The 124,220-nt window shown below is 48.1% G+C and overlaps 5 protein-coding genes across 14 annotated transcripts in view; 4 read left to right on the top strand and 1 right to left on the bottom strand.

The window, feature by feature from the left end:
• Positions 1-56, bottom strand: part of PROM2 (prominin 2) — a 31,369-nt gene extending 31,313 nt beyond the window's left edge. The window contains exon 1 of the mRNA XM_029912726.1: positions 4-56. Coding sequence (XP_029768586.1) covers positions 4-56 — 53 coding nt within the window. The remainder of the gene's footprint in view (positions 1-3) is intronic.
• Positions 57-25,674: 25,618 nt separating this feature from the next.
• On the top strand, positions 25,675-37,062 carry DUSP11 (dual specificity phosphatase 11). Its single transcript, XM_024211566.3, has 10 exons — positions 25,675-25,728; positions 26,928-27,003; positions 28,942-29,073; positions 30,090-30,213; positions 32,156-32,216; positions 32,644-32,690; positions 33,874-33,949; positions 34,319-34,444; positions 34,864-34,908; positions 35,673-37,062. Exons 1-10 carry the CDS (start codon positions 25,694-25,696, stop codon positions 35,941-35,943), a joined length of 993 nt encoding a protein of 330 aa, XP_024067334.2. The 5' UTR covers positions 25,675-25,693; the 3' UTR covers positions 35,944-37,062.
• A 2,153-nt stretch (positions 37,063-39,215) lies between these two features.
• On the top strand, positions 39,216-62,452 carry STAMBP (STAM binding protein). Of its 3 annotated transcripts, none has more exons than XM_024211542.3 (11): positions 39,216-39,298; positions 40,662-40,720; positions 41,661-41,876; positions 50,200-50,275; positions 51,659-51,754; positions 52,558-52,933; positions 54,270-54,394; positions 55,947-56,084; positions 57,864-57,976; positions 59,222-59,321; positions 60,342-62,452. In XM_024211542.3, the coding sequence occupies exons 3-11, from the start codon at positions 41,674-41,676 to the stop codon at positions 60,396-60,398; spliced, it is 1,284 nt and encodes a 427-aa protein (XP_024067310.1). In that variant the 5' UTR covers positions 39,216-39,298; positions 40,662-40,720; positions 41,661-41,673; the 3' UTR covers positions 60,399-62,452. The 3 variants fall into 3 exon arrangements, with proteins under 3 accessions (XP_024067310.1, XP_024067319.1, XP_029769005.1); XM_024211551.3 differs by having other exon boundaries at positions 39,254-39,298; positions 40,500-40,720; XM_029913145.1 differs by lacking the exon at positions 39,216-39,298 and having other exon boundaries at positions 40,357-40,720.
• Positions 62,453-83,066: 20,614 nt separating this feature from the next.
• ACTG2 (actin gamma 2, smooth muscle) lies at positions 83,067-101,192 on the top strand. The gene is made up of 9 exons (XM_024211465.2): positions 83,067-83,124; positions 88,539-88,698; positions 93,490-93,618; positions 95,102-95,212; positions 96,002-96,086; positions 97,059-97,220; positions 97,857-98,048; positions 98,976-99,157; positions 100,954-101,192. Exons 2-9 carry the CDS (start codon positions 88,573-88,575, stop codon positions 101,095-101,097), a joined length of 1,131 nt encoding a protein of 376 aa, XP_024067233.1. The 5' UTR covers positions 83,067-83,124; positions 88,539-88,572; the 3' UTR covers positions 101,098-101,192.
• A 7,175-nt stretch (positions 101,193-108,367) lies between these two features.
• On the top strand, positions 108,368-124,013 carry DGUOK (deoxyguanosine kinase). Of its 8 annotated transcripts, XM_026657593.1 has the most exons (8): positions 108,461-108,519; positions 109,162-109,268; positions 110,019-110,131; positions 112,695-112,885; positions 117,639-117,786; positions 119,206-119,321; positions 120,437-120,536; positions 121,316-121,934. In XM_026657593.1, the coding sequence occupies exons 2-8, from the start codon at positions 109,202-109,204 to the stop codon at positions 121,412-121,414; spliced, it is 834 nt and encodes a 277-aa protein (XP_026513378.1). In that variant the 5' UTR covers positions 108,461-108,519; positions 109,162-109,201; the 3' UTR covers positions 121,415-121,934. The 8 variants fall into 8 exon arrangements, with proteins under 8 accessions (XP_026513386.1, XP_026513387.1, XP_026513373.1 ...); XM_026657601.2 differs by lacking the exons at positions 109,162-109,268; positions 121,316-121,934 and adding an exon at positions 121,944-124,013 and having other exon boundaries at positions 108,368-108,519; XM_026657602.2 differs by lacking the exons at positions 109,162-109,268; positions 121,316-121,934 and adding an exon at positions 121,944-124,013 and having other exon boundaries at positions 108,368-108,519; positions 112,698-112,885.
• Positions 124,014-124,220: the final 207 nt, after the last annotated feature.

Raw genomic sequence — 124,220 nt, forward strand, 5'->3', positions numbered from 1 at the left:
TGCAGAGGCAGAGCAGAGGCTGAGCCCCGGACGCCTCTGGGCTGAGGGGCCTGCATTGGTCCAAAAACAGCCTGGGGGGGAGGGTTCTACCGCGTGGATTGCAATGGAGCTCCAAGGAGACCCAGCCCTTGAGGCAGAGAATTCCCTCCTGCAGGGGCTGTGCCTGGAAGCCGCTGTGCCGGGTGGTCTCCTTGGAAGTGCCCAGACCCCCTCAGTGCTCCCAGCTCCCGCTCCCAACGCAGGGCGCACGGAGAGGCATCCCTGGCTCTGGCGCTCCCTCCTCTTCAGCTGATTGTGTCTGCGGCTGGAGTGCCTCAGAAACTGGCCCGACTGGTTTGATGCCTCCTGAGGGCCCAGGCGCTGCTACTGCGGCTTGCTTCCCTCTGCTCCGGGGATGGGGCAGGGTGGGGCGAGGCGCTTCTCCCAGCAGCTGTTCCAGAAAAATCAGAGATATGGGATACTTTCCTGGAGGTATCTGAATGATCCTATTAGAGTATGCCCCCTCCATGTTTCCCTCTTTGAGGGGGGCCAGACATCTGATATACCAGCTTGTTACCCTGCAACACCCCTGCCCTACCCAGATTTTTCACACTTGATATCTGGTCACCCTACCATCTTCTCTACCCACTTTTTTCCCGTCTCTATTCCCCTCCTCCTAACTTTGCTTCTATTCTTTATCTTATTTTAATAATTTTTCTTAAACTAGTTGGATTTTGATAAGCAACATTGGTTCGTTTATACAAATAATTGATTTCTATTGTAACCATTCATATTATAGAGAATTAAACATTTAAAGTATAGCTAAGGCTGGGCAGCAAATGGTTCATATATTCCGAGAAGTTCATGTATTCTGAGACGGTCATGTATATTTTGTTATGTTTGTTTTTTCTACAAGAAAAGAAAAGCCAAACCTCAGCTCTGCGTGGGAAACACACAGCAGAAGGCACAAAAGCAGAGAGGCCTGAGAATAACCAAGCTGCACAAGGGAAACAGAGTCACAACGGGGCATGAAGCTGTGTCAAAAGCAACCCAGCCCCATACAGGTGCCGATTCCCTCCAGGAATTGCTGCCCAGGCATGGGCACAGAGAACATTGCTCCGTGGAGCTGACAAACTGACTCTCTTGCCAGCAATCCGGGAAAGACACTTCAGGGCCAAGGCTTGACTCAGGAGGGGATCTGAGAAACCCTCTGTGTGGCACTGACCCACCTCTGGGTGACCAGCCAGAGCACCCACTGTCCTGGGGTTCAGGAACAATATGGCGGAGGGAGGACAGAGTAAGCCAGAATCTGACCTGGGCCCAGCTGCTACCATATAGTGGAAAGCCTGGTACATGGCCAGCCGGTGGGCAGAAGGGAGGAGAAAGCAGTGGAGCAGAGAGAGATACGAACGGGCTCCAGGCGTGACTCTGGCGTTCCCATTCTGGGGGCCAGCACAGACTTGCCGACTGGGTGCTTACTCACCAACAAGCCTGGGGCAGGGTGCTTGCTCAGGCAGCTTCCCGTGGAGGAGGAGGGAGAGAGCTGCCTTCCCCCAGCCCTGTGCATGGTCTGGGCCTGCTGGACCTGCAGGGGTGACTTATTTCCAGCTCAGATGCCAGAGGTTTCTCTGCCAGAGTGAGGTGTCCGTACACACCCCACCCCGAGGCTCAGCCCATTGCACTTGCTGCCATATGGTGTGGGGACTGGTGAAGTGTGAAAGAAGTAACTGCTGGCGATTACAGGCTTGCCCTCAATGCGTCTAAGGGTTAGAGCTCAGGGCAGGGAATCAGGACTCCTGGGTTCTCTCTCAGCTCCGCCACCGACTCTTTTTGGGTACATCATTTATTGCCTACTGCTGATAGGTGGTGGGCACTCTCAGCACCTGCTGATTTCAGTGAGAGCTGCAGGTCCTTGGCACCTCTGGAAAAATCAGGCTGCTAACCGCTCTGTACCTCAGTTTCCCCATACATACAATGGTGATAATAAGGCTGGCCTGTCTCCCAGGGCTGCGGGGCTGAATGAGTTACTGTTTTGGAAGGTGCTTAGAGATCCTTGCATGAAAGACACTAGAGTGATGTAAAGTATTGTTCACCAACCTTTTGTTTTTGGATCTGTCTATCACCACACGTACATACTTTATCATCCATCTATCTAATGCTCATCATGGTGTGAGCTTCTAGTTTTAACCAACATTAAACAGAAATCTGAAGGGCTATAAGCTGCAGTGTTATCGCCCACCGATTTGCTATTTCTTTGGCATCAAAAAAACCAGCACTGGGATTTCCAGCTTGTTTTTGGAGACAACCTCAAAAGACCTTTTTTGGAAATGGAATTTCTTTTCCTCTAGCTCGTTGGTGCCCTCGGATGGTGAGAGTCCCACACTACAAGAAGGATGTGGAAAAATTGGAAAAAGTCCAGCGGAGGGCAACAAAAATGATTAGGGGGCTGGAGCACATGACTTATGAGGAGAGGCTGAGGGAACTGGGATTGTTTAGTCTGCAGAAGAGAAGAATAAGGGGAGATTTGGTCGCTGCTTTCAACTACCTGAAAGGGGGTTCCAAAGAGGATGGATCTAGACTGTTCTCAGTGGTACCAGATGACAGAACAAGGAGTAATGGTCTCAAGTTGCAGTGGGGGAGGTTTAAGTTAGTTTCACTAGGAGGGTGGTGAAGCACTGGAATGGGTTACCTAGGGAGGTGGTGGAATCTCCTTCCTTAGAGGTTTTTAAGGTAAGGCTTGACAAAGCCCTGGCTGGGATGATTTAGTTGGTGTTGGTCCTGCTTTGAGCAGGGGGTTGGACTAGTTGACCTCCTGAGGTCCCTTCCAACCCTGATATTCTATGATTCAATGAATTGGAAGCAACCTGGGAGCAATACAGCCCCAGTCCTGAAAGGTGAACAGATAGAGAGCTGAGCAAATAATTAATTTTTTTTTTTTGGGGTTCAGTAGCTGAACCAAAAATCTATTAGTATTGAACCGAAACTGAATCTTTCGATTTCCCTCAATGAGATGAAAAAAAAACAGAGAGATTTTAAATGAAACATTTCAACTGTTGATTCAAATTGAAGGGTCGAAATGGTTCATTTTGACATTTCCAAAAAAAAATGTTCAGGTTTTTTCAGCTGGAACTATTTGCCAAATTCAGCCTGAATCTGTGAATAGTTTCAGTGCTCCCCAAAATGAATTTATTGGCCAGTTTACTGTTGATACTAAAATGGATGAACTCTGCCATGTGATTATGGTCGTAAAGCCAGTGGTAAGTATCTTAGGTCTGACCAAACTCAAGTGTCTTGCAACTGAGTGCCTGATCACAGGTCACTCACTACTTGACTAGTGAGAGTTAGTTGCTAGAAAAATAAAACACAGACCCAGCTTTGAAACAGAGGCACGGGCGATTGTAATGGCATGACTGAAAAGGACAACCAGCAGTAGGTGCAGATGCACACAGCTATTGTGGCTTGCTATTTCGTTAACTTTCTTCTGCTCTGCTACTGAGCCAAGCCAAGAGAAAATAGCTAAGTCATTTCTGCCTTTTGTATGGATCGAGCTTTAGAGGACCGAAGAAGAAGATGAGAAAGCTTCAAATGATCAGCGAGACAAAAATGGAGACTTCTAGAAAGGACCGTCAGCCTAGAGACAGAGACCAAGGAGATGGATACCACCCAACCGAGGGCTTCAAGGGTCTTCCCTTGGCAGGTATTCAACCACACCTTCACTACTAAGGTCTTCAAATAAGAACTAAGGAAAAGCCCATAATGAGTTTCACATGAAGTTGATGAGCCTTGAGCTCTGGTGGCTACAGGCAAAACTCTAAGGGAGATTGTAACAGGATTGGCACCCACACAGTTCGTGGAATGGGGTGGCATCCACCTCTCACAAGTGCCCCCCCCCCCGGGGTCAATGGTTTCTTCGAAGGTGCTCAGTGACTCAGCCCTTTGGCTGGCTGTAGGTGGAACAGACAAATCCCTTCTAGGGTATACAGTCTTTACTTTCTCCTGGCCCTGGAATGGGGCCATACCCCCAGGGCTTCCTCCCTGGAGACACTGTCTTCTTGCAGCCCTCCCTGGGCTCAGTCCCAGCAACCAGCCAGGATCTCCTTCTTAGCTCCCCAGGTCCTTGCCCGCACTGAGCTGTCTGTGGTTCTGCTGCTCTTTCAGTCAGCTAGGAACCCAGACCTCTCCTCCAGATCCAGGCAGCAAGTGACTGACTCTGGCTCTGCTGCTGCTTTTTATATGACCCTCCTGGCCACTGATTGGCTGCTTCTGCAGCCCCTCTGATTGGCTGCTTCACCTGCAGCCACTCTAGGCCACTTGGTGGACTTCTCTTCTGCTCCTCTTTGGGATGGGGTGTGGCAGGACCCTGAGGCCTCCAGCAAGGGGCTTCTGGGCCTAGTCTACCCCTTCCCAGAGACATTCCTTTCATCTCATTGGATGATAAAAAGGTAACCCCTCAGGGGAAGAAGATTAGGGTTGGACAATCACAATTCCTCATGAGAGATGGGGACTGTGTCATGACTGGCTGGGTCAGATTTGCAAAAAATTGCCATCAGACAACCCACCAAAGTTCTTATTAGAGAAGAATCCATCAGCCATCAAAACCCTGTTCTTCCACGTCCAGGACACTGGGACACCAGAATGCCAAGAAAAGCAGGACTTTGTTGACTGGACTCTGGGTAGCACCTCCTGCTGGTAACTATCAATTACTTGCTACAAGCAAACTCTGAGATGACTCTTTATTAACTCTTTCTACTTGACATCCTCGGGAAGGAAACCCACAGCGATACTGAGAAAGAACCAGCTTGGAGCTGTTCACATCATCTCAAGTGAACAACTCCCAAACTGACTTGCATCTTCTACACATCTACCTCTAGAGACACCATCATCGTGAATTGGTAAATTGATCTGGAAACTCCCATTGTACCAGCTGCCACCGATAAGTAACAAAGAGACTTCTCTCCTATGCATACTATGTTCTGTGTCAGTGACATGGATCTGCATTAATCTAAATACTCATATGGTGTGTATTTGATTTATAACGTCTGGGAATGTTATCAGAGTGAAATATATTTGTAGTTTGCCAGCAAGAATGCTTGTCAGTAAATATCTAGAAATAATATTCTCACTAAGTGACCGAAATGTGCTGAGACTGAATAACTTGCTACACTAGTTAACTATAGGATGATTCTAACGAGAGGTGTGTTTATCTACAGTACCTGAAGTAATACCTTAATACCTAAAGTAAATGGAGCCTGGACACATGATTTGTGATCATCAGCAAGTGAGACAGTTCCTTAAAGAGATACAGAAACTTGAAGTGATCTTTAGAGTAACAGATTTACCAGTGTTGGGCCTTTGCCATAGAAATTAAAGTTTTTATAGTATATTAAGAATAGGATTGCAGGTTACCAATATGCTGATACTCGAAGGGTAAGAGAAATTAAAATAACTTTAATTTAGCAGCAGCCTAGGGTGGGTTCAGTGGGTTCTCTCAGAGTGTGATATTAGTACATTTAAGGTGAAGGTTCTGTCCATGACCTAATTTCGTTACCTGGCAAGGCCATCTTGAATTAAATTGACACCCTTTCTATCATTCAGCAATTACACAATTGTCTAATTCTCCACATTGTAATGGGAGCATTATTATGGGGTATACAGTCTCACACATTGCTGATTGGAACATATTTTGATGGTACTTAATCTAAGTAGTGTTAAAGTTGTGTGGCATATAACTGGACTGGCAAGTGAAGGATCTATATTGAGGATGAGAACATAAGAACCTAAGATGGCCATACTAGGTCAGACCAATGGTCCATCTAGTCCTGTATCCTGACTTTGACAGTGGCCTGTGCCAGATGCTTCAGAGGGAATGAACAGAACAGGGCAATTTCAAGTGATCCATCCTATGTTGTCTAGTCCCACTTTTGGGCAATTGGAGATTTAGGGACATCAAAAGCATGGGATACATCCCTGCCCGTCTTGGCTAATAGCCATTGATGGACCTATCCTCCATGAATTTATCTAATTATTTTTTAACACAATTATACATTTACACTTCACAACATCCTCTGGCAACAAATTCCACAGGCTAACTGTGTGTTGTGTGAAGAAGTACTTCCTTTTGCTTGTTTTAAACCTGCTGCCTATTCATTATATCAGGTGATCCCTAATTCCTATGTTATCTGAAGGGGTAAATAACACTTCCCTATTCACCTTCTTCCTTGGATACATAAGTCTCTGTTGGCACCAAAAATGCCTACTCAGAGAGTAGAGAATTAGTGTAATGCCACTATTGTGTAATTAACTGAGGATGTAATATTAGCATTAAGTTTACCCCAGGGATGACATTTGGTGATAATTTCACCACCGTGTGATTAGATTCGAGGAATGAGAGCTTGGTTTGCAGTGACTGGCTCTTTCTTTCCTGAGAAATGTTAACATTCTGTGTTACACTCAGTCTTTTCAACTTTATTACAGTGTCGTGGAACTGTCTCCATTCAAGTCTCCATAATGTCCCGTTTTCATTTTGAGAAATAAAATGGATCAAATTCCTAAGGAATCTTAAATCTCTAGTTTAGCGCCACAACAGGACATCAAAAGAGCTGGCGAGAGACATCGCAAGGGCAATTCATTCATATACTTGCTTGACTGAAATTTAAAAAGGAATGAAGGGGAAGGATGGAAGGTCAGTGGTTGGCAGGGGGCATGGGAATATGGGGGGGAAGAGAACAATGGGAATTGAGTTCGGAGCTGGGGGATCGATGGAAGAGGACTCATGGGGAGGGGGAACCTCGAAAATTTCGATCGCAGTGGTATGCAAGGGAGGTAGCGGGTGGAGAGGTGGATGCAAAGGAAGTGGGTGGAGGGAACGGGGAACAGTATAAGGGGGAATTGGTGAGGTGGTAATCCCAACTCTCCTCTACGGCTGCGAGACTTGGGTGACCTACAGAAAACACCTGAAAAACCATCACTTTCTCCAGAAGAGCCTCAACATAAAGCAGGAGGATCGACGCTCTAACGTCAGTGTCCTCCTGGATGACAGTGTTGAGGCCCTGATTACCCAGCACCAGCTGAGGTGGAGCAGGCACTGTGGACGCATGCCTGATGCACGCCTACCAAAACAACTGCTGTATGCCCAGCTCACCGAAGGAGAAAGGAACGGGGAGGCCAAAGAAATGCTTTAAAGACACCCTCAAGATAAACATCAAGAGATGTGGCGTTGATATCACGCACTGGGAGACAGCAGCTCAGGACAGGACTAACTGGCGAAGACTTGTCAGAGAAAGAACGCTCACTTTTGAGGAAAATCGCCTTGCCCTGGTCACAGAAAAACACCAGAAAAGAAAGGACAGAAGACTGTCATGCAGCAATCATGACCCAACCCTGCCTTCCAACATCACCTGCAATGTCTGTCAATGAGTTTGCAGCTCAAGGATCGGACTCCTCAGTCACCAAAGGACCCATAGTTGGTCACCAGCTCCTTGATTCTTATGATGGCTGCATCATGTCGAGGTACCCGTGTCCATACTGCATCTTTGTCCCTCACATCAGGGACAAAGTGGGTTGTAGCCCATGAAAGCTTATGCTCTAATAAATTTGTTAGTCTCTAAGGTGCCACAAGTACTCCTGTTCTTTCTCCTCACATCAGGGGTTCTCACACATCAGAGAGGCTTGGAAGAAATTGTCAGGTAGTTTAATCCTAATAGTTTGATTGACTGATCAAGAGATTTAATATATTTAGATGTGACCATCTTTTGCCTTTTCAGGGTGGGGTCACAGACAATGAGAGGTCATCAAGTTTCCTGGGTATGGTACTGGAGTGCATCACAATTTCATCTTCTTTGTAATTAATTCTAGATTTACTTTCCTGGCCCCTTTCTGGCAGGCAGAGGAGGTTATGGTCATAATCTGCCACAGCTTCCACCTTGCTGTCTCCATGTCTGTACACCAGAATGTCTTCAGCGATGACACTGATCCCTGCAAGTCCTGTTAGCACGTCTTGTTGATATTCTTCCACTGCAGGTTTGATCCCAAATGGAATTCTCAGCCATCTGTATCTACCGGCTGGTGCTCAGAATGTGGTGAGGTAACTGCTTTCCTTATCCAATAACACTTGCCAATCGCCATCTTGGGCATCAAGTACTGAGAATACTTTTGCTTTTGCCAAGTCAGGTAATATTTCTTCAGTTGTAGGCATCGGATACTGAGCTCTTTATACTGCTATGTTTAAGGTGATTGGGTCTACGCAAATGCACAGCTTGCTTGTCTTCTCAATGGCTGTCGTGCGGCTTATCCAACTTGTGGACTCTATCACTTTAACAGCAATTCCGCTCTCTTTCCATTTGCTTTATTGCTCCCATTATTTGTTCTCTTAATGCAGTGGGTACTCTGGGAGCCAGCTGATGTACTGGCTGAATTGTTTTCTCTATTTCTAGGTATAACATGCCTAGAAGACAGCCCGGTCCTTCAAAAATCTCATGGTAATCTTTTAACAGCGTTACTGCAGGAATGCCACAGTGTATTTTGTCTGCTCTGGATATGATTTTTGCATTGCTTGTGTGTCTTTTGTATGAATTGTTTGTCTCGGATTTAGTGTCATGCATGCATTTGAGGTTTTTAAGGTTTTAGAGGTTTTTAAGGTCAGGCTTGACAAAGCCCTGGCTGGGATGATTTAGTTGGGGATTAGGTCCTGCTTTGAGCAGGGGGTTGGACTAGATACCTCCTGAGGTCCCTTCCAACCCTGATATTCTATGATTCGTTTTAGTAGAAAACAGTAGCTTCTGTTTCACCTGTACTACCTGAAATTTCAGTTTCAGTACTCTTCCTTGGTATTCGGCTTGTAACTGACATGGTCCGAGTGATATTCCGAATGTGCCCACTATACAATTTCAGTTTAGCTTTGCTCGGTGACGGTTTCACTTTCTTCTCTCGCATAATGCCGAGGAAGCCGGTGTAGCCTGGCACGTTCCTTGATAACCCAGCGCCTATTTGACATTAAATTTCCTGTTTGTTTGTGCGCCGCCGCCCTTTCTTTGCTCGTCGGAGTGTTTAAGCCTTCGGTTTTTGCTGTTTTGCTCCTGCGTCTTTCATCCCGACTCCTAATCTGTCATGAGTTAGGTTCATCTTTTAATAATCACTTGCGTCGGCCATTTTGCATATTGATGAATTGTTTTTCCAGATTCTGGATGACGCTTCTTGAAAAGATCCCGTTCATATCGGACATGTTTTGTAGGCTGAAAACGCGTTGGGCGCACGTCTAGGATTTTACATGGGGTCCTCCAGCTCTGCTGCTGCCACGCCCAGATGCTGTTGGTGCGGGTCGCTCCCTTTGTCCATTACAGCTAATAGCCTGGCTCCTCTTATGTTGTTTTCTTTTTGAGCGAGCCCTGTTGCAATTTCACAGCTTTCCCACTGTGATCTAAGGAACGCCCAATTGCTAAACACATCCCGTTTCATGTCCGTCTGCTCGGGAACAGGAATCTGGTATAGCGCTAGGATGATGCTTTTCTCTTTGGTTTCACGATATTCTTGGTATCTGATTGTGACGAAGTGGGAATGTTCTTAATGTTTTCTCTGAATACTGTGTGGGTGCCTCAGTTTCCCCTATGCAGTTCTTAAGTATCTAGGTGGGGGGATCAGGGTGTGTGATTGTTGCAGAGCCCAAGAGGGCCAGTGTGTTGCTGTCTGAACAGAGAATGGCCGACACCCTGTCTCCTGGCAACTGATGTCCTGGGCCCCTCCTCTGCAAAGGTGCCAAATGAAGGTGTTGGAGAACAAAAAGATCAGGTGGCCTCCTGGCTCAGGAAAGAGACAAAGGCAGAGGAGGGGCTGGAGAGTTTCAGTTTGGAGCTGGCTGGGGAAATGGAGGGAGCCCCAGGGCTGGGGTCTAAGCTCCCTGCCTGCCCCCAAGATGGACCTGACTGAGGGGGTCCTGTTGTCTGTACCTACAAGCTCTATTTTGGACTGTGTTCCTGTCATCTAATAAACCTTCTGTTTTACTGGCTGGCTGAGAGTCACGGTGAATCGCAGGAAGTGTGGGTAGGGTGACCAGACGTCCCAATTTTATCGGGACTGTCCCGATATTTGCTTGTTTGTCCCGCGTCCCGACCGATGTTCGGTCGGGACACTGGACAAACAAGCAATTTTGCCCTCACTCCGGCTCACAGGCTGAGTCCGGAGGGACTCTGGCCCCCCCCGCCCGACTCCGCCCCCTCCTCCCCCCATTGGATCCCTCCCCAAATCCCCGCCCTGGCCCCGCCTCTTCCCCAACCACGTGGCATTTCTCCTCCCTCCCAGGTTTGCACACGGGCCATGGCCGGGGCCGGGAGCGCAGCGCGGAGGCTGCTCCAGCCCTGCAGCCCCCGGGGCAGTGTGGTGGGTCCGGGGGCAGCGCGGCACGGGCAGGGGGTGGAGACACGCGTGAGAAGGACACGCTCCTGCTGGGAGGGGCCGGCCTGGCTGCCTGTTTCGCCCCCTGCCCGGGTGGGTCCCCGAGCTCCCCGCGGCCGGAGAGGGGCTGCCTGGGGCTGCGGGGGCGAGTGTCCCAGGTGGGGTGGAGCGGAGCAGCCTCTGCTGCGGGGCCAGGGCGACGGAGCCTGGGAGCGGCTGGGCCGGGAGCTGCAGGAGGGGCCCGGAGCGCGGCTCGGCTGCACAGCTCAGAGCCCAGCGTGGGCCCGGGAGCAAGGGGATGGGGCAGCTGGGGGTGTGATTATCGGGGGTTGGAGCCGAGAGTTGGGTGGAGACGGGGCTGTGCCACTGCCGTCTGGTGGCGGGGGGGGGGCCCCCGGGCTTTTTTTTTTTTGCTCTGCCCCCCCCCCGCTCTCCCCCCGCATCCCGATATTTAATCGTTGTCATCTGGTCACCCTAAGTGGGGGGTGCAGGGCCCTGACTTCCCCACACTCCGTGACACTGATTTCACGTCCCCGCAGAGCAGACTCACTTCTGACACCATGCCCTGTGTGCCAGCCTCCAGAGCCAGAGTCAAGAGAGTGCAACATTCAGGCTGTATTCCTCCCTCCACGAGTACTGTCCTCTCTCAACTAACACGTCATGAAAGTACAGTTCTCTGCACTCTTAGACATGCTCAGGCTGCAAACTCGTGCTTTGGGCTCTGGAGCCCCCAGGTCCCTCCCCGGTGGGGGTGTCACACACAGGCACGGGGTTCTGAGCAGGACCTGGGGGCAGAGCCTGGTGCAGGGGGCGTGTCCAGAGCAGCTTCACTGTGGGATTTGGATCCCAGGGGCTGGTGGGAGCTGGGCAGGGGGTTCCCCTGGGGATGCCCTGGAATATCGGGGCCATTGGGAAGCATTTCCAGCCCAGCCAGCTCAAGCTCCCTCTCCCTCCTGGGGGAGACTTGGGATTTCACCGGCCACTCATTGGGAACCTCCATCTCCCAGGGAAACTGAGTCAAACAGGAAGTGGGGTTGAGACACTCTGTCCACAATCACGCCTCATCTCTATGGTCATAGCAGGGCAAAGTTCAGTATATGGCCAAGCTTGTCCACTTGAGAAATTTCACTGATAATCTACAGAATAATTCCACCAGATGTTGCCTCCAGAAGATGCTTTCAAATCTGTCCACCCCTCCCTTAAGGGTTTCATTTTAACAGCTACAAGCGAAGACAGGAGCTTTTTAGCAGTACTGTCACGTCCATGGGGACACCGTACAAATTATCCTCTTTAAAAATCATTTGCTCTGCAGGTCAGATCCTCAGCTAGTATAAATTCTGTTAGCGCTGTTGACTTCAGGGGAGCGGTGCTGATTTACATCTGAGGATTTGGCCCGATGGAGTCAAAATGGTGTTAAACTGGAGTAAAGCGGTGGTGAATCAAGCCAAATAACTCCAATTTTGGAGTAACTCCACTGAATGACCAATCTTGGTTGGGGCCTCTAGGAGCTACAGTTATATAGTTAGGAAATGATCATCATAATTAATCGGCCAAGCAAAGGGAGGTCTTACACTCAACTCAGTGGCATTTTAGTTTGTCCGTCTGTCTGCAACCCAAAAACTTGAAAACTGCATCTGATCAATTCCAAAATGTTAAGGACTGTGCTTGGTCTCAATGGGCCAAACCCTGTTGAATTTGGTGAAAATCAGAGAAACAGGAAGGTCTGATTTCCACTAATCTAAGCATTATGATTATATAGGCTCTGGATACAGGGGTCAGGCAATGATCTCAGGCTTAGGTCTAGGTTAGGGTTAGGGGTTGGGGATTTGAGTTTGGGTGGCAAGAGCTTCCTCTGCCCGCAGCACCAAATGGGCATGGTATGGGCCTGATTTTAATGGAAATGAGGCTGCTGGAAGCATCTCACGCCCTCTCTGGCCAGCCCCCAGACAGGACCCATGCCCTCACTCTGGCCTACCCTCCCAACCTCATCCCTGGGGGAGGGTACTGGCCATAGTGGGTGTGAGGGGTCTGGCTGGGTATACAGCTCGGTCTACATAAGCAACAAAGTATGCAACCCCCTATTGATATTAAAAATAATTAATGATAGGAAAGTCTTTTATTCTGTCAGTGTCCAATGAGTCACTACTATGACAAATGTGGAGCTACCTGTAATAATTTATGAATACTAATGTTCTCTATATTTATCTGACTGTCGTAAGGGGAGGTTTACTGTAAAAGCTCCTTGCCCGGGATGTCTAGTATATTCATATATGGAGGGAATTCAATAGCAGGGTGGTCAGGCAATGCACCCAGGAAGGGTGGAAGGTGGAACGAGACAGACGCTTCTCAGCAAACCCTCAAGAGACAATGCAAGAGCCATTCACTTTGGATGCTTGGGAGCTCACCAGACCGGCTTGGGGCAGCAGGTCCAAGGGTGTGAGCTGAGGAACCAAAGAACTCGGGCTGGAGCTAAAGACCAGCCCTCGAGGACAGGGGCAGAGAGAGCTAAGGGGAACAGACTGAGATCCGGGGTTTAAGTTAGGCCTGTCTGGAACTCTAGATAGACATACGTGTAAACTTGGTGTTGTTTTAAAAATCCTTTTCTCTTATGCTATGCTTACTTCCTGCTGTTAAGATTAAACAATCCTTTATTTTAAGAAGGCTGCCTGGCCACTGTATTCACTGCTGGCCAGAAGCTCGTGAAGGGAAGAACTGCAGTTATCCAAATCCTGCAGGGTAAGCCTGGTTGATAAACAGCGTCCTGTAGCCTAGGACCTGAGAGAGGGGAAATCGTGGGATTCCACCTGTAGAGGGGTGAAGGCCCAGGGAGCGACACCTGAGGAGGGCACGCTCTGGGTACATCTACACTGCAGCTGGGGTGCTATTGCAGTTCATGTAGATGTACCTGCACTTGGTTTAATCTCGCGAGCTCGCTAAAAATAGCAGTGAGGACACAGCAGAGCAGGCTGCAGACCGCCTGATCCCCCTGGGCGGGCAATCACTTGCACAGCCCTGACCGCTGCATCCTCCTGTCTGTTTTTAGGGTACAGCTGATGCGTGTACATCTACACGAGCTGCCATTCGCACTGCCCAACTGCAGTGGAGGTGGATGGACCCGCAGAGAGACCAAGAAAGGGGACAATGGCGCAGCTGGCCCTATAACCATGACAGCGACATTTTAAATGGCCGGCAGTTAAATCGAGTGGCTGTATAACAACTGTTAGAAGCCAAATGATCATGCAACTTTGTAGTTGGAGAAGCAGAAAAAAAGAACGTACAGCAGCATTATGGGATCAATCCCGCGTTCTTTACTCAGCAGAAATCCCACTGGACGGGATTCTGATCGCGCTCGGCTTTTATATCAGTGCAGCCGCATTGAGTTCTTCCAGTGGGCTTATTTCTCTCTCATTTACACTGGTGCAAATCACGAGTAACTGCAAAATAAAGGCAATGCCAGGGAGATCAGAATCAGGCCCTTGGTCAGATTTTAATTTGGTGAAAGGCAGGGTGGTGTCTGGAAACTGACTCACAAATGAGCTTTGCATCTCTGCGTCAGGGTGAATTCCTGCACCATCTGAGTCAATCGGGGTCTTGGTACACCTCTACCCCGATATAACGCGACCTGATATAACATGAATTCGGATATAACGTGGTAAAGCAGTGCTCCGGGGGGGCAGGGCTGCGCATTCCGGTGGATCAAAGCAAGTTCGATATAACACGGTTTCACCTATAACGTGGTAAGATTTTTTGGCTCCCGAGGACAGCGTTATATCGAGGTAGAGGTGTATTGATTTCAGTGGGGGTGGGGGTCACTCTCTTAACCCTTTATGGTCTGATTCTTCTCATTGGTGTAAATCAGAAGTATCCTCACTCAAGTCAATAGTTACATTGGTGTAAAACTGGTGGAAATGAGAAGAGAATCAGGTGCTTGAATGTTTAAACAGTGGCCCAGGCACCACTTTACTTCTATCTGGAGAGCTTCCGTAGAACTACAGTGGAGCCTGGGCCTTGAGCTGACTCTTTGCACAGGGTTGGATTTCACCCATAAGGTGCCCATGAATTACGTGGAGCAGATCTGTGTTTAAAATGTGTCTGAAAATGTGAACTCTCCGTCTGACTGAACTGTAGACAGAGAAACAAGAATGACCTAGAATTTTAATACAGGACTATGAATAAATAGAAATATACACCGCGGAGAAATGGCTTCCAGCTCACGGAATAGATCTGGACGCTACAGACACCCGAACTCCATGGCTATGGCCATATCTTCCGCTCTCCCTATAGAGAATTCAAGGCCAAGATGAGAGTGGGCAACAACTGAAGAGGGGTCTGGTCGGTATGACTAGCAGGAGGGGAAATCGCAGCGCTATATACAGAGGTCAGATGTAGCCAAACTCCTCCGCTACTGTCAGGTCTCTCTCTCTTTCCACAAAAAATTGTCTCTTCCCCAGGGCCGTGTACTGGGCAGCAAGCTCCCTCTCCTTCTGCGCTCTCCTCTTCATCGCATCCCGCTCCCCTCTCTGCTCCGGGGGGATGGGCAGAGACACTTCCAGCTCCTGGAGGGGCCGGCTCTTCAGAATGGCAGGAGGGGGCTGGGTTCCCCCTCCAGGACGCCAGGCAGGCGTGGAGCTGAGAGAAGGGAGCGGAGTGCGCTCGTGGGCTGGAGGCAGGTCCTTCCCAAAGGAGGGCTTGGTGGGAGGTGCTCTTCTGCTGCCCTGCTTCAGAGCAACACGTCTAGGTGATGCTAAAGCAACTGGCCTTGTGTTTCCTGGGGCACGACAGAGTTTGCCAGTGACTTCCCATTGTCCATCCCTCCTCCCACCACAGGTTGACTTTGGGTCCTCAGGAGGCCCCGGGGCTTTCTTGAGACCCAGCAGTGGCTTTGGCCAGGCACTGGAAGAGCTTCCTTCAGCCTTGTTGGACTGCAGAGCTGGAGCGCCACGAGCAGGGCCCAGTGGAATCAGTTTCTTTCCCAACGGGTGGAAAACCTGGATAGACTCCAGCATGTGTAGCCCCAGGTGGCTCCGGGGCATTTTAAAAGGCTCTCGTTCTGGCTGGAAGATTTTCCCACCCTCTTGACTTCCAGGTTGTTTATCCTCCGGTTTTAATTTTCCCCTGCCTTGATTTGTACTTTTCCCCTTATCATTCTCTGAGCTGCTTAGTCTTTTGTGCTGCCGCTCTTCAGGCTTAGAAACATCTGCCTGGTCTACCGGTTTCCATGGAGGCTGCCTATTGAGGTCAGTTGTCCTCTGTTTCGAGTCAGCGCATGGACTCTCTTGCCTGTCCCCTAAGGCGGTTACACTTCTGGTGTCAGTGGTGTTCTCAGCAGGGTGACGGTTCTCCAGATTCCCTTCCCACAGATCTTCAGGGAGATGATCCTCTGACGCTGTCTCCTTCTCATCTCCGAGCCTCTTAGGGCCCATTGTTTGGTCCTCTTCAGAGGGCTGGGCTGGATCAGTAGCTGTTGGCATCTCGGAACGATTTGCTCCTAATTTCTGGGGATCAGCAAGTCCGGGTCCACGCTCAGCAGTAGGCTTGTCAGACCCCACTGGGGGCGCAGTGGCAGGAAGTGCCGAGGGTTCTGCCTGCTTTGAAGGTTTCCTGGGCGATTTGCCCTTCCCAGGTGCGGGACGCGGGGCTCCATCCTGGGATTCAGTGGCGAGTGGAGGTTTGATGATATTCTTTCCCCCAACACTCTCCTGAGAAATGTGTTTCCCTAGAGGCATCTGTTGGAGGGAATCGCCTCCTGTGACCTGCCTGGGACCAACGAGCCTGTCGCTGTGTGACAGGGAGCTAGTTGCCTGAACAGACTCAATGCAAGCCATTAGCTGGTTAATATCAGGGATTTCTAAGGGGAACAGTGGTGGCCCTTGTGATCCCTGAGGCATTTGAGACCCATCCAAGGCCTCAGGAAGCATCTCTGGGCTGATCGCTTTCACTCCGCCTCCTTGCGGAGCTGAGCCTGGTTGTAGGCAGAAGGTCCTGGGCTCATGCAGTGTTCCAGGCAAGGGATCCGCCCCTGAAAAGAAAGAATCAGGAAAAGTCAGCGACACATGAAGCAGAAGCTGTTGTGTCTGGGCGCGGCAGGGCGACCACAGCGTCCAACACACTGTACTAAGGGTGAAATTCCCCTCTGTGCAGAGGGGCAGCATAAGGTTTGTGGGCCACTGAAGTCTCACTATGGGGCTTCAGTTAGACTCAAGCGCTGGATCAACCTATAGGTTCATTGTTGTGTCAGTGTATTTGGTTTCAGAGTCGTTCTTTGTTATAATATCAATAGTCTGGGGGAGACCGGGGGGTCGAGCTCAGTGAGGAGTGACTCTACCGTAGTGAACGCTGTGGCAGAATTAGCATATCCATAATAACAGGATCCAGCTATCTGTTGCCCAACACTGAATACGTATTAGCAAACTGGAATGTTGCTACACCTCCGATACCACAGTTTAGTGCTTGATGATGAAAGCTGTCCGAATTCGTGATTTTTTTTTTTCAGTTCATTGGCCAAATCAAAAACAATGGAAAAAACATTCTTTGCATTTCTGATTTTATTTTTAACCCATTTTTTTCATCCAAAAATGAAGGCGATTTTAAGATGAAATGTCATTTGGAAGAGAAAAACTGAAATGTTTCCAAAACTTCAAAATGAAACATTTCATTCACTCTGAATTTTTTTTCCCAGCTGAAACAATTTGGCAAATTGGACATGAATTCATTAGTTATTTTGGTTGCCCTAAATTTGCATTTTTGGCCAAAAATTTTCAGCCAAAAAATTTCACCTGGCTCGATTTATGACAGTATTACAATGAGCTGGCTAGTGCCCTCTGGTGGATATACTCAGAACGGCTGAAATGTGTGTCATAGGCCCCCATACCGCTAACGGCTAGTAGAAATTTGCTGTAGCAGTGGAGCTCTGTAGGAGCAGGAGGATCTGAGTTCTGTCTCCACTGTTGCCAGCAACTATCTACTTGGTCAGGAAGTAGAAGGGTTTCTCTTCCTGCCATTATAAACTCCCTTTATGCACTGCCAGCTCAGGGCATTTGAGGCTGATTCATTTCAAACATAGCGTGAGCGAAGCCCAACTATATGTAGAAACCATGTTCAAGTCCAATTGACTGAGACATCCTCAGCTTCGGAAGAGTCTGGCCCCATATCCATTGTCCAGCCAAGCTATCTTTCCAGCCTGAATTATCCTTAATCATTTTAAAACCAGGCTTAAAAATGATTCAGGGAACACAGTTCCCAGCCCCGTGTGAATGGATCCTTCGTCTTCACCTCTAATCACTCAGGACCTGATCCAAAGCCCAAGGAAGTCAATGGAAAATCTCCCAGTAAATTCAGTAAGTTCAGGTCTCAAGACAATGGAGCAACTGAAGTATGAAAGATTCACCACCCAGCAACAGGGGCTGGAGGCATCATCCCAGAATGAGGAAGTATGTTATATTAGCAGACAGGGACCCCCATTATAAGTACTCCTGAAGAACCTCTTAGCTTGACTATTAATACTCTCCCCATGGATTCATTAATGGCCTAATCCAAAGCCTTTTTGAGCCCACTGAAAGACTCCCCTTGACTTCAGTATACTTTAGATTAGACCCTCCCTTAATTACTTCATCATGAGTCCCACCAGCAAATGGTCCATTCTCCCTACACCTTAGATGAAGGTTTTAACCCCACTCACCTGCTGCACTTAGATACTTTGATAAGTAATGTGCATTGTGCATATACCAAAGACAGGGACATAGACAGAATGGGCAACTGAATGTTCCTCTCCTCAGCTCACTGCTCACCTTTGAACCCTGGATCGATGGCCTGGGAATCCTTGGGCTGGGCTGAAACTGGATAGTACAAACTGGCCGAAGAGGAAGGGCGGGTGCCCATTGGCTGGATGGCTTTCAGGACCAGAACCATTTCACTCTGGGCGTTGGCTGGCACTTTAATGACCCTGCCTCTTTGCACGATGGAGCCCATCTCTCCTGACTCCTGACCCCTCATGTCACGGTTGTAAAGGTAGGCTCCTCTCCAGTCCTGCAAAGGAACTTGCTGGCCACGGCCTTGGCTTTGATGAGCCTGCACTGATGTAGTCGGGGGCTGAATCTGCATGAGGCGGGCATTTGCGGATGGCTGAATACGCCCATACAGGTGGCCCATGGGGCTGACTCTGCTGGCGTTGTTAAACGGAGGTGGTGCAGAGGGAGCAGGGCTGGGCACTTCCTGGGCTACGAGTGTTACAGGGAAGTGTGCAGAGATCGCTGCAGCCCCATAGGAATGACCCTTCACTCCCCATTCATAGACGGTGGGGTACGGAGCAGCTGAACTGGAGATCTGTATCTGTGCCCCAGTGCCACGTACCTCTGGCCATAGGCCTGTTTCTGAAGGCTGATATGTAAAAGCATTGGTGTTTCCTGGGTTAGCTTGAATGGGCTGGTTTGAGCCAGAAGGTACGAGCCAAGCTGAGCCTGTAGCTGGTACAGGTGGCCTGGAGAAGTTCTGAAGTCCTCCTCCCATTGAAAGACTGTCAGTCACTTTGGGGAAGCTCAGATGATCAGGGTCTGGGTCTTCTGAGGATAGGGAGTTGTAGTTCTCTGCACAGAAAAACAAACAGATGAGCCTAACATCTCCCAGGCTCCCATAGCAACCACCAGCCTTAGATAAAGGACTGGAAAACGACCCCAAACTCTGCCTTGAGAACTGGAGACCCAGCAGTAGCTACCGCAAACCTACAGCCCAACCTGCTATTAAATCCAGGGGATGGGCAGCTCATTCAGCCCATCCATTTGCTCACCAGACAAGCCTGGGGCTTCTCTCTCTCACCAAAGTCAGTGAAGTCACTGCAGATTTACACGGTGTAACTGAGAGCTGAATTGGGCTTCCACTGCTGTCATAAAATAGTTTGTCAAGATTTTTATAACTCAGGAGAGAATTTTGTGTCCATGTTGCAATTTCCCTGCACAGTCAGTTAAGGGTCCCCTAGTGTTGTCTGTGTGGGTCTCTCTTTCTGCAGTAGGGGAGATAAAAACAATTATAAACAGGAAATTGAGATTGCCTCTGCTTTCACAATGCCAGGGTGACTCAGGAACAGGGACATAAGAACCTAAGAACATAAGAACGGCCATACTGGGTCAGACCAAAGGTCCATCTTGCCCAGTATCCTGTCTTCTGACAGTGGCCAGTGCCAGGTGCCCCAGAAGGAATGCACAGAACAGGTAATCATCAAGTGATCCTTCCCCTGTCGCCCATTCCCAGCTTCTGGCAAACAGAGGCTAGGGACGCCATTCCTGCCCATCCTGGCTAATAGCCATTGATGGACCTATCCTCCATGAATTTATCTAGTTCTTTTTTGAACCCTGTTATAGTCTTGGCCTTCACAACATCCTCTGGCAGGGAGTTCCACAGGTTGACTGTGCATTGTGTGAAGAAATACTTCCTTTTGTTTGCTGGAACTACTATTAGCGCCTTCGTTTTTAAACAAAGACCTTTCAAGTTTTCTGTCTCTCTTACGCTTGAGACCGACAACCCATTCCTGGCATTGGCTGCCTTCCCACCAACCCCACGCCCCAACACCCATCTCTTTTGTAAGCTGATGACATGAAAACTCTAATTAACCACATCCCTGTATCTTTGGTACCCCTGGTGCTCCCTTCTCCTCAACCCCACCATCTATTGCTTTCACTTGTCCAGAACCCCCGCGTGTCACAAGTTCCCCAACATGGTCTTCCTAGCTCCATGCCTAGCTTGCCCTGTCCAGCTTGGAGAAGGGAGAGTGGTACTGTGGAAGCAGCTTGGCCCTTACACATGGGCATGAGGGAACTGTGCTTTCAAATACTCCCCTCTACCTATGAATCATGGGGACCCAATCTGGCCCTCTGGACAATACCTATCCCCTACCTGCCATGACTGAGGGGAAATGACTAGCGCTGTATCTATTTCAATGTTCCTTGGAAGGACCAACTCTCCCCCCCCAGTCAACCAGAGCACCCTTCCGGTAGAGAATGCTCTGTTACATTGTGAGGATACAAATTTGTTTAGTGGTAAGCCCCACGGTAACCCTGAAGATTCTAACATGTCATTGAAGATTGTGAGGGGAGAGGAGGGGAAGGGCAGAGAATCTTACCATGAAAGATGAGGTCATAACATGGGGGCAGTTTTATTGGGGAAAGGGGTGTCGGGGTTGCCACCAGGAAGGCAAGAGTGAATTAGTGAAGATGGAAAATGATCCGGCCGTGTGGTAAAGCCTCAGCAAGACCACAGGTGGGATAACTCAACCTCATTGCACTATACAAACATCAATGAATGACTCCTCACAGGTGTCCTTGGCATTGGGTGACACCATCCTCCATGTTCATTTGGGAAAACTGAGGTTGAGATGATAAGGCCCAAATTTTCAAAAGTCAGCCCTGATTTTAAAGGTACCTCTACACTGCAATCAGGAGGTGTGGTTGCAGCATGTGTAGCTAGATTTGATCAAGATCTGCCTACCCAGGACTCTGAGTCCATATTTGAGCGGCCACCCTCCATGCTGCCATGGCTTCACTGCTATTGTTATCCAAGCTAGCTTTGATCTAGCTCAATCAAAACTGGCTCGGGTATGTCTACACGGGCGGCAATCACACCTCCCAACTGCAGTGTAGACGTACCCATAGTATCAATTTCAAGCAGTATTGCCAATCTGAAGCATCCAAAACTCATGAATCAGCCAACCCTCCACACCCCAAAAAATCACTGGACTGGCTTAAAAATCAGGAGATTTAACAAATAATACAGTTGGAATTAAATCCTGGTCCCATTCCCATTGACTTCAATTGAGAGTCTTTTTCATTTGCCATCCGGCTTTTGAACCATTTGGTTTCATGGTTTTAAGCTTTTCCCTGTGACCATGAGGACTAGAATCTTACTTTTCTTATCAAACAAAAGCTGAGATTCTGTTGTAGTCACACCAGATTCTATTGCTTTAAAAAATACAACACAATATTGCAAGACTCATGATCAAACTGAGAGGCCACCCTGACTGAACACCCAGTGATTTCAATGATTGCTGTGAATTCTCAGCTAATCAGAACATTGGACAGGTTCTATTCAGGTGCCTAACTTGAGGCTTCTGAATTTGAACGTGTTGGCCAATACCTCATCTCCCTTCTCCCATTCAACTTTTTCATCAATGATCTGGAAGTAAATGTAAAATCCCGGCTGAAAAAATGGGCGTATGATTGGCTGAGTGGTGAACAACGATGAGAACAAGGCAGGGCAGTCAGACAGACTGATTATACCGCTTGGTAATCTGACCCCATTCACCAAAATGCATTTTAATGCATACAGCCAAATGCAAAGTTATCATCTAAGCACAAGGAAGGCAGGCTGTACCTACAGAATTGGAGGGGCGGGGGGACACTGTCCTGGAAAGCAGTGACTCTGACAAGGATTTAAGAGTCACAGTGGACCAGCAACTTAACATGAGCTTTCAGTGCGATGCTTTGGCAAAAGGCTAATGCGATCCTTGGATGTATAAACAGGGGACTAGGCAGAAGGAGTAGGGAGGTGGTTTTACCTCTGTATATGGCACTGGGGAGACTGATACTGGAACCCTGCTACAGTTCTGGTGTCCACATATTTTAAAAGGACGTGGAAAAGCTAGAGAGGGTGAGAGAGATGGACATGGAGAAGCTAGAGAGGGTGCAGAAATGATCTGAAGGCTGGAGAAAATGCCTGAGAGTGAGAGACTTAAATAGTTTATCAAGATGAAGAGTGAGAGGTGACTTGCTTACGGTGTATAAACACCTTCATGGGAAGAAAATAGCAGGTAATAAAGGGCTCTTTAATTTAGCAGAGAAAGGCAGAACAAGACCCAATGGCTGGAAGTTGAAGCCAGACAAATTCAAAGGTGAAATAAAGCACCATTTTTTAACAGTGAGGATGGCTAATCACTGGAATAAACTACATAGGGAAGTGGTGAATTCTCCATCTCCTGATGTCTTCAGATCCAGACTGGATGTCTTTCTGGAAGAGACGTATTAGCCAAACAGAAGTTATTAGGCTCAATACAGGGGTAACTGGGTGAAATTGAATGGGCTGTGTGGTACAGAAGGTCAGACCCAATGATCTACAGACCCTTCTGGCCTTTAACTCCATGAATCTATGAATATACCAGGGACATTTTCTGAGCCAAGCCTAATGTCTACATGGAGGTACTGTCGTCCTGTGTAATTTGACTGACAAAGTGCTGCAATGTTATCTAGCTCATTTGATCTCTGGAAGGGTTTGGCTAGAAACCATAGGTGAATTTGCAATGAGGCTCTTAAGCTTTTCTCTGTTTCCCTTTAACACTGAGGCAGAGGACCTTATTCTGATACCCCAGGGCAAATGTAGAGCAGCAACATTTGCGTTAGTCGTGCCTACAGGACCCAACCGAGATCAGAGTCCCATTGTGCTAGGTGCTGTACATATATTACTCATGATGTACACCAGGGTGAGAGCAGAATCGGGCCTGTACAGCTCACCTCCATACCCCAATCTTCCCAAAATTCAGGGCTGCTCCAATCCGGGATTTTGGTTTGGCTCAGATGAGCCAGATGTGAGGGTTGGACCTAGAATTGAATTCCCCTGTAGATCAGAAGTGTTTGGACCAGCCCCCATCTCTTATGGGCACCCTTGTTTCTTACCGTGGCTGGGGTGAGCTGAGCTTCCCCATACCTCCTGCCACCCCTTGATGCCTTTCCTGGAAGGTAAATCCCTTCTCTCTGTCTGCCAAGAGGCGTGGTGCCTCCTTCTCTGCCTCCCCTGCACTCTGTCCTTTCTCTTGTCTTCTCCTCTCTCCTGGTGATCTCCAAACCCATATGGTCTCTTCCCTCCTCTCCTCATCCTAGCTGTCTCCACTCTCTCCCCCCCATTGTCCCATCGGCTCTTTCCCTTCCATTTCTCTGGTACCCAGTACATCACACTACTTTTACCTCCTTATCCCCTCCCTGTTAATGCTCTGTCTAATCCACCCATTTCCCCTGGACAGTCCCTTGCTACAGGGCAGGAATCAGTGGCCCAGATTAAATGCACTAGCAGCACCAAGCTGGGAGCTAGGTCATAGAGGGGTTCTTGAATTTTCATCCGCTGCCAAGCTCTTGCCCTCTCTGCATGTAAAAGAGCAAGAAGGAGCTCCTTCCTTTGTATTACACACTATGGAATGTAGCTTTAAAGCTGCGATCCACTAGCTCTGTCTATACCTGTCACAACATGCCCAGACACCAGGTTTATTAGGTTTCTTTCCAAAACCAATCCTGCTTTCCCTCTGCACTAATCCCTCAGTTCCTATTCTGTCCAGTAAGACATCACTGCTGGGTATATCCCTTCTCTCTAGCTGTCTCTATGGGGGAGCGGGTGAAATCCCCCTGTCTCTTTCATCCACTCGTCCCCATTTCTCTTAGGCCAGGGCACGGCACTCACCAGGGCACTTAGGGCCCTGCAATCACTGCTATGACATCAGCTCTCATTTCTTTCTCACACTTGGCAAACAATATGGGAATCCTTTCTCCTGCCCCCCAGATTCTGCCTGAAGCTAGGGCTGTGGGCTAGGCTAGGGCTGATGCAATGGCACCTCCACCCCACCCCACCCCCAATCCACTGTTCCTCTCTATCCCTTTGAATGCAACTGCTGTTTCCCAACTGCCATGGAACCGTCCACTGTCCCTTCAACAGGACATTATTTGGCTGCTGTTGTCACCCGGTCTGGCTCCAGCACAGGACATTGCTCCTTGCAGAGGGACACACCATTCCTTTTTGTTGTGCTGGAATGTGTGTGCACATTTGGCAGTAGGAGTGGTTTATGCTGCTTAATACTTGGGATGAGTGGGAACACTGCGCAGGAATCATCCTTCTGGATCAGGTGGACATAGCTCATTAGATGACCAATTTCCTGCGAGAGACAAGGTGGGGGAGATAATATATTTTATTGTACCAACTTCTGTTGGTGAGAGAGACAAGCTCAGAAGTGTGTATCTCTCAACAATAGAAGTCGGTCCAATAAAAGATATTACCTCCCCCACCTTGTCTCCCTAATATCCTGGGACCAACATGGCTACAACACACCTCAGAAAGACAGACAAAGCTGGCCATCAGAGACTCTCAAAGGACTTAACAGATACCATCCGAAGAAGTGGGCTGTAGCCCACGAAAGCTTATGCTCTAATAAATTTGTTAGTCTCTAAGGTGCCACAAGTACTCCTGTTCTTTTTGCGGATACAGACTAACACGGCTGCTACTCTGAAACCTACGGGATCATGATCCTGAGACGTGCTGAGCGCCCTCCACTCCGATTGACTTGACAAGACCCCTAGTGCCTTTTCTAAAGATGGGTATAACATTTGGTACCCTCCAGCCATCCAGTATAGCAGCTTTTTAAAAAATGCTGCAGCCCAACCTCTGCGACCCTCCCGCTTTGCAGGGTCCTACAGCCAGGGATCCAGCCCAAGCCCTGAAGTCTACACCGTAATTAAACAGCCTCTTAAACCCATCCCAAACAGCCTGAATCAGCCGCAGGTATCTAACTGCAGTGTAGCGGAGACATACCCTTTGAACGTATTGCTAGAGTTAGGTAGGAATCTGAGACTTCAGCGTAAGAGAGATTGGGGTGCTGGCATTGGGCTGGGCCCCAGGGGGATTGTAGGTAACAGACAAGAGGGGGCTGGGCTGGGTCAGGGGGATTGTGGGTAACAGAGAAGGGGGTGCCAGGGCTGGGCCCCAGGGGGATTGTGGGTAACAGAGAAGGGGACATTGGGGCTTGGCCTGGAGGATTCTGGGTAACAGAAAAGAGGGTGCTGAGGCTGGTCCCTGGAGGATTGTGGGTAACGGTGAAGGGGGTGCCATGGCTGGGCCCCGGGGGATTGTGGGTAACAGTAAAGGGGACATTGGGGCAGGTCCCTGGGGGTTGTGAGTAAGGCGAAGGGGACAATGGGGCTGGGATCCAGGAGGATTGTGGGTAAAGGCTGGGCCGGCCCCTGCTAGGCGGGGTCGAGGCTCTGCGTGCCGCAATCCGCGGCTTTCCGAAGGGGCGGGGCTAGCTGAATGGGCGGGGCAAAGGGGCCAAAAGGCGGGAGGGGAGCGGCGGGCCGGCTGTGATGTCAGAATAGGCGGGGCACGCTGGCGGGGGCGGGCTTGCGCGTGGCGGCGTCACGTCCCCTGCGTGAGGTCGTGGGAACCGGAAGCGCCGAGCGCCGGCTGGGTTCCGCGGGGCCGGGAGCTGGGAGCGTCTCTGGCGGCGCGCCCCGGCCTGGGTATCGGGTGGGCGGCGCTGGGCGGCGGGGCGGGCTCGGGACTTCGCTGGGGCAGCCGGGGCGGAGCCGGAGCTATGCCGGGGAGCGGCAACACCCGCCTGCCGGACAGGTGAGACCAGCTCCCCCGCTGGCGCCCTTCCCCTCTGCCCCGGCGTGAGACTCCTACGGGCCCCGGGGCCTGGTGGGCGGGGGGGGGCGGTTGGTGTTACCTGGAGCCCCTCCCCCGCCTCTTTCGAAATGGTGCCGCGTTGAAAGTAACCCCCCCCCCCACTAGGGAGCTCTTGGTGCCCCCTCCCTTGTCCCCTCCCCCCTCAGCTACTGGCCACTTGGCGCCTCGCTTTCCAGGGGAGATGAGGGACTTGAAATCCCCTGTTCCCCGAATCCACTGAGCTTCTGGGATCCTGCCCTAGCTGTGGGGGGTGACGGCTGAGACCCTTCAGGTGCATCCCCCATGCTATCCAGAGTGCCTGGGGGTGCGTGTAGCGGGCTGGACACAATAGTAACGGAGCCTTTGTCCATATGTTTCCTTTGAGAGGGTCTCTATGAATTGTATGAAATCATTGGCAGACTGCTATGAAATCAGGACACCAATAAGTTTTACTCTCACATTTATCACCTGTAACCCTGCGTTGAGTGCAAAATGCTGCCGGAGTTGTGGCTAGCATAGCTGCAGTGATTTGCATTTCTGATGACTATTTTACTACTTGTACATGTGCCCAATAGACTGTGGGGAAGGGGGTTTGAAATAAGTGTGACTTGGCCTGTTCTAGCTTTTTCCCTTGGCAATAAACTGATTTTGCAATATACAGCACTAATTTCAATAGCTGGGCCTAAATTATTTTTGAAAGGGCTCTATCAGTGACGCTAACTGATCTGGATTAGTTGACACACAGAAATTGGGATTTGGTAATACATCTGTATTTGTCTGTGCGAAGCTTTGCCAGCAGGAAGGAAATAAAGCCCAGTAAGAGGGAGGCATGGAATGAAGACAGAATGTAAAAGGCAAGGCCTTGTCTACACCACACAGCTTTTAGAAAAGTCAGCGTGTGTAAACGCTCTTTGTCAGTACTGCCGACAAAATACTTCCAGCCCTGCGAGAGGTGTTAGCTTTGTCGGCAGGAGAGTGCTCCTGCTGACAAAACCGCGTTAACACTGCCACTTGTGTCAGCAAAACTTGTCTTTCGCGGGGGGGGGGGCTTTTTTAAGTACCCGTGAAAGACAAAAGTTTTGTTGACAATTTCGCAGTGTAGACATTCCCCAAGATTCCTATGGGAAGTTGTGGCATTAATCATCACATCTCTCTTCTAGATGGACAGACTATCTGCCACTTGGACAAAGAATGCCGGGTACTAGGTTCATCGCTTTCAAAGTTCCTTTAAAAAAGGTAAGTGAAAGATGATTGAGTTTGGCCTCTTATGGTGTCGTTTCGGATCTGCAGTTTTTAACTGTAACAGAAAACATGGACTTAGTGATCTCAGAGCAGGGATTTTTCAAAGATGTTAGGGTTGGATGTGTTGAGGGGAGAACTTTATTCCAATGTGTACACTCTTTGAGAGGAACTTATCTGAACATTCAGGTGATTCAGAGCAGGTCTACACCACAGAATTCTGTCAGGGAATCACACCTCTTCACTCCCCATCACCAACAGCTGGCCAGCAGAAGCCTTTAGTGTAGATGCAATTATACCAACTACACTTCTATTGGTATAGCTTGTTTCACTTGTGTGGGGCAGTTTTATGATATCATTACAAAGCACAGCTTTGCCAGTATAACTGCATCCACACAAGGAGTGCTTTGCCCATATGGTGTACTGTTATTCCCATACTGGTAAAGTACTCCTGGTGTAGACGTGGCCTAAATTTGATTTATGCTAAATGAAAACACAAAGGAAAATTTGGAGATTATAACTTTTGGGGCTAGAAAATAAAAGCCTGATGGGACCATCACCCTTTCAAACTTCAGAAGAAGTAAGCTCAGAGTTAAAGCTACTGCAGTATCCTTTATATTGCTACTATTGTGCTTTGAGTAACAACTCATGGAGATTTCTCACCAAGCTTGTTGAACATGAGTGGCCAGATGTTTAGAGATGGTAGTCACCCATGGCTCTGAAAACTTGAGCCATAGGTGATTTTATGTGGCCTCTCTAGGCACAGTGGGGCTGGGGTTTTTTTGGAATCCTTCTGCTATAAAGTATTGTGGGATAGTGAGTTCCACATATGGAGCATCATACCATGGTAACTCTCATTCAAATGAATTTCATGTATCATTTTGATGGGCATCAGAGAGCTTCTTATAAAAAAAATTCTGACATAAATGTGGCAATCTGCATCCAAGCAAATTGTACCTCCATCACTTCAGCTGGAGTTTGGAAATTAAAAATAGATCATGATGTATTTGCTGTATGTTAAATTTAGCCGTTTGTGACAGTAATGTTGTTGAAAGATCTTTTTCCACTATAAAGATACATGTGTCTAATCACGCCTTTAAATATGCAGAACTGCCTTAGTCTGTAATCTAGTACATTTGATTCAGTAATCTGTCTGCCTTGATCTTTCTACTAGTCCCAATACTTTCAAATTAATAACCAGTGAATTATATGAAGGCTATTCCTGCTGGCCCACCTCATTCACCTGGAGTATCCAGCTACTAAGGTGTTTGTCCTCTTTATCAATATAAGTAGTAGCTGTTATTCCTCTATCAGAAATATCTAGATGATTCTGCTTTTAAGCCCCTTGTTGCCTCCTTGTGCTAATATCTCAGTTGCTATGCTGAGATTTTCATCTGTTTATTTCTTTACCATGCTTGCGTATTTAAAAATGCATAGGATGGTAAGCTTGTGAATACTGACAGATGGCCATATGATTGGCACCAGCAGCAACGTTCAAAGGTGAACCTCCACCTCTTTAGATGCATTTCTCTGCCATTTGTGTATCCTCTTAGGATTACTGTCAGATGCCTCTACAGGTAGAGAGCTCCAATCACTCTAGTGTGTGGGATTCTTGGAACACAGCTGAGCAATTTGATGCACTAATGTCAGGGAGAAGATGCTCTCAATAGATCACTATCAATGCGCTTCAATATTTAATGTATCTGCTTATACCCAAGGCCTCTTCCTGTTTGGTACCTAGATTCTGACACCATCTACCTTTTTAGGGGGTACACCATTGGGCTCTGGGTTGGTGGGCGATTTAAGTCTTTACTATGGTGGTCCCTAGAGTGCATGGGAACTCTCCCTCCCCAAACTGTTGTAAAGTGCCTTGAGATTCTTGTTTAGGGTGCTGCAATTGTGCACAATATACTATTAAATATTATTTCTCGCCAGAGTTTTGAATGGAGACTTGCCCCAAAAGACAGATTTTCTCCTTTTGACCTCCTTAAGAAAATTAGAGAACAGAAAGAAGAACTTGGCATGATCATTGATCTAACATACACAACGCGCTATTATGGACCGGAGGTAAGTTAGGATGCAACAACTATCGTAGGCCCCAATACTTCTGCGCTCTCACAGATTTTTCTGTGGGACGTTGAGCATGTCGGTTAGCCTCTCTGTGCCTCAGTTTCCCATCTCAGAGGCATTGGGAGGATTAATCCATTGAAAATTGTGAGACTCAGATACTGTAGTAATAGGGGTGGGGGGGGAGATTGTGCCTGTGTGGATCTGAAAGCAGGATCAGGGCCTAAAAATCCCCTCACTATGCCCAAGTGAATGAAGTGGACTTCAAATTTCTCTGAATATGGTGGACTCTGTAAGTGACTACATGTTACCATGTTCTGTCATTTCACTCTCACAGCACTGCTAAACAAAGGCTTCCAAATTCCAGTTCAAACTATTTATTGATGGCATTCATTACCTGGAAACAGTTGTTTAAAATACTCCCCTAGCCTTTCTGCTACATGCACTTTGTGTTTGTAAAAGACAGATGGGAAGGAAACCTGGGACAAATAAGAAACAATAGCAAAGGAATGTGTTGGTCAAAAATATTTTTGTTGGTACCTCACAGTTGTCACTAGGAGGACTAAGTGGGCTATCAGATCTTGCATCTTGGTAGTCACTTGTGAATCACTGTTACTAAATATGGGCTGTAAAGTCTCCATAATAGTCTAGTGTAAAACTACTCTAGTTCAGAACTCTTTATGGTGTGTGTTTTATTAGAGCCCTTGCATCAGTTCTGGTTCACTGTAAGAATTGTTTCAGGCAAATTTCACTCCATGTATTTATACATAATTGTATTTCAGCACTTCTGGGAGATGCATGGTATATCTGACAATATGGTGCTGTTGTAACTTACCTGAGTTATTGCGGAGGATTTCACTTACCAGACTAAAATCTCACAGGCACCCTTTCAGGTTTAGTTTTTAAACTATAGAAGCATTTGCTTTCTGTAAAGCACATGGACCCTTTCAGTGATAGAAATGTTTGGTTTTATGGTCCATACAAAAATGTGTTGGATTCCCCTTTGTTTTTTGTAGGAGCTACCAAAGACACTGTGCTACTCCAAGATCTTGACAGTTGGACATGAAGTACCAGATAACGAAACAATTTTTAAATTTAAATGTGCTGTGAAAGAGTTTTTATGGGAGAACAGAGATAACGGTGAGCACAGATTGCCTCTAATTCTTATTTTATCTTAAAAACTCCATTGTAATTAAAATGTCTTGAGCTATAATGAACATAATCTCTTGTAGATTTCAGTGTGCTGGGGAAATTCTCTTATAATCTGGTGTACAATTAGTTCCCTGCCTTTTCTAACCCATGTGGGTTTTGTCTCATCTTGGCATGTGAAGATCCAAGAGGATGTCAAGGCAACAATGCCAGTTGCCTTTGGCAGTAGCAGTAACATTGGATTCATGGTTAAGTGAACACGGAGTTCAAAAAAGAACTAGATAAGTTCATGGAGGATAGGTCCATCAATGGCTATTAGCCAGGATGGGCAGGGATGGTGTCCCTAACCTCTGTTTGCCAGAAGCTGGGAATGGGCGATGGGATGGATCACTTGGTGATTACCTGTTCTGTTCATTCCCTCTGGGGCACCTGGCATTGGCCACTGTTGGAAGACAGTATGCTGGGCTAGATGGACCTTTGGTCTAACCCAGTATGGCCATTCTTATGTTCTTATTAGTATAGTCAAGCACAGTGAGGTTTCATCTAGCACTAATAAAATTTTTGGACAAATTTATTTGACAAAAAGTGCAGTTTCGGTCAACTTATAACTGTTCGTGAATAAGGCTAAGATTTAGTCACGGGTATTTTTGGTAAAAGTCATTGACAGGTCATGGGCAATAAATAAAAATTCATGGCCCGTGACCTGTCCATGACTTTAACCAAAAATATCCATTGCTAAATCTTTACTTCTGGGGCCCTGCTGCTCCAGGGGGGCCTGCTCCAGGGCTGGGGGTTGACTGCCCCCGAGCCACTGCTCCCAGGGACTGCTCTCTGAACAGACTGAGTGCCCCTGGGGCTGCTGTTCCAGCGCCCCCTCTCCCCCCGCCCCCCGGACTGCTGGTGCTCAGGCGGTCCCCAGGGTACTCCCAGGACCGCTGCTCGGGTGCTCCCTGGAGCCAGCTGCCCAGGGCTGTCCAAGCAGCGGCTGGTGCAGCTGGCTCCGGGGCACTCCCCAGAACCACTGCTCGGGCGGTTTGTGAGACCAGCCGCTGCTCAGGTGGTCCCCAGAGCCAGCTGCCTCCCAAGCAGCGGCTGGTACATCTGGTCTTGTGGACCCTTGGGCCAGCTGCTCGAGCGGCCCTGAAGTCAGCCGCACCAGCCTCTGCGGAGGTTGCGGAAAGTCCTGGAATCTGTGATTTCTGTGACCTCCGTTAACGAATCGCAGACTTATTTGTGAATTTCACACCAGTAGTTGTGTCCATTTGTAAAATGGTTGGAGGGAGGAGGTGATGGAGCTGCTGCTGTTTCTACCCCCTTAAACCTTTAACCACTGTGCTAGGCCACTCACCTGGGATGTGACACCCCGGTTTGAATCCTGGCTGTTAAACAGTCCGTTGCAGGTCTGTGGTTCACCAAAAAAATCTTTAAAATATCAAATTCAATTCAACGTAAACCAAAATTTGTTCATTTTTTTTTGTACTGCCACCAAACTGAAAAATCAGTTAGTTACCCAGCTCTAATTTAATTTCTAATGTATGTCAATATCACTTCCTTACAGATACTGTGTTATATGCCTTATGTTAAGCATTAACCCAGGTTTACACTCATCAGAACTCTGCCATAAGGCTGCTCTTCATACTGTCTTTAAGTTCCTTGTGCGACGTGCCCATGTTTTCTCCTAAAGATTTGTGACTAAACTGTGTGACCTGACTGATTTTTATAAGCAAGAGTTGAATAATCAGTGATAATTAGCCATAAATGTGAGCTTGTCTTTAAGTACTGTTGTAGAGATGTTAATTTGTTTACGTTGGCGTAATCGGTGAATGACTAACAAATGTAATCAGATTTGCTTCCTTCTCCTTTCTGATGCCCACTGCCTGCCTGAAAATGAGCACTATATTAAAAAGCATAACTTGAATTTCCTGTCTCATAGATAAACTCATTGGAGTTCACTGCACGCATGGCTTAAACAGAACTGGTTACCTTGTTTGTAGGTGAGCTATCTTAAACTCTTGTAGTTGAGCTGTGCTAGATGGGTATTTCTCTAGTAGCACAAGGGATGGGAAAATTACTTATCCAATGTCTGCCTCACTATAGCTAATCCTGGTCTCTACTGTTAAGTGCACTGGTCAAGGGCCCAGTGACCATATAAAATCTTGGATTTCATGAACAGACCAGGATTAGAAATTCTCTGGGCAGATAAGTACAGATGCTCTCAGGGCATGTACGTTTTTTGTGAACGAGCCTTGGTATAGCAATCAGAAATTTACCTCTGCTGTAAAAGCTGTAAGTACTTTGATAGCCCATCATGGCCTGTAAATACATAATCTAAAAAAAGCATCCAGAGAGATAAAAGTTTGTCTTTCATTCTTAAGCATTATTCCCATAATTAGAGCTCATGTATTATGTTGCTCTGTTCAGGTACCTAATTGACGTTGAAGGCATGGAACCAAACGTCGCTATAGAGTGTAAGTATAAGGAGATCACTGTTTTTCCTGTTTCTTTTATGTGGCAAAACACTGGCTAATAGCTTGCATTCAAAAGGTTCTAGGCTCTAGGAGAGCTAGGAGGTTGGGTCTAGGAGAAGAGCGCAGAGGGAGAACTTGCAAGATCAGTTTTGCACTATAGAAAAATGTAAGATTGGAAGAGTGGATGGATAATAGAAAATGGGAGGGCAAAGAGGAAGAGGTTTATTGTGACGATGGATTGATTTTTGCTACAGTGCCCTTGGAATCCATCTTAAGCCAGACTGATGTCAGTGAATCCCTGGATTTGAAACCCAGGTGACTTATGGGTGGGAGTGCAAAGTAAATTGAGCAATGTTCCGCTCCATTGCCAGACCATCTCACTGCGTCTCTTACAGTAGAACCTCAGAGTTACGAACCCCTCGGGAATGGAGGTTGTTCATAACTCTCAACAAAACGTTACGGTGGTTCTTTCAAAAGTTTGCAGCTGAACATTGACTTAATACAGCTTTGAAACTTTACTATGCAGAAGAAAAATGCTGCTTTTAACCATGTTAATTTAAATGAAACAAGCACAGTTTCCTTACCTTGTCAAATCTTTCTTAAACTTTCCCTTTATTATTTTAGTAGTTTATGGTTAACACTGTACTGTATTTGCTATTTTGGGGGGTGGGAGGGTCTTTGCTGCTGCCTGATTGCGTACTTCTGGTTCCAAATGAGGTGTGTGGTTGACCAGTTCATAATTCTGGTATTCCTAGCTCTGTGGTTCTTCTTTATAAACAAGAGAAGACCTGCTCCGCCCAATGGATCATTCATACAACCATGAGCTGTCATCAAAGGGACATTATGTAGAAATGGAGTTGCACCTTGATGTTTTAAATGGCATCCCTTCGTTCCAGTCTGCATCTCTCTTCTGTACCTTAAAGGACATCTTCCTAATATCCAACCTTCCGATACCTATATGCTTAACCTGTGCTCATGTGACCCTAACTGAATTACTGGTAATAAGTTGGGGTGTGCTCAGTGTCAAAACCAAAGGGTTAAAATCATTGAGTTCTTTATTACTGCTAATATGGAGTGTCTTCAGTGCTTTGCCAACATATGATCTACCCCCTGTCCTGAGTAGCCTAGTGTAAAATATCTATGTATAATGGTGTTTTGTAACTTAACTCTTCCCTCCTCGTAGTGTTCAACAGGTCGCGAGGGCATTCTATAGAGAGGAAGAACTATATTGAGGACCTTCAGAAGGGCCCCATCAGAATGTAAGTCACTGTTTCGATATCTGTTTGTGTCTGGGTGCTAGAATGAAGAATTGTTAGCTCATGTCAGCTATTTAATGGACCTGAGTTTAGCTTTTTCGCTCCTGTTAGCTGATGAAGAAGCAGGGATCAGTGGATAGGGAAGCCAGGAGATCTGGGTTGTGTTCCACATTCTGCTGGTGACCTTGGGCAAGTCACTCTGCCTCCCAGTACCTTAGTTTCCCCATCTTTAAAATGGGAATCACACCCACCTCTTAAAGTGGTTTGAGGTGCAATTATCACTGAGACTGTAAAGAGAATAAAAACTTCCCTGCAACTTCATTGAGTGATTCTGTAGATTCGGGCTGAGCTAATGGAACATTTTTGTTTAAGGAACCATGCTGCAGATGGACTAGCATTTGATTTAATCAAAGGACAAAGCAGCATGGCACCAAATTTGGATTTCCAAGTAGCTGGACATCATCCGTATTCACAACAGCTCCCGCTGGCAGATGGCAGGTTGGTATTTAGTTTTCATCTGTAACGTCGGGGTCTGGTAAAGTGGATTGGATCAAGGGAAAAGGTATATTTTTGAAAGTGACAAAGGTAAACAGGAGCACAAGATTGCAAGCCAGGCACTCAAGTTCGAATCTTGGTCCCAAAACGCACTTTGTCTAGGAAGTGAGTTTAAACTCAGTTGCTAAGACTGTTTCAACCATAGTATGGACAAGACCTATCGAGCTGGTTGCTTCTGTGGCAATTATTTAAATTTTGCACTAGATACATTGTGGGAGGTGCATAATAAATGAAATAGTTTTACTACTCTAGGATACTTTAGCACAAAGAAGGTCCCTACCCTATGATTCAGACTTCAGTGACTCTTGTGCAGAATTGCCTTTGTCATAATAAGGCTGTAACTCTTCTTCTCCTGCTCTTAGGCTCTTCCCTTCTTGGCGAGGAAAGGAAAGAAAAAGAGAACAAAGGTAAATGGCTTCTTCTTTACTCCTGGGATGTAGGCATTTGCACTTCCTCCCATCAAGTGTCATGATATGATACCACATCTGCAGCTCCCATCTCTTAAGTAACCCTCTCTAGTCCTTGCTTCATGGATCTGTGGGTGAACTTCCGCTTCCTAAATCTTAATAGATTATTGGGCTGAATTTAATTCTTCCATAGTTCACGATTTGGGAGTTACAAAAGCCAACCAGATATGTTTGTAAGTTGAAAGAGATAAAAGTACAAGAATGCTCTTTAAGAGTTAATCTGTTACATAATACAGAACTGAACCTTCCAGTGTATGGTTGACAATCAAACGAAAGTGACCAGGGGAATGTTTCATAACCTTTAATTACTCCTTCTGGGCCAAAATATGGGGGGCCGGAGGGGGTATTCCTCCTGTTAGGACAAACTGGATGGGGTGGGAGGCAGGGGAATACTTCTGTGAAGACTTCTTGTGCTACGTTTGACTTGCGTAAAAGAGGTAGGCAGTAGCAATACTTGACCACCACTTTAGGGTACTGTAAAGCTTCATGTTTGTAAAAGATCTTAGCATTTTTCCTCTGAGGATCTATGTAAATGCAAAGTATTAAGAGACTGAGAGTCTTAACATGATTAATAGGGCCTGTCAAAGTACAATTGATGCCTCGCTAGTGCAGTTTATCTCTGGTGTGGCTTAGGAGCTTCAAGAGTTGAGATCTCATGAACAGCTCGGCCATCCAGGTAAATGACCTTGACCTTTCTCTTTCAGAGCCTTGTACCCTGTCAGGAATTTCCATGGGGTTTACGACAATGGGAGATCTGCTTATTCCAAGGAATGTGTCCCTACAGCCAACCTGGCCCAGCAAACACCGCCTTACCACTTGGGACCTGTCAACTACCCTGTTCCCCTACCTTATAACAAACAGTATAATGATTACAATGGACCATACTTTCCAGTGCAAAATCCTCATTATATACAACGGGAAATGTATAAAATGAAAACATCCAGCAGACCCAAAAGGAATCACTATACAAATTAATGTGAGGGGCTCATCTGGTGGAAGAACTTGATAGTGCGCTATATGGAGTCCACTCTATGTGGCTTTTTTAAATCTAGAAGCTTTATTCGAGAATGAGTCTTTTATTCATTCTAATTCCTTTGCTGTGGTGCCCATCGCTGGCCAATTGCCAGTCAGGAAACACAAAGGAAGGAATCATTAATTTTAATATTGAGACTGTTTTTAAGTTTTATTTTTCCTAACCACCTTCATAACAAACCCTCACCTTTTTACTGTATTGAAATATTGTGACATCCATGTTAAAATGACGTATCGAGTTCTAAATGGACACCCAGGATAAATATGGACCCAAACTGACTAGGTGGTTTCCATGAGAAACGTTGTGTGCATTGTTTAAACTCTAAGGGAATTGTGTTTTAAACGAATGCCTTCCCCTGCAGTTGTTTATAACCAAAGCATAGCATGGCAATACCTGGAAAGATAACCAAAGTGAAATTGAATAGTAGAGCGGGCCAGAGATCAGCCTTTCCATCCCATGAAAAAAATCTCAAATTTTTGAGAACTTTCATCCCAAAGATCAAATTAAAAAAGCTTCATGGGAAGGATAGACTGAAAAAATCCCACTTGATTGATTTCCCACAGAATTCTTTGGCTTGCTGCCCAGCTCCCTATGAAGTCTGATTTCTGGTTGCCTGTTTTCCATCACAAGAGCTGTCTAAATTGATAGGTTTCTACAGAATGTTTCAATGTTGATGAATTGGCATTTTGCCGAAGAAAAACCTTCAGCTGGAAAACTTAGGACCAGTTCTACTTAATAGCCTAATGTTTCCATTCTTCAAGAGGAACAAAATCTAGCATAATCATTTTCATTTTACATTGTTTTAAATGTATGTTTTTAACCTTAGTAGTCTCCTAAATGTAACAGGTGAGGGACTGGATGGCTCTAGGAAGCCTGAAGGTTGGTTGTTCAGATCCAGTTCAGATTGAAATTGAATGTCAGCAAGGTCATTGCTCCTTATCCGCTACCCATGAGACAGGTGACTGTTGCAGACCACCATTGTTATCACTCTATGTGGCAGTCTCACAGAGGCCAAGGACGGAAGCAGAGACTCCCTCCTCACCGCAGAGCTGATCAGTGTGGAGACATTTATGTTTTATTTATGTCCATGAGACTTGTATTAACTGTTCCTGCTCTGTGGAGAAACTGAGGAGACTGATCTCCATTCAGCCTGGCACCTCATTTTACTAGCACTACATTGACAAGGATGTTCAAAGCAAGTTGCTCGTGCCCATTTAGTGAGGCTAACATCATGGTCCTAGTTCTGTGAGAACATGGAAAGGATAGTGTCACTTAAGCTTTGTCTTCACTGCTTAAAAAGGGGATTTCTTTGCAGCAAGATGATAAATGCAGGGCAGTTCTTACTGCAACATTCTAAGTGGAGACCAAGGCACTTGTGTTTTCTGTGAGGTGGCCAGGCGAGGTCTGCACTGTACTTCTACGTGGGGTTAACAGCGCCGAGTTTACCTCACAGTAAAACTGATGTGCCTTGTTTTTTTTTGTTTTTTTTTGCAGCAGAGTAGGTAATGCATGTTATCCTATGAGAAAAGCAACTTTGTGTCAGTGAAGACAAACCCTGAGGGTGGGTTTGCTCTGTGAATTAATAGCCAATGTGTCCTCTACCAGCAACAGGATTCTGAATCTGGCATGATTGATTCTTGCTTAGGATAACTTTGCTGATGCACACTGAAAGCTGCTCTAAATTAAAGTGTGTTCATTCCAGGGCCATAGTCCTTGAATAAGAGAAATCAAGTCTTCTCCCTAACCTAAGAGCTTCAGGTGGACAGGATTGCATGTGCCTTGGCATCATGATTTCATTCCTTGTTCAGTTGCTGGCTGGCTTATGCAGTAAAGCCCCTCACACTTAGACTATCTGAGAGCAAGAATTGACCAGTGGTGTGGAAGGTAAGTCAACACAGTCTGCAGCTTCCTTAGGAATATCAATTCTTGTATTTGTTATTCACATCTCCGTGGAGGTATTATTTGCTGCAGTCAGCGAAAGTGTGTTTTAAATTGGAAGTAAAGTTTAAGCTTAATAAACTGTATTAATGAGCTCCTGAAGTGCTTCATAAACTTCTTGTGCATTTTATAAATGACTCTAGCTAGCTCTCCCTTGCTTGCCTTTGAGGTGCAGCAGCTTGTAATAAAATGTGGCTTGATTTAAAAGGTCAGTACCTTTCCTCACTGGTGTGGTTTCTATTCCTGGCTCTTTCTGATTTGCTGTTTGACTTTATACTTAACTTGCCTGTGCCTCATTTTCTTTATCTGTAAAACTGGGGTATTTCCCCACACACATCTTTGTAACATTACTTTAAGATCATTGGATGGAAGGAGTTAAGCAGCTAGCTCAGGCCTCATGATTTTTGTGCAGGATGTTGGTGTTCGGAGTTTACTGTGCAGGACAGCTGGGATTGTTGTGAGAGAATGATACAAAATAAAACATTTTTGTAAGGAATACACTTGGCTCATGAGCTTTAACCCAGTGTGACATATAGTGCCCACTCAAGCAAAGAATGGCATTTATGGTACAAATCAAGTATGCATTTGCAGGTCTCTTGGGTAGGATGTTTTGTTGAACGATGGGACAAAGTCCTTTTATGTACCGAATATGGTGCTAAGAGGTACTCTTTCAACATGTGTCATGCAGCATGGAGAGCCTGGCTTGGGCACGTGGTTTAGACCTTGCCCTTGTACATGGCCCTGGGTGGCTGGAATTAAACACCAGGTCTTTGGCAACAAGGACACCAGCCCCTGCTGCTGCCTGAGCTATCAGGGGAGCTGTGACGTTGTTGCAGTCAGGGGGGGCACAAGGAGGGCAGCCTCTGTCCAGGCAGGGCTAAGCCCCTAATACACCCCACCTTATGCCCCTGACAGGTCGCGGCCCCTTTAAGAGGCTACTCCCCTCTCTTACCCCCCCCCCCCGGTCTCATAACAGGCATGATTTCACTTCCTGTCCCCATGCCTATACCAAGATGGCCGCCTCCCAGGACTTCCGGCCGCTGCCACGCCCCTCCCCCCCATTGTTCCCGGACCGGCCAATAAAGGTTGTCGAGAGGCTAAAAGGCAGAGACGCCAAACCGGATATCGGCGGCTCAGTGAGAAGACCCGGATGCGGAGAAGCCGTCTGGTTGGCTGTTGAGAGCGAGGCTGGCCCGCCCACGCCAGGCCAGAATAGAGTTTATTCAGAAGGGGCGTGGCCCGTAGCCCAGATCGAGGCTGAGGGAAGCCCAGCTACCCGGAAGTGGAGCTGGTGATGGGCAGCTGGCGCCGCACCCCCCTCCTTTGGGCTGAGAGGACCCTTGGCCCATCGAGCTGCAGGTCAGGCCCTGTCCGCGGCGGGGGGCTCCGGGGTGAGGTTGTCCCTGGGGGAGGGGCGCTGAGCAGACCCCGGCCCCGCCCCATCTCTGGGGCTGTGGGAGGTGTGAGACCCCTCGCCCTGTTCCCATTGCCCAGGAGATGGGACCGGCCACCTTGCGACGGACGGGGCCTTTGCTGAGCCCTCAGGGGCCCCTGCCCCCTAATCGTGCTGACAGCTGACTTGCGGGGGCGGGCGGCCCCTACCCTGGGGCGTGGGCGAGTCTGAGAGCTGCTGGGCCCCCAAACAGGGCTGCCACCAAAAGACAACACTGGGGTAGCCTGGGTGATCCATAGCCCCCCATCCATACCCCCCACGCTGGCCGGCGGGCAGTGTGTGCTGAGCACCTTTCAGGTTTCCCAGGGCGGCTGCCTCAAAAAAGGGGATGATCCTGGGAAAACCAGGACAGGTGGCGACTCTGCCCCCAAAACGTGGGTGCTTGTCCCGAAGGCTGTCCCTGTCCTGTCTCTTATGCCTGTGGTGAGCAAGCTGTGTCTTATTGGGCTACCTAAACACCACGCTCTCTGTTAGTGGTGGCTTGCTGAATGGCTCCAGAGTTGTAGTTAAGTGGAGGGGAAGGTAATATGTTATGTACTGGCAAGTATACAAGCGCTTGCTGCTGTAAAGGCGTATTCGTCTATACAGGGAAGTGGGCTTCTAGTGAGCTGAAACTCCCTTTATAGTAAAGTTGGATGAAAGCCCTGAATAATCAGTGGATTGCGAGGTGCAGATTGGAATTTGACCCCCAGAGCAAATATGTGGGAGAAATGATTTCACTATAAGCCTGGTTCTGCAGGCGCTGAGCAGGGGCGGGACGGAGTTCAACTCTGCTCCTGAACAGTGGTTCCCCTTGTTCTTGTGTGATGGAGCTCAGCACTGTGCAGCCTTAGGTCATGAAAGTGGATTCCACTGTCTTATGTTTATAAGATGAACAGCGTATATGATGTTTGTTAAGGGCCAAATCCTACAGCCCTTGTTTAGGAAAAATTCCCATTGAGTTCACTAGGCATATTGGCAGAGTGAGGATGAAGAACTGCAGGATTTGAGACCTTCGAAAGGGGCTCTTGCATGAAAGTAAAGCTGGAAATGATACTTCTTTTGCCTGTAGCCCTTCACATCCCCAGGTCCCTGTTGTATCTGATCAAGACCTTTCCCCTTGTTTAGTGGGAGGATGCAAGAAATCATAATGCAGTGATGATTGGTGGCAGTCACGTTGCTGTGGGATTTACAGGATGTTACAGATCCAGCACTATGATTTCACTGAAGGTTTAACCCATAAACTGTCTAGTTCCCAGTGGGTGATACTTGGAAACTGTCTGCTTTTAGGAGTTCAGGTGGCTAGCACCCGTCTGGGAGCAGAGAGGCCGGTCTCCATCAACAGGACGGTAAGGATTCTTGTGTGAAAGCGTTCCATTCTGCGGTGCTTCCTGAACCCTCTGCAGTGCTTTCTGCCTGCAGCCTGCCTCAGGCTCCTGAAATTATCATTGGGAACCAGAAAGGAGGTGGATGGTCACTCGGGAACGTGTTTGAAGGGGCCCTGATGGGAGGAGAAGGTAGAATCTGGCATTGCTAGGGTGAAGAGGGTGTTTGCAGGAGCCAGGGGGGGTTGGATGGGGTACTGTGCTTTCTGGTTGTTAGAGGGAGATTCTGCGGATTCTTGCTTTTATTTAGTTATCATATATTCTGTGGCAGCCATTGCCATGGAATCAGAACACTGTATGAGAATGTATCACTTACCTGTAGCTAGGGTGACCAGACAGCAAATATGAAAAATGGGGACGGGGGTGAGGGGGTAATAGAAGCCTATATAAGAAAAAGACCCAAAAATCAGGACTGTCCCTATAAAATCGGGACATCTGGTCACCCTACGTGTAGCAGACACGCCATAACCTAGTTTCTTACAGCGAGTGGGGGTAGGTGACTGATTCTTCCTCAAGTGTCTTGAGACACCATTGTTTACGGGGAAATGCTTGTTTAAAGGGGCGTCTTGCAAAACAGCCAGTGGTGGACAGTGGTGAGATTCAGGCTGAGTCTGATCTCCCCTGAAAACTTGAATCTGGGTAATTGGGGCTCAGGTAATCACGAATGAATTTCTGCCCCCAAATCAAAAATGCATGTATCTGAAAAGTGAAGCTCTGACGAGAGCTTGGCTTCTCCTAGGGTTCCTCCCACAGGACTGCTCAGCCCAAACCCTATATCCCCTTTCCTAGGAAAGCCACTTCCACCTCCCTTATGTCCCGGTGAGGATATGTCCCTGATAAATTTGGATGTAGAGACTATACCGGGATAATGTCTATTTCCATGCATTGTGTTCATTCTCTCCAGCCCGTTGGCCCTCATGCCTGACCACACGGATGTCAGCCTCCTTCCGGAGGAGCGAGTCAGGAGGCTGATCCAGATGGGGAGCTCTGTGGAGGTGAATGAGGATGTCCCGCCACGGCGATATTACCGTTCTGGGCTCGAAATCATCCGCATGGCGACAATTTATTCTGAGGAAGGCAACATTGAGCGCGCCTTCATACTGTACAACAAGTATATCACGTAAGGGCTCCTTTGCTTTGCATGAGGATAACTTACTGTAAGCTCTTTGGGGCTGTTGTCTTATTTTGGATGTCATGCACCATACGTTACGATCCAGGAGTGACTAGGAGTCAGGAGAGCTGGGGTCTGTTCTGTTGGGCAAGTCGCATCCTTGCTCTGTGCTTCAGTTTCCCCATCTGTAAAATGGGGATGATGACCCTTACCCGCCTCTTCACAATGAATGAAAAGCACTACATAGGTGCCAAGTATTGCTACCATTGAATGGCTAGACCAAGGGGTCAGCTTTAAAGTCCAACACCCCCAAACCATCCACGCTAGAAACGTTCTCTCTAGTGTTGGGAAGCTTGAGTTAACCCTTAAAGAACTGAACAGGGATATGGACGCTTTATCTCTCTTCCTCTTTGCCACTCCCAGCTGCTTCCTCCTCCTCACGCAATGCCAGGCCCCTATCTCTGACAAGACCCCCTTACCCTAGAGCAGTTCTCTCCTGCTGCCCTGCCCAGCTTAATGCTCTTCTCATTCTCATCCTCCTTGGGTGTGCATTCTCCTCTGACCTGGCATTTACTGGCCAATGGGTAGAAACCAGCAACAGATCTTGTGGTCTGGGCTTTGGGACAGGGCTGGATGTTGGGGCTTCCTTCGTTGGATTGCAGGGTGAATAGCACTCAAGATCTTAACTTACCTCTTTTCTCTGACTGCTGGCATAGCTCTCCCTGGTGCACCAGCACAACCTTAGCTGTGTTGGGGGCCAAGGTTTATTGCTGTCCCAGGCAAACTGGGAAATGCCCTCTCCTCATCACTCAATCACTAAATGTTCTGCTGTTGAGGCCTCTGGCCAGCTGGTACTGTCAGTCTTTGCTCCTCCTGCTGCCAGGTGACTGCAGCATTTTGTAAGAGGCTGGGAGCAGGGGCCTTTCCCAATCTGTTCTGAAACAGTCCACACATGGCATACAGTTGGTTTACCACTTCCTGAGGTTTGCTTTTGTTGGCAAAGAAATTAACAATCAGAAAGTTTGGCTCAAACAACTTCCCTGGCTTGCCTGCTGCTCCAGTTCCTCCTTCAGGACTGCTCAGCCCACATGCAAGATCCCTTCTCCCTTATATTGAGGTGGGGATCATGAGTCCTCTGCCTCAGTGAACCCATTTCCCCCTTTCAACGCCTGCTAATAAGGCAGAGCATGTCTGGCAAAGGCTGTCAGCCTGTTACAGGGTTAAAATGTAAAATGCTCCCTTTAAAGTCACAGGTTAGACTTGATTATGCCTCTGACCTATAAAGACTGTCCTCTGCACCACAGGTGCCAACTTTTGTTGGCGCCGGTGGGTGCTCGCGTCCGCCCCCTCCCTGCCCCATTGGATCCCTCCCCAAATCCCCGCCCTGGCCCCGCCTCTTCCCCAAGCGCGCCACATTCCTCCTCCTCCCTCCTCCCTCCCAGGCTTGCGCGAATCAGCTGTTTCACGGCGCAAGCGCTGGGAGGAAGGGGGGAGAAGCAGGACGCGGCAGCCCGCTCAGGGGACGAGGCGGAGCGGAGGTGAACTGGGGCGGGGCGGGGAGCTGCCGGTGGGTGCTCCACACCCACCAATTTTTCCCCCTGGGTGCTCCAGCCCCAGAGCACCCACGGAGTCGGCGCCTATGCTCTGCACTGCAGCCGTATGGTGTGAAGCACAACGGTGTCTCCTCAGGGTGGTCTTTGCAACCCTGTTTTGAATCTGGTACATTGTGATCCTTATTCTCTGCTCTGGATTGGCAGGGAGAGACTCTTCCTTGTCCCCACGTTGAGACATCACCAGCTCCTCTCTTGCTGCCCGGCTGTACGTAGGGGCAATGGTCATATCTCTATAGAGTGTCATGCCATGGAGGTTTCCAAATGTAACTATGTTGGGTGATTGCTTTATCCAGCACTGAAATGCACCCACCCCTGGGGTGAAACCTGACAGCTGCTTAGCCCCAGGCTGTGAATAATACCTTCTTGGAGTGCCTGGGATTTTTACCAAGGGTCAGAGGCTCATTTGAAAGGCTGCACTGAGGACACTGGTTCAGTATGGGCGTGTGTTAAGTGCTTGATCCTGAGAGGCCATTATCGACGCCCACCCATCTTCATGGGCGCTCAGCACCGTCTGGGACCTAGCTGTGAATTGCCCTCACCTACTCCTGCAGAGCTGTGGCTTTTTCTTAGCGATCTCTCATCTAATTGCTAACCCAGCGAGGCCCTGCTTGGCTTTTGCGTTCTGTCAGTCTGGGATCTCAAACTGTAGAAGGTTGAACTGTGTAGGCTGCTCTCTTTTTAATGCATTAACGTTGGGATTCTCACAGGTGCCTAAGGGAGTTAGATGCCTGAGTCCCAATGAACATCACACTCCCTTAGGCTCATTTGCAAACTCCAGCTTCAATTTATTTTATGCACTTTCCCTGAATCTAATCAGGAACTTAAAAAAAGAGGGCCCACTCCCCAAAGTATGATGGTGGCCCACAATGCCATTCAGTGTCCTGCTGGCACTTGCTTTTCCAGGGCGCCTGTACAGTTTTTTCCTCACCCAACCTTGTTAAATTCAATACATTTTTCTCTGATTAGCTTGGACTCCAGCCTCCCTTCCCCCCTGCCACTTCCTGGGCTTTTATGGACATTGCTCTGGGCTCTGTGGGAGGCTGGTAAGTGTAAAACCAAGTGGAATCTTTCCAGCTCCGTTCCTCGCACGCTGCTGCATAAAGCTCCTTTAGCTAAACAAATGTTCTAATCGCCTCTCCATGATAATGGCAACAGATGGTGGTGAGTTCCCTCTCCAGGAGCCGTGGCATGTACATTTCCCTGGAAACTATGTAGTCTGGACGGGTCCCGGCACTTTGCTGTCCCTAATGCTGGTGAATTGAAATTAGCCTTTCATTCTACCTAGATTTGATTTACTCGGCAGGATATTTTATTTAGTTCTTCTGGGCCAGAATTGGTGTCACCTACTTCGGCGCTAATCTGAAATGGCTCCATTGAGTTCAGTGGAGTTACTCTGGACTTGCGTCACTATGAAGGAGGCCCGAATCTAGCCCTCTGCATTTGCTTCTCTGTCATCTAATCCAGCAGACAAAGGCAGAACGAGATCCGGGTTGGAGGCTGAAGCTAGATGCATTCAGACTAACAATAAGGTGCACGTTTGTAACGGTGAGAGTAATTAACTATTGGAACAATGTACCTAGTTGTGGTGGATTTGCCATCCCTCAAAGGTTTAGAACAAGACTGTGAAAAGATCTGTTCTAGCCCAAGCAGGTGTTGTGGGCTTGATGGAATAATCACAAGGTGACGTTCTCTGGCCTGTGTAATGCACAGAGTAAAGGATCATAATGGTCCCTTCTGGCCTTGTACACTATGAATCTTCCCTGCTCGCCCCTTTCCAGCTATAGGGCCAGACTCCCCTGTTCCATCAGTGTAACGCCAAAGGCACGTCAGTGGTTGTTACCCTGAATTGGCTTGGTTGGGCGAGCAGAGTTTGTCCCATAACAAACAGGGTGTGTGCGGGTGTGGCTATGTGCTGTAGCCAGGTACCGCACAGCAGTGTGTTATGCATTGGCCTGACTTGATTTCTCTAATTACACAAGTACATCTCTGGCCCCAAACTGCCCTGAGCCCTCCTTAGGCAGCTGGACGAAGCTTGTTCCAGCGTACGTGATGCCTCCAGTGGGGCATACAGCCGTGATGCTTCCTGCAGCCGGGGGCGTGTTAATGGGAAAGCAGCGTGGGCTGACATCCTGGGTCCCAGCAAGTCCCTGGCTGCCTTTGGCAACTGGCATAAGCTAGAGCAGAGTTTTTTTTACCTCGTTAGGGGACTGCCCCAGCACAGAGCAGTCACAGGATCAGGCACTTCCCCTCTCCACAGCCAAGGATCAGGGCTGTAAGCAGCCTGACCATGAAATATCCAATATTTTCAGGGCTACTTTGTTCCCTTAGCGGGCACGGCACAGTGCCATGGGGGTGGGGTGCGCAGACTTGCTGTCTTGCATGCTCTCCCCAAGACCTTGGGCTGTAAAGAACTCTCCTGCAGCATTGGGTCTGTTAAATCCTCCAACAGATCTGCAGCATCCAGCCTTCTCCCAGGTCTGTTTTTGCATGGTGGGGAGGAGTCCCTCATCACACTGAGCTTAAATAGAGTTGAGGGGGAGGGGCTTGTGATTGGCTTTGGGTTTCAGCTGTAGGAGCTTTAACTCTTGATTGTCCTAACTTTGATGTTTAACCATGTGTAACTCATGCTAACACAGTGGGGCTATTTATCCACCCCCAGTGGCTGGATGACAGGCTGCTGCTGCTGTCGCTATGCTAATAGGCCGGGTTCGGTAGCTCAGGCAGTGGTGGATCGTATTTTTATTTCCAGAGTTCATCTTGCGGCGCCCCTAGAGGGAGACAGCCAATGCTAACAGGTGCAGCTCTGTGTCCGTGTCTGATACAGAGTCTTGCAGTTAGAATCCACAAGTTCTATGGAACCTTAAGGTCCTGATCCTACAATGGGATCCATGCATTAGCTTCAGTGGAGCTTTGCCTGGGCATAGATCTGCTCAGTTGGATCCAGATAAGGGCGTGCTCCCACCTTGCCACTGCATCTGGTGCTCCCAGCCTAGCTGGCTGGAGGGGCATGGGGCTGACTGGGCCCCCTGATCTCAAGCAGAGTTGTCTCTTCCTTGGTACATTCAGTTCTTGGCCTCTCGGCTGAGCCTGCCAATGCAAGAAGCCAATCGGGAGGTGACTTATGTTCTAGGGGCACCTGCCGGCCGGCAGATGGACTGAGGTCACCAGCTCCACACAAGCCAGTGAAAAGCCATGAGATGATCAGGGATTTTGAGTCCCGGTTGGCCTGGCGAGGGAGAGGGAGGGAAACCCTCTGTGTCCCATTGCCAGGCCTCTGGATCTATTGCTCCCGATTTGTGCGTCTGCAAAAGTTGCCCCGGAGCCAAGTGGTGGCTTCACCCTTTCGGGGCAAAGCGGTTGTTGAAAGCTGATCCCGCAGCACTCGCCCACCCATGCCTGTAGCCCCATCAGGTGCCTACGCAGCAAAAAACCAAATCCCCGCAGCAGCGAGTCTCCGAGCCCGTCTCTCCAGACTCAGGCTTACGTTGTGGCACTGAAAGTAGCTGTGTAGATGTTCCTGCGTGGCTGGACCTTGGGGTCTGGTTTTCAGAGCCCACGCCAGAACATCTACATGGCTAGTTTTAGCACCGAAGCACAAGCCTCAGCCTGCAGACCAAGGCTGTGAGACTTGCTGGCCACAGGTATTTCTGCGGGGTAGATGTGCCCTTTACGCCCACAAGTAAGGAGTTACTCCTGTGAGTAAGGGGTGCGTAAACAGAGACTTTTGTAACACACGGATGGGTTTATTTCGTGTCGCTGTTCTCTGATCTGATTGATTTCATGGTACCTGGGTTTTCTGTCTTTCCTTAATGATCATGTCGGGTCTGCCATGTGGCTTTTCCTCATCTGCGGAATCCCGCTTTGGAGCATGTGCTGAAACCCAGCCTTCTCCCCACACCCCAGATGTGCAGCTCCTGTTCCTGCCCCATCCGAATGACTCTCCCTCCTCTCCGGCCTTGAAAGTGGTTTGCAATGATCCAAGGGTCGCGTCGCCTGCTTCGCAGCTGTGTGCAGGGAGCAGCAGGTCAGCAGGGAACACCAATCAGCGTGTGGAATGTTTTTCATGCTATTTAATGCGCTCTCCAATATAAACTCCATGGTCATAGACTCTGAGGGTGAGAAGGAACCGTAAGGGTCAGGTAGTCTAACCCCCCGCCAAGATGCAGGATTTGTTGTGTCTAAACTATCCAGCCTCCTTTGGAATCCTCCAGTGGAGAAGTTACCGCAACCTCCCTCGGCGTCTGTTCCATTGTCCTACTGTTCTTACAGTTAGGAAGTTTTTTCCTGAGATTTAATCTAAATCTGCTCTGCTGTAGTTTGAACCCGTCGCCTCTTGTCCTGCCTTGGGTGACAAGAGAACAACTTTTCTCCGTCTTTTCTACGGCAGCCTTTCAAGTGTCTGAAGACCTCTCTCATATCCCCCCCCCTTAATCTCCTCTTTTCCAAACTAAACATAGTTCCCTCAGCCTTTGCTTGCACTCCATCCCTTTGCTCATCTTTGCGATCACTGTGCGAGCTCTAACTCTAACTGGGTCAGGTATGGTCTGATTGTTTCCTTGTACCACTCTTCCTTGGGCTACTGCTTAGTCCTTTCTGTCCCTCTTCCCTCCACTGGGTATCTGCCAGTCACCATTGCTGCTCCTAGCTGGTTAGCTGGGAGGGTGGCTGAAAGTCCAGTTCAGACACTGGAGCAGATGCCACGCTGGGAGATTGTTACACAGCCAAAAGTGCCTTGTAGCAGATACATCATAGTTGGCATTTATAGCTGCTTAGCCTGAAGTCTAGGCATGTGAGTAAGTACCTTGCTGGAGCAGGACTGTCATGAATAGTCCTCTGGATCCTTTGACTATTTTTGGCTCCAGTTTTAACTTCTATATAGCGCTTCTCCTCTATGTGCCGTGTAAGCATTAATATGCCCTGTGAGTAGGTGCTCTTATCCCACTGGGGTAAGAGAGAAGGTCCTCTCATGAGCCAGTAACTAGTTAAAAGATAGGCAACAAAGAGTAGGAATAAATGGTCAGGTTCCACAATGGAGAGAGGTAAATAGCGGGGTCCCCCTAGGCATTAGGGGACTGGGACCAGTGTTGTTCGACATATTCATAAATGATCTGGAAAGGGGGTGAGGTGGCAAAGTTTGCAAATGACGCAAAATTACTCAAGATAATTTCAGACCAAATCTGACTGCGAGGAGCTGCAAAGAGATCGCACAAAACTGGGTAACGAAATGGCAGATGAAATTCAATATTGATAAATGCAAAGTAATGCACATTGGAAAACATAATCCCAACTACACATACACAGTGATGGGGTCTAAATTGGCTGTTACGACTCAAGAAAGAGATATTGGAGAACTATCCATGATGACTCCGAAAACATCTGCTCCGTGTGCAGTGCCAGTCAAAAATGCTAACAGTGTTAGGAACCATTAGGAAAAGGATAGATAATAAGGCAGAAAATATGTAATGCTGCTATATAAATTCATGGTACACCCACCTCTGGAATTCTGCATCCAGTTCTGGTTGCCCCATCTCCAAAAATGGGAAAGGTACAGAAAAGAGCAACAGAAATGATTAGGGGAATGGAAAAGCTTCCATATGAGGAGAAATTAAAAAGACTGGGATTGTTCAGCTTGGAAAAGAGATGACAATGGGTGGGGGGGGAAGATATGATTGAGGTCTATAAAATCATGACTGGTGTGGAGAAAGTAAATAGGGAGGTGTTATTTACTCCTTCACATAACACAAGAACCAGGTGTCACTGAATGAAATCAATAGGCAGCAGGTTTAAAACTAGTACTTCATACAACACACAGTCAACCTGTGGAATTCATTGCCAGGGGATGTTGTGAAGGCCAAAAGTATAACTGGTTCCAAAAAGAATTAGATAAGTTCATGGAGGATAGGTCCATCCATGGCTATTAGCCAAGATAGTCAGGGATACAATCCCATGCTATGGGTGTCCCTAAGCCTCTGACTGCTAGAAGCCTGGACTGGACAGCAGGGGATGGATCAGTCAATAATTGTTCTGTTCATTCCCTCTGTCTCTTCCTGGTTCTCAACTCAGATGCTCACTTTTATTTAAGTCATGAATGGGGGAAATTAGCTGATTCCCCAGCTACTGCGCAAATGGTTTCATTTCCCTTCTGCAGGCCCTGAGTTAGCGAGATTCTAAGGTATGTGAGTAACCTCGCTGACTTTAATGGAACAACTGTCATGCTTCAACTGTTGTGCTTAAGTATCACTCTGAGTTGGGGCCATCGTGAATAGTCTGTATTCTGGGTCTATTCAATTTTACTCCAGTTTGAATTTGTTTTAATGGAAGTTGTTGTTGTTATCCATTATCATCATTTAATGGAAATTGTTATTGTGGAATGACTAGGAGTGTTTGTACATCACCAGGAACAGTTGGGTCCTGGTCCATGACTGGAACTCCTGGACACTTTAATATTACAAATAATTAAGTGTTCCAGGTGCTGTACAAAGACAGTCTCTATCCCAAAGAGCCTGGGAGGAGGTTAATCTTTGGAAGTTGCTATTGATGAGGAACGCACAAGCACAGCATAGTAGTGGATGTAAGCATTGGGCACTGCAAGTGGGAACGCAGAGCACATCTGTGCTGGGGTGCAAGAAACCCAGCTTAGAACGACTGTAGTCTTCCATCTCTTCCTGCATCTTGCAGCCACCGTTTGGAAACGCAATCTTTCTGCTCTGCGTTTGCAGGCTGTTTATAGAGAAGCTGCCGAAGCATCGCGATTACAAAACCGCCATCCTCCCTGAGAAGAAAGACACAGTGAAGGTAAGTTGTCACAGCTCTCAATGGTGTTACCAAGAGTCTCTTTCTCTCTCAATAATTTCTATTAGACAACATTAAAATAATAGATGTTGGCACTAGAATAGGACCTGGTGTGTCGTGTGGTCTGTCATCCTGCCATTGCGGGGTTGTTCTCTATTGGAGCTGGTCAGGAAAATGGGGTGGGAGTTCCTGTGGAAAATTGTCGTTTTTTTGGTCAAAAACTTGAATATAGAAAAGCCAAAAACTGAAATTCCAATTTGGAAATGCTGCCACGGTGCCTCATGGTAGTTCAGGTACCTCTTCCTCCCGTTCTCCTCTATCGGCCAGGCTTCCAGCCCTGTTCCCTATTGCTACACTGTCTGTGGTATTGTCCTATCTACTACTCGCTCTCTGAAGTAATGGGGCTTCCACCCCATCCCGTGGGAGACCATTCCCAGTAGGGCAGGTCTTGTTAGAAAGTATCTTTCCCTAATATTCAGCCTAGGTCTTCCAGTGTTTTGGTCCTTGGATTGCTATCATCTACTCTCCATGGTATTCATTGGGCCATATTCTTACGGCAGTACGTGAAATGCACCGTTCGCACAGGCCAACTTGCGTGTTCACCTCCCTATCCTGCATGTGGGCATTGGGGGTGTTGTGGACACAGGCTTCAGAACAGACAAGCTTGGCTCGCTGAGTCTTGAGCACAGATGCTCCAAAGGTTTGGCTCTGGGGTGGAGGGGAAGGGGCGGCGAGTCAGTTATCATTGCGTGCAGCCCTTGTTGAATTCAGACCATTTAGCACCACTCAAAATAGGGCCCCAAATGACAAGTCTCCGTGAGGGCCAGGGATTAGGACACGGGACTTTCTGAGTGCCGGTCTTGTGCTCAGATTGTGGCGCATCTGGGTAGAGACCCTCTAATTGTGAGCCTGTTTTCCCCCAAACCTCGTGCAGCTCTTCAGGGCTGCAGATGTGCACGTCTGGGTAAATGCCTGAGTGTGTCGCTGGCTCTCGCAGCGTCCATGGGTGCCAGGCAGCATGGAACACCATCTCCCAGCCCAGCAGCCAGGGAGGGGGTGGGAAATGCGGACCTTACGCCCTTGATACGTCAGTATGTGATCAATGTGTCCCACTGGTGCCGCGTGCGGATGCACCAGCAGGATGCTGCAGCACCATTTCTTTGTTTCTCTCTGGGTTGAGTGCTCCTTTCTCTGACTCCTGCTTCTCTGCTGTAGCCGTCCGTATCCCAGCCCCCTGCCGGTTTGTGGCTTAACCTCTCCTAATACCTCTTACTGCAGTAAGTATGGGAGCTGAGTTTACTTTGTCTTGGTGCTGTGGGCTTGCTGACCCTAGATTCCCATCTGGTCTTGCTGTCTTGACATCGTACTTATTCCCTCTCCCTCCAGAAACTCAAAGAAGTTGCATTCCCCAGAGCCGAGGAGCTGAAGAAGGAGCTGCTAAAGCGATACACCAAAGAGTATGTGGAATACAGTGAGCGAAAGGTGAGTAATGGTGCGAGGTGAAACGTCAGCGTCACAAATAAAACCGGCAGCTGCAAAGGAAACTGATATCCAGGGTCTTTGAACCTGCAGACTGGGTAGCTGGATTCTGCAATGTAGCATTGCAGCCTCGTATTGCACACTGCTGGGAGCTAACTTCTTGAGCGTGTCGCTGCTGCCTTGTCCTAGACGGGTCTCCTGCTTCTTCCCAAATCACCTTTGTGCTTTCCTCCCTGCGTAACGGCCAGGCAGGGAGGAAAGACTCCCAGTCTGAGTCCATAAAGCCAGTCACCTTCTCCTCCTGCAGGTCGTTCCTCAGACCTCCCCTCTGCTGTGATGCAGACAGAAAACTGCCAGCTGAGGACAGGTGGCACGACATGACTGCTATTAAGAATTGCACGCATCCTATTTTTGTTACCCTGTCTGTTCCACCCCGGCCTCCTTGTTTGTCTGATCCGCAGGCTCGGACCTAAACCACTCGGTTCAGACACGCTCCAGACAATGGGGTCCGAACGAGCTTGGTGCTGTATGTGGGAGCCCGTTGGGGTCCATGGGCCAAAGCGGCAGTGGTCTTCCACTTGTTTAACATGTGATCTGGTTGGTTGCCCTTTGCAGCCCCTTCCTGTGTGAGGATGTGTTTTGGCAGGTCATGTTGAAGGGAAGCTAATCTGCAAAGGATTCCTCCTGGGGAAGGGATAGTCTAAGGGATTGACAATGCCTAGGCTTGTTCCCAGCTCAGTTTACCCGTTTGTACCACAAGCCCCAGTGACCTCCTGTCTGTTGTCCCTACACATTTCCCATTGCAGAAGAAGGAGGAGGAGGAGTTTGCACGTAATCTGGCTCTGCAGCAGCAGCTGGAGGAGGAGAGGCAAAGGGTTGCCCAGATGAAGCAGCAACAGGCAGAGCAGGAGCAATTTAATGCCTTCGAGGAGCTGATCCGGCGCAAGGAGCTGGAGAAAGAGCGTCTGAGAATCCTGCAGGAATTCGGGAAGCCAGAGCTAGGTCCTGAGTCTCAGGGGGGACCCCTGATACCAGGCGTGGAAAAGCCCCCAACTGACTTAACCCCAAAGCTTCCTGCATCTCCTGTTCCACCTGCAAGCCCAGTGGTAGGGACAGTGCTACCAAAACTGCCTGTCGTGGACAGATCTCTGAAACCTGGAGCTTTGGGGAATCCGGAAAACAGTTAGTACCTTTTGGAATTAACCCGTTAGTGACACTGGTGCCTGAACCTAGGCTGGATGCTAATAGAGGTGTCATAAATAGCGTCAGTCTCAAGTGTCCTATGCGAGAACGCACACACATAACGTATTAGAAACCCTTCAGCTTTATTTCTAGCCCTCCTCATCCCTGCAGGGAGAACGGCTTCCACCCTAACTGTATGGGTGGTGAGTGCTTGCACTGACCAAGAGAGTATCTCTGGAGTATCCATAAATAGCTCCTTCCCCTTTAAGAGGAGTAGGCATTTGAACCTGAAGATTGCTGAGCGCTCTGGTCCTGATTCAACACAGCTGTTCAATCGGACTGTTCTCCTGCTTAAAGCTAAGCACGTGCTTACGTGCCTTGCAGGATGGGGATCAGTTTTCAGCTCTTTGCAGGATTCAGTCCCTTGTCAGATTCAGATCAAGGGCTGGATTCTCCTCTTACATACGCACCGGAGTGACTAATCAGAGATCAAAATTCGGAGCTAAGTCCTTGCTGATTTGCCATTTGATTGTCTCCCTATGGCTTTTCCCTCCACACATGCCCTAAAAATGTCAATACCCATCTGAAAGCATTTCTGGTCTCTAAAGGGATGCTGTCAAGATGGGGGAGAGGGGGGATATTAACGAGCCTGATTTTGACCACTCACATGGGTGCAGGAACTCTGCTGAAATCGATGGAGTCCCGCTAGTGTGAGATCATAGTTGGGCCCAACATGCTATTGCCTTGTGTTACTCAGCCTTTTGGTCGCAACAATGGAGCATGGTTTCTTTTAAATCAAACTTCCTTTCTCCACTTAATGCTCTTGGTATTTTACCCGGCTAGAGAGAGGGAAAACGGGCTGGTCCATTTCACTTCCTGATTCAGTTCAGTTTTGCATCCTCGCTTTTGCACTTGCACAATTACTGGATTTACACACACAATTTGGGAAGCATGGTCCAACGGATAGAGCACTGGACTGGGAGTCCGAACTCCTGCAGATTCTACTCCTGGCTCCATCGCTAACCTATGTCTCTTTAGGAAGGCCCCTTCCCCTCTCTGTGCCTCGGTTTCCCCATCTCCATAAAGCCTTTTGAGATCTATGCATGAAAAGTGCTATATAAGAGCTAAGTAACACCAGTGATTTCATGTACTCGTTAGGAATATGATGAGCAGCTATTTGTGTACCTAGCTTATTGATTTTTAAACCTCAGCCCTGAGTTGTTTGGGCTGAAATGATTTCCCCTACCCCTTTAGGTATTGACCTTTTCCTGATTTCCTGATGCATATTGCAGCAAATCTTGCCTTGTATTCACATCTACCTTTCCTGTCCCCACAGACGTAATGACAGAGGGCCTTCGCCATGTCATCATCCCCAAGGTGCTCTGCCATAAGTTCCTCCAGGTAGCAGATGCTAACACTGCCCGGGGTGTGGAGACATGTGGAATCCTGTGTGGGAAACTGGTAAGGTGACATTCTGGATAAAGCCATGTCAATATCTTTGCCTTAGGTTCCCCTTTGGCCCCTTGATCTCCTTAAAAAAACAACAACCTTTGTTGCGATATCCTGCATTGACTCCGACTCTAAAGTCGGATCCTACATTGCCTTTAAATCATCATTGCATGTGACCTTAAGTTGGCCCTGTTGACTCTTTAAAGACCCGAACAGTGCAGGCTGTGGCTTTATGTTCATTCCACCTTCACGAGCCTTGTCTTGATGGGTATTTGTGCTCCGCTGCTCGCCTTCCGCAATTGCATCGTGGGCCCCAATCTCACGCAGAATGGGATTGCATGCGGACAGGTGTCCTTGAAATCGACTGGGGTCCATCTGCTGGGATCTGATTGCACGATTGGGCACCTTGTTTGGTTGGTGATCAGGTCCATCCTTTGAAGTCCTGTTGGGTGTTTAAACTCTGTCCACCTTGATAGCCGTCCTTCCCCACGGCTAAACATCTACTGGCTTCTTTTCCCCCAAAAGGCTTCCTAATTATAGCAGCTTCTCCCCAGTGCTCCCAGCTCTCCCCCTCCCCTGCCGGTGATAAATTCTTCCTCTCAAAGTGCTGTGTAACAGTGAAGTATTTTAACATTATTAATCATTGGCAGCTGGGGATGGTTTTTTTAATTATTTATACTATGAGAGCACCCAGGAGCCCCAGACATGGCCCAGGACCCCATTGTGCTAGGTGCTGTACAAACACCGACCAAAACAATGGTCCCTGCCCCAAGGGGCTTACAATCGAAGTAGTGAAATGGGCAGTTTTCTGCTGGGGACTCAGACCCACCCAATAAGTCACTGAGCTGCCGTCAGAGGGTAGTAACGTCCAGTCATGACTCATGTGGGTTAGAGTCAAATTGCTAACCTCATCATTACAAGATTTCCTGGGGACCTAGGAGTGGCAGGGACTTCTTGGGTCATCGGGTCCAGCCCTTTGTTGAACCCATTTCATCATCCCGTTCATAACTTCGGCCGGCGTAGTGTAGAAGTGTTCTGTTGGTATATGACCTTAAGCTTTTTTTAAATAATGTACATCCCAAAGCTTTCTGGTTGTCTAGCATCCTGTGGTAAGAGGACACCTTGGCCTCGGTTCTGGGCTCAGGACTGGGGCCTTGTGTAGTCAATGCAGCGTATACAGCCGCACTAAAACTTGCTAATGCTCTGATGCGTTGCTCTGTCCACCATAGACTGCCTTGTGGGATCAGACCATGTCGGGCTGGAAGGGATCTTGAGAGGCTGTCTAGACCAGCCCCTTGCGCTGAGGCAGGACCAAGTCAACCTAGACCATCCCTGACAGTGATTTGTCCAATCTGTTTTCCAAAAACTCCAATGATGGGGATTCCACAGCCTCCCTTGGAAGCCTGTTCCAGAGCTCTTAGAGTTAGACAGTTTTTCCTGATATCTAACCTAAATCTCCCTTACTGCAGATTAAGCTCATTACTTCTTGTCCTGCCTTCTGTGGACACGGAGAACAATTGATCACTGTCCTCTTTGTAACCACCCTCTCCCTGCTATCTTCCAGCTGAGGAACGAATTCACGATAACGCACGTCATTGTCCCCAAACAACACGGAGGCCCCGATTATTGCAACACGGAGAACGAGGAGGAGCTCTTCCTGATTCAGGATCAGGACAGCCTCATCACTCTGGGCTGGATCCACGTAAGTGCTTCCCTGAGCCTGCAGGCCCGACCTTAAAACTCCTAGCAAATACCCTGGAAAGCCGGTTTAAGGGGATAGGTAAAGTGTCCTGTATGGGATTTCTTCTTCTGATGCAGCTAGTGCTGGCCACTGCTGGAGGTGAGATTCTGGGCTAGGTAGTCTGATCCAGTATGGCACTGGAATGGGTTATCTAGGGAGGTGGTGGAATCTCCTTCCTTAGAGGTTTTTAAGGTCAGGCTTGACAAAGCCCTGGCTGGGATGATTTAGTTGGGGATTGGTCCTGCTTTGAGCAGGGGGTTGGACCTCCTGAGGTCCCTTCCAACCCTGATATTCTATGATTCTAAACCCTCTTTAAGTCATTATATTGCAATGATCTTTGCGTGCAGAGCTTCCCAAACTGGCTGTGCATAGAAACAAAATCTTGGGCAAGTTCTTTCCCTTCTCTTTCTCCTCCCTCCTTCCCCCCCAATTGGGAACATCGATACTGCCCCCTTGAACATAAGGATCTTGAGTGGAAGCTTTTCCCCCTGCAAGCCTAAGCAGCAGGTTCTATAACTTCTGTTTGGTATTACATGCCACCTCCATCAGAGCAGAGAGCAGCGCTGGCGTTTGCTGCAGGGAGCTCCAGTCATCCTCAACCTAGGAAAGCTGGCCTGTTCAGTATGGGGCTTTGGGAGATGAGGAAGGGTCTTGTGACCCCATTCTCCCAGCCCCCTGCCCTGGGAGCGCTCAAGAGGAAAAGTGTATTGCTTATGCAACTTGAGAGCTACACAGACGTCTCGGGTATTTTGCCTCAACAACGGAGCCATTGTCCCAGATACTAAACTCCCCTTCTGAAGCTCCAGCTCTGAGCCAGGTGCCTCTGCTTAACCCCCCAGCGGTTCCCCGGGATGGTGCTTTCCTCAGCTCCTCTTCCAGACCCCCCACCACATGGCGAGGCAGCTCCAGATTCCTCTACTGCCTCCAGAGCTGGCCTGGTTCCCAGGCCAGACTCAGCCTTCGGAGTGGTGCCAAACGCCAAGCAAAACATTTCATGCTGCGGAACGCGGTTTCCAATGTGGCAGCTGCCTTGCAAACACTGGCAACTGCAAGATGCTAGCCAGGTTGTCTCCCTAGGCACTAGCTTCCCCTCTCAAAGAGCCAAGGGACCTGCAGAAAGAGACCTTCCTTTTTCAGTAGGGGAGGGTGAAGGGTTGTGGCAGATTTGTTCTCATCTGAAGGGATCTAACCCCATTAAATCCATTCGATGCCAATTGATCTTCATTATTTTAAATGTTACAGCTAAGGAGGCCGGGATGTGACAGTGACTGGATTCTAGAATCTTCTTACCTCCTGTCCTGTTTGGTGTGGCTATACTGTGTTAAACAGCTAACATGTTCCACCCCAGAAGGGGCTGCATTTCGTTAGTGTGTGAAGGGACTCCTATGTGGGGGGTGCATATAATATAGCTTATAACTGTACTTAAGTGTGCTTTGAGATGCAAGATTACACGGGGCTTCTTCAGCCAGCTACATCCTTTTCTGTGTCTTTCTCAGTTTAGTATCAAACAAAGAGGGGAATCTTAGTTTGAAATGGCTGTTTTGGGAGTGGGAGGCGTGTTTGGACTGTCAAATACGGTAAAGGTTTAGCATGCTACTGCTCTGTTAATCAATGTCATGGAATAAAAATTGCTATACTCTTTGTGACCACTTTGTCAGTCATTGCTGCTGTTTTGGATGCCTTGATCTCTGAGCCAGGCTTCTTAACTCTTTCCTTTCCTTTGTATGTATCCATGTTTAGACTCACCCTACGCAAACAGCTTTTCTTTCCAGCGTGGATCTGCACACGCACTGCTCCTATCAGATGATGCTGGCTGAGTCCATTGCCATTGTGTGTGCACCCAAATACAACGAGTAAGTAGGGGAGTGTGTTTGCTTCCCAAGCATGTCGTTCCTGGGCAGATGGGATTTTCAAAAGTGTTGTTTATTAGGTGTATTACGGTAGCGCCTAAAAGCTGCAGGCATGGAGCAGGATCCCGTTGCGCTAGGTGCTGTACAAAGATGGTCCACGCCTTCCAGAGCTGACAGTCTTGTCAGCTTAGGCCTTGTCTAAACACCCAAGCTCTGCTGCTTTAGCTATCCTGGTGTAGTTAAAATAACACGGCCCTCTGTGTGGATGCAGTTATAGGAACCTTCATATTAGTCTGACTGCATCTACACTAGGTACTGCTATAACTGTATCAGTCAAATCTCGTGGGGGCCCCCACCCGACAGTTCTACCAGTGCAAACCCTGTGTGGCATTTGTACAGCAGGCCTTAGGTGCACGTGTCCCCTGGACTCTTGCTCTAAAGTCGCTTCGACACTTCTGAACAGCCCATCCCAAGCTCTCCCTAGAACTAGTTGGAAACTATTGTAGAATCATCATGTGGACTTGAGGGGTTGGCTTGGGGTTAGGGCGCATTATGAGATTCCAGAGATGTAGGTTCCGTTCCCAGCTCTGCTACGCATGCCCTGTCTGACCTTCACCCATATGGCTGGCCCTTTGTTCCCCATCTGTAAAATGCAGAGAATTCCTCTTTTGTCTGTGTAGACCGTAAGCTCTTTGGGGCAGGGATGGTTCTGTCTCCAGGCAGCACCGCTGAGCCCCCTAGGAGTAGGTCTGCACTGCATTTGTAAACCTGGGTCTGTGGGACCCAAGCTTGTGGACTCGGTGTTTCCAAGCCTACCCTTGAGCATCTACACTGCGTTGTAAACCTGGGCATACAGTTGCTGGACCTGTGTCCTACAGCCGTGCTCAATGCGTCCATACTGCACTAGGCCAACCTTCTGACTTGGGTCTGCGGCTTGAGCTGCGTCCACACTGCAAGAGGAGGGGTTGGACCTGAATCTCAGCAGCACTCAGGTCCCCAGTGCTTGCTGACCAGAGTCAGGGAGGTTGGTGTGGGGATCGGAGGGGAGGTTGAGTTCCGAGCTGAGTCTGGGTTTACAATGCAATGTAGACGTACCCTTGGTGACTAGGAGGAGGTGTCAGTGAGGGTTGCATTGTTAAGATGACATCAGAAGGAAAATGAGAAACCAAAACAGGTCTGACCTAAAGGGATTTGCTCTGCTGATCTTTTTAAGAGGCCCGGGTTGTTCAAAGCATCTTATCTCTGTAGGACGGGATTCTTCAAGCTGACAGATCATGGCCTGGAGGAGATCTCTTCCTGTCGGCAGAAGGGCTTTCATCCACACAGCAAAGATCCACCTCTCTTCACCGTAAGTACCTGAAGAGAAGGGACACTGAGAACTGCAGCTCATTCGGCTTGTTCAATCAATCACTGATGTCCTAGCTATACTGCAAGGCTGGGCTGTAATCCAGGGAAGGAAGGGGATGTATGACCACCCCCCTAGAACGTATGAGAGAGTCTGGTCTGGGTTAATCATTGCAGTGCTGTTGGGCCGGACTCCTGGGTTCTGTTTGTCTCACACTGTCTGGCGCTGTGACCTCTGGCAAGTAGCTTCCCCACCCTGTGCTTCAGCATCCCCACCTGCAGAATGGGGCTAAATTCCTACTGAAGACATGGTGAGAGGGAACTTGGAATGTCTTGCTAACGGGGTGGAGTCGTCATGTTTGTTCATGGAGCAAATTTATCCATAGGGCTTGTTCCTGTTTCTAAAATTGTCTTGCCCCTCCTCTAATGGAGGTGTCATGATCCAGTGGACAGAGAATAGGACTGGGGGCATCTGGGCTCTACTCCCAGCTCTGCCAACGACTTGCTGTTTGACCTTGGACAAGTCACTTTGCCCTCTCTGTATCTCAGTTCTCCAGCTAGAAAATGAAGGGGCTAATGCTGCCTCAGATTTTATAAATACTTCAGTGTCTACTGATGACTAATGCTTTAAGTGCGAAGTATAAGTTATTCCTGGCAGAAGGGATGGTTTAACGGGTAGGACGCTGGATTTGGACTAGAGAGTCCTGGGTTCAGGTCCTGGTTCAGCCATAGACTCCCTGTGGGACCTTGGGCAAGTCACTTAATGTTGCGTCTGACGAAGTGGGTATTCACCCACGAAAGCTTATGCTCCAATACGTCTGTTAGTCTATAAGGTGCCACAGGACTCTTTGTTGCTTAATGTACCCTGTGTCTTAATTCCCAATTTGTACAATGGGGGTGTAAGAATAAAATCCACTGATTGAGAGATGCTCGAGGCCACAGTGAGGGTCATGTAAGTAGGGTCAATAGAATGTAAGGGATGAAGATATTTAAATAACCTTCCCATTTCTCCTCTTTCTTTCAGAGCTGCACTCATGTGACAATAGCTGAGGGAGACGTGGTGCTGATGGATCTTCGATAAGCCCATTGCCTTAATCTACTTCTTTACCATAAAAGATCTAACTTGTAGGCCTAGGGAAGCTTTTCCTCCCATAACAAATGATTCCCACCGTACAGGGTGATTTTCAGTAATGACGGTGAGGTTGGTAATCTCCACTCGGAGCGCACGAGATCTCGGAGGCCTCTCTCTGGTCTCGGGAGACGTTAAGATTCCGAGGGGTGAAAGGAAATATTAATTTGGATTTTAAAAAAAGAAAAAAACTAACACTCTGAGGATTATTTAACTCCCTAATCATCAGTCACTCTGCAATCCTTCCAGAAGGACTCATGGCAATAACTGTGATCCTAAGGCTTGACATTTGGATTGGGCTGACTGGAGAGCCTTTGAAAGGAAGCTCTTTCCAAACTCGGATCCTCCGAATTTAGCCCATCTGTTTTTTTGCCTCTCATGTCTGATCCTGTTGAGCGGTCGTAAGTCTTTCCGTTGACTTCAGTGGGCTGTCGATCAGGACTTTTGTAAAGCTCCAATGGATCCGAGACTCACTTACTTCCCCTGTAAAGGGGTCTTCGTGTAAGTGACATCTTCACCTGCATTTGGGCCTCCTGTGTGCTGAGAGCAATGTGAAATGAGCCCTCGGGGCCTGATTCTCATTTACACAACATCTTTTCCCCCCAAAACCAGTGGTTCAGTTACTTTACTTTAGAGCAGTGGGGGGGGAAACCGGTGCCAACAGCTCCGCCACTAACGAGCAGCCCTACAATAAATGAGTAGCGTGAGCACAATGGAAGGAATAGATACTAGACAGGAAACTGGTTTCAATTCACAGTTGCCATAAATAGTTGGTTAAATCTGTTTAAAATGACAAAAATGTAATGGGGGCGGGAGGAGAAATAGAATCCTTTATTTTATTATTGTTTCTAAATGGGAAATAACTCTGGTCTTTGTTCTGCTTCTTTAATAGTGCAATATGGATGGAAGAGGGTCATTTCTTATGGATTACTCTAACAGTGTAGCAGTAGGAAAGTCCCACAGCTCAGCTATGCCGTCCATGTGATAGAACATTGAAGGTGTGTTAACAGCCAGCTGGCGAGAGAGGTGAAACAGTGTTGTGGTGGTTCTAACACTGCGTTCCCTTGGTAGGTTAATTCCTGCGGGGGAATGGGAAGTGTTATCTAGTCTAGCTAGAGGCACTTTGCGTGGGGCTTTTTAGCAAGGTCCAGCGGATTGGGCATTGGCCTGTGAGTCAGGAGACCAGGGTTCTGTTCCTGGGTTAGCTGCTTCCCTTTTCTAGGTCTGTTTCCCAGTCTATAGAATGGGGATGATGAAACTGATCTTTTTTCTGTCATGTGCATTGAGATCTACAGATGAAAAGCATCCTGGAAGAACTGCACTTTAATAGCAGCAGGGCAGTTCTCAGGCATTTGGGGCAGGGTACCCCAGAGACCCTTTATCCACACTAGTCAGGGAAACTGTTAGAACCATGCCAGAATTAACTGTATTCAGATAGTCCTGGATCTGAACTTCTCACTAGGCCCGAGGTCCAGAATGGGTCGTTCCTCATTCTCTGGGTCAACCATCCCTGACGATTGGCAAAGTTGGGATCCAAATGCCTCCGTTAGTATTCACGTCATGTCGCGAAGAATCCTCTATTCATCTCCGTAACCCCTTGCTACTGCTTGACTTCTCTCCTAGGAAGCCAAAGTCATAGAAAGTTTAACTCTCCTTGCCAAAGTTCACACTCCCATGAAGTCCTGAGATGATCTGTTTTCGAAAGCCTGTTGTGTAGAATCACTGAATGTTGTAGACAAGTGTAATACGTTGTTCACGTCAGATGCCAAACACTGATTCTTCTCTCCCCCCTCCCCCCATTGCATCTGTCTGTCTCAGTGTCTGTTAGTCTTGGGAGAAGAAAAGGAGATAACCACGTGTTAGAAACTGTCCCACTTTATAATACTCTTCGTACATTCTAACTCTGTGATGTGTTAGATTGTCGATGAGTGTTAAATGTTAACGAGCCGGACTTTTGGCTCAGCGTAGAGTGAAAGATTTTAGGCTTTCATTCTGGAGCAGCTGATGGCAGTATATGAGATCCTACATTTGGCGCCTCCTTCTTTTATCAACACATGCACAGTTGGCTTTTCATCTGGAATATAATATGTGCCCTTACTGACCTGTTTTGCTGTATAAAATTCTTTGGTGTACAGTTTAATACAGATTGATGATATTATCTCGGATGGGTTTGTTTGATCATTATTTGTACAGCAGTAATAGTTTGCACTGATTTAACCCTTTTCATCTCAGGATACAAAAGGAGGGAGAGATCCCCGTTTTATGGGGGGGGGGAGTGAGTTGCCCAGCATCCCACCACAGGAGAGACCCTGGTTTACTGCCTCCCGAGTTCTTGATCTGACCTTGAGGTCATATTTGGAAATAGATTATTCCTAGCAACAAGAAAGGAGCAGAGCAGATAATGCTATTAGGGACTTGCCCTTACAGATCTCATTTACTTGGGAACTGTTTCGACTTGCAGGGGTTCTCCAACCTTTTTCCTTCTGAGACACCCCCCCGCCCCCCACTCATATGCTATAAAAACTCCACGGCCCACCTGTGCCACAGCAAATGTTTTCCTGCATATCCAGCAGATGAAAAGCCATATTAAACTGAGAGTTGTACAATTAAACACACACACAACTGTACTATACAAAAGAAAAGCATAAGATAGGTACAAAAAATAAAAACCCTGAATATTATTTTTGTTTTACTTCATGTGAAACTTGCTGGTGTGGACCCGCAGGCTAGGTGGCCCATTGAGGTGAGTCAGAATGGAGGTGGCACTCCTTCCCCGAGCCCTGCCGCCTGGGACTGAAGCCGGGTTTATTTTGGTGGACCTCCTGAAACTTACTTATGGACACCCATGGGTCGCGGACCCCTGGCTGAGAGCCACTGGTTTTGAGCCTGATTCTATTACTCTTACTTTGTTTAGTAGCCTTAGATTCCATGAGTGGTCCCACTCACCTCAGTAGACCAGCTGGCGGAGTAAGGAACTATCCAACGGGAATAAGGGGTTCAGAATCTGATCCTTCGATCCTAGTGATGACCCCATCCCGAAGATGGCTAGGATGACATTAAAGATGTATCATCTACAAGGTGGAGGCCATTGGTCCTAGAGAATGGAGGATTGATCCTTCCCTTTTGGATTGGATTTTATACGAAGCATTGCAGAGAATTTCATCACATTGCCTGTGTCTGTCGATGACAATGACTTCTTTGAAATTCAGCTTCAAAATCTTCAGTCCAGGCATTTGCCAACTGATTCATAGTGTGGCTCATGCTTCTGTGGAGATGTTACCTCCTAGGTACTTCCCCACCTCTTCGCTGCCCCCAACAGCAACTACCGCAGCTGCTGCCAGGGGAAAGTAACTTTGGGGAGGTATTGAAAAGATCACCGAAGAGAGGAAGGGAGATCAGCCGGGGGTGGAGGGGCCCTATCTTTGCTTCTTTCTGAGCCCTGCGGGTTTCCTTTCAGGTTTACACACCCACAGCTGAGATGAGTCTGCAGTGCTGCTGCCCTCACTGGCTGAAAACGACTTGAATGCCTTTCTGACCTGAGACAAACTTAATCTGGTTGTGGAGAGATGTAGACTAAGGGACCATTATGGTGCTCTGGACTGACCTCTTTTATAGTGGCTGAGTTTTGGAGACTTAACTGCTGTAACCTGTCCTTTCCCCTGTCCCTACGTGCTAGGTTAAAGCTCTCCTTCCACTCCTACACGGCCGCATTAGAGCAGGGCGGGACTGTAACAGGGCGCTGCCCTCACTTCTGTCAGGGTGCGTCTACACTGCAAAAGAGCCTGTTCTTAACTCGGGGTACAACAGCAGTGAAGACATGGTGACTCCATTTGGCTTTTCACTCTAGTTAGCAGCCTGGGTTACAGCCTACAGGGCCACCTGGGGTTGAACTCGGGCTGCTAATCTGAGTTAAAAGCCAAGTTGTCCCATCTTTGCTGCTATTTTAACCCTAGATTGTTCACCCAAGTTAAACGCAGCTTTTGCAGTGTGGATGTAACTTCAAAGGGGCATAGAATGTTGCTGGGAGTTTAGTCTCCAGACAGGACAGGAGAGTGTGGTCAGCTGACCAAGGATGTGACTACCTTGGAGACTATATAAAGGAATGCTCCTAGTTCAGTCTTCGGAAGAGGAAGGTTGAGGAAAGACCCGGAGGGGCAGTCCCATGAGGGGAGATGGCCAAGGAAGTAGCTGCCCTCTTTCATACCACTTTACTGAAAGCTGGAAAAGAGCTCGTGGCTGGCGTCAAATATTCTGAGTTGCTTTGCTCTTGTTTGGAATCCTTTTGTGAGGATAAGGCCAGTCCTGAAGAATTAGTTTTGGCCTGACCTCTAGTTTGGGCTCACTTACCTTTCCCAGCAGCTGTATTTATCCTGTGGTTTACAGAAATGCAGAGGTGTCCCTGGTCCATGTCACTTGTCCACACCCGATGTTTTGTTCTGAATTCTTGCTTTCCTCTGGCCTGAAAGGCAAACTGCATTGATGCAGTGCTGGGAATGCTTGTGATTTTTAACAGTCTTGCAATGTTTGGTGTGTTTCTTGGAGCCCCAGCTCCTGGACTCATGGGAATATATAAGAATCTCAGCTTTCTTTTTTTTTCTTTTTTTTTTAGCAAGGGTTTTTTTATTTTAAAGTTCTTAAGGTTTGGGTGAAAAGCTTGAAAAGGTGACCCAAGTCCACCCCAAAGGCTCATAAACCAGAAGGCAAAAATAGAACCCTAATGCATTGGCTTAAAAAATGATTTTTTTTTTTAGTTATTTTGGGGGCTTAACAACAGGATTTTTTTTTTTTTTTTTTTTAACTCTTGGGGTTGTTAATACTTTTGACATGGTAGAGGGTCACCCAACTTCATGGTAAACGATGTCTTTGGCACATCTTAACTTGCTTTGAGTGCACTGCTCTGTTCTGGGACTGTGCCTGGCCTTCCCGGGGTGTGTGTGTAGCTCCAAGATGGTGTTGATTGTGGCTTCTGGGGACTGCACCTGTAATTTTCTAGTGGTCCGTTCAAGGCAGCTGCCGTCTTGAGAGGCAGAGTTGACGCACGTGTTAGAAGAGAGTCGTGCACAACTTGCTCTCTTAGGCAGACTTTAGTCTTGTTCTTGAGGGCTACCCCACCCCAATTAATGAAGGTATCATGGTTGCTGTCTGTATTGTCAAACATAACACGTCCCGCTCTGGGCTGAGCATTTGGGGCAAAGATTGTATGTTTTGTACCAGTCCATACATGCGATTGGAGCTTAAATATTTAATAGAACCTGTTTAAGTACATACTTGGCTCCCACCATCATGTGACCGTTTGCCAATACTTATGGATTAGCCTCACCGTGAGACAGAGGTCAGGCTCTGAGGCAGTGATTTATCCAAGTATCTCTGTCTGTGGGGCAGCTGGGAATTATAACACCACCTAGCTCTAGAACTTAATGCACTTTACAAAGCAGGTCAGTATCATCCTCCCCGTTTTACAAATGGGGAAACTGAGGCACAGAACGAGGATGTGACTTGCCCAATGTCACCCAGCTTGTGGCAGAGCCAGGAATAAAAGCCAGGACTTTTGAGTGCCACTCCAGTGCTCTAACCACCAAGCCTTGCTGCCTTCCAGGTCACCCAAATGCTGTCTGTTAACCACAAGATCATCCTTCCCGAGAATTTTCATTTGGCTTCATTTTGCAGAATGCACAGGTAGTTTAAATTCATTTCCCCCCCCCCCCCACCCCCCATACATTACTGCCTTGCCCATGTGTTGAGGTGCTGCCTCATATCCTAGCATGGGGCAAGTAGTTTTTGAAATCAAAAAGCATTCTTCTTTCTCCGTGTTTCATCTGCTCATCTTCCCAGCTGATCACTGTCCCATTGCCTCTACTGTAACACAGTAGCAGTCACCATCAATGCTTCTGATTGCAGTTAAGCCCGATACTAGGCGGTGTCTTTATTGCTCTGTCATCCAAGATGAGAAGCTAGAAAATGACGAGTTACGGACTTCGGGAGCCTCCCGTGCAGTGAGATATTTGGGATTTCTCGTAGCATCCTCCTGGCAGAGGCCTGCAGTGTGTCAGTCGCCTGGATTCCATTCCAGCGGCTGCAGGATGCCAAGTGCGGGCGAGTCTGGGCGCTTGATTGGCTGCACTGGCGGACCGTTTCCTTATTAGGACAGCCCTGCTCCGGGGCCGTGTGCTTTAGTGTACAGAGCTGGATTTTTGAACAAGAGACGCTGTCTTGGAGGCGTTAAAGCTCCTGTTAAGGATTAAATGACATTTGGTAGAGTAGACGTCTTCGCTACCCTGGGCCCACACAGTGACTAGTCTGTTTCCTGTTAGGGAGTTATAAGGTTGCTCTCAATAAGCAAGGATGCTCCTAAATTGTGGTCCTCCTTGCTCGTATGCACCGAAATCCCCGCTTCCTGCATAACACATTCCCTGCCTGCTAGCTCGAGGTTCTGGAATACAATTCCCCCAGGTCCTCGGAGAAATTCTCAGATACTGAACTGCTCTGGGACGGACGCAGTCTGCCCTGTGCCTTCAGCTCTCCCAGCTTTGTCTCTGCTAAAACTCCAGTGGTTGACGACACAGTGGGCTGAAGTCTAAGGTACCTGACCTGAGTCAGTGGCAGGGCTATTTAAGGTTATGATTTAAGTGGGCTTAAAAAACAACAACAACAACAACCACCAACCTTCAACAGACAGGAAGCTCTTTCAGAAAGGAGAACATTTTTTGAAGAAAAAAGCTTGTCTGGTTGGTAATGTGGTCTTGTGGCGAAGGCAGGAGACTGGGACTCAGGACACTTAGATTCTATTCCTGGCTCTGCCACTGATGGATTGTGTCACCTTGGGCAGGTTGCTTCATTTTCTGTGCTTATTCCCCTCCTGCCTTTTATTGTTCTTGTCTCTCTAGATCAGTTTTCCCCAAACTCTGGGCCATCCCCTCAAGGGGGGTGCAGAAGAATGTTGGGGGAGGGGGCACATGCCAGGGCCCAGACCAGGCTCTGTGAGGGGTGGGGGTAGGGAGGGAACAGCACCCAGCCCTGCTTTGCCCTCAGCCTAGCTCCGGCTCCAGTCACAGCTCAGCTCTTCCCCCTGCTCTGCCCCAGGCCAGCTCTGTAGAGCAGGGACTATCTCTGTACAGCACCTGGCACAATGGGGCCCTGATCTTAGGGCCTTGATCCTGGGCAAGTCACTTACTCTCTCCGGCTTAGTCCCCCATCTGAAAAGAACAATTCCTGTCTCTTTGTAGATGGGAAGCTTCTCAGGGCAGGGATTTGTAGATTCCAAGGTCAGAAGGACCGTTGTGATCATCTAGTCTGATTTCCTGTGTAGCACCGGCCAGAGAACGTCCCCACAATAATTCCTAGTGCAGAGCTTTTAGAAAAACATTCTTTGTTCATCAAATCCCATATCAGTGCTCCATTATCTTGCCTGGGATTGATATCAGGCTGACATCTCTATGATTATCTGGGTCATCCCGTTTACTCTTTTTAAAAATTGGCACGACATTAGCTTTCATTAGTCTTCTGGAACTTCCCCTGTGCTCCAATTTTTATTGAAAATCAACATTAACAGTCTAGCAAGCTCCTTAGCCAGCTCTTTTAAAACTCTTTGATGCAAGTTATCTGGACCAGCTGATTTAAAAATATCTAACTTTACCATCCTCCTGAGATACTAGAGGAATGGAAAGAGTGTTGTCATATAATGGGATTGTCATTTGTTTTTTTTTTCTCCCCCCCCCCCCCCCGTAAAATACAGAACAGAAATATTTATTGAACACTTCTGCCTTTTCTGCATTATTATTGATAATTGTAACATTTCCACCTAGTAGTGGACCAATACTGGTGCATTGTCAGGATTCTTTTTGTTCCTAATATATTTAAAAAACTCCTTCTCACAGTCTTTGCTTCCCTTATCAATTTTCTACAATTCCTAACTTTTTATTTATATTCATTATCATCAACTTACTCTTTCTTCTGTTTGCTTGTATACTTTTTTTATTTTTGTATAGCTGCCTTCACTTCCCCTCTAAACCGGGTCGGTTTTTTATCCAGTACGGCCTTCTTCCTTAGCTTTTTTATGGTTTATGGCTTTTGGGGTATCTGGTAAGTTCTTTTTAAATGCTTCCCAATTATCGTTCATTTTTCTGATTAAATTCTTCCTCCCAGCTGATTTGGCTCAGAATGTTTTCAGCTTTGTGAAATTGGTCCTGTTAAAGCACCAGAAATACATATTACTGGTCTTAATTACTTATTACTATGCTTGCACATTATAAATGTGATCAAGTTACTATTACTTGTACCTAAGTACCGTTAATTTTTAGTTCTGTAATCATTTGCACTTTATCTGTTAAGACAAGATCTGTTAAAGGATTCCCCCATGTTGGCTGCAACACTTTTTTGAGTTAGGAAATTGTCATCCGTAATGTCTCTTCAGAGACTGTTGTTAGTGCATGCTCTAAACCAGAGGTGGACAAACTACGGCCCATGGGCCACATCTGGCCCGGCCCTTGAGCTCCCGGCCGGGGAGGCTAGCCCCCAGCCCCTCCCCTGTTGTCCCCTCTTTTTTGCCGCTGCGCGGGCAGTGTACTCCTGCAGGGCAGCATGTCTGGCTCCGGCCGAGCAGCGCGGCTGCTAGACATGCTGCTCTGAGCAGCATGGTAAGGGGGCCGGGGGGTTGGATAAAGGGCAGGGGGTCCCGGGGGGCAGTCAGGGGACAAGGAGAGGGGGGTTTGGATGGGGCAGAGGTTCTGGGGGGGGCAGTCGGGGGGGTTGGATAGGCAGAGTCCCGGGGGGCCTGTCAGTGGGTGGGGGTGTGGATAGGGGTCGGGGTAGTCAGGGACAGGGAGAAAGGGGGCTTGGATAGGGAATGGGGGAGCGGTTAGGGTCAGGGGGTCCCAGGAGGGGGCGGTCAGAGGACAAGGAGCGGGGAGGGGGGTTGGATGGGTCAGGGGTTGTGAGGGGAGCAGTCAGGGGGCGGGAAGTGGGAGGGGGCTGATAGGGGGCGGGGGCCAGGCTGTTTGGGGAGGCACAGCCTTCCCCACCCGGCCCGCCATACCGTTTTGCAACCCCAATGTGACCCTCGGGCCAAAAAGTTTGCCCACCGCTGCTCTAAACCCTCACCGAGAGTTTAGCGTGTGACTTTGGGACACTATCTCCTACAGCCTCTGAGCTCCAGCTCTTCTATTGTGTCTACACACATGATATCACCACCTAGCTCTGCTATAGCACTTTTCATCAGTAGATATCAAAGCATTTTACAGAGGAGGTCAAGTTGCCCCAGTCTAACTGGGGGTGCAACGTTTCACTAATTTAGTAACCAGGTGCACGTTTGAATGTGGATGCTCTACAGCCATTTCCATCGGGCTTGCATCGCTTTAGCTTGCAAGCTTTCCCTCAGCAGTGACTGCACACAAACTTGCACCAGTTTAACTAAGTTAGCCCAACATCACTCAGACGGGGGTGGCTGTAGGCGTAGATATGCGTTGCAAGTGTTCACATTCTTTTATTCCATTCCTTTGACTTTCCCACAAGCCTTTTTGAAGTGCTGTCAGATCTTTGCTACCATCCCACTGCTGGGGCAAGGTGGCCGCTGTAGGAGCGGCTAACACTGGAAAGCAAGAGGGTTTGGGCCATATTTGGCATTGAGTGGAAGCCGTGCCTAAGCCCCAGCTGAGGAGGTGGCTAATGGCTTTGATGTTTACTTGCATTGTTTTTTAGAATCTCAAAACCAGCTGAGGCCGTGTTGTCAGCTCTACCGGTGCCGCCTCACAACGCTTTCGGTTGGGGCTTTTCCTTGTTTGTTTTTTTTTTTAAATGACCCATGTTTTGTGTGTCACAGCCTGAAACGTGCAGCTCTGGACCCATTCTACCTGGGAGCGTCATAGGACTTACCAGACTGCTTCCAAGCCCTGAGTCTTCCCGGCGGATGGTCTAGTGATTAGCGCACTCAGGAGATCTGGGTTGAATCCCTGCTCTGACAGCTTTCCTCCGTGACTTTGGACAAGTCTCTGCATCTCAGTCCCCCCCTCTGTGAAGTAGGGGTAATATTTGTATTACTGACGCACTTAGGAGCCTGAGGCTTGGCCCAGCACCCTGTTGTGCTAGGGGCTGTACAAATGCAGAACAAAAAGACAGTCACTGTCCCAAGGAGTTGCATCTGAAGAAGTGAGGTTTTTTACCCACAAAAGCTTATTCCCAAATAAATGTTAGTTTTTAAGGTGCCACCGGACTCCTTGTTTTTGTGGATACAGACTAACACGGCTATCCCCTGATACTTGTCCTAAGGAGTCTAAATAAAGGGGTGTTGTGAGGGTGAATACGTTAGGTTGTGTGGTACATTGGTATCAGGGGTTATAGATGTACCTGGATAGAGTCTAGCAGCTGTTTCATTTTAGAGGAGGGATGCAAGAAACCCTTCAGGGATTTCATAGCTCAAGGTGTTAATGAATCAAACTGAACTGTTTTGAAGGCCCGGCTTGACAAAGCCCTGGCTGGGATGATTTAGTGGGGGATTGGTCCTGCTTTGAGCAGGGGGTTGGACTAGATGACCTCCTGAGGCAGGGCTGGCTTTAGGAAGTGCGGGGCCCAATTCGAACATTTTCGGTGGGGCCCCGGCAGGGATGACTAAAAAATAAAAAAAAGTGTTAAAAAAAAGCCTTTCATTTCTTAGCAACTGGTTCCCTATAAAAAGTTCTGATTTAAGGGATGTGCCACAGTATGTATTTTTTGTACCAATAGGGTTACCATACGTCCGTATTTTCCCGAGAGGAATTTTTAAATTTTAAATTAAAAAAAAAAAAATTAAAAATTCCTCCTGGACGACGATTTAAGAACCAAAAAGCCTGACGTGTCCGGGAAAATACGGCTGTATGTTAACCCTACCTAAAGTTATTTTTTAAAAAGATGGGCCTGAACTAGAAATGAGCTCTGTTTCACATGTGTGGGTCTCCACCACTCCCTGGGGGCGGTGTGCACATGTGTGGGTCCCAGCTGCTCCCTGCCCCCCTCATTGAAGCAGGTGTGCAGGGTTACTGCCCTGGGAACTGCAGGGCACCACTGGACATGAGGCTGGCTGGAGGCAGGGCAGGGGCTGACTGGAGGTAGGGTCTGGCTGCAGGCAGGGCAAAGGGTGCGGAACTGGCTGGAGACAGGGGTGTGTGGGGTGGGCTGGCTGGCTTCAGGCAGAGCCACAGGGGGGTGCGGCAGGGGTTGGCAGGGCTGGAGACAGAGGAGTGCGGGACTGGCTGGCTTCAGGCAGGGAGGTGTGGCAGGGGTTGGCTGGAGAGAGGGCAGGGGGTGCAGGGCTGGCTGCAAGCAGCGGGGGGGCGGGGCTGGTGCGGGCAGGACAGGGGGTGCAGGGCTGGTGCAGGCAGGGGGTGCGGCAGGGGCTGGAGGCAGGGCAGGAGGTGCGGGGCTGGCTGGAGACGGGCTGGCTGAGGGCAGGGGGTGCGGGGCTGGCTGCGGGCAGTGGGTGCGGGCAGGGAAGGGGGTGCAGCAGGGGCTGGCTGTGGGCAGGGGGTGCGGGTACAGCCCACCCTATATGGTAAGTGCCCCCTTCTCCTCCTCCTCCTTCCCCCACCGGGGTAGCAGCAGCAGCCTGGGGCTCGGAGGCTATTTAAAGGGCCCGGGGCTCCCCAGCTTCCACTGCCCCGGCTCTTTAAATAGCCGCGGGAGCCCTGGGGAAGTGGCGGGGCTCCAGCGGCTATTTAAAGGCTGGGGCAGTAGAAGCAATGGGAGCCCCGGACTTTTTAAATAGCCCCCAGAGCCCCGCAGCCCTACCCCTTTAAATTGCCCCCTGGGGAAGCTGGGCCACCCCGGTACGGTGCACTGGCTCTTGCCAGTACGCCGTACCAGGGCTTGGGCGCGGGGCCCTCTTAGGGGCGGGGCCCGATTCAGGGGAATTGGTTGAATTGGCCTAAAGCCGGCCCTGTCCTGAGGTCTCTTCCAACCCTGCTATTCTATGAACTCCTGCCTTCCCTCCCACTGATATCCTCGGGGAAGGGGAGGGTTGCACAGGAGAGAATGAATCGGGAGGGGAGCGAGTGACCCTAGGCGAGATCCATGGGCTGCCTTTCAACTTCCCCCAGTGTTGCAGCCTCAGGATAGTATAGACGCTGGTGTGGTCACTAGTGACCGAACTTCTTCAGAGGTACTGAGCATCTGCAACCCCCGTTGAATCCGAGAGCGGCTCTGGTCGCTCAGCACCGCTGAGCATCAAGCCTTGCCTAACCCCGGGAGAAACTCGCAAGCTCCACAACTGGCTCTGGTGGTTTTGGATTCTTTCCTAGCAAGAGCCTCTGTGGGGCAGGTTTTCAAGGTCTCGGCAGCCCCAATCAAGCGAAAGGGCTCAGCTCCCGTTTAGTAAGGGCCACGTTTCTTTTTGACCAAAGCGAGCAGCCCCCGCGGTGAGGCTGATGGGCCGCTCTCCGAATGTCTTAGCGCTCCCGAGTGCACCCAGCGTGCCGAGCTCTTTGGGAAGAACCTGGCGGCTGCTCTCTGAACCCAGCTCCCCTTCTGGGCCCCACCTAGCCCTTTCTCTGCAATGCGTCTCTCTATGCCAGGCTTTCCCAAAAGAGTGTGCGCTGGCTGCCATACGGGGATCAAACCGGGGCCCTCCACAGCTACACGCATGAGCTGCTAAAGCCCCCTCGTTGGGCCTGGAATAGGCTCTCACCCTCTGTGAATCAGCTTTGTGGGGAAGCAGTTCCACTAGCATAAATCCCCCACCTCTGGTGTAGAGCAGCGTCCAGCTGTGCGAAGCATGTACACAGCTGCTGCCTCCTGTTAAAAGCTCTTCCCCCACCCCCGGTAATGTCATATATGGCAACCCTCTGCCTCCGTGACCTCATCTTTGGTAAACCCAGCGTCGGTGACTGGGCGGCAGTTTCTCAGAGCTGCCTTTAATCACAGGACAGGACTCTCTTGCAGTGCCTGTCTCTCGCAGGGCCGAGCTGGGGTAGGGGGAAGCCTTCGGTTTTCAGGGAGACCTCATGGGCTGCCGGGATTCACGGGGGCTCCGCGGGGAGACGGGCTCATTCCTGTGGAGCAGATCGACTGCACTGAATTCTTCCTCCTTCTGGGACCTGCTCTGGGCACGCAGGCACGGCGTGGTGTGCGAAGCAGTAAGGGAGCAGGGGAGACATTTGGTGCTAGCCAGGGCATATTTTGACATGTTAACCAGGCTAGAGAATTACAAGCGTAATGAACGCTTCTGTAGGGGCAGCCGAGAGCTGGGAGCCAGGACGCCTGGGTTCTATTTCCAGCTCTGGGGAAGGAGCCTAAGACTCAGGTCTCTGGGTTCCTGAGGCCGGGAGGGGCGTGTGGCTCTTGTGGTTAGCAGTGGGCAGACGGGAAGCGAGGACTCCTGGGTTCTTGTTCTGCTGTTGACTCACTGAGTAAATAGCGGCAGGTTGCTGACCATCTCCCTGCTTGGCGAACTGGATATAATTAGCACTGCTCTCCCAGGCAGTGGGTGAGGCTCTACTGAGCGTTGGCTGGAACGTTTGTGATCCTTCGGGCTATAGCATTCCAGTCATGGTCGGTACAGCCCCAGACCCTGCTCTGTTCTGTTCCACCCTCGCTCCAGCCAGCTGTGCTGCTCCTGCAATGCACTGAAACTGGAGAAAAGGGCTCACATCCCATCCTGTGCCTGGGGCTTTGCCAACAATAACAACAAAGCTGCTGTTTATTTGTATTGCAGCAGCATCCACAGGTGCCCGGCTGGGGGCCTATTGCGCTTGGCGCTGTACGTAGTAGTAGGCAGGCCCTACCCCAAAGAGCTTACGGTCTGAACAAAGAAGACACACAGGCAGAGAGGCTTGCTGAAAGCCTCTCAGTGAGTCAGTGGCTGCATTGGCAATAGAACGCAGGTTAGGGGTCGGTTACAGGAGTGGGTGAGATTCTGTGGCCTGCAATGTGCAGATCATCACGATGGTCCCTTCTGGCCTTGAAGTCTATGAGTCTCCTGACTTCCAATCCAGTGCCCCTGTCTACTAGACCAGGGGTGGGCCAACTTTTTGGCCTGAGGGCCACATCGGGGTTGCAAAACGGTATGGAGGGCCGGGTAGGGAAGGCTGTGCCTCCCCAAACAGCCTGCCCCCTATCTGCCCCCTCCCATTTCCTGCCCCCGACTGACCCCCTCAGAACCTCTGACCCATCCAACCCCCACTGCTCCTTGTCCCCTGACTGCCACCTCCCAGGACCCCCCCAGGACCTCACCCCCATCCAACCCCCCCCACTCCCTTACCATGCCGCTCAGAGCAGCATGTCCAGCAGCCGCGCTGCCCGGCCAGAGCCAGACACGCTGCTGCGCTGCCCGGCAGGAGCTCGCAGCCACGGGGCTGGGGGCTAGCCACTCCGGCTAGGAACTCAAGGGCTGGGCAGGACGGTCCCGTGGGCTAGATGTGACCTGCGGGCTGTAGTTTGCCCACCTCTGTACTAGACCAAGATGGCTAATGGGCAGGTTATCCCAGGAATCTCGCTAGGTTCCTTGAAGTTTGATACTGATTTTTTTGTTGTTTCTTTTTTTTAGTCAAGCTTTACTTGTCAGTCCCCCTGCCCAGGTCAGGATGACTGGTGGGGCTGCCCCAGGGAGCAGCTGCAAACAATGAGTCCCATACTGGTGCTATAGGCTGGAAACGTGTGGGTCTGCTATCAGCTAGTGGATATCGAGTGAGGATTCTTCCAGAGTCACTAGGGTGTAAGCTGGGGTATTTGGTTTGGATAGGCCAGCAGCACCAGCAGGGATTGAACCTGTGACCTTTAGTTCTAAAGGCAACTGTCTCTACGGCCTGAGCTAAAAGCCCCTCTCCATTAGCCCAGGCAGAGCAAGCTCTAGCTCCAGACCAGCCACCACTAGCTAGCTCACATCACAGTAGGCTGGGTGGGGGTTAAACGTAGGGCAGAAGGCAGCGAGCGCCACTCAGAGCCGGAACTCAGCCCTGCTTCTCCTGCCTTCCAAGTTTATTTCCCCCTCCCGCCCCTGTGCCCTCGGGGAGGTCACTTAGAGCCAAGCTTTCAGAAGAGGCCACTGATTTTTTGGACCCTGCAATCGATGTGGGGTGCCCCACATGAGGCGCAGGGGCCTGATGTCCAGTGGTGCCTAGCCCCTGCCACTCCCCTCGACACTGATTGGAGTCTCTGGTGCTCAGCACTTGAGAATCAGGTCTCAGGCCGGGCTCCCCAAAATCCAGGCATCTGACATCAGTGGTTGCTTTTAGGGAGGGGGAAAAGTTGGGCCCTGCCCTTCTTGTGCCTCAGTTTCCCAATCTGTAAACCAGGGCTCACACCTGCCTTTCCCTGGCTGTCAGTATTCGAAAACTGTTTGGACTGTTGGTTAATCGAAGACAAATGTTGTTTTCCTGAGTGTCAGCAGCTGCCTCTCCTCGCTGGAAGCTCCTGCTTTCTTCCTGGATGTGCTGCACCCTGCCTTCCTGGAGATATTTCTTTCTCTCTCGCCCTGTTGCACTCACTAGGAGGGTCCCTCCTCTCTCCTGTGCAACAGGCACGTTTCCCTTAAAAAGGCAGCGGGGAATTTCTCTGCATCTGGTTGGATCTCGTGCCGGCTCCGTTAAGGCTGTGGGGCTTCATTATTAGCTTGCCAAGAGCTCCTCCAGCAGCTGGAGTATGCGGTGCCCTGCAAGGCAAAGGGGAGGAAGGAGATCAGGAGAGAGGTGTCACAACTGTGACCTCGGCTGGCTTGGCAGGCCACACGCCTGCATGGATGGGAAGGTGCCAAGTCCGGTTTGAGCTGGCGAATCTACTGGCTTGCAGGTCCCCTTTGCTGACCAGCTGCGGCAGGGAGCTAGCTGCTTTCAAGGGCTTCCTTTGTGCTGTACGGGGGGCGCAGGGCCGGTGAGGTGTCTGCTGTGACATAGACCCTTCCAGTCTTACAAGTCTAGGATTTGTTCCTGCTCAGGGGATTTTCTTAGTTAATGTGCGCCCAGGGTCTGATCCTGCCAGGCGCCAGCGAGGAGAAGCGGCTGTGTAGCTCACTGGGGAGCCTGTGTTACTGATTCCCTAGAGGATAGGTGTTGCCTAGCGTGTGCTTCTGGCTCGGGAGGTCCCTGATTCAATCCCCACTGTGGCAGCCCCTAGATTCCCAGGATCTTTAGGGGGCACCTGACACCTTGTGGGTAGGAGCCTTTAGTGCTCAGGAAAGGTGTCACCTGGGCAGTGCCGGAGACCGAACTCCTTATGCATCCCCATAACACGGCTCTGCTCACGTACCTCCGTCCACCTTGGAGGGATCCGTTCTGGGGAGGAGCGGGGAGTTCAGGCTGTGGGATTTCTCCTGAGACTGGCAGCAGAAGGGGGCATCTCCTAGGCTGTGAGCTCTTGGGGGCGATGCCGATTCTGTGGTTGTACAGCACCTAGCACGCTGACGGCCTGGTCCGTGACTAGGGCACCTCGGTGCTACCAACGTACAAATAATAGCTCTGCTGGTGTTTGGTGATGGGTCACTTGTCTGCTGTGATCTGGATTGAGACTCTTCCCCTCTCCCTCTTGCAAAAAAAAGCCCCACCCTTTGTTTCACACAGGACACTGAACACCCAGCGGTTTGGATGGAGTTGAAGCACTAACCTAGAGATGACACGCTCTGGGGCCAATCCCCTGAGCCAGCCGCTCCCTGAGACTGGCTTTTTTTATGTCCTATTAATAACCTAGCTCTTGTATAACCCCTAATTTACAGATGGGGAAACTGAGGCACAAAGAGGGGCTGTGACTTGCCTAGGTCACCAAGTAGGCCAGGAATACAATCCAGGTCTCCTGACCCATAACATTATCCACTAGGTAACACTGCCTCCCCTTTCACTTTTGTGAATAGTGTAGAATCTAGCTGCCGGCTTATTAAGTACTTCACAAAGGCAGCATGTTCCCCTACTTTGCCCAACGGTCGGAGTGCTGTGTTATTTATTACACCAGCTGCCCTGTTTTCCAATTAGTTTCAGCTCCTCTGAACTAGCGTCACTGGCCATATGCTGCAGCTCCTGTGATTTAAAAGCAAGCTCTCTTGGCATGGAAATATTTTGACTGTGGCAATTAACTTGAATCCTCTTCTGGCAGAGAATAATTAGTGTCAGCCTTTACATGGCCACCATCACCACTTCCTGGACATGGAGCTATTTATAATAGAAAATAACATTTTTCTTCCACAGGTGCCTTTCTTCCAAGGATCTCAAAGCACTGTCTCCTCTACATTCAACCGAGTAAGCAGCTTCCCCTAGAACTCCATCTGACATGCCAGATCTCTGAGCAGCTCCGAAGAATCCAGAATGCTTTCTTCTTTCCCCCAAAATATGGCCATTCCCTCCCGCCTGGCACCGAAATCGTTCCACTGCTGGCCGGCCCAAGCCAGGGCCATGTTTGATCCCGGGCCCATGAGGGCTTTAAATCTGATTTCTTTCAGAACGACAGGGATTAAAAATGAGAGCGTTATACTATTGGAAAGAGGAGATTCCGGGCTCTCCAGTGGGTGATTCAGTGTTTGCATCTAGGCCTGGAAGCTGGTGCCATGTCAGACCTACAAGTGGGATCATCTGCATCCAGGACAAAACTATTCAAAGTCATTTTCAAGATGGCCCCACCCTCAGTTCTTCCCCTTGAGATGTTCCCCCTTCCTTCCCAGGTAATGGGGGGGTTGATTAAGCACGTTCACTGACTTGCCAGTCAGGACTCCTTACTGGGCGTCTCTACTAGCTGCTCTGTGAGCACCGTCCCTCCTGTTTGCTGTAAGCTGCAGTCTTCCCTAGTGGACAGAGCACTGGGCTGGGTCTCCGGAGACCTGGGTTCGGTTCCCGGCTTGGCTGCAGCTGACTGTGGACAAGTCACTTCACTGCCCTGTGCATTGGTTTCCCCTCTCTGTAAAATAGGGGGAATGATAATGAGCCCCTTTATAAAGCGCTTTGATGAAGAGGACAATGTGAGAGCCAGGTCTTGTTAAGTCACAATGTTGGCTCTTTTGCGGCCACAAACTAAAACTTAGCGCAGGTAAGATGGGAATCCCCCTGGGGGTTTCAATCGTTGGGGTCCAGGAGGAGATGACAACACTGGTTGTTGTAGTCCTCATTTGCTTTTGGCTGGAGGCCTGATTCTTCCCTCCCTTGAGCTGGTTTTGCAGCAGCGGAACTCCCCTGGCATCAGTGGAGTAACCCGGTATAAGCGAGTTCGGAATCAGGCCTCTGGTGTTTACTCTGGCAAATTCCCATTGACTTCAATAGGATTTTGCCTGGGAAACACTCAGTTTAAAAGGCTCTCACAGCTTGGGCCTGTGCAAACAAGAAACACATCTTCAATGACACCAGCTACAAGGAAATGCCGAGGGCTTTATCAGTCCAGCTGCTCCAGCAGATGCTAATGATCAGCAGCTGGGCTCATGGAGAAATGACTCCCATGGTATTGGCAAAGTGAACTCTATTTAAGGGAGGTTGATACTGTCATCTGAAGAATCCAGCATTGGCCGTTGTCTGAAGGAGGACGTCAGATACCCTGGACTAGCAGTCTGTTCGGAAGTGAAGATGGCTGTAGAAGGGTGGGGTGGACGAACACTCCGTGGAAGCTCCTGATATTTACCTAACCATCACTGGAGCTTCATGCAGTGTAGCTGTGGCCATGTGAGTCCCAAGATATTAGCGAGACAAGGTGGGGGAGGTAATCTCTTTTCTTGGACCAGCTTCGGTGGGTGAGCGCTCCACCCTGCATTGTGCAGTGATGCTCGGAGCACCTTTTCCAGCCCTGAAGAAGAGCTCTGGGTGGCTCGAAAGCGTGTCTCTCACCCACAGAAGTTGATCCAATAAAAGATATTCCCTCCCCCACTGGAGCTGTATGTCTGTCTGGTGGGGAGCTACACGTCAGAATGCCCTTGAAGGATAGCTCCATGCTCACCCCAACAGTTTAAAGCATCCAGCAGTTGCAGGATTCAAGGAGGCTTGGCTCAAGGAGTTGAAAAATCAGAAGACTGCAAGGTGACCCTGCCTTTTGCCCAAGCCATGGCAGGAAGTCCTCTGAGGTCTTTAGAACTACTCTGTTCTTCTACTGAATGGGCCACACATGCTAGGCAATGGTCAGATCAGAGGTGGTGCCTAGGGCCGTAGTTTTTTTTTATTCAGAGAGGCAGCCCGTGGGACAACAGACATTCCAGTGCAGCAGAAGCTGCAGCAAGGGGGTTGAAATAGCAAATTTCCTTGCCTGGCCACTACAATAAATCCACTTTCCAAGAACTCTTGAGTTAGTGTTTAAGAGCATGGGACCTTCATCGTTGTGACTCTGCTGCCTCTCGTGTCTACTTGGAGCTCTTGCTATGGACCTCAGATCTTCTCTCCTCTAAGAGCACTGGCTCCTACCACTGTGAGCTAAAGGAGACTCTCCACTTAGCTTTTAGCAGTATGGGGCCAGGGACACACAACTGAGCCATTCTGAATCAGTCCAGCAGCAGACAATGGTATGTATTAGCCAGTTCACTGCAATCCACTATTACAAAGTGACAGAGGTGAGATCCCTTCGTATTATAAATGACTCTCATTTGTTTTGGAGTCCCGTGTAAGTGTTGCCCAGCTGTGGCTCACAGTAGGCAGTGTCGCCCACAGGCTATATGAGAGCACTTTATAATCCTAGAAAGGGACATACTCGTGTGTGCTTTATAAATAAATAGAAGCAGAGCGCATTGTTCAGCATACCAGATAATGGGCTGTTGTCATCTGAGTGATGGGGAAGCTGAATTTTCCAGCCAGGGAGACTCTGATATTGATGTACATTTGTGTGTCTGCCCTGGAGACCCATCACTGGAATCTGGTTTGAGTAAATTAAATCTGTTACTAATACTGATTAATAATCCCAATTCACCATCAGCACCCATATTTGTCTATTTCATCCACTGGCCGTGTCCTGCCGTAACCCTAGGTTGCAAGACCTCTCCAGCAGGGACTGTCTTTTTACTACATTTGTACAGCATCGAGCACAATGGACCCTGATCCTCAGCTGGATGCTATTGTGATACAGATAGGCATGGAGGGAAATCCCACTCTTTATTATCTAAGTGATTTAGGAGCACATGTCAATAGACCAACAAGCTTCCAAAGGGCTCAGCCAAGGTATTACAGGTGGGACTGGTACCACCTCCTGCCATTAAGGTTGTGCAACATTTCCCATGATCAGACCCTGTTATTAGCTGGTTATAACGTTATCAGACTTTAATCATTTGGGCTGAAATTCTCCAGGCTGGGGAGTCTGCCTCTGGCTGCATTTTCTTTTGGAAAATTTCAGCCAAAGCAGTTCAGCCATTTCCAAGGGTGAGATTAGAGAAAAATACATCGTTCTGCAATATGACTGATTTGTTCCCATCCTGAGTGCTGCATGAGGCACAGGTGGGGTCAGGGCCGGCGCTTCCATTTAGGTGACCTAGGCGGTCGCCTAGGGAGCCAGGATTTGGGGGGGCAGCATTTTGCCGCCCTTGACAGCAATTCAGCGGCGGGGGGTCCTTCCACGCTCCGGGTCTTCGGCGACAATTCTGCGGCGGGTCCTTCACTCGCTCCGGGACCCGCTGCCGAAGTGCCCCGAAGACCGGGAGCAAGGAAGGGCCCCCCCACCGCAGAATTTCCGACGACCGGGAGCGCGGAAGGACCCCCGCCTAGGGTGCCAAAAACCCTGGTGCTGCTCCTGGGTGGGGTGGAAAAACCAGTGTGTGATCATTTAATTGAAGACTGTGTTGTAATGCATGTGTAACACCCACAGAGCCCGGTTGTCAGCAGGTGAGATCGAACCTGGGGACTCCTGGAGCTTAGTGCATGAGCTTCTACTGCATGAGCTAAACGCCAACTGGCTCTTAGTGAAGGCTGTAGAGCAGACTCATTCATCTCTTTCTCTCTAAGTGGTCTCGGTGCCACTAGATGGGACAGAACACCACCCCCAGGAGGTGTGTGGGTTACACATATAGAGAACTGGGCTGAATTAAGATTACGCAGGCAATCTTAATTCTGGCATTTCCTAGCTTTTTTGAGTGCTTGACTTTACAGCTTTAATGTTCTTTTACCATAGTTTTGATCGGTCTAATATAGATAAAGATCATGCTGAAAAGGAGGAGCTTTGGGGAGGAACCAGCTCCATGCCCAGAACATTACGCTACACTTTGTTTTAAAGGTGAAGTTACATTTAACGCCACCTTGCAAAGGGTTGGATTTTTCCAGCCTCTTGGATGCAGAATTGCCATTAAAGTCCATGGGACCCCCATATACTGGACTTGGGTCTGAAATCTGATGCCTGTTCATTGCACATGCATGTTCAACCCCCCTGTAACTGCACGTTCTCTTGTTCTTTGCCTAGATGTGCTACTCTTGTGTACGTGTGGATTAGGCAAGTACACAAGTAGGCCCAGGGAACTTGCGAGTGCTGAGCGTGACGCGAGCGAGAGTTCGTAGGATCAGTCCTGTTTGACTGGCAGGGGGAGTATTTTGTTCTTTAACATCCTGCTAAATCTCAGGCCAGATCCCAGGTGGTGCATGTCTGCCTAGCCCCATGACTTCACTGGAGTTATGCTGCTGGCTTACACCAATTGAGCACCTGTCCCACTACAACCACCATACTGGACATGCTTCTGCTGACGTCATGGGGTTTTTTACTGACGATGTCAACGGCAGCGGGATTGGAGCCATTGTGTGGGATTGGCAGGTCTGTCGGCGGGATGGCGGACCACGATCTGCTCTCATGTGCAGCTGGTGTAAACCTGGAGGCACTCCAGTGACTTTAGTGCAGTAACTCTAGGATGGGTGGGCTGCGATAGGAGAATGCTGGAATTAAGTTGACAGCTCTAATAGAAGGGAGAATAATGTGATAATGGTGCTGACATGCTGGTATGTAATTCAGACTCTGAGCCACATCCAGCTCTTTTCTACCAGTGTAAATCCAGAGGCGTGATTCTGAAGTCCGTGGAGGTGCTCTGGATTTGCACCACATAGGTGGGCCAAATTCTGCTCACTTACACCCTGATAAAGTCTCGATATGCAATAGACTCAGGGCCGGCAGAACCTCGGTGACCTCAATGGAGCTTTATGCACGTACTGTGATCTTATTCCAGCATTAGACCCTAAATCACTGTCCACTTCTGTAAATCTGGAGTGACTCCGGAATCACATTGGTTTTTAACTGCCGGCTCACACCCCTAGTTTAAATAACCAAATAAATAGCCAGACCTGTCCAAGAGCTGCAGACAGCACCAAATTCCAATCATTGCTTTCAATGAAATACTTCCACTTCTCCAGCATTCCTCCTTTACTCTGAATTTTGAAGAGAGAGCGAGACCCACAGGCCAGACAGCCGAGGCCCCAATGCCATTCTTGGTATCTTTCTCTCTCCAGGAATTGTAGGTGACTCCACTTCCTTTTTGAATGTAGCTTATAAGGACTTGTGTGGACCTTGTTTATCAAAGTGTAGCATAAAAGGAACAGATTCACTAAGGGGGTGTTGCCTCCCAAATACTCTTGCATACATTTTTCTTATAATAATTAACTGTGCTTGGTTCTACCATGAGTCCGAGGTCAGTATAATGAAATAAAACACCTTATATGGCCATAGGGCTAACACACCATCAGTTAGCCTTTTTAGGGGCTCTGTTTAAGGAGGATCCGCCTCTGAGGTTTCATAGTCTGGCTGGTATTTATACCAAAGGCACATCAGAACGCAGTCCCAGAGGAAAGGAACTCTTGTGTACTTGGTGAGTACTGCAAAAGATCTATTCTCTCTTTGCTATCACAAGCCTTGCTAAGGTTCAGAAGGTCCATCTAGGGGCGAGATGGGACTCCTACAAGAATAATGTTGTTTTAATCGTGTCGCTGTTAAGTCACAGGCTCCGACTGCACCTGCAAACTGCTCCCAGCATGTGCCTTTTGGGGGGACTAGTGAGGAGGCTGTATCAGCAAAAGGGGAAGCAGCTGCATGGTCTCTTTCTTTGATCCTTTTAAATATGCATCATGTAGAGAGAGAAACTCTGGGACGCAGCATAATCTTAGTGTCTGTAGCTTTCAAGCAGAAAAGACTTTGCTGCCATTTTCCTAGAATGCCTGGAGAAGCCAGGCTGCATCTACGTTTTGGGCTGCTGTGATTTTAACGCTCATGTTGTTACAGTTCTGGTTTTGCAATAGGAAAGCTAACACAGCAGCAAAGTGGGCTGCTGTTAGGGCGCATTGTTTACAGCGTGTGTCCATGGCGCTTACAAACAGATGAAAAGACAGGCTGCAGAGCCCTATCCTGCAAGGTGCTGAGCCCCCTGGATGACACAGGCTTGTGTGACACAGGTGTGGGCCGGAGGGCAACACACACAAATCAGAACGTGGTGGGTGGGGCTGAAGAGCGGGGCACTCTCAGTTGTGGGGAAGGAGGGTTATTAATCTTATACACAGAACAGATCATTTGAGTTGATCAGTTTCGCCTGTTTCTTATTGGCCACTTGTTCTTAATAATGCTCTATTGTCTTCAGTGGGAACTGAAATTGACATGGCTCAGCGGTAAATGCTGACAGCTTTGTCTTCCCCCTCCTCTGGGCTGCATCTTATTGTAGGAGCTGCTCCACGTTGTCTCCAGACAGGAAGTGAAATGTTGGGAGTGGCCTTCTGCGAACCAGGAGTTGGGAAAACTATTTCCATTTTTGGGAAAGCCTGTGATGTAGCCTGTTTGTGTTTACTCGAGCCCCAGTGTGGTTTAGCTCAGGCTCTGATTCATGCTGATAAAAAATTATGGACATCAGGGACCGTTGCAAACTGGATAAAAGGAAAACTGCCTGTGTTTTTCAGAGAGCTGATACCTGCCTTCATGCCTCTGCGGTCTCTTATAACAGGGAATTTGTCTTGAAGGGGAATAGCAATATTCTCCGGGGAGAAACCGTAGTTGATAGGGCTGTTCAAAGTGGAGAAGTTAACCTCAGGAATGTAGGCTAGAGGCTGACGCTGGTTTCCACGGAAGCTATTAGGCTTACTCTAGACTGGCACCAGTGTAAATGAAATCAGCATCTAGTCCTCTGTCTTTCAGTGTTCTGGAGGAATAGATCAGTGTTACTGCTGCAGTTAAGGGGGAGGGTATGTTTACCCCATTGATGCTGCTAGGAAGCTGAGGTATTCCTCTCCCTTCTTCCCCCGCAACAGAATTGCCAATACTTTTATTTCTGCTTTGATCCCAAGGGGCTTTTCTAGAGAGATGTAAGGTTAAACGAAAGACAAAGGGTCAGATTCTGCCCTGATTTACAGCCATTTGAAGTCGGATTGGACCAGATTCTGATCTCAATTCCGTCAGCAAAAATCTAGCATCATTCCTATTGAAGGCGGTGGAACTGAAGAGAATCTGACTGACTACAGAAATATTTCACACATGTAGTGTGATTCCAGACCTCACACCATGCATGAATGTCTACAGAGGCATATCATATGCTACCAGTTGCACTGAAGTGTATATATTGCATTGACTGGACACGGGGGCCTAATTCTGATTACACTTATGCTAGCATGAATCAGGAGTAACTCATCTGTGACTGGCACAGGTAGATCAGAATCTGGGCTCGCATGCATTATTTTTGACCAATCATGTTAACTTCCTCATGCTTCTCTTTTTACAGTGGATTTTCCATTGGATGCTGGGGTGTAAAATATTATGCTTATTTCATGGGCAGGTCTTTTCCATCAGGGGTCACACTCAAAGCAAACTCTCACTGACTTTAGTGGGAGAGTTGCATGAGTAAGGACTGCAAGATTGATTATTATTTCTAGTCCTGTAGCATCCACCTGGCATTGGCCACACTTGGAGAAAGATGCAGCCTCTGCCCTGGGGAGCCTATTAGCTTTGCCACCTTTGGCTATGAATAAGGCCTCATGGACAGAGCACTGGTTTGGGACTCAGGATTGCCTCTGTTTCCCCATCTGTGAAATGATACTGTGAAATGATTCTTTGTAAATTGCTTTGGGATGGAGGGATGAAAAACGCTACATAAGACTGAGCACAGCATTATTATTGCTATTAACTTTTCTTTTAAAACCAAGCAGGCCCCCAAATTAGATACCCACGATGCATTAATTTAGTGTATCTAGATGATGGACTAGCCTTCTGCTTTAGGGAAGGATGAGCCATTTGGAATCAGTAGGTGTGACAGTAAAAGAGCTAGGACTCTGGCTGGAATTCAGTCTGGTTTGATTCATAGATTCTAAGGCCAGGAGGAACCATTCGTTCATCTAGGCTGGCAGGCCAGAGGACTTCATACAGTTTGTAGAAAATCCTCTCCAAACGCTTAAACAGGAGGGATAATTAGCCTGCCACTGCGCCTGAGTAATTCCTGGAACGACTGTTTTCCAGCAGTGGAAGAATGGTCGTGGGTGGGCAAATCCTCAGCTGATGTAAATGGACGTTGCTCCATTGGCGCTGCGGATCTGGCCCAGGGATTTTAAAAAGGCCTGAGGGAAGCAGTGAAATGTACATTAGCATGATTCCCCACAGGCTGTCCAGAAATGCTGCTAGGCTGCAAGTCATCTCCTTCCCCCATCTCTTCTGTTGTGGGCTACTCTGCAATGCTACCAGCTGGTCAGGAATCCCCTTCTGTAGCATCCCTTTGTGATGTGAGCTATGCGGTAGGTCTGGCATCCATCACAGGTAACTGCACTGAAGTGAGTGCCACGAGAGAAGACTCAAGCCCTGTATTTCTAATGTGCAGCTGCTTCCTGCTAACAGGTTCCTGGCCATAACAGCAGTACATTTAAACCAGGCATCTCCAATCTCCCCCCTTTGGCTGCCCATCAAGGGGTCAGCATTATCAAGTCCAGGGCAAATGAGGAAACTAACTCATTAAAAGACAATGAGCCGTTGTATGGCTGGCTTTGTTATTTATATACAAGGGACCGGATTCTGCTGTGTAATTTCAGAGCAACTCCTCTGACTTAAACTGAGTTATCCGGTTCATAGCACGAGCCCAGAGTCTCCCTGCACTTTGTGGCTGGAGACTTTTCTCCTCCAGGTGTTCAGCACTGTACATCTGGCGAGGTGTCAGTTGTACAAACTAACGCGCGTGCAATGCAGTTTAAAACAAAATACAAATCACTGGACCACGCACTGAGTGATGGACAGACAGGGCCTTGGGCCCATCTCTGGTTATATTGATGCCAATAGTGATGTTATTATGTCTGTGTTTAACATTTACCAATGGGCTGTAGTAAAAAGCCAACTAGGCTTGGAGACTTTTTATATTTCTGCCTGGTCTTGTATCAAAAGAAGCTCCTCCGAAGCTGGGCGGATGTTTAAAACCTATATCCAGCTCCACAGTGGATTATCTCCCTCTGAACCCTTGATTTATTTTTTCCTATTGCCAGCTAGGTACATGATGTTAAAACTCCCCCTTTAGCAGGTTCATTTCTAACATCTCTCTGATTCCCAGCCTTCTTGTGGGCCTTGTCTGTCAGACCAAGGACGTTCTCTCATCCAAGCTTCCAACCGTGAGAGCCGGACCCCCTTGACATTCCATTCACTACATAGCTGCCGTCAGCTGCAGAGTTTGCACCTCCTCATTGAGCTGGGTCCATCTGTTATGTCATGGACCACACCTCTTGAAGAGCCTCAACCTATGCTCACGTAAGTCAGTGGCAAAACTCCCATTGACTTCTGTAGTGCAGGCCCAATCAGCGTAGGGAAATGCTCAAAAGGAACTTCCTTAAAGGGAACGGGCTGAATCTTACTCTCCCTCCACTGCAACCCCATTGAAGTCCCTGGGATTCAATGGGACTTGCTGGTGCAGCTGAGAGAAGAATTGAGGCTAGTCTCCAAAGAGGACCCGTTGGAGCACCTTTAACAACATGCGCACGGTGCCCCAGTTTACCGTATCTCCTCCACATCTAGTTTCTGTGATTCACTCCCGGCCTCTGCAGGAAGGACCAGGACGGCAAATCAAACCTAGGTCTCTTGACTTGGCTTCCAAAGCGGCCCCTAAAAGGTGACTTTTGGGGGTGCCTGTTTAGTGCAGGCCTGTGACACCTGTGCTCTGGGCAAGGCCCAGGCATCCTCACTGCTTCCAAGTGCAACCCAAGGCATTGGCTGCAAGGTTTCGGAGCTGGCTACTTTAGAGGAAGCCTCTCTCCCCATGCTCCACCTCAGCAGCTGAGTCTAACTGAGGTGCTTCTCCTAACAGCTCTTAGGCATGAGCTGCTGAGAGCTGGAGGCAGGGTGACTGCAATGGAAGGTGGTAGAACGCTTCCCCTCTGGTTGGTCATCAGATCCAGAGTGGAAATAAGGTTAAGAACATTACATGTGAGAGTAATTAATCACTGGGCGTGGTGAAGTCTCCATCAGCTGGATTCTTTAAGTCAAGACTGGGTCTCTTTCTAGGAGATCAGCTCTAGGTCAAACCGGAGTTATGGACTAGATGAAGGACTCCCTGGGTGAGGCTTTCTGGGCTGTGTTCTGCAGGAAGCCAGGCTAGGGTGGTCGTAATGGTCCCTTCTGGCTTGAAAATGCAGCTTTTTGGGCGTGGCGTAAGGCTCATTTCATTTGGCTGAGCCTTTGCCAGAGGGTTCTAACCACTGGTGTAGCCTTTTCGTGACTGAATTTTCTGATTGATGAAAAATCATTTGTTTTATACGCCAAGGGGGCCCTGAAGTGACTGACACAGATAAAGCTGAGTGAATATAGACCCGGTGATCTGAATCTCTTATCTCCATCTCACCTGCCTCTGTATGTGACCAAATATATAGTCCGTAGGATCTTTGCATTCAGTAGGCCAGACCCATAGCGGAGGAAAATTGCTGTAACTTCATTGACCTCAGTAGAGCTACATGGATTCGCACCAGCTGGGGCTCTGGCTTCTTGCTTGTTATGTAGCTTTTATGAACTTGCTTTCTCAGTTGAACTCCTTGAAAATGTGGGGTTGGATTCTGCTCTCCCCTGTAGCATAGAATCATAGAATATCAGGGTTGGAAGGGACCTCAGGAGGTCATCTAGTCCAACCCCCTGCTCAAAGCAGGACCAATCCCCAACTAAATCACTCTGTTGACTCCTCTGCAGTCAGATGGGTGTAGCTGGGCATGGCATTCAGTCCAATCCTTGAATAGCCATTCAGAGCTGCATGTAATTTTTAACATTCCCCTTCATCTCTGCCTCTTCCAGGTGCCTCTGAATTCCAGCATCTCTCAGCTCCGCCATGTGTGAAGAGGAGACCACCGCCTTGGTCTGCGACAATGGCTCTGGGCTGTGCAAGGCTGGCTTTGCCGGCGATGATGCCCCACGCGCTGTCTTCCCATCCATAGTGGGTCGCCCTCGTCACCAGGTTTGTGCAGTACCTCAATGTCAGTCAACCCCCCCTACCCCCGGTAAGAAAATGCTGTCGGCCTGAGCCAAGAGGCATGAGGCAGTCCCATTTGAATCCAGGGGAATGCTGCATGGAAAACACTTGCACAATCTGGGCTGGGGTGAACTGAGCTCTTTCATGTTCATTGCATGTTGGGCTTGGACAATACCAGCCTGGTTGGTGACCCAGCCAGTCCATCCTAATCAGGCCCTAAAATCTGATTAATTGTTGGTCCACTTTTATATTACAGTTCCATGTGTCAAGGGTTAACACAGGATTAATAGGTGTTTTGATAAGTGGGTGATGAATTTTTTATAGAGTCCAAGAGGTTAGTGGGTTGCTTCTAGCTATCTAAAACATGTTCTGCTGATGTGCTGATAACCATCGCTAGCTCATGCCTAGAACGTGGTTGTAACATCTATGGGCAGGGACTGTCTTTTGGTTCTGTGTTTGTACAGCAATTCGCACCATGGGGGTGGGTTCATGACTAAGATTCCTATGGTAATACGACTAACAAAGGACAGGCCTGGGAGTCAGGACCCCGGGGTTCTGAGCACTGTGGCAGACTTTGGGCAAGTGGCTGAAGCCAATGTTTTTCATAAGCGATCTCTGATTTTTGCGTGCCCCAGTTCTTGAGTGCTGAATTTGACACGTCCCGGGGGCGAGCCAAAGAGGTGCTGAGCACCCGCCACTTCCATTGGCTTCGGCTGCAGTGGTGGGTGGTCAGCAGTTTGGGAAAAATTGGGCTTAAAGGGCCTTGAGTTGGGCCTCCAAAATGAGTGGGATGCTTCTGAGAACTTCCGTAACTGCTCCGTGCCTCAATTTACCCCTCTATAAAATGGGGCTGGGGCTGCCCTGCCTCCTAAGGAGCATTGTGAGGCTTAATGCAAAACACACTCCCTCGCCCCTCACCTCGGTAAACCAGTAACACCCAGGGAAACTGAGTCCCACCCCCTCCGCATGCAAACCCTTGAAACTCCACAGAAAACAAGAAAAACCCCCACTTCGTCACATGCTGTCAGGCCTGTCAGAAGCTTAGGCCAATCATGGAGGGACTAGGAAAGAAGTGGTTCTCTGGAAGTGAATTGTTTTGTAAGCAGTGCTGCGATTGGGGGATTTGATGGTGTTAGATTTAAATGCCAGCTCCACACTGACTCTGTTCCTGTCAAAGGTTGAATCTCGGATAGCGTCTGGCATGGATTACCAAGGCGGGGCCCGATAACAGTACATTGGTTGTCTGATCCCACTGGGGTTGATAGTAACTCAGCGTCCAGACCCAGAATGTAAAAGGGGGAGGAGCGCTGGGGTTGCTGCGAGAGCTGATTTGGGGGAAGAGAGCACAGTCCTTGGGGAGGAAGATTAAGGACTGTGAGCCTTTGGCCCGTGTGTTCATGAAAGCAAGGAGGATCCAGAAGGAAAGGTCTGCCCAGTGGAAGCCCTTTAAGGAATCTTATTGTTGTAAATTACTTTCTATGCGATACAACTAACTCTCAAGATGTGCACATCAGCCTCTTCCAATTGAACACATAGCCTTTCCCACCCTCAATCCTTCCTTCATGATCTCCCCCTGCTGCTCTTGTCTTGGCTTAGATCATAAAATCTTTAAGGCAGGGAGTCAGCCTGTTCTTGTTTGTTAATAAAGTACTGTGCACCTGTCTGGCACCATAGAAGTAGGGCCCCATTCTACGGCCACAGAACCTGCTGCGGAGTTCACCCCATGCTCAGATGACACTCCTGGGCTGTGTCCTGCTAGCCTGTCTTTCTCGGCATTATTGGCGTACTTGGCTAAAGTCCGGGGCAAGATGATAACAGGAGAGTCTGGACAGACACTGGGTATATGATCTCCTCCTGTCTGGAGCCTGAAGCCGACTTGAGACTGCCGTTGTCAGAGTGCTCCAGGATCTGTTTCTCATGATACACAGGGCGTTCAATCTTTCCGAAGCATTCAATATAGCTGATCGCTGGACTTTGCTTTACCACCTCCAGGGCAGGCTTTAGTCCTAGCTGATAAAACCATCCCGGTGGTAGTGAAACTGGGTGAATCCTCAATGGCCTGAAACTAAGATCATGGACTATGTTCTGATCTGAAAGCCACTCCAGGTCTCTGCTGATGTCAGTGGAGTTACTGTGAATTTAAAGATGGGGGGGGGGGTGGGTATGAGGGGGGAACCTTCTGATTTTTCTTTTTAATGGGAGGGCAGTTTTCTAGGATGAGCACGGTACGCTCTCCAGGCAGAGTCACATCCTAGGGGCTGGGTTGGCCCTGGTAACCCAATCGGTGGTGGTGGTAGCCTCAGTGTGTCTTTGTAACATTGCTTGCCGCATTCAGCATTCTACCTATGACACTGGCCAGCCTGCAGCTAACGCAGAAAGCTGCAGCCCAAGCGCTGGGCAGAATGCCAGCTGCCATCAGCCTGCTGCTCCTGCTGGCTGGCTTGGCACATGGATTGAGTCAGGGTTTTACAGCTCTGAGATGGGAGTATCTGTAGACCTGCTGGTGCCCTGTGTTGCATCTTGCCCCGGGATCTGAGGGAAGAGGGCTTTTACACCCAACGTTTGCAGAGCCAAGGTAGCTGCCTCTGATTGTTTAATCTACTTATTGTTACGTAGCTCCCACTGGCCTCAGAATGCTGGACAGGCATTTAACTAACCACCCCTCACAATGCCCCGGGGAAGCAGGTATCTTTATTATCTCCACTTTACAGATGGGAGCAAAGGAGAGGAGACAAATTGCACACTAACCCTGGCTCTGACACAGGTTTGAACCCAAGCCCCTCTTCCATCCACACACGTGATCATGGGCCCAGGGGGCCCACACTGAGATTGACCAATCAGGGCAAACTGCAAAGAATGGGGCAGACAATCCCCCAAACTGGTGGTTATTCTAATAATTAGATTCACCAAGCCAGCAACCAAACAGCTCCTACAATGCCTTACTGGTTACCCAGAAGCCAAAAATACAGTTCCCTTAAAACAATCCAGCCTGGGGCTCCCACCCAGACAACCAAGTCAAATATGATGAGCATTACTGAAAATCTTGTTCATTATATAAAAAGTTCTACCAATCCCAAAGGACCGGACACATTACCCCCCAGGTCAATAAATATTTCAGATCTTACCCAAATACACGCTTATAGCCAATTCTTATTAACTAAACTAAAATTTATTTAAAAAGAAAAGAGAGAGTATAGGTAAAAAGATCATGATACATACAGGCTTGAATAAAATTCTTAGGTCAGTTTCATAGTAGAGATGGTGAACTTTGGAGTTACAAAGAGTTCTTTCAGAATTAGTTCCATACGTTATAGTCCAATGTCCAGCTCCAGTCTGGATCACCCTGATATTGGACACCTTAGTCTTGCGACTGGCTCGGGTCAGCAGAGGACTCTGCTACGGGGGTTAGAGCCTGAGTCCCACTATGACTTGGGTCCAACCCTGTCACTTTGCAGTGTGGACGCAGCTCAAGCCACAGACCTGAGGCAGAAGGTCTGCCTGGCACAGTACGGACGCTTCAGCACAGCTGTGAGACCCAGGGCCAGCAATTGTAAACCCAGGTTTATAATGCAGTGTGGACGCTCAAGTGCAGGCTTTGAAACAGTGAGTCCGCAAGCCCGGGTCTGCAGAGCTGAGTTTACAATTTAGGGTGACCTAGAGTGACTAGACAGCAAGTGTGAAAAATAGGGACAGTGGGTGAGGGGTAATAGGAGCCTATATAAGAAAAAGCCCCAAAAATCGGGACTGTCCCTATAAAATCGTGACATCTGATCACCCTATTACAATGCAGTGTAGACAGATCCATACAGATTAAATGACAATGGCAAGGCTCCATAGCCAGTGGTAAGCCCTGATCCTGTTCTTTGCCGGACAGCAAAACTCCAATTGACCCCCATTGGGAGCAGGCTTGACTCCAGTGTCAGAGATGGAGTTGGGACTCAGGAGTTCCTGGTGCCCGGCCCCATGTTCAGTCCGCTGGACCTTGCTGCTGCTGTATCATTCTGCCAACGCCATGGGAGGTTTTTAATGTTGTTTCATTCCCATGTGTAAAAGTATCAGGGTTGCTGCAAAAGAAGGGTGTTCTAAGGGCCAAATGTATCATAGAATCATAGAATATCAGGGTTGGAAGGGACCTCAGGAGGTCATCTAGTCCAACCCCCTGCTCAAAGCAGGACCAATCCCCAACTAAATCATCCCTGATGTAAATCCATGGTAGGTAACAGATGAATTTGGCCATAAAAACGATTATTGATTGGGTCTCATTCTCCGCTGGGCTGTGCTGGTGTGAATCTGGAGTAACTCCAAAGCAGCTCTATGGATTCCAGACTAACCCGCGATCAGGATCTGGCCTTAAACCATTTCTAAGGGCCTGATTCTGATACTGTTGCTGCTCCATGGAGGGACGCCTGCCTACACTGTGAATTTGCCCCAATTTCAGCCACTGATACAGCGACATCAGTGTAGACAGGCTGCGCTGCAATTTGCACTGGCACAGCTCACCTCAGTTTCAAGCAGGAATAAACTCCACAGGTGCAAATAGTGGCTGAATAACGCCTTCATCTGGGAATAGTCTCATTAGAGCCCATTAGTTTGGCCCTAAGGTTGGACTGAATGAAAACTGAGCAAGAACCTCAGGTTTTGCCCAATATTTCTGCTGTCGACGATGGTACGATAAATAGGCGTATGGATCAGTGTGCGTATCTGAGCTACTGGACAGTTTTCTTCTGCCCCATGGAGGCAAACTTGGCAGTTAACATCTCCCTTGTTGTTTTCTAGGGTGTGATGGTGGGGATGGGCCAGAAAGACAGCTACGTAGGGGACGAGGCTCAAAGCAAGAGAGGAATCCTTACTCTCAAGTACCCCATCGAACATGGCATCATCACCAACTGGGACGACATGGAGAAGGTAGGGCGGGGAGCTCTTGTTCTCCTTTGGACTCAATCGGCCAAAAAAAACCACCAAACTTTCTCCACTGTTATTTTTCAAATGGTTTTGATCATTTGCCTTTAAGAATCCCACTCTTCTGTGGAGTCAAATGGAAAAACCAGTGAGCCAGTCAAGGGTTATTTTAATTTTCCTTTCCTAATTTCAAAATGTACTCGCGTCACTCGCTGGAGATGGTGTTGCAAGTCCCCCGTCTGCGCCTGATCTCGGAGGATGAGTTTAACATTCCCCGCGAGAGAGGCTGGCTCTTTGGCTCAAGCTGTAGCAGCTCGCACTATTAGCTCTGGCGGTCCCCAGCGTGTCGGCCAATGACTGTGGCGGTGACACTTGCATGAATTTTTTATTGTTGGGTCCAACACCGAAGTCCTTCCATTGTACATCAGCTGTGGCCAATGCAAGACTGTTTTCTACAGCATTTACATAACAGCCTCCTCTGTGGGTCATCAGCAAGGGTTGAATCCTTTACCCTTTATCTCCAAACCACAGGCCTCTACCGCTTGAGCTAAAGGAATGACTCCATCAATTGCTGCCGGTAATAGGCTGTTATCCGCCATGGGAGCCAGCCATTAGAGGGGGACATGGCACACTTCATGGGTGTATTACACAGATGCTATAATGATGGCAGCTACAGAAACCTCTCTGATTTTCAGGGCTTTATCCAATCTGCTGCCCCATTCATTGGGGAGATGACTTCACAGACTCGGGAAGTGTTTCCTGACATACAGCCAGTATTCCCCTTTGCTTAACGTTCTCTTATCTCTCCTAGGTGTTCCCCCCTGAACCATCCTAATCAATCCCTCTCATTCCATGTGGCTTACACACCTGTTGGATGGTCATACCCCCCCACCCCCACTGTAGACCCCAGCTTGTATTTTAGCCCAGCTGTACCAATTCATTTCCATTTTATCATAAATCAAACCCTCAGTTTTAATTTCAGACCTGGGTGGGTGGATGGAGGTAGGACTGGGTCCCAAAATCTGAGCCCTGTTGACTCTTTGCTTCACTCCTGAGCTGCAGTCTCGTGTCTGCATTCTAGCTGCAGTTTAATTCTGGGCTGAAAGGGTTAATGTGGATGAGTCTGGATTTTCCAGCTCAGGCCCATTTCTAGACCGAAGTCTGGTCCATGCTGTGGCTTTACCCAGCTTCCAGTCACCAGCATAGCTACACTGCTGCCTACCCCTGGTGTGGACAGGGCAAAGCCACCACATGCACCAGTTGCATTTACATCTGCTTTAAACTGGGGTAAGCTGCGTCAGTGCAAGTTTCAGTTTAGCCATTGTACACAAGCAGTTTGCCCCGGTGCAGCTGCACTGATGGCTGAAACTGGTGCAAATCCCCAGTGCAGACAGACCCATATCCATTCCCTCCATGGAGCCAGTTAGAAGAACTGATCCTTCAGCATGGAGTCTGAGCTACCATTGTCGTTTTGTCTCCTCCGGCCTAGATCTGGCACCACTCTTTCTACAATGAATTACGAGTGGCTCCGGAAGAACACCCCACCCTTCTCACAGAAGCGCCCCTGAACCCCAAGGCGAACCGTGAGAAGATGACCCAGGTAAAACATCAACTTCCTGGAATGTTCCCTCCACTAGTCTCATGGTAGGCACTGTCCCATCTGGGGGGAAATCCAACCAGACTGTATACTGGTGGAGGGGGGGAGGACTCCTGCTCTTCTGGAGTCCCTGAAAAATCTTTAGTGTGTTGGGATCTGAGAAGCTAGATCCGTAGTTGAAGAGCTTTGCTTTAGCTGCCTGATGTCCAGCCTTTGCTGATATCATTGGTGGAGAAAAATGGTCCACAACTGGTTAGATGGCAAACGCCAACTCGATCCCCTCTCGGAAGTTATATGGAGAAATACAGCTGAGCTGTGGGAGGTGCTGGTCCATCTGTAGAATGGGATGCCCTTAGATCTTACTCTTAGCTATGGGTGAGGTCCCCTAGCCACACCATGCGGAGAATATCCATAACTAGCACACTTGTGGAAGCAGATCCGGAACCCAGAGGTTCTGCTGTTGCAGTGGATGATGTAATTCTCTGTTTACCCAGCCAAGCCCCACCCCAGATGGCGGTTGAAGAGTTTGGATACCGAAAACTCAACCTGCGTTCACTGGGCTATTGGGTGCATTGTGGGACCCAACCGCTGCAGGTGTTTCTGTGATGACAGCAGCATGTCTTGCATTTCAGCACCCTCCTATCTCTAGATTGGTGTGTGTACGCACGCACGCATTGGATGTCGCGCAGAGTCAGCAATGCACTTCGGGATGCATTGCATGTAAATGTGCTGCGTGCATTCCACATCCGGCGATGCACTGACCTTGAACATTTGAATCGGAATTCTTTTCAGATCATGTTTGAAACCTTTAACGTCCCCGCCATGTACGTTGCAATCCAAGCTGTGTTGTCCCTTTATGCGTCTGGCCGTACTACTGGTGAGTAGTTCTCTTCCCTCCTCTTCCACTGATGACGCGTATGTGCTGTCGGCTTGATTTTGCAGACGTGCCGGGCACCCACAATTCTCACTGAATTCAGTGGGAGCTGCATTTTCTCAGGACCGTTTAAATCCACTACTGGGTAGACACCCAAACTATTGGTCCGCCTAAATCCTGCTCTTTTGGGGAGCAACTCTGAGACGGAGCAGGGATGCTGGCAGCTGCGTCCCCTATAATAGATCTCCTGATGGCACAGAGTAAGCTTTCTTATAGTAGGCCAGGGGGCCTTGGTGCAGCACATATTGCTGCTCCTCCAGGCAAGAGCACAGCATGACCTAAGCTGCTGCTGGCTAGAACTTGTTAGTGACGTCAGAGTCTGTGTTAGCCAGCTGGGAGGGCAAAGGCAGGCAAACCCTTCCATTTGAACACATCCCCTTGGTGTACAGGCTGGCACGGTTGCCAGGGATATCTATCCATGCATCACGAAGTTATTCTAACTTCCTGCTACCATCCCCCTCTTTTACATACCGGAGCAGAGGATTTAGCCCTGCTGGGGGCAAAAGTATTTTCAATCAAATGCCCCTCTTTGCCAATCTAAGGTATTTAGATAGGTAGAGATCTGAGGGCCTCACACACTTTAACATATTTATCCTCAGATGCCCCTGTGAGGCAGGGCAGTGCTGTTATCCCCATTGTACAGACAGGGAATTGAGGCACAGAACGATTTGTTCAAGGTCACACGGGAAGGCTGGGGTGGAACCGGGATTTGAACCTGCGTTTCCCATGTCCTATGCTAGTGCCCCAACCACTGGACCCTATTTCCTCTCTGAAAAGCTTGGCTTGTTGCGAGGAGTGAATTATGATGTTAATAACTGAGGCACGCATTTCTCTTTGCTCGCTGCATGTAAGAGAGATGCAGGGCCGGCAGATCCACGGACCGTCTTTTAACTCCGCTCTTTCCATTGTCTCCAGGTATCGTTCTGGACTCCGGGGATGGTGTCACTCACAACGTCCCTATCTATGAAGGATACGCTCTGCCCCACGCGATCATGCGCCTTGACCTGGCTGGTCGCGATCTTACGGACTACCTCATGAAGATCCTCACGGAGAGAGGCTACTCTTTCGTCACCACTGGTACGAAGGGGAGCGTTTGGTCTGGTCTCTGTGGGTTCGGCACAGTGACCGGAGAGAAGGTGCCCTCAGTATCTAGAGGGAGTGGGGAAGATTCTGATCGCATTACAGCCACCTCTGTTGTCTGATCACCTCCATTGTCTCATGAGACAACAGGGCGCTAGCGGGTGACATGAGACTTGTGAGTCGGGGGGGCAAAAGGAGGTCATAGATGTGGGACAATATTTAATGACGACACAGTTCTCTGCTGGCAGAGGTCACATCTCATGACATCAGGCCAGACTAAATTTATAAAGTTTAAGGCCAGAAGGGATCATCTAGTCTGACCTTCAGTATATCACAGACCATTCAGTTGTCTCCAGTTACCCCTGTATTGAGCCCAATAACTTGTGTTTGGCTAAAGCATCTTCCAGAAAGGCATCTAGACTTGATTTGCAGACCCCAAGAGACAGAGAATCCACCACTTCTCTGGGTAGCTTGTTCCCCTGGTTAATCAACTCTCACTGTTAAATGAAAATGGGCCCTGTAGTTCTGACAGCTCTGCTCCACCACTGCTTGGTGCTCCCTACCCTTGCCCCAGTGGAATGGAGACCGTGTCCCAGCTGCGTAGCTAACAGCGCTTGCTCCTGTCTTCCACAGCCGAACGAGAAATCGTGCGTGACATCAAGGAGAAGCTGTGCTACGTGGCCCTGGACTTCGAAAACGAGATGGCCACAGCTGCATCTTCCTCCTCCCTAGAGAAGAGCTACGAGCTGCCTGACGGTCAGGTTATCACCATTGGCAACGAGCGTTTCCGTTGCCCGGAAACCCTCTTCCAACCGTCCTTCATTGGTGAGGGTCCATTCCATCGCATCCTCTTTTCATTTAAAGATTCTGCAACTTTCAGATCTGGATCCAGAGTGTGAGGCTGTTTGGATCTGAGGGGTTGAGTAGAGCCCATTTCTAAATATATTCACTGATACGGCGGGAGAAGGGCAAAGGGCGGGTAGGTTGGTTGGGTTATTTATTTTTTCCATCCGTTTAAATACTGGGACAGATGGGATGGGGATATACTAGTAACATCTTCCCCCACCCTTCTACAGTCCATATTTTCCACGGTGGGACTCTCTCTTGTAAATGCTTGAGGCAAATTTAAGAGGGTGCAATTCCTCAGGTGACTGTGGTTTGTTTTCTCTTCTAATTGCCATGAATAGGAGAAAAGGAGGAGGGCCAGACTCTGCTCCTTATGTGGCTTCACGGCAAATGTCACTGAAAGGGTCACTGGTGTACATGACAGCAGAGCTTGGCCTTTGGGTTTAATTAGAACCTCTCAGCCTGGGGATAGAAGATGCACCCATTGCTACACAATAGAGAGTGCATAGATATTATTTGTATTGCTGTGGTGCTCAGGTGCTAGGTGCTGTACAAATGCAAAACCAAAAAACAGTCCCTAAAGAGTTCACAATCTAAGTACAGAGGCTGGATTTGCTGCTTGACCCTAGGCCGGTCTGTCACTTATATAAAGCACTGATCACTGTAGTAACTATTCATAGGCCTGTGTAAAGCAACCACCCCACTAGCTAGGTGCACATGAAGATTCAGGTTATAAGGGAAGAAGGTTATGTATGCATTGATGTCCTGATGCACCTCCCATTGCAATCAATGGAGCAACTCCCACGGACTCCAGATGGAGACGGGTCAGGCTTTGAAGGAAGAAAGGTGCTGGTGAGCAGTCTCTGTCTGTGTAACACAACACTGATCATGTGCTGCTTCCCCCAGGCATGGAGTCTGCTGGAATTCACGAGACCACCTACAACTCCATCATGAAGTGCGACATCGACATCCGTAAGGACCTGTACGCCAACAACGTCCTTTCCGGGGGCACCACCATGTACCCTGGGATCGCGGACAGGATGCAAAAGGAAATCACAGCCTTGGCTCCAAGCACAATGAAGATTAAAGTACGTCTTAGTTATTGGCTGCTAGGCAGCGCGTTGGTCGTCTCTCTCCCTACAACCAGCGGTTCTCAGGACCCCAAAGTGGGTTGTGACTCCATTAGAGAGCTGGTGTTAGACTTGCTGGGCCGCACCGCCTGGCGCAAAAGCCGAAGCCGGGGGGTTTCAGCCCTGGATGGTGGGGCTCAGGTTACAGGCTCCCCGCTTTGGCTTTGTCCCCCCGACCCTGCCAGAGGCGGCGGGGCTCGGGCAGGCTCAGGCTTCGGTCCCCCCTTCTGGGGTCGTGTAGTAATGTTTGTTGTCAGAAGGGGGTCCGGGTGCAATGAAGTTTGAGATCCCCTGCCCTACACGAACCACCTACAACTTGATCATGCAGAGTTACTTCAGAAAAAGTTGGGCAGTAAAACTTTTCCCATTGAGACTAAATCAAAATATCCATGTAGATCCTTTGTTTTCCCACATTTTGAAGGTTGTCCGGATGACCAGCATTTCACATCCATAGTTTGATCCCCTTTGTTCCATTAACTCACACAACTGAGCATGACCCTCTGCTACGTAGGCAGAAGTCACCTTTTATTAACAAAGTAGGACCATTCTGTGACTCTTTCTCATACAAACTTTCCACTGTGTTCAGTATTGCGGAGCCATGCAGTGCATAGCTTGGCCCAAAAGTTTCTAACTCCAGAAAGCTGCTTGTTAATACTACAGGGGAAGATTTAATATGAAGCAAATAAGGGACTTTCAATGGGACTTATTATTATTTGTGAATTGTCTCACCAGAGCCTCTAGAAGCCCTAGTCATTTGGCCTAATCTTGGTTACTGGGTTTGGTAGCCTGTAACATACAGAGGGTCTGACTAGATGATCATAGAATATTAGGGTTGGAAGGGATCTCAGGAGGTCATCTAGTCCCAACCCCCTGCTCAAAGCAGGACTAATCCCCAAACTCCTAAATGTCCCCCTTAAGGATTGAACTAATAAGCCTGGGGTTAGTAGGCCAATGCTCAAACCACTGAGCTATCCCTCCCCCCCCGACAGACAGCTGGTCCTGTTTGGCCTTAAACTCTCTGGACCAGGAACCATTTTGCTTGGGGCTGTACAAACACAGACAAAAAGACAGTCCCTGTCCCAAAGAGCCTGTGGTCCTAAAGCTCTTAGGAACTGTAAACAAATTTCTCCTGTAGCTTATAAGGAGAAGTAATTACCTACCACTGAGTCCAAGTCCGCACAGACAGTAACAGAAACTGGTTTGCTTTTTATGGGTCCAATCCTGTGAGGTGGGGCATGCCCTTAGGGCCTGATCCAAAGTCAGGTGGAGTCGGTGGAAAAACTCCCATTGATTTCAATGACCTTTGCGTCAGGCCCTCCCCTTGCATTCAGCCCAATGAGAATGGAGGGCGCTCAGCACTTTGCTGGGTCAGACCTGTCTGTCTAAGGCCATGTCCACACTACAACTCCGGTTGTCGCTGTGCTGCTGCAGTGTAGATGCTTCCTACACGCCGGAACGGGTTTTTCTGTCACTGTAGTTAATCCATCTCTCCGAGAGGCTGTGGGTAGATCGACGGAAGAGTTCTTCCAGCACCCTAGCCGCGTCTACACTGGGGGTTAGTTCGACCTAACTATGGGGCTCAGGGTGTGAAATTTTTCACAGCCCCGAGCGATGTAGCTAAGTCAATCTAATTTTTAAGCGTAGACCAGCTCTTAGTCTGTATGTCTAGGTATCCGTACCATAACTGTGGCTTCTGGAAGTGCGCAGCCGTGTTTCACCTTGTAACCGGATCCTGTCTGCAATTGTTTCGACAGATCATCGCCCCCCCTGAACGTAAATACTCCGTCTGGATTGGAGGCTCCATCCTGGCCTCTCTCTCCACCTTCCAGCAGATGTGGATCAGCAAACCGGAATACGACGAGGCTGGCCCTTCCATTGTCCACAGGAAGTGCTTCTAAGGACAGAGCGCCCGTTCTTCAGGACCTCGGGTGCTTCCCGGTTCCTTCTCTCCCTTTGCAATTATTTCTAACCATTTAAAAAGCATTAAAACTTTTTTTTCACGCCTTCCCTGCATGTGGTGCTTTGTTCCCTGCCTTCCCGGCAGGCTGTGGGACTGCACTTCAATGGGTGATCTTCTTTGTAGGATGGGGGTGGGGGCAGGGGGTTTAAAGCTGCGATCAGAGAATAAGAATGGGCGAACAGCTGCAGGATCTAGCATCCTTGGTGCAGGCCAGAGCCCCAGTTCAGCTGCGCACAATTGCCTTGTAGCATTGTTTGTTTGTCCACCCCTTTGAAGAATTACCTGTTTATCATGACAATACTCCTTTCAAAATTGGCCCATGTCTCCCATTCAGCCTCTTTCTGATGAGGGTGTAATTTCCATATCAAAGTTTGCACGGGTGGCGGTAGGGGTGGGGATTCATAAGGGTCCTTCTAGGGTAGTGTTCCTCAACTAGGGGGGTAGGCCCACCTAGGAAGGAGGACAGAGACCAATTTGGGAGTGGGGGGAGGTCATGGGCCAAAGGAAGTGGGAGGAGGGAAAACTGAGTGAGTGATGGTACCCCTAACTTTCCCTCCCTCAGCACACTTACTGCTGCAGCAGCAAGTAAAACAAACTTCCTTAGGAGGATGTAGGAGAGCTACCAGGGAAGGGGATGGCAGGAAGATGGGGGCAGGGGGGGTTGACACCAGGAAAAGTGGATGGGACTGGGGTGGGGGAGGAGAGGGACCAAGGGAAGGGGAACAAGAAAGAAATGAGAATAAAAGGGAATTTAAAATATATTAGCTATACAGAGTAGCATAGCTGCTGGAACTGGGGGTGCTACCGCACCCCCTGGCTTGAAGTGGTTTCCATTTTATACAGGGTTTACAGTTTGGTTCAATGGCTCTTAGCACCCCCACTATACAAATTGTTCCTGCACCCCTGCAGAGCAGAAAAAACAGGGACAAAAGGAGGTGATGGGGGAGGGCGAGAAAGGACAGGAGAGCAAGCGAGTTCTATGTGTAAGCCCCTTCATTTTCAGTTTAAACCGATTTTTACCAAAAAAATCCCGGGTTTTACAAAAAGGATTATTCTTTTTCCCCCCTGATTTTCACCCTACTTTTGTATCATGTAAATATATAAAAAATAACTTGTTTTATTAGGAAAATGCAATGCAATGCATGCGACATCTGTATTACGATAATACGTTAGTCTGAGTGTATATGCAAAGCAGCCTGTGGAAGTAAAGCTAGAAGAAGCACACAATAAACAAACAGGAACCCACGCAAGCCCTGAAGTGCCTGCGCATCTGAACGTACTGATGAATCTCACGCCCATCACGGACACATTTCAAGTTGTTAGCAGGGAATGGTTTAAAGATCTGACCCACTAAAATGGGAAGAAAACGAAAATCTGTATCAAAATGCGTTTCAGCACCCAAGGAAGTATTTGAAAGTTTTTAAAAAACAAAAACAGGAGACAAAGATTAAGTTGAGTGTATGCACGGCAAATGTTGTGGCCCAGTTATTAAATGTAAATATTTATAGGCTAAGTCTACAGCAGTAAACTGTTTATTCAAATGAAAAGGTTTATTTGGGGATTAGAGAGATACTGTTTTCTTACATTTGGAGGTGGCATTGTGTTTTGAGTTCTGTTTTAGTTCTGCAGCAAACCACATTAAATTCCATTCGTCAAAGCATTAATTCACTGAATACTTTTCCCCCTGTCCTTCCGTCCACCAAAATAAACCCCGATATTTACCCAGAAAAATTAATAGTTTTTTTCCACCAATTTTCACCTGTTTTTGTTGTTGTAGTAATAAACACCGATAAATTCCTGGGAAAAATTAAATAAAATAAAAACTGAAAACGAAGAGCCCTACCTATGTGCCATGCCCTTATGTTGAGGGCCCATAGCCAAGAGCACAGAAGAGACACCTAACAGGGCTGGTAGAAAATCTTCTCTCAAAACTTTTTGATGGGGAAACTTAGTTTTTGGCAAAACAAAACTTTTTGTGGATGGTGTCTACGGTCCTTATTTTAATTTGGAGAAACCAAACGGCTGAAAATCTTCAGCTGAAAACATTTTGGAGTTCAGCAATTTTTTTGTTGTTGTTGAAATTTTCCACTGAAACACCTTCTCCCCCCCCCCCCCCCCCCTCCCATGTTTGAAGCAGGGGCTGGCTGAACTTCCTAGGGCAGCGCTTGGGCTAGTGTAAATGGACACTGCTCCATTACACTGACCAAACAGAGTGCAAAAGCTCTTCAGGTAGGAAGGTAGGGTTGCCAGGTGTACGGTTTTCGACCGGAACGCCCGGTTGAAAAGGGACCCTGGCGCCTCTGGTCAGCACTGCCGACTGGGCCGTCAAAAGTCCGGTCGGCCGCGCAGCGGGGGTCTGGGGCTAAGGCAGACTCCCTGCCTGCCCTAGGTCCGCATGGATCCTGGAAGCAGCCAACAGGTCCTTGCGGCCCCTAGGTGCATGGGCAGCCAGGGAGGCTCTGCGTGCTACGCTTCCGGCCCGTCAGACATTTTTATCCTGCCCTCAAGCTCCCGCCAAGGAGCAGGGTCAGCGGTTTGCCCCGCTCCGCCCGGCGCTCCCCAGCCCCGACTCACAATTCCCTTTATGAGCTCCATCTTCTGGCACGCAGAGCCAAACTGTGACATCACCGCGCTGTTTCTGGGATTGGAACCCTGCCCCTACGCGGCAGACCCCCCCCCACTACGCGGCAGCATGCCCAATCCCCTCCCTGTCTCCTATGGCCCCACCCTCGAGAGCCTCGAAATCGCCCAGGGGCCGCTCCCATCCCAGCTAGGGTGACTCCGCCCGTTGTGGTGCCTGGTACGGCCGCCTTGGTGTCACTGCTGGCAGGGCCCCTAGGAGTCCCCAGTACCACCCCATAGAACCCCCCCTCCCCTGCACCACACCCCATGAGTCCTCCTTCTTCCCACTTCAGTAACATCCCTTATACAGCTCCCCCATGCTACACCCCATAGAGTTCCCCTCCATCACCGGGCATTCAGGGCCTGCCATACAATTTCCTTATCCAGATGTGGCCCTCGGGCCAAAAAGTTTGCCCACCCCTGGTCTAGGGGCTGCAGGGACCTGGTGGCTGCTTCCTGGGAGCTTCCGCCACTCCGACCCAGAACCACCTCCCACACCACAATCCCCTACCCTAGTCCGGAGTCCCCTCCTGCACCCCAACTTCTGGAGCTTACACCCCCCCAACAACCCAAGCCCCTGCCCCAGCCCTGAGCCCGCTCCTGCACCCCAGACCCCTCATCCCTGGCCCCATCCCAGATCCCACATCCCCAGCCAGAGTCCTCACCCCCCACACACACCCCAACCCCCTGGCCCAGCCCAGAGCCCTCTCCTCACCCTGAACCCCTCATTTCTGCCCCCACCGGAGCCCACACCCCCAGCCCAGAGCCCATACCCCCCCAACCCCTTTCCCAAGCCCTGAGCCCCCCTGCACCCCAAACCTCTCATCCCTGGCCCCACCCCAGAGCCTGCACCCCCAGCTGGAGCCCTCACCCCCCTCCCATACCCCAACCTCCTACTCCAGCCCAGTGAAAGTGAGTGAGGGTGGGGGAGAGTGAGCTAGGGAGGGAGGGAGGGGGAATGGAATGAATGGGGGCGGGGCCTTGGAGAAGGGATGGGGCGGGGCTTCAGGGCAGGGGTGTTCGGTTTTGTGTGATGAGAAAGTTGGCAAACCTATAGGAAGGCCTGGGAGAGATGCAAACAGGGGGACAAAAAAAAGGGACTGCAAATCTTTGCAGGCAGTCCTGGGAGAACCCTGAACAAGCCAGGGAAAGCCTGCAGAGTATTCCAGGCAGAAAGGCCTGGGAGTAGGAAGAGAGATGTTTGTTTGTTGGATTTTAATTGGAGATTCTGAAGTAATTTTCTGTGAATAATCCCAAACCCCAAGGAGGACCTGAGTAAGGGGTCCTGAAGAGGGGGAAAGAGAGGCAGGGTACTGCAGAGTGACCTCTGGCCATGAGGGGGTGATCAGGTGGTGACTGGCTCTGTTACAGATGGCAATACCTTTGTTCTTGTTAATACATCGCTACCCAGTTGGGAATCAAGTGGGTAACAAATACTCCCATGTGAGTCATGCCAGATCTCTTTTCTGGAGTGGAGAGGTAGCATCTGATCTCAGATACAATAATCCTAGAATTAAGGTGTGGGCACTCTGAAATGGATTTAATTTACATTGTTAAGGAGTTGATTTAAACTTCATGATATAAATAAGCCCAGGTTTAAATTGATTTTAACACCTTGTCTTATTAGGAAAAAGTCTGAGTTGAGGTGGTGTTTAGGTAGCACATGCTAGCTAAACCCCACCTACATTTAGGCCTGGTCTTCAGAGAATCGTAGAAGATTAGGGTTGGAAGAGACCTCAGGAGGTCATCTAGTCCAACCCCCTGCTCAAAGCAGGGCCAACCCCTACTAAATCATCCCAGCCAGGGCTTTGTCAAGCCGGGCCTTAAAAACCTCTAAGGATGGAGATTCCACCACCAGGGCCGGCGTCAGGGTTTTGGCCGCCCCAAGCAGCCAAACAAAAACAAAAACAAAACAAAACAAAAAAAGCCACGATCGCGATCTGCGGCGGCAATTCGGCGGGAGGTCCTTCGCTCCGAACGGGAGTGAGGGACCGTCCGCCGAATTGCCGCCGAATCACTGGACCTGCCACCCCTCTCCGGAGCAGCCGCCTCAAGCACCTGCTTGGTAAGCTGGTGCCTGGAGCCGGCCCTGTCCATCACCTCCCTAGGTAACCCATTCCAGTGCTTCACCACAGGGCTGCTGAGAGCGGGTTCGGTAGGGTGACCAGACAGCAAGTGTGAAAAATCGGGATGGGGGTGGGGGGTAATAGGAGCCTATATAAGAAAAAGACCCCAAAATCGGGACTGTCCCTATAAAATCGGGACATCTGGTCACCCTAGGTTCGGGTCCCGATGAAAAATTTTTTCAGGCCCCCCAGCAAGGGCAGACCGGCTAAACAGGGCCGACGAAGCCGGGGAAGCCGGGCCCTGGGCCCCCTTCCGGACCACCGGGCCCCGGTAATTTGTACCGGCTCCCCCCCCGCCCTCTCGTCGGCCCTGCTTCACCAACCTCCTAGTGAAATAGTGTTTCCTAATATCCAGCCTAGACCTCCCCCACTGTAGCTTGAGACCATTGCTTCTTGTTCTGTCATCTGGTACCACTGAGAACAGCCGAGCTCCATCCTCTTTGGAACCCCCCTTCAGGTAGTTGAAGGCTGCTATCAAATCCCCCCTCATTCTTCTCTTCGGCAGACTAAACAAGCCCAGTTCCCTCAGCCTCTCCTCCCAAGTCATGTGCCCCAGCCCCCTGATCATTTTCTTTGCCCTCCGCTGGACTCTCTACAATTTGTCCACATCCTTTCTGTAGTGGGGGACCCAAAACTGGACGCAATACTCCAGATGTGGCCTCACCAGTGCCGAATAGAGGAGAATAATAACTTCCCTCGATCTGCTGGCAATGCTCCTACTAATGCAGCCCAATACACCGTTAGCCTTCTTGGCAACGAGGGCACACTGCTGACTCATATCCAGCTTCTTGTCCACCGTAATCCCCAGGTCCTTTTCTGCAGAACTGCTGCTTAGCCAGTCGGTCCCCAGCCTGTAGCAGTGCACGGGATTCTTCCTTCCTAAGTGCAGGACTCTGCACTTGTCGTTGTTGAATCTCATCAGATTTCTTTTGGACCAATCCTTCAAAATTTGTCTAGTTCTTGACTAAGAAAAGGTGTCAAGGGCTTGTCTACACAGGAAATTATATTTATGATGGCAGAATTATACCAGTATACTGGAATTATAGGTTTCAGAGTGGTAGCCGTGTTAGTCTGTATCAGCAAAGAGGACACACAACAAAAACACTAACCCAGGAACCTATCCTTGCAACAAAGCCTGTTGCCAACGCTGTCCACATATCTATTCAGGGGACACCATCATAGGACCTAATCACATGAGCCACACCATCAGAGGCTCGTTCATCTGCACATCTACCAGTGTGATATATGCCATCATGTGCCAGCAATGCCCCTCTGCCACGTACATTGGCCAAATCGGACAGTCTCTATGCAAAAGAATAAATGGACACAAATCAGACATCAAGAATTATAACATTCAAAAACCAGTCGGAGAACACTTCAATCTCCCTGGTCACTCGATTACAGACCTCAAAATCGCAATACTCCAACAAAAAAACTTCAAAAACAAGAAACTGCAAATTGGAATTAATTTGCAAACTTGACACCATTAAATTAGGCTTGAATAAAGACTGGGAGTGGATGGGTCATTACACAAAGTAAAACCTATTTCCTCATGCTAATTCCCCCCCCCTACTGTTACTCACACCTTCTTGTCAACTGTTGGAAATGGGCCATCCTGATTATCACTACAAAAGTTTTTTTTCTCCTGCTGATAATAGCCCACCTTAACTGATTACTCTTGTTATAGCTGGTATGGCAACACTCATTTTTTCATGTCCTCTGTGTATATATATCTTCCTACTGTATTTTCCACTGCATGCATCCGTTGAAGTGGGTTTTAGCCCACGAAAGCTTATGCCCAAATAAATTGGTTAGTCTCTAAGGTGCCACAAGTACTCCTCGTTCCTTTTGGAATTATAGGGAAGCTGTATAATCTAAACCGGAATAAGAGTGTCCACATGAAGAGTTACATTCAGATAATTATGTTGGTAAAATTGTATTGGAATAGTGCACAAATCAGCATATCATTATAATGAAATCTAGCTGTATCAACATATCATTATAACTGAAATGTGCATAAATCGGCATAGTTTTCAGACAGGGACATCTGCCTTGATCGGCTAGAATCTGCAAACTTGGCATATTATTATAATAAATGCTCCCTAGATCACTATCATAGATGTGCAGAAATCAGCCTATCATTATAATAGCAACCAGCATCAATATGCATACCATAATCAAATGGATGTTAGTATATCAGTACCATGAAAATCTGCATAAATCAGCATATTATTATACTGGCAATCGGCATACGGCCGCATATCATTATCATACATTGATCTACGTCTGCATATGACTACAACGGCAAGCTGCAACGTCAGCATATTATAATAGTCATCTGCATAAATCAGCATACCGCCATAAACGCGACCTACGTCAGCATGTGAACGCGGCGATCCGCGCACGTCAAACCCGCGCGGCGCCGCCGCCGGAGAGGCACATAAATTAGCATATGATTTGCATCTCGTTCAGGGCCCGGGCCCGGGGGCGCGGGATGAGGCCGCTGTTGCCCCTGCGGCTCCGGCGGGCGGCGGCCGGGGGGCTCCCGCGCTGCTTCGGCATGGCCCGGCGCGGGGGTCCCGCCTGGCGGCTCTCCATCGAGGGCAACATCGGTACGGGCGGGGGGCGCTGCGTTAGGAGGGGCTCCGTGAAGAGAGAGCGGGAAGCTGGCGGGGGTGATGAGGAGAGGGGGGCGTGCGGAGGAGATGGGGTGCTGGGCAGGGGGGGGGGGGGGGGAGCTGGGGGTGCTGTGAGGAGAGGGTGGTGCTGGGCGGGGGTGGGGGCTGTGAGGAGAGGGCGCGCTGAAGGAACATCAGAGGGATCCGTACATCAGAGCTTTGGGCTAGAGTGTGTGTGAGAGAGAGAGAAAGGCAAACGGGCAGTGACAGTGCCCTAGCCTGTGTCATTGGCTAGGGTGGTGTCGGTGTGGAGTGCAAACAGATTAGATATCTAAAAAGATTTGCTTTAAAGCTCTGTGTTGGATCTATCTTGTTAGTAACATAAGACCCTTCTATGCCCCTTATATTGCAAACTCTTAAACACATGAGTAATCACATTGATTTCAGTGGGATTTAAAGTTAAGGATCTGTGGAAGGGGTTTGCAGGGATTGGGATCCAAAATATTATCTTGGAAGCTTGGACAGCATGCTCAGTTCTGTACAGAACAGAAAGCAAGAGCCCATAGTTGTGGATCTTTTCTTTCAGAATCCAACAGTGCTCTCCTTAAATAATGAGATTATGATTTTGCTTCATAGTGTTAAATTTAACACTCTAGCACTTTGCTAATTCACACTAATGGATGGAAGATTCGTTGCAAGTGACCAAACTTTGGAAACTAGTGTGGAACCAATAAAAAGCAAGGGTAATGAATCTTAGTGCATACAGTAGATTGTATTAAAATTTCTATCATGGTAGTACCCTGATGCCCTAGCTGAGATCAGGGATGTACTGGGCTAGGCACAGTACAAACATAGAATACAATACAGTCCCAGACTCAGAGTTTATGATCTAAGGCCCCAATCTTCAAATACTCATTATGCATAGAGATGAGTGTTTTTAGAACTGTGGCCTTAAAAGTTAAGGCAGACAAATAGGAATAGACAACCAGCTTATTTTGTTAGAACTAGTACTTCATAAAGTCCTAGTAAGTCTACATCTTAGGTGTTCTTTAGGTGCCTCTTATATGTTGTCTGTGTCGAGTAAATGTATTGTTATATATTTGGTTTAAAAAAAAAAATAGGGTCTCATATTGAGTCTCCATTCAATCTTTGAGAAGTGGGAGAAGCTGTTAATTGTGTGCTGATTTGAGAGAGTTTCTTCTGTATGGAGAGGGGGGTTACCAAAAGGTATTTTTAGTGTATTTTTTAAAACAAAATATGTACTAAATACATGTCAAAACAATGGCAACTTAGCTGCTATTGGAGGCAGGATACTGGGCTAGATGACTAAAGGTCTGATCAGGCATGGCAAATCCTGCATGTATCATTGTCTCTATTTTTGCTTAGGAAAGTCACTTTTTTTTTTTTTTTTTTTTTAATTGAGCTTACCTGCAGGATCTGGTAATGCTTTCCTAACCAGACTTCGACAACTGCTTTTGTATTTTAATTTGCAGCTGTGGGCAAGTCCACTTTCGTAAAGCTGCTGGGAAAAACCTTTCCAGAATGGCAAATGGCTACAGAACCAGTGGCAAAATGGCAAAAGGTTCAAGCTTCCAGTACCAGAGAGGTAAGTGTGAAAGTGAATAACCAGAGTGGGGGTTCGTGGGCGCTGTGACAAGAGTTTCCATCACCTGGCTTTAGGCTTTTCAAAATTTGTTGTGTGATTTTTAGTGGTGCTTATGAACCCCGGGGACCTAAATCCTCTCTTTATCTGCAGCGTAGGCACGTCACGGGCAGTGTCAGGACACGCTTCGCTCATTGTTCTACTATTGTGCCTCAACCTTTCCCTGTAAGACAAGGTTAAGAAGGGCGTTCAGTGACAACATCATCAGGTTTAACTGGTCTCTATTCAAGATGGTTTTCCTCATCCATAAATCTCTTCCATAATTTGATACTTGAATAGGTACATGTTTTTAAAGGGGAGATAAATATTTAACACGCCAACTCCTGTGATCTAGACTACGATTGCATCAACTTTAAATTCTTAAGAGCTTTAAAAAATAAATCCCTGTTTCTTAATACAGCTCATCCAAACATCCTGTATCCAGAGGACAAATATTTTTTTACTTGCATTGAGTTCAGCTCTCTAATGGCAAAAGAAATGTTGAGCAGAACAACCTGATTCTTATTAAAGACCTAGATGGGATCTGCTAATCCTCTGTATCTCTGTAGTCTCCCTGATATTTGTTTTACAGGACTTGCATCTTTAATTTATCATGAGCTCATTGTTGTGATTTGATTTTTTTTTTTAAATGATGTACATTATAGGCCCAATCAACCACTGCTGACCAGCAATAGTAGCAATTTTCTATGAAGTACCACAACCCAGGAGGGGACAACACCTGCTCTCCTCCTTCATGATAAACTCCATGGAGTAATTGGGGTAGGCGGGTAAGGCAAGCATAATTTTTGTCCCCAAATGGTTGACAAGCAGCCATCTGGGATCAAGGTCAAGCATGTGCCTTGTTGCTAAGAAGGCTAACGGCATATTGGGCTGCATTAGTAGAAGCATTGCCAGCAGATCAAGGGAAGTGATTATTCCCTTCGATTCGGCACTGGTGAGGCCACATCTGGAGTATTGTGTGCAGTTTTGGGCCCCCCACTACAGAAAGATGTGGACAAATTGGAGAGAGTCCAGCGGAGGGCAACAAAAATGATTAGGGGACTGGGACACATGACTACGAGGAGAGGCTGAGGGAACTGGGGTTATTTAGTCTGCAGAAGAGAAGAGTGAGGGGGGATTTGATAGCAGCCTTCAACTACCTGAAGGGGGGTTCCAAAGAGGATGGAGCTAGTCTGTTCAAAGTGGAGGCAGATGACCGAACAAGAAGCAGTGGTCTCAAGTTGCAGTGGGAGAGGTCTAGGTTGGATATTAGGAGGGTGGTGAAGCACTGGAATGTTACACCTAGGGAGGTGGTGGAATCTCCATCCTTAGAGGTTTTTAAGGCCCGGCTTTACAAAGCCCTGGCTGGGATGATTTAGTTGGTGTTGGTCCTGCTTTGAGCAGGGGGTTGGACTAGATGACCTCCAGAGGTCTCTTCCAACCCTAATCTTCTATGATTCTATGTGCGTTAGAGAAAGAGGATTATTGCTGAGTTTTCTGTGTCCAGTTCTGGTGTCAACACTTCTTTTAAACTGGAGAGGATTCAGAGAAGAGCTACAGGAATAATCTGAGGTCTGGAAAACATGCAGTAAGAGATTTAAGGAGCTTAATCTATTTAGTTCATCAAGGAAGAGGTTAAGAGGTGACTTGATCATGGTCCAGAAATCCCTTTACAGTGACTCTAGCTATCAAAGGCAGAATAAAATCCAGTGGCTTGTAGTAGAAAAATTAAAACTGAAAATAAAAAGTTGTACCTTAACAGGGAGGGTAGCTAATCATTGGAACAACTTAACAAGGTAAATTCCTCATCACTTGGAGTCTTTAAATTGAGGTTGGATATCTCTAAAATGCTCTAGTTCAATGGCCCTCAACTTTTCCAAACTACTGTACCCCTTTCAGGAGTCTGATTTGTCTTGCGTACCCCCAAGTTTCGCCACACTTAAAAACTACTTGCTTACAAAATCAGACCTAAAAATACAAAGGTGTCACACAGCACACTATTACTGAAAAATTGCTTACCTTCTCATTTTTACATATAGTTATAAAATAACTCAATTGGAATATAACTATTGTATTACATTCCAGTGTATAGCATATAGAGCAGTATAAACAAGTCATTCTCTGTATGAAATTTTAGTTTGTACTGACTTCGCTATGTAGCCTGTTGTAAAACTAGGCTGAGTTGATGTACCCCCTGAAAGAGCTCTGCATACCCCCAGGGGTATGTGTACCCCCTGGTCGAGAACCATTGCTCTAGTTCAACTACAAGCTATTGGGCTCAAATAGCGTTACGTACCTAGCAGAGAATAACCCCCTCCACTGCAGGAATCCCTGGGTGAAATTCCCTGGCCTATGTAATGCAAGAAATCAGACTAGATGATCATAGTTATTCCTTCTGATGTGCAAATCTGAGTCTTGCACCAGTTCTACACTGAGAATACCCTGCGTCCAGTCATAGGGATGGATAGCCTGAGAACCTCTTTCAGTGAGACTTTCTTCTTAAATGTGCCTTTTTGCCATTCCCTAGCAGGCCTCGTCTTCTCAGAACTTTGGCAACCTGCTTCAAATGGTCTATCAGGAGCCTTCTCGGTGGTCCTATACGTTCCAGACATACTCCTGCATGAGTCGACTTAAGGCCCAGCTGGAGCCCCTTTCAGAGAAGCTGTTGAAGACCTGGGATCCAGTGCAGATTTTTGAGAGATCTGTATACAGTGATAGGTACAGTGCTAAAAATCTCCAAACCCCTGACTGCTCCGGCTAAACTACGGTGCTTTGTTAGTCAGTATGTGCGGAGAAACATGGCAATGCCATTTAAGATACCATGCCTCTTTTATAAAAAATAGGCCATGTTTGGTGCCTACACAATAAATACCGTTTGTTTTCTAGAGGTGGGTTTCTGACACAAACCCCTTTAACATGAACAAACTGATCAGGAAATCCTTACAACTATGTAAATAGGCACTTTTCTGACCCCTTTCACCATAGTATCACAAACATTTCTTATCATAGTACCTCTGTGATGTAGAGAGTATTACCTCTGTTTTACAGATGGAGAAACTGAGGCACAGAGCCTAAGAGCCAAATTCATTGCTGTTCTGGACCTTGTGTTGTCACTTACACCAATGTGAAATAAATGTAAAATGCCATCAGAACAGAAGGGTAGAATTTCATACTTGCTGTGCACCAGTGTAAATGACTGCACAAAGTGCAGGGTGTTGGTGAACTTGAACCCAAGGTTGTACAGGAAGTGTGTGGCAGAGGCGGGAATTGAATCCAGGTCTCCTGAGACCCAGTCAAGTGCCTTAACAAAAGATCATCCTTCCATAAACTGCCCCGGATTTTGTCTTTTGGCACCTACAGGAGCAGCAGAAACGGTGGATTAATGATTGAATTCTAGGTCTCTGTGATGCTCAAATCTGCATGTGTTCAAGCATCTCAGAAATCAAACACATTCAGGGTATATTCTGGACTAGTGATGAGATGATAACGCAATCTATCTGGCACTTGAATGGGCTAAAGTCCTACTGTCAACATAAACTTGAAACTGATATTTAAAAAAGAAAATCACGTATGTTATTAATAATAGGTCCAGTGGTAATTGGTGTCCTGTAAAAACCTAAGAGAGGGAACACAAGAGGTAGTTGGATTTTCAGATTCAAATTTGTTTTTCATTATTTTTCTTGCTTCCAATTTACAACGCACTCGACTCAGGGAATGAAAGTAGCCTGGTCAGTTTCGCTCTTAGGTATACATGGAACTCTGCCTGATGGTTGCCTGATTCATTTAGGTTAAAAAGGTCAAACAAAATTATCTTGCTGATACCTCAAGGGTCATAGGTTCATGTAATATGCACATGATATTTATGAATGTTTCACATGATTTTAATTGGAGCAGTTCATACATGTTCACACTGCTTTCATTTACTCTGGTGTAAATTGGAAATAACTCCATTGTAGTTACCAGTGTGACTAAGCAGACTTTGTCCTACATGAAGCAAACACACCGACTGCCACCATTCTCAGCAGTCTGTTTCTAAAGGACAAACGAAAACCTTAGCTAGTAAGCTAAATGTCCTTAAGTTCCAAGGACTAGTTAAAGCTGATCTGTGGTGTTTATTGTGCTGTAGTCCATTTCATTTCCTGATTCTCTTGCATTACCTTGATGCTGTTGTGGTTGGTTTTCTAGCATAGCAGAAGAATGTTAATTAAAGCAGTTAATTTAAAGGTTTATATATTCATTTAAACATTTCCATTTATATTATTTCAAAGAAACAATCTTTAGAACCTAGTTGAACATGTATTTTGAGTTGCTAATTGCCACTTATGTTGCAGACCAAAAAGAACCATCCTCACTCATTTAATTAAAGTTTCATGTGTGTACTGGAAGGAGCTTGATATATTTTGTAGTTCCTGTCAGATAATGGGACTTGCAGTGTTTAAACAGATGTTGACTTGAAAAATGGGAATTACAAGGTTTTCTGTGTGTCCAGTTGTATGAAGTGGAGCATGAGGTATACTGAAAGTGTTTGTTTTCCAGAGAGGTGTCTCCTATGATGTAATGCCTTCTAGGCTATTTGGAATATGTTGGCACTAGATCTGGCTAAAGGGTCGCTTTTTCCAGATGCCTTGGTGAAGTGGATTGGAGGTGAGGTAATAAACTATATTTATGCATTCGCTGAAAGTGAGGGAAGTGTGAACATTACATAAGAGAAGCATAAACAGTGTGTTCGAAGCAAACGCTTTGGGTTGAGACTTGTGAAAGAGGGAAGTAATTCATGGTGTGTGGAAAAATATAATCCCTGACTATAATTCACTATTTAAAAAAAAAATAGTAGCTGGCTGTTTTAGTAGCATCTCTGTAATTCAAGGGCAGCATTTCAGCAAAGGGTCCTGCAGTAGAGGGTTTTCAGTGGGATCACTCCAAAGACTCAACCAAAATTTGTTAATCTTGAGGCCTTGCTCCAAGACCTATTTCCACAGTTTTTTGCCCGCAGGCAGTGCGGGAGGGAGTTAACACCTTTTCGGTTCTTAAGCTCTTCTAGAAGGGGAAAGTTAATGTATGATACCAATCCCACATCGCAGTCTGGGAAACCTATTTTCACTTAAATGTGTTGGAATTAAATGTCTGAGGGAATTGGTAATGAGTTAATTCAACTTTAGGGCGCTGTTTCAAATCGTGCTTAGGTCAGTAGTGACCAAAAATTGTTACTGCCCTATGTCATGCCCAGTTGGTGGTCTGTGTGAAATGAGTTGGTGAGTCTCTGCCTTGCTACAGCTGGGGTGGGGACGGAGAGCCTCACATCACACCACACAGCCAACAGGATTGGTACTATCTGACCTCATCATTGCTGGTGGTCTCAGCAGACGGATAAAAGACTGAATGCTCCAATGAGACACAACTCCCTTCCCAACCCTAGAGAAGGTCTGTTGTATTAATTTAGGTGGAGTACATATGGGCCAAAGGTGTTAACATAACCCAGTCACCATCCAACACTAAACAGTCTTAAACAAGGTTTGAGGTTTGGTATACAGAGACCTCAGCCTGCTTAGCACCATGGCGCAAACGCCATTAAAAATCCAGAAAAGGTTATTGTTTTTTTTCCCCCAGGGGGAGGGATAGCTCAGTGGTTTGAGCATCAGCCTGCTAAACCCAGCCTTGTGAGTTCAATCCTTGAGGGGGCCATTTGGGGATTTAATTGGGGATTGGTCCTGCTTTGAGCAGGGGGTTGGACTAGATGACCTCCTGAGGTCCCTTCCAACCCTGATATTCTATGAAAAGAAGGAAAAACAGTTAAAGCATTAAATAAAGCTTTAATTTAACAACATTTCTTGTTTCCTTTCCCTTTTGCTAGAGAGAGGTTTAAAAGGAAAAGCCCTTTGTTTGATAGTCTCTTAGGCTATGTCTACACTACAGACCTTACGGTGGCACAGCTGTACCACTGCAGTTTCCTGTGTAGCTGCTCTGTGCCAGGAGGAGAAAGTTCTCCTGCTGGCGTAATTAAACCACTCCGAATGAGCAGTGGGAGAGCATCTCTCACTGATATAGTGCTGTCCACACCAGCACTTAGAATATCAGGGTTGGAAGGGACCTCAGGAGGTCATCTAGTCCAACCCCCTGCTCAAAGCAGGACCAATCCCCAATTTTTGCCCCAGATCCCTAAGTGGCTACCTCAAGGATTGAACTCACAACTCTGGGTTTAGTAGGACAAGGCTCAAACCACTGAGCTATCCCTCCCCCTAGGAAAACCCTGTGAGTTAGGGGTGGGTTTTTTCTTCCCCACACCGCAGACTGACAAACGTGCTAGTGTAGACAAAGCCTTAGATGGTATCCAAAAGCGGCAATAACTCTTCTTTTTTGGGGGAAAGAAAAGCTGGTTGATATGGGCTAAAGCTGCTGTTTGTTGAAATCAGTTTTAGAAGAAAAAGCTCTCTTGTTTCAGAGTCTCTTACGTGGTTATAACTCATCCCAGGTTGTGTTTCGAATTCAGCTGGAGCTGACAGACATGGTGATGTCATCTGAGTCCCTTCCTGTGGCCTGGTTTGGTCAGAACATCTGTCACGATCACAAAGGCCCCAGGTTGCAGGAAGTGGTAGTGGTGGCAGCCCTGATGGCAAGTCTTGCTTCAGTAGCCTCCATTGTTTCTTTGAGTGTCCCCACCCTACCCTCAAAATTCTCTTTTTGTAAGGACCCAACAAGGGAGTGATGTGTGGAATAGCCCATTTCCTCATTATTTTGTCCACCAATTAGGCCTAATAGCTGACACACCAATTTTGGTTCACTAACATCCAGCTCCACATAATCTATTTTTCACAAGCATGATTTCAACAATCCTTGAGAACTGTATCAGTAGGCCATTTTTGTTTAGACTGTTTCAGTTTTTCTGTCTCCTTTTTGTGCCTTTTCCCATCAATATTTGTTATTATAGGTTATTGTGACATCACATGAACTTTCACTCACTTCTTACAATTAAACTCATGACTAAGGGTATATTTATAGGCCCTATTATCACCATGGGCCCCTACAAGTCAAGTTCGAGGTACATTGGCAGGGTGGTGTAAGAGGAAAGCTCCCCCTGCCACTGTCAACTCCATCCCTGTTCTGTAGGTAAACATGCCCTCATCCTCCAGGGCTGACAGCCCAATCAACACCGCTACAACTGCACTACCTAGTCCAGAACTAAGACAATTAGCAATAGAAAAACCCTCGAGTAACTGTTCTGCTATCCAGTGTGACACTGTTTGAACAGCCCAACTTGTCTCTCTTCTCTGGGTACTGAAATGTCTGTGTTAAATCTATGCTGTCGACATGACCTCTTGGAGCAGGGGCTGTGTCTTCCTGTGTGTCTGTGCAGTGCCTGGTGCATTATGGATCTTACCACAGTTAAAATATACTTTGTCATTCTAGAACTGCAGGGAGTTTGTTTAGGCAGGTTTAATTTACTTGCTGTTCTCTTTTGTCCTTCCTTCCCTAGGTACATCTTTGCTAAGAATCTCTTTGAGCTTGGCCACCTCGCTGAGATTGAATGGACCATTTACCAGGATTTGCACACCTTCCTCCTACAAGAGTTCGGGGATCGAATTGCTCTGCATGGCTTTCTGTATCTCCAGGCAACTCCAGAGGTAACTGAGAGCATGACTGGGAACTAACTAAAATCATCTCTAGTGGCTGCATTGAAGGCTGGCCTTGCTTTCCTTGAGAGGCAAAGGAACTCTGGACCATATCAGCTCAGAAACAGACTGGGACTCAAGAGGTCTGGGTTCAACTCCCAGCCTTGCTGTGTAATTTGGGTCAAGTCAATTAATCCCTATGCCTCAGTTCCCAATCTGTATGATGATAATAGCCCAGCAATTAATGTGGGGTGGGTGTCTCTGAAAGGTTCCAGAAATGTGAGAGGGTAAAAACCAATACACCTAAGGACTTGTCTGCACTAGAGATTCCTGTGATTGCCAACTTATTTACCCGTCCTAGTATAATTCTGGCACATCCTTCTGTAAAGAACCTTCTAACTGCTCTGAGCTCTCACTGTAAGGGTCTTGACACAGTTTGCAACTGCTCAAGGCAGGAAAGCAGTGAGTAGTTGAGGTCAGTCACTAGTTGTATTATGGTAGCTCCTGGAAGCCCTGACCAAGATTGAGGCCCCAGTGTTCAAGGCACTATATGTATACATAGTGAGAGACAGTCCCTTTTCTGAAGAACTTGCACTAAGCAGACAAAGGGTGAGAGGGGAAACCGAGGCACAAAGAATCCAGTTACTTGGCTAAGCTTACACAGCAGATCAGTAGCAGAATCGGGAATAGAACCCAAATCTCAAGTGCTAATCCAGGGCTCTGTGAACTGGACCACATTGCCTCTCCAGTGAGGGCTATTTTCTTCTAAGAACTTATTCTGTAACCCAGAGGGAAAATCAGTTCCCTCTGTTATGTAGTGCTGACTATGCAGTCTTCGTTCCAAACAGCTACTCCTTGTTCTTGTTTTTTAAAGGCTTAGCCTCAGTATATGGGAAACTACTTTGAGGGTTGGGGGAATATAGACTGCTTTTATGTATGGATGGCTTCTCTCGGGGCTTCCTCTTTGTGCATCATGTTGGCTCTTCCTCTATCTGATGATGGCTGGATTCAGCTTCTTCCAGAGCTGTATCTGTCAACATTGACACAAGTTGCTGCCCTTCTAGCACTGGGCGGGTATGTATGTAAACATACCAAGTATGGGGCCCAGTTGTGCTTGTAGTGAAGTTAATGGAGTTTTGCCCCTGACTCCAGTGGATGAAAGGTCAAGTCCTTACATACCCACTAAACGTCTGGCCCTAGACAGGCATTGTGACTTCTAACTTGTCTGTCGTGTGAAGCCATCCCTACTTTGTGTGGCTGCATCCCTTTCCAGCTGCCTAATGCTGAATTTGAACTGCTGCTGTTGTCTGAAGTGCCCCATACCCATTGGCCCCATGCAAATGTGGTTGGGTTTGCAAAGCAGACCTCATTGAGTCCTGTCCCAAATGAGTGGGTCATGCTAATGGAGGAGCTGTCATTTCCTCCCTTCAGAAATGTTTGGAGCGGTTGCACCGAAGGGGGAGGCCTGAGGAGAAGGAGATCCAGTTGGAATATCTGGAGCAGCTTCACACTCAGCATGAAAACTGGCTAGTAAAGAAAACCACGGAGTAAGTGACAATAGAAATGGCTTCCAGATTCTCAGCCATGCAAGCCTGGCACTTTAAATGGGTGAATAATATGTCTTCTGCTGTGCAGAGGTGCCTGTTTTAGTTTGTGGCCTAGCTCCCTACCACCATCCTGCCTGTATAATCTGGTACCCTTTCCCAACCCTAGAGATTCCCTCCCTGATGCCTCCAGCTGTCCACCACCCTTCTTCATCCCTCACTTAGTCCTCCCATTACCCAGCCAGCTTTCTGCCATCTATCTTAATGACACCGAACACAGTCTTCTAAGGACATTTCAGCAGGCTCATCCCTTTCAGCAGTAGGCTCCCCTTTGTTACTTGTGCTTCTTTCCATCACACCAAATCCTGTAGTTCCTTCCCAGAGACCACTCTAACCCAACTACAGTCAGATAGTCAAGGGGCTGCTGCTTCTGGGGCTTCTTCACTGACTACTCATTCTATCACATTTCGTACCACACAGCAGGGTCACAGAAATAAAGTCACTTGCCCAAGGTATCACAGACAATCAGTGATAGAACCCAAGGGTTCGGGGTTCCAGTCCTCTGCTCTATTAGGCATGTTCCCTTCCCAGATACCAATAGGGTATAACAAAATTCATGATGGGCCTCAGAAGAGGGAGAAAGCTCATCTACCTCATGAAAATCTAAGGTGACCCCTTCCCTTCCATAGTCTTACCTTGGGTTTTGCTTGTATAATGTGCTGGTAGTTTACTGAATCTTGGAGTCCAAACAGGGTATAGGTATCTTGCTCGGAAGCAAGTAGAGGGCTCTACTGTCTTAGGTGCTGATGCCAATGGGAGTGGAGGGTTCCAGGCATCTCTCAGCATTAAGCCCTTTGCTTGGAAATCTTCTCTTTTGATGGGGCAGGAGGGAAGGGACTTGTTCTCGGCAGCTGGAGGAGTCTTTTTTTTTTTTTTCCCCCTTTCTTTTAATGATGGTGAAATTCTATATGCAGCAGACATCCTTCTTATGATAAAATAAACGTATGTTGAAGCAGTGGTGTGACACATCTGTTCTATGTCTGGGCATATTGTCTCTTACCTCTCCCCAGAGGTACGCTAATAAGCCTATTGTTCAGTTCTCTTGTTGTTTTCTTCAGGGTCCACTTTGAAAACCTAAGGAATGCTCCAGTCTTTGTGCTTGATGTCAATAATGATTTTGAGGATGACCCAGCTGAACAAGAAGAGCTCATGAGGAAGGTAAGCAGTGATGATACCAACTCATTTTTGCTATTCATGTAAAACGCAGAATTAGACGTGTTGGGTGAGAATGAGGAATATTTTCTTTCTCCTTTGCATGTCTTTCTCCTTCTAATAGCCATCTGTTATGTACTGTCCTATCAGCTTGGACTGTCCCTGCAGCAATATCATTTTATACTCTGATCCCATTTCATCCCACAAGCTAATCAGTCAAGCGGGGTCAGCAATTGGACAAGAGAGCTCCAGGTGCTGTGTATGTATGCTAGTTACTGTCTCCAGCATCCAGGCTTGGTATTAAGAGATGCTGTGCTGCTAGAGGTGATGACTTATAGATAAGACATAAAACTAAAGAACTGATTGCTGTGAGATCTTCAGAGTCACACTTCTTGAAAGGCATAGTTTTCCCCTCTTGGCCAAATGCCGTATCCGGTAATAACATGCTATCTGTGTAAATTACCACTGAAGTTGCTGTTGGATACGATTTTCCAGTTTCCTACCCTAAACCATAGCATTTTTGTAAGCTGTTAAACAGCTGATGGGTTTCACCCCAGAGGCACTGTATTTCAGTACTGGAGAAAAATGATCCCTCTGAATAGATTTTAAAACTATAGCTTCTCTCATCCTTGAGGAGCCTGAATAAATAGAAGATGACAATATTACTTCTCTGATCAGTGAAAATATACCGTGAATTCTGCCAGGAAGTCCATAGTGGAGGTTTGTTTGTTTAAGAGCAGGATAATGTTTGTCCATTCTTATTATTACTACTTGTATTATGATAGGTTCCTAGGAGCCACAGTCATGGACCAGGAATCCATTGCGTGAGGCGCTGTGCAAACACAGAAGATAGTATTATTCTTCCTTTTGTGGGGTTGTATTGATGTGGTGGCTGGCTTGCTAGAGGGAATGCTGGTATTTTCCCAGGGAATGCATTGGTGGGATTGTATTCTACCAATATTGTGTATGTAATGCATTCATGTAGGTATAAGTCTAATAAACGAGTTACATTTCACAGACTTATTAAATATGAGTACATTGCAGTGTTACTGCCTGTCCTCTAAAATGTATATGAAAAATTGTATGCTTGATTGTAATCTTCATGTGTGTTTGTTCAGCGCCTGCCACAATGGGGGGCCTTGACCTTGATGGTGAACTTTGAGAACTACTGCAATGAAAATAGTGATATCTTCTTCATTGACCCCCTCCAGGTCAAAAATTTTAAGACCTGCTAAAGCTTGTTGCTCTATCAGTATTCCTAAAAAAATAGTCGAACTTTGAAGTCCTTGTGATGACTCCTTAGCAAATAGATTGTTTTGAATGAAATGTAGAACTACTTAAGTTTTTGTTGCATGCTTTTCGTGCAGTCTGATAAATTTCACTTTTATAAAAGGTGCTCTCTTTCCCTCACAGGTAAAGGCTTTTATAAAGACTCTGTGATCTGAAGCTTTGCCATCTCCCTCCACTACCAATCCAGAATTTCTTATTTATTTGCGACCAGTTGGACCTGATAATGCTGCTTGCCATTAAAAGGTCAAACAAAATAATCAGCAAATCTGTGTGTCAAACTTGGAAGGCCAAAAATGTAACTGAGGTATTTTAGTGAATTACACTTGAATTCTGTGTTTTTCTTCCAAACCAAATGTTACTTTTCCAGGGAGGGAGAAAAGACGTACAGTCACCCATGAGCAACCCTATAGTAACAAACCCATGTGGGTCTAATGGAAAGAAGAAGATTAAGAATCACAGAAAATTAATTTTCTGATCTTCCAAAGGGTGTTATGATCAGTGGGGGAAAGAAGTGATGTTAGACGTTATGAAGAATCCCTTCTACTTATGCCACAGCTTAAGTATTTCAAACTTGATTTCCCTTCATTGCTGAAGGTGATCTTCAGAAACCTTCTATTCCATTACATGCTGAATGCACCCAATGAGGGTGTTGTAAAGAATTATAGGAACCAATGGTCCTGATTCACCACTGCTCTGCACCTGTGCAAAGTGAATGTAATATGCTGCCAAATCACTGTCAGCATTTCACACTCATTTAGCACAAGTGCAAGTGGTATGTTCAAGTAAGTGGAGAATAAGACCCAACATAGCCATTTTTGGCACTTCTAATCCACTCATTGCAGTAGAAGGCAAAGACTTATTTAATATTAAGCCAGCTTCTCTTATTAAGTTTGCAACTTACTTGGTGTGTTTTCCACATCTTGAGCCTAATGATGAATTACCCTAGTATCATCTCATCAGCCAGATAGCTGCTGTAGCCCTGGCAGAAGGAAAAGAGAAATGGCATACCATATATTGTCTGAAAAGCTTTAATATTTTCACATTTTAAAGTAAGTCTAATGATTTAGAATAGGGGACTGGAAGTCAGGACCACTTGGGTTCTGTTACCACCCCCACCACTGACTTGCTCTGTTACTTCATGCAAGTCATTTAGCCTCTTCAGCATTTATGAAATCCTCAGATGAAAGGCATTTATACATATAATATGCAAAACAGATCCTGTTCTTAAAATACCTTGCAAAATGATAGTAGTTTGACAAACTGTTCTTACCTTACCTCTCAACCTGGCACCTTGGATGGGCCAACACTAGTGCAGTCCACCCTGGGGTGTAATTTGGACATTGCAGAAGCTAAGAAGGGGAGAAGAAAGAAAGTAAGACATGAATTTCAGTGGAAGTTGGCTGCCTGCCTCCCTTAAGTTCCTTTTGAAAATCTGATCTGAAATGCAACGAGTTCAGCGGTGCACAAATTTCTTTGTCCGTCTAGCTCCCACTTTCCTCTAAGCAAAACCTTTCCTTGCTGAAACATACCTGAATGGATTTGTTAGAAGGTCAGCATGTCCCTCTAAGACCATAAAGCCTCATAAGACCAATAAGTCTTCAATAAACATGAAGAGACAAAGGAGAAGCAGGAATGGTCTTAAGACAGGCAGTTTTGAAATACCAGAGAGAAATATGGCCTTGTTAAGACAGTAGCAAAGATCTTTCCAACTGTGTGTGTGCTGAGATGCCCTTCATAATCCAGGTGTTATGGGGCCATTGTGTATTGCATGAAATCCTAGCCCCTTGAAGTCCGTGGTAAGACTCCTGCGGACTTCAGTAGGGTCAGTAGTTTACCTGTTGGTGAATCAGAGGGAATTTTGTGAAATGATTGTCTGGTCACTTTTAAGTTGTAGACCTACATGTTACTGTTGTTAGGTTACACTGCAACACTCAGCAGTTCCTATGACCAAGAAGGACTAAAATCAAGCAAATCTGTATACGTAGTTTAGTTTTAGACCTGTTTAGTCTAAAGGTAAATCGTAAACTGTACAAACTTATCTGGATATCACCTTGTGCTCCAAGGGGAACATAAATACATGTCTATAGATGTCTGCAGGGTGAATATTTGAGGAACAGCCACTTCATAATGTAAATTCGGTGGACAGGTTAAATTCTGAAGGAAAATTCTGTGTATTTATTTAGCTTGTGTTAAATTAAAAAGTATATTACTTTTCAGCTGTTTTGGCTGTCCTGCAGTGAAAGGAGCTGTGTGGTGGTGAATTGCATCAGTCATGCAAATCAGTGTTGGGGATGACTAGTGACTATTGGCAGGATTGTCTTGTGGCTAAAGAGATGGACTGGGAGGCCTGGGTCAGACCCACTGTGTGATTTTTTTTTTTTTTTTTTTTTTTTTTTTTTT

This window comes from Terrapene carolina, unplaced genomic scaffold (assembly GCF_002925995.2).
Source record: "Terrapene carolina triunguis isolate 2854851 unplaced genomic scaffold, T_m_triunguis-2.0 Scaffold53, whole genome shotgun sequence".
In the NCBI taxonomy this organism is placed as follows: domain Eukaryota; kingdom Metazoa; phylum Chordata; order Testudines; family Emydidae; genus Terrapene; species Terrapene triunguis.

Bases quoted from the DNA above. Each gene is read 5' to 3' on its own strand.
- DGUOK (XM_026657588.1), top strand. From the start codon at position 108,402: ATGAGGCCGCTGTTGCCCCTGCGGCTCCGGCGGGCGGCGGCCGGGGGG. The intron at 108,520-110,018 runs GTACGGGCGGGG...TTTAATTTGCAG, and splicing joins CTCCATCGAGGGCAACATCG to CTGTGGGCAAGTCCACTTTC. The intron at 112,886-117,638 runs GTACAGTGCTAA...TTCCTTCCCTAG, and splicing joins AGATCTGTATACAGTGATAG to GTACATCTTTGCTAAGAATC.
- STAMBP (XM_024211542.3), top strand. From the start codon at position 41,674: ATGCCTGACCACACGGATGTCAGCCTCCTTCCGGAGGAGCGAGTCAGG. The intron at 51,755-52,557 runs GTGAGTAATGGT...TTCCCATTGCAG, and splicing joins TGGAATACAGTGAGCGAAAG to AAGAAGGAGGAGGAGGAGTT. The intron at 52,934-54,269 runs GTTAGTACCTTT...CTGTCCCCACAG, and splicing joins TTTGGGGAATCCGGAAAACA to ACGTAATGACAGAGGGCCTT.
- DUSP11 (XM_024211566.3), top strand. From the start codon at position 25,694: ATGCCGGGGAGCGGCAACACCCGCCTGCCGGACAG. The intron at 29,074-30,089 runs GTAAGTTAGGAT...TGTTTTTTGTAG, and splicing joins CGCGCTATTATGGACCGGAG to GAGCTACCAAAGACACTGTG. The intron at 32,691-33,873 runs GTAAGTATAAGG...CCCTCCTCGTAG, and splicing joins ACCAAACGTCGCTATAGAGT to TGTTCAACAGGTCGCGAGGG.
- ACTG2 (XM_024211465.2), top strand. From the start codon at position 88,573: ATGTGTGAAGAGGAGACCACCGCCTTGGTCTGCGACAATGGCTCTGGG. The intron at 97,221-97,856 runs GTACGAAGGGGA...TGTCTTCCACAG, and splicing joins CTACTCTTTCGTCACCACTG to CCGAACGAGAAATCGTGCGT. The intron at 99,158-100,953 runs GTACGTCTTAGT...TTGTTTCGACAG, and splicing joins CAAGCACAATGAAGATTAAA to ATCATCGCCCCCCCTGAACG.